Source organism: Tauraco erythrolophus, chromosome 1, assembly GCF_009769465.1.
Source record: "Tauraco erythrolophus isolate bTauEry1 chromosome 1, bTauEry1.pri, whole genome shotgun sequence".
Lineage (NCBI taxonomy): Eukaryota > Metazoa > Chordata > Aves > Musophagiformes > Musophagidae > Tauraco > Tauraco erythrolophus.
The window spans coordinates 23457733-23584432 of record NC_141465.1 but is presented as its reverse complement, the minus strand read 5'-3'; the positions used below and the strand labels follow the sequence as shown (position 1 = coordinate 23584432).

The following is a 126700-nucleotide window of genomic DNA, read 5'->3' as shown; positions in this document are numbered from 1 at the left end:
CCAGGGAAGAACCACCTCTGGTCAAAGTTAATGTCACTTTTAGTGGCATTGCTTCATGCGTAGCTCCATTTGACTGCCGTTCAGAGCTGGCACCGCGCTAAAGGAGGGCTGCTCTGCCGTCAAAGAGGGTGGCAGGGTGCCAGACCGCAGCCCTGCGATCCACGCGGACTGGCCTGCAGATCCCGGGAGTCAGCATCCTGCTCCCCTGGTTTTGTAACAAAACTTTTGAAAGTGAGCGGGCATCAATGCATCAGCGTAGAAGTTAGCAGCAAGGAGGGTTTGCATTCATTTTGCTGAGGTGTGAACGAGCACAGGGAGCATAAGGCAGAACATGGGCATATCTGTGGAAATTCTGGGAGAGACTGACCTCCGAGGGACTCAGCTAATTACTGGCTGCCAGCTGGACTCTGCACGGCTCACACAGTCCCCTGAGCCCAGCAGTCCAGCCAATTTTCCACCCATCTTACCACCCAGTTATCCACCCCATACTTCAGCAATCCTACCAAGTGGCCGTCTCTTCTGAGATGAGGAAGCCCACAGCTCACTAGCTATGATATAAAACATGCCTTTATATCATAGCGCTTGCTCTCAGGTAGTGGCAATTAAAACAATTTCTGGCATTGTCAGGGGATCTGCATCACACTGGTGGAGCCATTACAAAGAAGGCTGGTGCAGAGGGCACAAGGCAATATCGAAAGAAAAACAGGGTACCTCAGGAGCTGTCAACCAGGCAGGCCAGTTTCTAGATGTCATTAGGTTCACAGGATGAGTACAACCTTTCCCTGGAAATTAGCTGTTCCATCAAGCCAAGGTCAGTGCAGGTCTTTCTGCCCACAGATACACACATAAGTACATACACAAATTTGTGGTGTCAACAGTTAAAGGAAGACATGTCATAGACTCTTTCAGTGCCTTGGATCACATTAGAATCATAGAATCATAGAATGGTTAGGGTTGGAAGGGACCTCAAAGATCATCTAGTTCCAACCCCCCTGCCATGGGCAGGGAAATCCTCCACTACACCAGGTTGCCCAAAGCCTCATCCAACCTGGCCTTGAACACCTCCAGGGATGGGGCATCCACAACTTCTCTGGGCAACCTGTTCCAGTACCTCACCACCCTCAATGTAAAGAATTTCTTTCTTATATCTAACCTAAATCTGCCCTCTTTCAGTTTAAATCCATTGCCCCTTGTCCTATCACTACACACCCTTGTAAAAAGTCCTTCTCTAGCTTTCCTGTAGGCCCCCTTTAGGTACTGGAAAGCTGCTATAAGATCACCCCGGAGCCTTCTCCAGGCTTGGTGTCTGTCCTATGACAGCCTCGATGGCAGTTTTGCAACTGAGTCAGATGTCATCATAGATGACTGAGCCTTCTTTCATGTCAGAGGGAAGTAGTTCCATCACGTCTAGTAACAGCATGGCAAACCCTCTGCCTCTTTTCACAGCTCGAAGCTGAGGTTTTGGGTTATGTTAGCCACTGAAGAGGCTATTCGCATCACCCTCTGATGCCTGCTGGCTGTGTATGTTGTACTGCTGCTTTGTGTAATGACGGTCTTTGGTCAATTCAAGAAATAGGTTACATAGGACGGGATAAGTGTCTTCTTTTGGTCTAAGAGTTCCTGCATGAGGTGTTCACTTGCATCCCTGATCTTTGGTTCCTGGTAGGCAACGATCAGATTTTTCCCTACATCTCAGGGAAGAATGTGGAAAAGGCTGTAAAATGACTGTGTGGAGCATCCAGTTTGCATGTCTCCGGTGCTTGTATTACATGATGAACCCATCAGCCTGTAGCTCATTGTCTGCCTCTGAAGTCCTGAGGGCTGGCCAGAGGGCTAGCCCTAGTTAGCATCCTTGCTGCAGACTGACAACCAGACAGAGATCCTGTCAAGCTCTGTATTTTACCTGGCCCTAGAAGAAGGGTTTGTCTCTTCACTGGAAGACAACAAAGTGGGGTCAAATCTTCTACTTCCTTCTGCCTAGAAAGGCCAAGAAATGCTACTACAAGGAAAAAGGGAATGAGGGGTAATAATGAGTAATACATTTAGGGAAACACAGCTGTGAAATCTACATAGTCACATCATGTATGCATAATAAACAGCAGTTATTGCAATGAACCTGAATTTCTTGGAAATACACATTCTCTACAAGGAGGAAACAGGCAGGAAAGCATCCGTGGTAGGCTAGGAAGATCTGAGATGGTCATTTCATTTTTTGTGGCTAGGCAGAATTTGGTCTGACATGCCTAGCAGCGATCTGCTAGGCATGAGATCTGTGTGCTGACAGCAACAGCACAGAAAATCTGCCTGTGCCAGACAGTCGTGCACAAATGAGGGACAAGAGGGCTGGAGGGCAAGTGGTATTCCTTAACAGTTCACATACCTTGGCTGCTTAATTTAAACTTGGCCAGTGTCCCACAACGTGTGTGTTTCTTGGGCAGAACCCACATGTCCTCACCTCCTGAGGCCCATTCTCCACGCCAACCAACTACACTAATGCCTCCCTACTCACTGGTACTCTGATGCGGGGCTGTGGGAAACCCTGGGCTTTCTCAAATGGTCCACTTTCAGAGATCTCAGATTTTGAAGTTTGATTCTCCATGGCTCCTCTGAGCTCACGGTGAGTGAGGGTTAGATGCACCCTCACTACTGTCCCACTACTTCCCCATTATAGAAGCTGTGAAACCCAGGTGTTCCAGAATACCTGTATCCTTTCCTTAGTTGTGGTTTATGGAGATGTTCTCCACATATGGAAGGGCTCTCTTATTGTGTGCCGTATGTGGATTATTTTCAGTGGAACATCAAAAGTGTAGAAATGTTGTGCAACTCAGCATCGGGACATGGAGCGTATTGGGACATGGGGTAGTTTTGTCAGACTGTGGGCAAGCTGGTTGGCTACCAGTCATGCCCATGTGGCCAAGGGAGGAACTGGGAGGACTTCAAACAGAACCAATTCAAGGCTTAGCTTGGAATGTCTTAGCCTTCATTGCAGGAGCCAAACTGTGTGAATCATAGCTATCCTGAGTGCAACCTAACACACAAGTGTAAAGAGCAACTTGGATCGCTAGTGACTTGGGATCGAGTTTGAATATTGCAATATATACTCCGTTGTCACGACAGACAGCCTCTGCTGCTTCTACTCTTTTGGTTTTTGAAGCATTCTCATCTAGACACTACTTACGTGCTTTGCTTGGATGCTCAGTACTCAGTACAGGTCTCAGGGACTGCTCCTGGAGCTGGTTACCTCAGCCAGAGGTGAAAATCAGGCCCCAGCCTTTTGCCACTTCTTTGTGACAAGAAATAAGGTACTTGTAAGTTGTGTCTGTGACACACATTATATCACAAATCTCTCTAAAATGTTCACCATCGTATTTGAGAGTAGTCTCTTGCTGGCTATCAAAAAAACATCCTCCAGGGAAAGCACTTCTTAAAATACTATTGGAAATAACCTTACACTTTACAGAGTGCAAATGTAAAAGAAATGGAAAGAGAAAGCCATTCATGTAGGGAAAATACACTTCAGAGAAACATGAATACAACAAAACCAAGAAACTTGCACGCTTTCAAAGAAATCTCTCTGTATATTACCAACTACTTTGCCTCCTAAGTTTGCTCTCATCTCTAACATAAGAGGTGAATGACTAGCATCATTCTTTACACTGGCATATCCAAATAAAATGTAACTTACTGGAAGAACAGTTATTTCTCTTCAAATATCTTTGTGATAAAAATATACAGTAAATATTTTATTTCCTTGCCTATCTGTGTAGCTCCACAGCTATTTAAAGACTGGGATGAAGTATCAGAAGGAGCTAGAAGATTATTAGCGTAACTGATAGCTCTGCACCACTCAATTAATGCTATGAACATGCCTACAGGACATCTACCTGTCTTCTTAGTTCTGCTTTATTTTTAAACAAAATGTATTAGCAATCTTTTCTTATTTTAACTTTGTTAAACAAAATATGCTTTGCAACCTAGAAAAGGCTTCCATCTGGAGCTTTGGAGGGGTTGCTTTTTCATTTTACTTTCAGAGTGAAGGGAAAGACATCATTAGCAGAAGTGGTTGTGTGACCGGTGACTTTGTCAGCTATGGCTTCCCTTTATTAGAGAGAAAAATGGGAAAATAGACTGGTTTGCACAGAATTAGTAGACATCCACAGAACTTAGTTATGGGATCAAAAATACTGTATGTTGTGAAAGGCATTAAGACTGTGGCTGTATAAGCCAGACCCTACAGGTGGTTAGTGAGGTCTATGAAAGGAAAGACCATGTCTGAGTGTCTAGCAGAACAGGACTCGTGCATGAGAGAAGATACCCTGACTTATGCTTTTAGTACAGCAGTGAATATGTGTTTAATATAATACTGGTTTGCCCTGAGAGGAAAACTAAACACCTGTAATTCTTGCATAAACTTGGTCTCCGCAGCACCGTAATTTCCTGTTTTACTCTGGAAAAATACCTAAATCTTGCACAACTGGCAGAAAATTTAGACATTATTTGCCAAGAATAAACAAATCTGTGTGAGATGAGATTCAACAATTTAAGATCTTAGATAACAGGATTAGCTACATACTATATAGTACTTCACTGTTTCAAAATTGAGTACAGGGGATCATTTAATTAAAACCTATTCAACTGAAAATCCTATTTATCTGAAACAAATGTTTGTCCTATCTATAATATCAACAAACTATTCACATGAGCAACTAGCAATAAACAACAGAAAGATGCACAATGAATGTCAATTAACACAATTTGCTTTCAAATAAACTTGCAGTTTATGTATACAGCTTTAGTACTGTCCTGTGTATCCATTATAAAGGTCAATTAACCTCAATTGCAGCTAGTCAGCTTGTTCTAAAACAAAAACAGCATAAGATACCTTTTTCTTTTTAAATCAGTATCTCAGCAATTCGGTTGCCTGGCACTGAAGAACTTCTAAATTGCTAAAAGTCTTTGCTAAAAGTTTTATATTAGGAAATGTAAAAAAAAAAAAAAAAAAAAAAAGAGAGAGAAGGAATGAGATTCGCTGAAATTGGTAAGGTGTCACAGTGTGGCTGCATAAAGCTTTTGAAAATATTCATTATTTGGCATATAATCATAGGGATTCAGAACACCAAAGAGCTTTGGCAAGTGTGTGCTTCAAGGACGAAAATCTTCCTAAGTAAAGCTTTTGATGCATACACTAATCCAAGACTACACAAAAAAATCTCTTGAAATGGAAATCCTTGCTGAAAATGGCTAGTGTGCTTTAAGCACTATCAAAGATTTTTTTTCCCCCCTCTCCCCTTTGGCTGCAGAATGTCAGCATTTATGGTAAAAGTCAATCAGGTGCTCACTTGTTCTGCTTAATCAGGAAGAAACAGCACCACGTGAACACTGGGAGCTCTCATCTGGAATTGCACAAGCATCACTAACTCAAAGGACCATCAATGTTGTAGAAAGCAAAAGCAACTGGATAGAAGTCTGACATACTGGTATGTGAAGGAGGAATATGTGCAACACTTTAAATGAGAGTATTTGTAATCGTACTCAGGAAAATACAGATGAATCACTGGACTTAAAGAAAGACTTGCTTTCTCAGACTTTTCTTAACCTGTCAGTGTTTGAGAAGCACTTCAACTCGTTTAAAAATAACGTGAAAGGCTGTGGCTGACATCATGAACCACAGTTCTGGCCCTACCAGATGTTTCTACAGTCTTTCTGAAACTGATGATAGTTATAAAATGACTACAGTGATGTCTTCCTTCTTTAGAAAAGAAAACATATGAGACTGTACAAAGACCTAGGGGCAAAAAAAAGATTGCTTTCTCGGAGTGTACTAACAAAACTTCATTCACAGGAGGTTAACAAGGGCTCTGTGTTTTCTGTGTCCTTCGTGAACTTTGTCTTTGCTGTAGGCAGGCAGTGTTCAGTGCTACAGTGCAATTTTCCCAATACTACTGCTACGGAGGCTCATAGAACATTAAAAAAAAATTGGTAAAACTTGAGCATATAATTATGCCAGACATAAAACTGTAAGAAACTGCTTAGTTTTCTGGGTAAAATTCACCTGTGTCCCTAAGGCCTATGAAGCACTTGCTTACTATTGCAGCCTGAGAACCACAGAGTCTCTTAACTACATTAGTGCATCCTGACTCACTGCTCCTTACTACTTCAGTGCTTAAGTTTTCCTAAAGGTGATCGTTACTTACCACCTCATTGCTACAGTAAACATCAAACTCCATCACACTGTTTAACTTAGTAGGATTACATCAGTAAAAAGACCAACTGTTCTTCATTAAAAAGTAAGAGTCACATCCCTGGCTGATGGGTATGTGCTTTCAAAATTCAGCTACAAACATGGATACGGTTCATGACTACTGAAGAAGTGAAAATTTTTCTTTTAATTTGTTCCCATTGCTAAAAGAAGCTCTCCTAAAAACAAGTCAGTGTCTGAATCTTAGAATTATGTTTTCAGCATGAGATAGTGGGAAAACAGATGCTTAGCATGGCTAGCTAAGAATGACGAATGGTTGATCTGTAGGGATCAGGCTAGAAAACTTCTGCTAATCTCTCAGTTTCACGTAAAAAGAGAAAATGTGCAGTTATTGATTCAGGATATGCTAAGATGCTGCAGTTCCTTCAACTGAAAAAAATATTTACTATGATTTCTCACCAGTTGAAAAACTTTGCAACAAAATAGTTCTGTACCCCTGTAAGAACTATTTTCTAGAGGAAAACATGCCTCGTAAATCACGGGGTTTGGTCTGGTAACATTATAAAAAACAGACCATTTGAGTCAGCCAGCTTGGAGTAAGGTAATACCTCCTAAAAGGCATCCTGAACATCATCAGGGTCTTGTGAAACAACATTTTGATTAGCTAAGTGAAAATGAATCACAAGTGTTGGCATACAGCTATGCTATCATTTTATTCAAAGAATGATCAATCGGTAGCAGAGTGATGAAACATTAAATAGAAAGATCAATTCAAGACATTATATTCTTTACAAGACTCCTAGATCCTCTACTCAAGACCTGATAGTTTCCACAAGACTTATCAGACATGGACGATAATTACACAGATATGGTAATTGAGGGCATTAAATCAAGCGTGTGAGCTAGATCTGCTGTCACAGCAAGAACTTCCTCATTGAGAACTGGCAGAGAAGGATTTTCTTCCCCCTCGACTGGCACAGCAGGATCCTCATGCAGCCACTGGCACAGTAACAGGTTCCACTTTAAATCTATCCTATCTACACCCTGTTGAAGTAATTTAGTTAATTGCGTGCATCAGTCTTCGGAGAAATCTTTCATACTGCTAGTTATGTCCTTGGATGAGTACGGTAGCAATCAAGCGCTGCAGTGGCACACTGCTGCCTGCTAGATCTGGAATCACCGCTACAGAGCCAAGAGTCCACTTAAGCACCAAGGAACCAAGAAGTCCACAAGATCATCTAAGCTTTTAAATGCTATAAATTGCTCAAGAAGGCATGTGCTGTAAGCATAAATGTTTGCCATGGCACAAAGAACTATATAGGGGGGAACGCTAGCCAGTGCATGACTTGACAATTTAAAGAATTTGATACTAATTTTAGTTTGTTAAATTTCTTTTTTTTTAGCTTTAGGAGAAAAAAAAAAAAAAAGGAAATAAGAAAGAAAGACCGAGTAAAACCAAAAGAATTGAAAGGAAGGCCAGACAAAACACTCAACCAGACAGCCGAGACACGGTTCTTCTACAGACTGTGCCAATATTGACTTCCACATAAAGTCCTATTTTTTTATAGAAAAGGTTAACCTTACACAATTTACTTACTCATGAAATATAAGGTGAACAGAGACACTGATGCAAATGATCCAGTATATTAAAAAATGCATTGAGCCAGGAAACATTCAAAGTTCTATTATAAATTATCTTTTAAGGTCTGGGAGAGTAGACATAGTGGTTGTGCCAAGCCCTATTAACTGGAATAGCTGGATTTAGAAGGAATCTGCTTTTGGGGTTGGTCTCTAAAAGACAGAGGGGCTTCTGTCCCACTCATCCTTTAAATATTTTTTTTTTAAAAAGGTTATAGATAGGCTATCATGTTCTTAGGAGCTCAGCAGCAAAGCAGAGATGGACAACTGGAAGTATATATTTCGAAGGGGCAAGGTATAATAACAACTGTTTGATCCCTTCCTATCCTATCCTATCCTATCCTATCCTATCCTATCCTATCCTATCCTATCCTATCCTATCCTATCCAGGTTATCGCTATCATTTATAAAGGTGGGGAGAAAGAGGATAAGTTGGCTTGGTTAGCTTTTGATACGAACAGAGAATGTTAGGCTGTGGTGTTCTCCTTCCCCTATTGGTCTCAGACAGCAATCGGAGAAGTAATCAAAGACAAGCAAGGAAGAACTGAGTTTATACACTGCTGATCTGAATAATAAAGTTTTTCCGCTTCCCTCTCTGGCCTAGGACACCAGACAGATGTGTTCAAAACCCCCTCCTTTATTTTTAACTACTTTTCCACTGAGTCAGAGAACCTGCGGTAATGATGAGAGTTTGAAAGAGCAGGAGCTTGTGAAGAAATTCGCCCAAACTTCCCATTGACCGGGGAGCTGAAAGGCCCGTAGGTGTTAGGTCCTAACTTAAGGCTGGATTGCATGTGGGGCAGCAACACTGCACCAAGTCTATGTGCAGAGAATTTTATTCTGCTGTAACACAGCAATTCTTTCCTCTTTTTGAAGAAACTAGGGTTGTACAGGAGGTAAGTTTCAATTAAGCCCCAAACAATTACAATACTCATGCACATATTTCTTGGAGGAGGCAAATCTTCACAAAGAGAAAACTGTTAAACTCCAGAATCAGAGAGCTTAGACATGGGATGAGTCCCTCTCCCTATAGGACTGTCCCTTAGTAGTTAGGTTTAAGACTTAGTAACATTTGCTGAGATGAATGGAAAGGTTTTGATACACAGTGGGATGGTCTTTAAAATCATTTGTACTTTTCCTTTAAATATGAGTAATGTGCTAGCTGTTGAGAAGTGAAAGGGATGAAATCAAAAAGGTGGAGAAAAAAAATCTTTCCTTGGCTACAAGATCTGATATAGAGATATTTGCTATGTAGGCTGTGCTGAAAACCCTCTAATGCTTTGGAGGGACCATTCTGCTCCTGTTTACCTGCTGTGATTGAGGCAGAACAGGGTTAATGTTGGGACAGCAAGAGAAATTTCCCAGGAAAAGGATATCTCCTGGGGGGTGTATTGACCCGGCTAACAAGAAATGCCAAAGAGATGTCAGATTTGAGAAGAGGTTTGAGGATACCTTGCTCCAGTGTCCCCAGCTTCAGTCAGCTTATGTGAATCCAGCGTCCCATAACTTTGCAAAGCCAAAAGAGACAGCAGACTAGGCAGTCACCTGGGTTTGGGTTTCACAGTTCTTTGCTCAATATGTGAAGCTTTTGTGAGGACCATGCAAGTTTATCAGTCAAGCATGGAGCAGCCTAGACACCACGTCCTCACATGTTCAGATACTCTTTACAAGCCACAGTATTTTAATACTGTATGAAGTAATACGCTCAGCCAAAGCCATTTTCTCCTACTCCTGCCAGAAGGTAAATTAGCAGTAGTGATTTTTACAGCTACACTTTCTCAGTCGTTTTAAAGTCAGTTGGTAACTTACGTGGTCACTTTCTTAGTAAGAAAAGTGCTTGTGCAGTATCTGCTATACGTGTTCTATCTGGCATTTAATCATTCTTTTTAATTTAACTGAGAAAGATAACTCCTCTTGCGTCTAGTCTCTTCAGGAGGTGACTTACTTCCTGTGTAATTTCACTTTGTGCAGCATGAAAAACAACTATGCTGTTCATCTCTTCCTGTCTCCTCATTTTTAGCTCTAAGGTATAGAGCTCAGTACCGTTGCACATTATGCCAGAGGTCTATTAAGCAGCATACTGGTGCACCGGTCTGGAAAAATGTAGCAGTCAATGATGCTGGCTGCATTCAGCACGAGCCTTGTAAATTGTGGGCACGTTCTCTGCATCGCTTAAGAGGTGCTGAGGTAAAAGAGAGAAGCTGTGCTACCTGCATGCATGATTGATTGCCAGCACTGAAAAGTTCCCCCAGAGCGTGCTGCTGCTCCTTTGCCACCTTTGCTCCAAGGGACATGTCAGCAGGAGATGCAAAGAGGAGAAGCAGAAAGAAGGGCGCAGAGGATGCCCCCAGGCTGTACCACTGTCCATCCATATTCATTGTGGCTAAGGCCTTGGAGATGCCACTAGATGCTACACGTCAGAGCAGCTGAGAGCTGCTCCAGTCTGGCTGTGGGCTGGCAGCCAAGCAAGGAGTTAGGAAGCCATAAACAGTTCCTCACTCTACTTCAACAAATGTGGACTCAGCAAAGCTGAAGCTCTGGCCCAGCGCCTTTGCTGAACACAGAGCCCGGGACGTGCGTGTATTTTTACCACTTGCATTCTCCCCCGAAGTCTGAGACTGGAACAGTTACGCAGAACTCATTCGCTGAGTTTTTAATCCTTTGCAGGCAAAACGGTGTGTCAGCAAGTATTGTCTTGCTCTCTGAAAGACGTAATCATCTTCAGCAGCCCTTCCAGTCGGAGGGTCTCCAGGGCTGACTCCAAGCTCTGCAAAGTCAAAGGGGATGTTTAAAAGAGAGGGCTCTGGATCCAACTCCAAAGCCTGTCAGACATTTTAAGTATGCCACATGGCACTCCCTGGAAAGTATCACTGTCCCTCTACTACAGGTGTAAATTGTAACATAAAGAGACCCAGGCTTTGCTAACGGTTCCTACACAAAACACTGGTGGCTGCTGAGCATGACCCTCTGTTTCCCCATGTTCTCCCTGGACCACGCATCTCTGAGGGTATCACCACCTCAGCTCTCACTGGTGTGAGCTGGGACATGACCATTGGAAACTATCTCTTTGCTGCCGCCCGCAAGGGAGCTTCAAAAGGGCACCTGCTGCCAGGGATGGTGAGCCACCAGACGGGAGCCCGTGCTGCCCGGCAGTTCCCGTGCTGTCGGGCAGTTCCCACGCTGCCTGGGCAGTTCCCGTGCCACCGGGCAGTTCCCATGCCGCCAGGCAGTTCCCACTCTGCCTGGGCAGTTCCCATGACACCGGGCAACCCTCAAACCTGCTGCACCAAGTGCCCAAACGAACATGAGGAACGATGCTCACGAAAACTGCTCGTAGTAGGGGCACAAAATCACATTAAAACCCCTACGTGGCGCTGCCCAGGCACTGCTCGGCGGCGCGGGCTTGCAGCAGCCATCCTGGGCTTGGCACTCGGTGCTCCTCCATGCTGTAAGAAGATGGAGAGGGGAGTGCCTCTCCTTTGGAGAGAGTTGGTAGCAATTAAGCCATTGGGACTTAATTTATTTGTCTTTGCCCTAAAAACGTTGCATTAGAAAGCTCCTGTTTTCTGTGGGGTTATAAAGGATAATAAATGGAGGGAGAGGCCAGAGGGCCGAGCTCTGACAGACGAGGCGAGAGCCGCGCTGAGGAATACCTCGTGTTAAACCAGCAAGATAATTGTTCTGCTCTACTTAGCATCGGCCAGGCCTCATTCAGGGAACGGCGTTCATTTTGGGGCACTGTGTTTTAAAACAGACAGAGAAATTGGAGAGAGTTCAGATGAGAGCAACAAAAATGATTAAAGAGTTAGTAAATAAGACCTCTGAGAAAAGGTTAGGAGAGCAGGGCCCGCTCGGTCTGGGGAAAGAGGACTGAGGGGAAGCATTACCGTCTACAAATATGGAAAGGGCTGTTATGGAGAGGACGTAGACCAATTATTCTCATTAGAGGACAAGGACAGAACAAGAAGTAATGAGTTTAAGGCGCAGCAAGGGGGAATTTAGATTTAATATTAGGCAAATGTTGTAACTATTGGAAAAGTTAGGCAACGGAACAAGTTTACGGAGAAGATTGCGGAATTGCCATTCCCAGAGAAATAAGTGGCAGAGATTAGAGCCTCATCTGTCAGGGCCAGGCTAAGGCTGATGAAACTCAGAATCCTTCTGCTGTGCATGAGGATGCTCCTGAGCCCCTCACGGGCAGATGACGAGGGCTCCTAATAAACAGAAAGCTAACAGTTCAGAGGAAAATGAGAGGTTTGTGTATACGCACATGCACGTCTGTGTATATAAATATTGCTGAAATTAACACTATACAAGGAAAGAAATGTTATCAGTAGTCACAGCCCTTATGGTTATTCATTTTTTGTCCCCAAATGCCATGTCTCCCCATCAGTCTCTCTCCAACACTATGGGAACCATGACTGGGCCATCAGTAAAACTGTATATACATTTTGGAGTCCAAATTCTGCATTCTTTTTCGCACAGGATGATGAGCTTGGCAGGAAGCTCACAGAGCCCGATTTACAACTAGAAGAACACACAATGTGGAAGGTATCATGCTACTGCCATGGATGCTACTGTGACAGCTCCATCATTTTCACCCCTACGCCTAGTTCAGATACAACTGCACAACTACAACCAGGTCCTTCCTACTCAATGATTACCTTAACTGCGAGCCAGAAATCATCAAAGGCGTAACTGGGAAACCACAGATGGTAATGGAAGCACTGAGTCACTCCTACTACTACCTGCAGTGTTTGAACACTGTAGAGCCTGATAAATGCCACTTTCTTGCTACAAAAATAGAGTGCAAACAGAGAAATAACAATATCTGAAACTCAAACATGTCCTTATATTTAGATTATCACTATCACTTCTGTGAAGTCTTAAATGTTTTTGAAAATCAACATAAACAACCACTGCGCTTTAGAAGTTTAATGGCTATCAATACATTTGGTGAAATTTTTCTAAAACATTAATTTCACCTATTGTCATTAAAAGAACATTCAAATCAAATCAAAAATGTTCTAATTCTTCAAAAACTATTCTGATAATTTTGAAAATTTTGGACTAAATAATACAATTAAATGCAGGCAGGTAATTAAAGTACCATTTAGCCTACAGTGAGGTTTTATGCTGAAGTTGTAAATTCATTTGAAACAGAAAAAAAAAAAAAAGGAGGTGTAGCTATCATAAACAAAATGTTAGTCCAACTGTGAAACACCAAAAACGGTGACAGCATAGTCAAGTGCAAACACAAACTACTTATTTGCTGATATACTGTAGTCATCTGGAAACACTCCTCTCCTTGCTGTAGGTCAGTGCTCTGCAGAGGTTATCATCACTGACCAAGCTCTTTGTAACATTTTTTGAGGCTATCGTAAAAGCAAGCAAGAAGCATGTGTTGATAAAGAACTGATTTGAAATGTCAGCCTTATGGGAGAAGGTGCCAGTAGAGCTAGCTGGCTTTTTTTTTTTTTTTCTTTTTTTTAATACAAGAGGATTAAAACCTTCCTGGTCAGGAAGCAAACCCTGAGGAAAAGAAGCCAAAAGCCTGACAGGGCTGTGAACCTCATAGCCATAGCAATAATTTTGCAAATGACTAATAATAAGGAGTCGATAATCCAAAGGATGATCTCTGAAGTGGAGAGCACTGAATTACTTCGGGGAGAAAATCAATTATCTCCAATGCAGTTTTGTGGCTGCACAGCCTACAATGTGCAAATGCACAGAAGTTACCATACATCAAACTTAAAAGAAAAAAATCCAAGGAATTTTTCAAGAATGACTGAAAAAATATCCTCCTCATGAATAGATGCATATCTGCTTTATTGACACAGTTACAATGTTACTCTAATATTCTCCATCACAAAAGCTGACAGCCGTCTAGAGATGTCAGCATCTATGAAAGAGATGCTCCACTGTGGTGAAAGCAGAATGGGGTGGCTGGGTCTGGGAGGTGGTACAGAAATCAAATTATCATCAAATACTATGGGCAGATATTTAATATCTTTTCTCTTGCTGAGTGGCGTCGTACTCCACAACTGGGTCACTGAAATTAATGGAAGTACTTGCAAGTAAAACAGTACTCAACACGCCTTAGAGCATCCAAGTCTAACCCAGAGTACTTATTCAAATGTCACCTTGTATTTTAATGTATCTCAGACTTCAGGGGTTTTTAAAATTATTTTAAATTTAGAAATAGATTCCTTATTGAGACCAGGCTTTTTTTTTTTTTTTCCACTAGAAGCACAAATGTCTTTGGAGGAGATGCCTGAACATTTGGCCACTTGTTACTAAAAATCCCATTTCCATGTGTGTGTAATCCACATTCCCTGAAGGTTTTGAAAGCAAGGAGCTTATTGGTGATGAAAAGGGAGAAGAGCAGCCTAAGGGCTGCTTGGGAGCTCCAGATGGATGGAGGCCTCCAAAGGGAGGTGCATTCCTCGAGCATCTGCTGGTGAGCCAGGAAAGCAACTATAAGGGACAGACCTTATTTACATTGCAGTTAAGCAGAGGGTTTGGGCACTTTGGCTAAAACGCATTTAACCTTTGGATCTAAGGATAATAAAATACTATTATCCCTGTTGGGAGGATAATTGGCAAAAAGGACTGTATCAATTGTGCTTGGAATGAGGAGTTTCTCTAATTACAAGCACCGCCTTTACGACCAAACAAGGGAAACCTCTGAAAAGGTTGGGAAAGAAAGGAGACAAAAAAGTATCTTCCGGAACAGCTTACTTAGGAGCAAGGATTCTTCTCGGCCTTGGTGTATCACTGGTATTTTCTAAAAATGGGAACACAATGGTGTGACTTCTGAGATGTTGAAAAGAGCTGAAAGGACTTGGACTCAAGCCATGGAGAGAGAGCAACGTAACTCTGTTAGGATACGGATAAGGTCCTCCTGGCCTTATTAGAATCATAGAATCATAGAATGGTTAGGGCTGGAAGGGACCTTCAAAGGTCATCTAGTCCAACCCCCCTGCAAGGAACAGGGATATCTCCAACTAGATCAGGTTGCTCAGGGCCTCGTCCAACCTGGCCTTGAATGTCTCCAGGGATGGAGCATCCACCACCTCTCTGGGCAACCTGTTCCAGTGTTCCACAACTCTCATGGTAAAAAATTTTTTCCTAATATCCAACCTGAATCTACCTCCCTCTATTTTAAAACCATTACCCCTTGTCCTATCACAACAGGCCCTCCTGAACAGCCTCTCCCCATCTTTCCTGTAGGCCCCCTTGAGGTACTGGAAGACCGCTATAAGGTCACCCCGGAGCCTCCTCTTCTCCAGGCTGAACAGCCCCAACTCTTTCAGCCTGTCCTCATAGGAAAGGTGCTCCAGCCCTCTTATCATCTTCGTGGCCCTCCTCTGGACCCTCTCCAACTGGTCCACGTCCTTCTTATGTTGGGGGCTCCAGAACTGGATGCAGTACTCCAGGTGAGGTCTCACGAGGGCAGAGTAGAGGGGAAGAATCACCTCCCTCGACCTGCTGGCCACGCTCCTCTTGATGCAGCCCAGGACGCGGTTGGCCTTCTGGGCCGCAAGAGCACATTGCTGGCTCATATTCAGCTTCTCGTCCACCAGTACTCCCAAGTCCTTCTCCTCAGGGCTGCTCTCGATCCATTCACCACCCAGTCTGTATTTGTGCCTGGGTATTGGTATCATGTATTACATGATCTGAGAGAAGGAACAGACACTTCTCTCGGGGTTAAAAAAAAAAAATAAAAAAAAAATATATCAATGAGAGATCTTTGTGCCCCGCAGGTGAATTCCCCTAATTCTGGACAATAAATTTTTAGACATAACAAAGAAGATGGAAAAAGTATTTGCAAATTGCCTCAGTACTTACAGCTGTGAGAGACAGACTGGGGTTAAGACTTCACTTGAAGAAGGAAGTCTCACCTAATACCACTTCACTGTTTTTCAAGCTTATTCTGTGACCCCTTTTATACCTGCCGAGAATAGGCTCTTCAGAGACACTCACTGCCAGTGAATATGTGTGGCTGAATGACACCTTCAGGATAACTTCAGTTAGTGTCCCAAGCTGCTGGGATAGGGCACTAAGCTGGAGTTATTGAAATATTCTTACTTTTTCAAAAATTAACTCCTAAAAACTTGAATATAGACCTTGATATTACCTGTAGTACTTTGCTGAAAGCATGGTGAGTTATAAGAAGCTGAAAACTTGTCCAGACCAAGGTCCATGCAAGAATATGTACTTCCCAGGTCACATGCCATGAAACCAAAGACTGCCTCCTAGGATGGTTTAGGTCAGCCCATGAAGTTCGGGGCTTTCAGACACCTTCTCTGCTGGGGTGTTGTTACTGAGTTAATTTTCAGTCCTGAACTAAATAGACACTGCACCAGCATAAGCATGAGCACTAAATTCCCACTGAGGAAACTCTTCTTTTTTCACTGGGTATAAAGCACAGCTGAGTGGTCCTCAAAATAAACACTTATGGAAAAAAAAAAGTCAGTCGTGGCCAAGACAACCGGACAAGAACTACTCTCTAAGTAGTGCCTCAAGTACATTCTTCACTCTTTTGGAGCAGCACTGAAGTTACACATACTTGCTTGCTGTAGTATATGATGTGTTCTAATACCGAAAATATGTACCTGGAATAAATACAGCAAGATGGAGCGACTACATACCATAGTCCATTCCACTGAGCATTCCCTTGCTTAGGCTTATTAGTAATAAGAATTACCATGCTAGAGAAATACATGGGTCTGCCTAACACAGCAGCGAAAAGAGCTGCCTCAGAAGGCAGCACTATGAAATACTTGCTTATATGAATTCTGTGGAGGTGAAAAAGTTTTGTCCTAACACCTGTTTTATACAAGTTTGCCAGTTCTCTGCAACTGGAAATCATTATCCTTTCTATCTGCTTCTGTTCTAACTCTCATTGTCAATCCTTAAGTCCAGTCTGAGGCACCAGCAACATTTTGCCTTTGAGAAGACAGATCTCATCAAGAATTCAGCTCACCAAATCTTGACAAGAACTTTTTTTTTGCGAGTAGCATAGAGAGTATGTATACATATAAAAAGATAACATGGGAGTTGGTTGCCTTAGTAACAGGATATTTCAGCCACTGTGTTTAGTATTTACTCAGCACTGGAAATGTACACTGTATTGAGAAGAAATCTGGTATTTTTATTAGTCTACCCCTGTGTATATGCCCATCAGCAGCACACGCATGCTGTGTAGTTTGACTTTCCATTTCTGAGCTATGTGAAACCTCTGAGAAGAGACCATGCAGAAATGAAACCAGGGCACCTGGTGCAATGTATTTTTGTTACAAGTATTTTGAGAGAAAAAACTGTTGTGAGAGTTTAAAGCACTGCACTATAGATATTCCTTGTGTCACAATTGTATCTCCAGCAGCAGAAGAGTATAAAAGCATTTGTTTCATGGTTTCATATTCTGATGAAAAAATCTACAGAAAACAGTTACGAAAGAGGATACTTCTACAGTGCCAGTTTCCACAACTGTATTAATGTGCAGTACAAATTTAACAAGCACTGTTAAATGCTGTTTCACCTGACATTGAGGAGGGGGTAGTGAGGGAATAGACATTTAAAGGGCTGTTTCAAAGTCTGCTTCAGTCTGGGAGAAGCAAGGCATCAGTTACAGCTGCATCAATTTAAACGAGGGAGAAATCAGACAGAACAGATCCATTTAATTTTGGATCCAGTCAGGATACCGAAAGATTTCTATCCCTTCTTCTGCAAGCATGCCATGGGATTTTTCCATTCTCCCAGCAAGACATCAGAGCTGCCTTTAGATGTTGAGTAAAAATCTACCAGCTCCCGCTGCCCAGTGCTTCCTGCGAGGGTGCGGGGACAGAGGCCAGGCTGACTGGGGACAGAGTGCCACCTACCGCGGCACTGAGCCCCGGTCCTCCCCTCCGGGGCTGTGCAGAGCCCGGCATCAGTTTGCTCTGAAATCCCAGGCAAAACTCCCCTTGGCTTTGACAGATTTTAGTTCAAGCCCTCAAGGACTGAATCAGCCCCTTCGCACTTGGCTAGGGAAAGCAGACGGGATCTTGAGACCTTACAGACCCAAACTCACAGGGATGATGCTGGAGAAGATTTAACTGCATGAACTAACCCGGCAGCCTGTTTCTTGAAATATTCTGGGCATTACCTCTTGCTCCTAGGGCAGCCCGGCTATTGCACCAACAAGAAATCCACTCCTGGGCTTCTCTCTCTCATTATAATTTCAGACAGTGTCAAACACTTCTGTATTATATCAATTTAATATCTGATATGGCCTCTGTCATGGTATTATATCATACTCTTATAGGGTGATGGACTCCAGTCTGATACGGCTTTTCCTTCTCTGACTACTGCAATCCTCTATCCATTTTGCCATTCAGATGGAACAGAGCCTACTCAGATAGAAAAGCAGAATGTTATAGTCACATAGAATAACTTAAACGCAATGGATGATAGAACATTTGTTCTGTATTAAAAAAATAAGAGCTGGAAAATAGATGTGGGAAAGGCGCAACGGTGGTGAGAGCAGGCTGAACCAGACGGTTTGGCTGGTTAAAGCACCATGCAACAAAAGCAGCCTTTTTCTTTCATCATGAACAGTTTTCTTCCCAATCCTGACTTTCTCAATTTTGTTTAGCTCTAGATACTGAAGCAGAGATGGGTAAGCAATGAACTTTTTGGTTAACTGCTGAACATGAGCCAAGAAGATGTTACCAGACATTATTACCAGACTGTGCACTCCCCGCAGCAGGGCAGGCAAGTGATCCACCATGTTTCATGTGCAGGGCTCTCCTGATGCTCCACAAGCTGGAAAAGCCAGTGGTGCCGCACAGTGCGGGTGCAAGGGAGGTTGCAAAGCACCCAGCTGGATGGAGATGAGCAGCAGGAGGAGCTGAGAGGTGGATCACTTTCCCAGCAGCAATCACTTCCCTCAAGTCGTTTAAAATGCTTGTGTTTAAATAGAAAATTGCACTTTTTTTCACCATTTCTTTTGCTGTCTTTTAATATAGGATAGAGAAAACTGCACGTTTCTGTCAAAAGAGGCGGAAAAAAAGACAGATAATATACATTATTTGGAAATGGCAGAGATCGTAAGCTGATTTTCCTGACGGGCCCTCCATGAATTATCTCATTAATTAATATCGTAGGCTGCAAACTAAACCACATTTTTCTTAGGATTGCCTTTTACAGGAAGAGCTGTGCTCCTAACTGTTTATCACACATTGGAGCTAAAACCTATCAATCTGCACTAAAAAAAATTAAAGAGCTCTTCTGAGAACCAGGGAAAGGTTTCAGCTAGTGAAGCTTTTTGTCTAATGAACTTTACAGAAAAAATAAATAGGCTTTGCTTGTCCTGATCAGATTTTAGGGCCACACAGTTCCTAACTAAAATATATAAACCAGTCACACAGAAACAGGCTTATCCATAGCATCCTCACCCACACATGGAAATCAGAACGAAGAAATGGAATGGCAATGAATTACTAGCCCTGAGTGACTGCAGGTAACAGTCAACTCAACGTTATTTTATGGGAGATCCACTGCATGAAATCAAATTACCAAAGAGGTTTAACTATTTGGCTCCTATTCACATACCCTTTGGAACTATCTGGACATGCCATATTTTCCCTATATTGAGCCAGAATGTGTAATTCAACTTCAAAAAGCGGCGTGTTACTAACTGTGTCCACACACAGCATGATACACAACTACTGTTTCGCTTTAAATGAACGTCATAGCAACAAGGATGCAGACACGGATCTTTCAATTCGAATTATTTATTATCACTGAAATTGCAAAACCTTTCTTTACCATTCGCTTTTGGGTTGTTTTGCCGACATACAAATATTGCAGGTATCGTAGATGTGTAGCTGTTGCCTCAGTACATTATTTTTGAATAGCACATTTTTATATATCTACATCAATCCCACAGTTCTTCTGTCATCCCTAACTGTTCCTGAAATGAGAGTACGGAAGATGGTTATCGTAGCACATGGCAGACAGAAAAGGACAAGGAGCACATTGCATCGTTTCTTGGATCCTTTTCAGCAAAGTGAGGGTAAAATATTGATGTTGCATGATATGAACTGAATCTACATCTCCTTGTGAGCGACAAGACAGCTACAGTGGGAGTAAACAGGTAAGGAAAAAAAGGAGTAAGTTTGTTGTTTCCGCAGCTGAAGCTGTCAAGCTCCTTAGGAAAGACAAAATCCGAAAGAATCGACATCTGTCAGCTCTGCTCACTTTGGGACTGACTGACAGCAAGAGAAGAGCTATTATACTGAGACTGGAAACATTTGGGGCTTCTCCCGGACACATGAAGAGATGCATTCTCTGTCCCAACAATTCAGCAGAAATTAATATAATTCTACTACACTTTTCTCAGACTGTAACACCCCTCCCTCACACTGCTGTTTAATTCTTAGTGTTGGTACCACGGGAGCAGCTCAGCACGCCGACAGCCGCGGCTCCATTTGCGCTATGTGCTAAGAAAAGCAAAAATAAAAAAAGCAGTCCCTGCCCAATGAGACTGTTTGCACATAATCAGAAATGTTTCCTAGAACCACGACATAAACATACTGTTGCATTTTTATCAGTATTTTGTATTCGGTAAAAATATTCTGAAGCTTAAGGGCTCAGTGCCCACAAATATGCTGGCACGCAGATTTCACATATCTTGTAAAGTCTGCTGCTGTGCTGGTGTGTGCACATGCAGCGGCTGATTTTTCCGATAGGCAAAAGCACCAACTCACGTATCTGAGCAGCAGGACCGAGCCAAAACCACAGCAATGAATTATGGGCTGCAAGAAGGTATTGATGCAGTCCAGCGGCCCTATACACACAACAATCGTTCAAGAAAGAGAGAGAAAGCTGGCTTAGGACTTTCATTTTATTGTGATTGCACGCAAAGACTCATTTCTGCTTCTGTGGATGGATCATTTTCCATAACAGTGCACACTTCTAGATGGCTCTGACTTTACAGTATCTGCTTCCAACAAACTTCTCTCCAGGCTAAACAGACACTTGCTACTCATATGACAGTGCACGGAGGAGTGATGCTGAGAAAAGAAGACACGCTGTGGCTAACATCTTTGCTTGTCTTGTACGAGTAATCTGACTAATGTCTAAATGATTCCATCAACGTTGTCAGAAATAGGTTTAAGAGCCCTACAGGTACGTTGCAAGCCTTGGCACAGGCAACGACTAACAGGAAGCGGATGCCAATTGACCAGAGGTTCTGGGAAGGTATGAAGCAACACTAAGGACCTTGACTTAGGCTGATAAGCCCAAGTTTTCTTCTTCTGTGTTCTCAACGTTTCTTTCTCTATTTCAGATGGACTGAAGTAAGGAAGAGGCATTGTGGGATATGCTGTCAAGTGCTATTGGTTTCACATATCGCACTCAGAAATAAAAGCAAACTGAGTTTGTATAATGCTGGATGAGCTTGTTCACATCTTAGTTGTATTAGAACTATGTATCAATTAAACTGAAGTATGCTGGATATTTATACAATAATGACAACTCTGGTTCCTGCAGGACAGATATGTACTCCACAGATCATTAGAAAATGTCACCACCACTTTGCCCAAACAGCAATTATAAATGAGGACACTTCTCTCCCATCAGATCTTTGCTGACTCTCCTTAGTACAGGTTCTTTTCCTTAAAAGAATGGAAGAAGGCTGATGTTGTCATGAGCACTTCAAAACGGTGTTTGAGACATCTGGCTTCAAACTGCATTTGGCCTCCAGGCTTGTTTATTCTTGAGTCGCTGAGTCAACAAATTTCTGTGTTCCTCTGCTTCATACTGTATAAAGAGGAATACTTTGGGCCAGAAATATTTTGGGCCAGGTACTAGCTCTTCTATGAAAACAGGCATGGCATAGTTGCTCCTAGAGTATCACAACACTACTTATAAGTGATAACCGAAATAGATCTTCTGTGCTGGTGGAAAGATGCACTGTAAAGGCCTGTAAGTTCTTATCTGGTGTATAAACCCACTGAGGTACTGTAGGTGATACCCTCAGGAAAAGAACAAGTGTAAAACAGATATTCTGGCACTGCAGCCTCAGTACTCCACAAAAAGAAAAGCAAGGCTTTTCTCTATCCACACATATTGCAAAACCTCTTCTCCTTTGCCTGGGGAGATCACTGTTAGGGCAGCTATATCTGAGTGCATTCCTCTGTTTATCCTTTTGTTGTCGTTTATAATAGGCAAAATTGACAAGCTTGGCTGACATCTGTATGAATTTCATATACACAGCAACAACATGAATGAGAAAACAGTCTCCTGGGAGATTGCTGGGACTCTTGTTCATTATCATTATCACTATCATGATTACTGCAGATGATGAGACTCCCAGCCATATCCTCCTCCTTGTGCTCCAGGTTGCACTTTGCAGCACCTTGTTGTCTCCAAACGGTTGTACAAGCAATCAGTTTCCCTGTCACCCCTGGAGTTTCTGCTGTATCGCTCTCCCTGCTCCCACACACCTCAGCTGAGCAGAAGGTGAATGATGTGCTCCAGACATCAGCTCGAATCCAAGCCAAGACACCCAGGCTGCCAGTGGCTGGGGAGAATGCAGCCAGTCTCACAGCTGCCGTTCAGCCGTTGGCCTTGCAACACCTACCCAAAACGGCACTATGGTGAAGCAGGAAGATAAACTCTCAGTTACCAGACCAGTAAGAGCCAAACCTACTTTGTCTCTTCAATAAAAGGTCTTTGCTTTTTTTTCTTAACTCCACAGCAAGCTGTATCAGCACGCAGATCAACTGAAATTCAAGTAGAGAAGGGGAAGAGCGAGCTGTGGAAATCTCATTTCTCTTACAGGCTGTTTTTCTTGGACGTCTACTGGGTTATGTTATACTGTTATCACTGCAACTGTGTTCATGAAAGGGGAAATAATAATTTCATTGTTAACCTCAAAATGATTTCACGAGGGTTCAGTGAAATGGGTATGTTAAGGGAATCAAATAAACTGTAATGAAAAACGAGGCACCGTTTTCATGACTTACGCCTTTACAAGAATTTGGATAACAACTGCAAAAGGTTAATGCGCTTCATACGATGAATCTGCAGACACCTGTGGAACAGGGAACGTCGTGCAGGGAAGAAACACTGCGTGGCAGAGACATCTGCTGGAACCTTCTTGCTTTTGTCTCACGCCTCGTGGTGCAGCTCTTTGGGGCTACAAATCCTCGGAGCAGCCCCAAGCTGCTCCTCCTGCTTCCAGCTGGGGAGCGGGTTTCTGGCTAATGAAGGATTCAGCACACACCTCCCCGGTAAAAGCCAGTCAGTCGCTCAATGGGAGCCAGAAATCTTTAAGCTGTATGCTGGAATCTAAATGGAAATTTTTGCATCTAAATTGAAGGTTATACTTCTCTTCCAGCTGCCTGACATTGAACTGTCTGTCAGAGGAAGACTGGGCACTGGTGAAATCCTTCCTTTTCCCAACCGTGTACAGCAGCAGCAGCCCAATGTTTTAATTAGGGAAAGGAACTATCAGTGAAGTCCTCTGTAATTTTGGTGATGTGATTGCACTAAGGCCGAGAATCTACTTTTACCTATGTTAAAAACACAAAACGAGGTTTCAGATTTTAGCATCTAAATAAATCGCCTTGCTTCTCGCAGAGACATTGGCGACACTCTCCACCTAAGAAGTAGATCTAAATCCCTTTATCCCTTCCTCCTTCACAGTGGGAAAACACAGTTTGAACATACTGGGTTGATGGGATCAGCTATGTTTTGACTATACCCTGGCCTCCTGTGTTTCGGTTTTGGACACTGGCTTGAAAATTATTAAGACAGTGTGGAAAACAGGCACTGAGTAAACCCTAGAAAGAGGAAGCTCTGTTTTGTAGGATGGCAGAAAAGAGGATGCTTTGCAAACTCAATTCCCTTTTCTCCAAGTGTGGGTTCACAGCTGATGCAAAGCATCCTACAAACGAAAACGACCTGTATTTGATTCCATGCACAGTGAACGCTTGAACTGTGTTTAGCACATCACAGGTCTCCGGTTTGAGCAATACTCCCCAGTGTAGCAGGTTTTTTCCTGCAGACACCAGTTTGCATCTGATGGGAGACGGTTTCAAAACCAGCCTCTGCTCTTACATTGTACGAACAGCTCTCCCCCTCAAGCTACTTGCAGACGAAAACATGTTTACCTCCACCTATCAAAGCACCTGGGGAAAACAACAGCCCCTTGAAGGAAATTAATCCCCAAAAACCTTTTGAAATGTTACAAACAGCTTACCACCAGAGTGAATAGACGTACTAACGAGGATAAACAAGCACTTGGCCCAGACCCTCGGAGGGAGTTAGCTGCATGCCCCCCTTGCACTGAAGTCAGCCGCAGGCGAGTGTTGAGGGCCCGGTGGGTGCTCACCGAGGGCGGGTTGGTGCTGTCCAGCCAGCACAGCACAGGTGTCCAAACCAGCAGAAACCAGAAGCTGTTCAGTTCTAGCAACCCATGCCACCGCAGCACCTCGCTCACCCTCTTTCAGCTGCATCCAGCGAAGCTTTATCACACTGATGGGCTTTTTAAAAGCAGTTCTAAGGGTCTGAAGTCGCATGGCCCACCCTCAGGTGAGGATGTTAGACACAGCAGTATGTGTCTTGCCTGCTATTACAGGGAAGTGGCTAAAGCATGTCGTTTTGGAAAAAAAGGGCCTGCCTTCCAATGTCTGCTCCTAATCACGTTTATGTATTCCCTACGAAGCAGTCTATGGGGCAGGGGCTACCCATAGCTTTTCCCTCCCAGCCAAAAATGCCTCTTTCTCTAGATCAAAGAATGTTTAAAGATTCTGTGCAAAGTCAAGCAGTTTTCTCCAGAAACACTGAATCTTCCCTTCTGCTCCTGAACAACACGCTCTCAGATGTAGCACCCCCTCAGATAAGGGAAGACAATGGAAACAGGGTGCACCCTCCTGGATGAGAGCTCTGAGAGGCAAGGTAAAAGAAGGTGATGCAGAAGACAGTCTGGCAATGCCCAAAAACCAAGGGCAAGCTCACTAGGATTAGTTCTGCCAATTTTGCAGATGCAAGAGGAGTCTGGCATCTCTGTGCAGAGTCCAGGAGTATCCACGAGCAGGTCCTTATAGGTCATGGAGAAGATGTGGGAAAAAATTAGGCACTTCTGGACTTCATCTGAGCATGGGTGCTGAAGATCAAATGTTGCCTTCAAGGGACCATGGAGTACATATGGTGGATCCAGCCTTCAAACTACACAAAAGCCAAAAACAGCTATAGGGAGGAATGTGGCTTCTGACAGAGTTTCTGACATGATATACATTTGCTGCAGGGCAGAAAGCCTGCTGAGATGCTCTCCTTGATTTGACTCCCAGGCAGGTGGCCTGTGCTGTGTAATTCTGCAGGGAACAGTGAGGCCTCCAGGGAGTCTTGAGTCAGGTGGGGAGGCCTTGACTGATACACTGAATTCATTAAGCAACTTTGTTTTGAAGAAACAGAATGGAAGCTATGTAGGAAAGGGCATTTGAATTCTGTCCTTCAGCAGGTGCGTTATCAAATGATCCCAATGTCTTTCGGAGTTTTAACCTCAAGGACAAAATCAGACCCTGGCCTATGCGTTAGAAAGGGATGAAATCTCGGAAATGAGGTTTTGTATCAGTATTTTTAAAAAACATCTCTACGTAGCTGCGTTCCACAGTGTGACATTTCAGACACTCCTTATGTATTAAAGCATCTGGTCGCTATCAAGTATCAATATTTACTGGCGTGTATCAAGAAGAGTGTAACCAGCAGGAACAGGGAAGTGATCCTGCCCCTGTACTCGGCACTGGTGAGGCCGCACCTGGAATATTGTGTCCAGTTTTGGGCCCCTCGCTTTAAGAGAGATATTGAGCTCCTGGAGCGGGTCCAAAGAAGGGCGACTAAACTGGTCAAGGGGCTGGAAAATAAAACTTATGGGGAGTGGCTGAGGGAGTTGGGGCTGTTTAGCCTGGAGAAGAGGAGGCTGAGGGGAGACCTGATTACAGCCTACAAATACTTGAGAAGGGATGCTGGGGAGGTAGGGGAAGGGCTCTTTACATTAGTGATGGGTGATAGAACAAGAAGAAATGGGTATAAGCTTAGTCAGGGGAGGTTCAGGTTGGATGTTAGAAAGTATTTCTTCTCTGAAAGGGTTGTCAGCCACTGGAATAGGCTGCCCAGGGAGGTGGTTGAGTCCCCATCCCTGGATGCGTTTAAGAATAGGGTGGATGAACTACTTAGGGATATGGTTTAATGGGGATTAGGGACGGTTGGACTGGATAATCTCTAAGGTCTTTTCCAACCTAGAAATCTATGAAATCTATGAAAACAAAATTACGAGCAAAACTCAGTCTAATCGTATGCTTTGTTTTCACTAAACCTTTTTTTTCAGCTCACCATCCACTGACAGCTGCATAAAATACAAAGTGCTTGCTCTTGAGTTATACAAGTGAAGAAATACTGTAAACACTAATCAAAAGTTTTCCCCCACTTAAATAACTTCGGAATGACCACAATAACAATGGTGACACTTTGAGAAGCATTATTAAAGTATTCAATTCTGATGCATGGAAAAGAAATTAGATAAGTAATTAGAAAACAGTCAGATCATGAGTTATTAAGAAGGCTGAATGGCTTAACCTTCTCTTCCCTTACCAAGGAGTTTCCATCTTTTCATGCAGAGAATGAACCACATCATTATGTTAACAATAAATGGAGAATGCATACATTTTTTACTACAAAGTCAAAGTGGTGCTGCCTTTTGCATATAGAAGAAGCTTATAAAAAGTAAGCTCCTGAGAACTTCTTTTGAGTTATGTGTCTTTCCATCACTTAGGAGAAATAGAGGAGCTAGAGATGGTAAACACAATGCAACGTATCCTAACTTTTCCTCCATTATGCTATTTTCTTACTAGCTATTCATTTATGAACGTTTTCTATTAAAAAACATCTAATCTAAACTGCATTAAGAAAATATCAGATTTTTACAATCAGGTTTTCTGCCTGAAACAGAAACCTGATCTGCAAGAACCTGAAAATCCGTTACTTCTTATGAGAACAGAGCTTAGCAGAGGAAAAGCTCACAAGAAGCAAACCCACATTCTACTTCAAGTCGTATTTCTTGGATTAATTACTGCTTCTGGCCCTACAAGATCCATTTGAGGGGCAAGTTTCATCTGTGTTCTCCTTACTTGGCTATATGTCATATGGGCAAGAAGAAAATCTCCCCTCACCATTGATGTGAAGAGGTAAAAGCTGCCGTGCTTCTCTCGGTGTCAAACCATTACATCCAAAGAACACTGTTCAGTTGCAAAAACGGATCAGGGCACTTCAGGAAAAGGAGATCATAGAATCATAGAACGGTTTGGGTTGGAAGGGACCTGAAAGATCATCTAGTTCCAGCCGCCCTGCCATGGGCAGGGAAACCCCCCACTACACCAGGTTGCCCAAAGCCTCATCCAACCTGGCCTTGAACACTTCCAGGGATGGGGCATCCACAACTTCTCTGGGCAACCTGTTCCACTGCTTCACCGCCCTCTGAGTGAAAAATTTCTTCCTTATATCTAATCTAAATCTCCCCTCTTTCAGTTTAAATCCATTGCCCCTTGTCCTATCACTACATGCCCTTGTAAAAAGTCCCTCTCCAGCTTTCCTGTAGGCCCCCTTTAAGTACTGGAAAGCTGCTATAAGATCACCCCGGAGCCTTCTCTTCTCCAGGCTGAACAGCCCCAACTCTCTCAGCCTGTTCTCATAGCAGAGGTGCTCCAGCCCTCGGATGTAATGTTTTTGAAAGGGAAAGAGATGTAATTTTTTTAATAGGGAAAGAGATGTAATGTTTTTAAAAGAGAAAGGGCGACCTCAGTGCAGTAGACCCTGGTGCTCTCTCCAAAGGTAGCAAGGAAGCAAAGACGAAATACGAGTACTCCGCTTCAGCTTGACATGTTGGATCAAAGCCCCTTCCCAGGTCCCAGATGATTTCGGTCTGCCACCAGGACTAGCACCGGGAATTAACGTCCGGTCTCTGAGCAGGGGCTTTCCCCGTTCATGGCTAAGGCGGCTCCATCACAGCACTCAGCGCTTTCCCAAAGATCTGCAGCCGCAGCAGCCCCCGTCGTGCGGGAGCCGGACCCGCCACTTCACTGTTAGCTCCTGCCCGGGGGCCGGTGGGGCCGTGGCCCGTCCTGCCTTAGCGAAAGGCTCTGAAACACTAACGCCAGCAATAATATATAGATATATACAAAAAGAAATAATAATTGCTATTATCACTTTTAAAGATCTGTCGGTTTTAATGCGTGCCGGTTTGGCAGTGCTGGATCTACGGTCTCTACCGCCCCACACCGGCAGGAGAGCGCTGCGAAGGTGAAAACGACAGCGGCTACGGCCCGGCCCGGCCCGGCCCGGCCCGACGGTGAGCCGCCTGCCCGCGCCCCCATGGCAGGGAGACGCTCGGGGCGGGCGGGCAGCTGGGCGCAGCTGCCGCCCCTGGCACCGAGCCGCCGCCACGGCATCCAGCGAACCCGCCAAACCGAACTACCGCTCCCGGCAGGCCCCGCGCTGCGCATGCGCCAAGAGAGGAACGCCGTGCATCCTCTTCTCCGCCCATTGGGCTGGTGCCCGCCGGAAATAGGCGGGCCCCGGTACCTCCTGGGAGCTGTAGTTTTCTCGCCCCCTGCAGCAGACGGGCGCCATCGGGGCGGGGGGAACGCGCGTACTACCGGTCCCGGCGCGCGGCGCGGGCCGGAAGAAGCCGTCGGCGGCAGCTGCTGGAGCCGGCGGGCCGTGATGGCCGGGCAGGTGGCGGTGCTGGGTGAGCACAGCCGGGGACCCGGCGGCCCGGTCCGCCTCTCGGGCTGCTGAGGGGACGGTTCCCGCGGGGCGGGCGGCCGTGGGGCCGGCGGGGCGGTGGGCAGCCCCCTCCTCGCCTGCGGCGGCTTCCGCCCGGCAGGGCCCGGGCGCGTCTCGTCAGCCGGGCTCAGGCAGCGGGCGCTGGCCGCGGCTGCGCGGTTTTGCCGGGGCTTTCGCCGAGCCTTTCTGCCGGCGTTACCGCCCCGGACTGGCTCTTCAGGGTGGCGCGGCTTCCTGTGGCGTGTTCGGTGTGCTCCTCCGTGCGGAAAGCCGAAGCGCTCGGTGGCGCGTTGTTGAGAAAGGTCCTAGCAGGTTAACGGCCAAAAGTAAACGTTTTCTTTCTCACTCGTCTGTTCAGAGCGCAGCGGTGACCACTCTTCCCTGCTGGGAAAAAGCGCTTAGCCAGGCTTTGAAATTTCAGCTCTTGAGATTTTGTTTGTTGGTGCTTTTTTTCCCTCCTCTGAGGTATCGCTTTGTTAGATTTTCGGGTTTCCTGCTTTGTCTGTTGGTTGTACTTAAAATTGGAAGTAAAAAAACCTCACTATTCTGCACCCCTTGATTTCAAGGCATAAAAAAGATTCAGAACTGTGGGAATTTACTCTTTGGGAGCTATGACTGAAATAGGGGGAGTTAGCATGGTTTTGCATCTCCTTATTTTTAGACTTCCGGTGAAGTTGGAGGAAGTGTTTGGATTGGGAGTTTGTCATATTACTGTGATTTTGTGCAGCCTCATGAACTAGATGTCCCTTAGGGGTCATTCATAGGCAGTTCCCCCAAAAATATTAATTAGCCTATATTTTTGAAGTACCTTGCAGAGACAAAAAGAATTACTACAGGGTGGTGATACTTTTGGCTTTGCTGTATTTCTTGGACTTTTTTTAATCAGTTCAGTATTTAATGCCTAAGATTTTTGACTATTCTAACCACTTTTTGTTGAATTAAGAGACCCGAACTTGCTGGTGACCTTTGAAGAAATTGAAAACTAATTAGTTAGCTGAACAGGCTTCAGAATGTGAAAGAAAACTGCATGAGGTGTAATGTGTAATACTGTATAATTTGCATTGACTTCTACGTTTGCAGCAGTAGATAGTCTAACCCTATTTTTTCAAAAATTTGTGTTTCAGGTTCAGCTATTCTGGCTCTCTTCTTAGCTGGCTATCTAGCACAGCAATATTTACCGATGCCTGCACCGAAAATAATTGGGATTGACCTTGGCACGACTTACTGCTCTGTTGGTGTCTTTCTTCCTGGAACAGGGCAGGTGAAGGTTATTGCAGATGAAAACGGGCACAACAGCATTCCAAGTATAGTCTCTTTCACAGACGGAGATGTATATATAGGATACGATGGCCTAGAACTGGCTGATTCAAATCCTCAGAACACCATATATGATGCAAAAAGATTCATTGGGAAAATCTTCACTTCAGAAGAACTGAAAAATGAAAGTAGCAGGTATCCCTTTGAGGTAAGTAGCCATGTTCTTCAGTTCCCTCCAAGCGGTAAGCTATAGGATGCTTAAAGCATGTAGTAGGTGACCAACTTCTCTGACCTCGAGTCATTTGACTAAATCTGATATGCCTGAAAACTGTAAGAGGTATCCAGAGAGGGGAGGAGAAAAGAGTTGTGGGAGTTGCATATGTCTGCATGAGAGCTGATAGTTATTTTCCAGAGGACGCTGTCGTCTATTGTGAAATGTGTTTGTAGGTAGCCTTCCAGCCCCTTCTCTTTAAGTATAAATTTCAGCTTTAAATTCTAGTGGTGCTTTGCTGGAACTTCACTTTTTCCCTGAGATGGTAAAAAAAAAAAAAAAGTCACATCTTCTCTGTTGCAGTGTGGGGTGTTTTTTTTCCTATCACTTTTCTAGTGCTTACTTGATCAGCAGCAGATCTTGGAATCTGCTTTTTAAACAAGTATTGCATTAATTTAGCATGGTGCAGTACTTTCTGAAAAGAGACAAATTTTCAGGTACTCTAGTCTTTGAATTCTTTACTTGTTAAGAGAAGCTGTTACAGCACCAAGCTGTTTGCTTCCTGTCAGAAAGAACCTGTGGAAAGCTTTATCAGTAGGGTAAACCTAATGATTAAAAAGCCTTACTTTTATCTTTGAATGGGATGTTGAAGTTGATTACGCAGTTGCTAGGTCTCATTTTCTTTTAAGGTGTCTTACACAGTGGGTGTCACTACTTTGGATACGCTTGGACTCCTTAAGTGGCATGTTTTGCATAATACTCTTAGCCAAAGAATGAAAGTGATTCAGGAAGTGGCAAAAGCATGTTCATATTTTTCCAGAATAAACAGACTATATGCAAATAAAACACTTAGCGGGAGCAGAGTGGGAGAGCGTAAGAAAGACCTCTCACCTGGGGGTTGTGTTGCTTTTTCCTTCTAGATTTTCAACAACAATGGATCAGCTGAATTTTCTGTGACAACTAATGAAACTTTTCGCGTCACTCCAGAGCATATTGGCGCTCTGTTGCTACTGAAACTGAAGAAAATGGCAGAAGACTATCTTGGCATGCCCATTTCGAAGGCGGTCATCTCTGTGCCAGCAGAGTTTGATGAAAGGCAACGGAATTCTACCATTAAGGCAGCTAACCTTGCAGGTGATCTCTCTTTATTCCACCGTTTTTCTATGAAACCTTCAGGCCTAGGTCACTAACAGTGAAGTCTTTGGGGAGGATATAGAAACAGTGAATCAGTGATAGAGAACCTTAGAATGGATAATTTTTTTTTTTTTTTACAGACCATTAACAATTGTGAGGAACAGCAGAGAACTCTTGGGTACTGACAGGTGCAGCTGACATGCAAACCTAGGTAGCTAGAAGAGAAGTAAGCTTTACTTCAGGGAAAATAGGGGTAACTTCCAAATAGAGAAACAAGAATTTAAACAGAAATAGAACATGTTAGATAAGCCTCCTTAGCAAGGTTTCTCTGGAGGAAGTGTGTTCAAGTGAATCGTGGTTCATGACTTCACTATGACATCGAAGTAGTACTGCTTTAGATTTAAATAAGGAAAAGAGCTCATCGAGTATTACTGCTCAGAAAACTATTTCATTTAGATCTGATGTTTTACTTAAGGTAAGTTTGTTTAAAAAACCAAAACCAAACAACAAACATAAATGCCATTATGATATGAAAACCGCAGTTTTCTGAAGTGTGTACCTGCCTGTTGCTTGGTATCTTTGCTCTTTGTAGGGCTAAACGTTTTGCGAGTAATCAATGAACCCACAGCTGCAGCTATGGCTTATGGACTCCACAAAGCTGATGTGTTTCATGTTCTGGTGGTGGATTTGGGTGGAGGAACTTTGGATGTGTCTCTTTTGAACAAGCAAGGAGGGATGTTCCTCACACAAGCCATGGCAGGTGAGAAAAATGCTTTAATTTCACAAGGAGTGGGTGAAAGGAAAGGTGCACCTAAAGTCACCGTTAGAGGGGCTTTCTAAAACATACCAGCCTTGTCACAAAGTGGTCTCCTAATGCATTCTCGGATTCCCTTCATGCAAAATTAGGTTTGTGACTGGTTTCAACAATTAAGAAAAATTCACGGGTTTTGGTTGACTCAAAGGAATAATAAGTTGTAGTTTCATTTTATCCATGACTGTTAGCTTTTGTGCCCACTAGTAAAGCACTGGTGCGTATTGCACTTACTTTGACTGGACTCTTGGGGGCTGGGAGTGTTACAAATCTTTATATTACCTTTGTCCAAACACTTGCCAGATCATTGACTGGTACTTCAGAGCATCCTCTCCTTGTGTTTGGCTCCAGCTCAGTTGGGCGGGGTTTGGGAATGCACGTGCTGTTAACCCAGAAGTCAGTTTTGTGATACGTACGTGCCAGAGCGGGTCATCGCTTGGCAAAGAGTTCTGGCAGCAGTGTTTGGTAAAATGGTAGTGGATACACAACTGCTTTTCAGATGACCTGGATCCAGGCAGGTCTGAGATGCAGTGCTGTCTGCGTGCCTTCCACAAACCAGTTTTGACGTGAGCAGCTGCTCAGTCCAGTAAGAGTGGAACAGCAAGAAATACTCAGCAGCCTCATTCGGATTAATTTACATGGAGATCCACTAAGTGAACTCCTGTTTTCAGTCGAAACAGCGTAAACTTTGGGAGTATTGTTCAACACAGATGAAGTTCTGCAGGCTGTTTTTTTTGTTTTTTTTTTTTTCACTCGTTGAATGGAAAGTATGAGCAATTGTTTGGAAGATTTTCAAAACATGGTGCAAGAATAATCTTCTAGTAGAAGCTGGTTGTGGATTATATTTTTTTCCTCTCTTTCTCTCTCTGAAGGCTAATATAAGATATACCACTTAATAGAGCTTGAAATGTACAGCTTGCATTTTACCACTTTCTTCTGCTTTTGGCAGGGTATATACACATATACTTCAGTAGCACGTAGTTTTTCACGTGGGTGCATGAAGACATTGTGTAACTTGACAGTAGTAAAACAATAATCCCAATAACGCTTTATTCTGGAAGTGCTAAGAGAAAAATCTAGGCAGAGAGAAATCTGAAACTGGGAATTTTAGCTGGAAAAACAATTTGCTGTGAGAGATTGCACCTCAGTTATAGGGTTCCAGTTAGAAACTTATCATTATGTATTTTCTTCCATACAGAATACCTCTGAGTTAACAACCACTGCTTTTTTTGTGGTACAGTATAGCAGAGCAGTTCCAGGGGAAAAACATTGAGGGGCTAGATTCTAAATAGTTTCTAAATGAAAAATTTGGAAGTTCCTGTCTATCATGCGTTCTCCAGTGGACAGCAGTTGCGCCTGTTTTCGCAGCTCTGTGAGCTCTTGCACTCTGCTTATGGTCCTGGTGTCATTGTTCTGGCCCTTGCCCACCATCTCCCAGTGAAAGAGAAGGTGCGTGCTGCTTTCTGAAGCTTTGAAGGTGATGTGTCTGATGCCTTCTATTCTGATGTTTCAGGTAACAACAAACTTGGAGGACAGGATTTTAATCAGAGGTTGATGCTATATTTATATGGCCAGCTCCGTCAAACGTATGGTTCTCTGCCGACAAGAAAAGAAGAAATACATCGCCTCAGACAGGCTGTGGAAGCAGTTAAACTAAATCTGACTGTTCATGAGGCAGCTACACTGAGAGTGGTGTTGACTATGCCAGAAAGGAAGCTTACAAAAGAACTTCCAGAAAGTGAGGTGAAAACAAACACTGTGCTAGAGGGCAAGCCTTCACAAACCCCAAAAGATCTGAAAAATGTTGGAGACACTTCAGAAGCAGAGGACAACTTTGTCAAAGTTGTGTTTGAAACAGAAATCTCTAGGAAGCTATTTGAGATGTTAAACGAGGACCTTTTTGAGAAGATTCTTGTGCCAATTGAACAAGTGTTGAATGAAGGCCACCTACAGAAAGCAGAAGTGGATGAAATTGTGTTAGTTGGAGGCTCCACCCGGATTCCTCAAATACGCAAAGTTATTCAAGATTTCTTTGGAAAGGAACCTAACACCTCTGTAGATCCTGATCTAGCAGTTGTCATGGGTGTAGCTATCCAAGCAGGAATTGTTGGTGGCTCCTGGCCTCTTCAAGTCAGTGCTGTAGAAATTCCTAATAAGCATTTACGGAAGACTAATTTTAACTGAAAAGAGACTCGTTCCCCATTGCATCCCATCTCTTCAGAAGTGTGCTCTGATGGTGCCTACTTCCCTGACTGGCAGTGGAGCCTAATCTTAGCCGTATTATATTCATTTTTCATCAATTACATTAAAGCTGTATTAAAGCTAGATACTACTTGAAACACGTGAGTGATTTTTTGGACTGTCCTGTATTTGCTTTTCGACTGGATATTGGATGAGAATGCTACTGATGACACGCCCATATTTTCTTGCTAAATTTTATTAGCAAATCCTGAAAAGGTGCATGTTTAAAATATAAAGGGAGCGTGACCAAAGGCTAGAGATCATGTGGTATGGTACTGTCGGTATTCCCAGCTCCGATGCATTTACTTTGAGAAAACATGAAGCAGCGTTAATGCACGTAGCACTGTCAGTGTTGAGCTTTATTTATTAAATTTGAGTCATTTGAGCATTTAAGCACCTTTCCAAAAGGCATGTTGTAGCTTGAACGAGACGTGCATTCACGTGATTCTTCTGCTGTTCGTAACAGCGTAGTGGTATTACTGAGGCTGTATGGCAAAATTCTCTTGTGTTTCAGCTGAACCATGTTAAGAAACGTAGAGTTACTTAGTGTGTCCCTAAGGGCTTACTTCCTGATCTGCTTTTGATGGATAACACAGGTGCTGCTGTGGAGAACTGATGTTCTCCGCAGAGGACAAGGGCATATTGTCAACTATTTACACCTCCCCTCGCCTTATTTGAAAACTGCAGTAATTTAAATTTATTTTAAAGCCACACCTGCGTATCTTCCCTTGAATTTGACCAACACGAATTTTATTGTTGCATATATACAAGTGTGTGACATCTTTCCCCTGGAGTACCCCAAGCCGTGCTGTTTTCAGGGAGAAAGTGTGGGACAGAAGGGACTGCCTAAACTGCTGTTCCTGTAGTCCTAGTAAATGAAAATTCACCCAACTATTTCATACATTTTAGCTCATATCTCTGGTTTAAGTTTTGTTGTATATCCCCACTCTGAAATGAAAATGGATCAGAAATTGTAGCTGTCCTTTTGGGAAGGAAGCAGTGTGTGTAACTCGGGATTTGAGGTAGCACTTCTTGAGACTTTATTTTAGGCAAATAGTTTGCTACCTAGCTATCTAGCAAATGCATGAGGAAAAAAAAATAATAATCTGGAAAAAAAGATGGTGACAGTTCTGCTGTCTTTGGAGGGTTAAATCAATACTTAAAGGCCAGTTGAATTTTTATCTGTGCAGAACTTTCTACAATGAAAACGCTTCCTTCAGCTGAGACTGACTGCAGCATCCATCAGCCCTGTCTTAGCCAGGTAAGCTCTAGTAACAGGTGGTTCTAAGCATTTTCTTGCATTCCCCAGAATAATTTTGTTTGTGTTGAGCTTGCCAAGATGAGAGTGTGTGGGTTAGATTGATTGTTTAACCTATGACTATATTAAAATAGGCTCATTATTCTCCTGGCAGTAGGCCTGGGTTATGGCACTGCCATAAATCAGCTGTGGTGATTCAGCTGTTTGCATAGCTATTGTCTAAACATACCTTTGAAGCAATCCAATTAAAAACCTCTTAAACTGAATCATAGTTGCTCACAACCATTCCATCAGCATTGTTTAACTTCACAGAGGATTCCCAAAATACTGCTATCATCTGTTTAATTTCCCTCAGTTGAAAAGCAAAGTGATTTTTTTTTTTGAGGATTTTTTTTTTTTTTCCTTTGTACCTCTTTGAAAGTGACCCTGTCTAAGTCCGTATGGAACTTCTGGTAACTAAAACTTCTGCGTTGAAAGTACCTCTTCAGAGAAATCATGGATGAATGCCAACATACAGTACGGCTCTCGTACACGGTTGCTATTTGAGGCCTTTTGCTTTGCAGATATAAATGTCTGTATTTAATTCAACATATATTCCAGCGTGGCCTTTCCTTCTGCCCTGCTGTGAATTCATCAGTATACTGGAATTATAGTAGGTCTTCTGTCATGTTTTTTTGTTTTTAACATGTAATTGTTTTTAACTGTGTAAAATGAGCAGACCTGTATAGAAATAGAACCACATCACAGTGAAGTTAATCTATTAAAAGTGGTTTGCAATTTTGGGACAAGTTAGGTAGGAGTGTGGGAGTAACTTTAAACTGTTAAACTCTCCATGCAAATAAATGAAGTACTTTTTTTTTTTTTTTTTTCATAAATCTTCAGTGTTAATCTGAGAATTTTAAGGGAAGGGCGAGTTGTTTACTTGTAAAATAAAAAAAAAGAAATTCACAAAAGGATATTTATTCAGATTTCTGTACAGGTTTTTTTTTTAGTAGAGCAGTTACTGTACATTGGATATCTCACAATGCATCCTTATTTATTAAATAACTTTTCTGAATTCTGCAGTCAAGTTATTTATTTGTATGTTTTGATTTTTAGTACTGTATTTTGGTACAAACCATTGAATTTTAAAGATGAGTCCACTGTGCTGAGCAGATATTTCCAAGTATGCACATGTACTGCTTATCAAAAGTCTCTCTTCAAACAAATTGATATTTAAAGGCTGAAATCTTTCTACAAACAGTCCCTGAAATACGAGTATGGTTGCCCGCGGTGCTAGGTGTGTAACAAATTCATACAGCTAAAGCTTGTTTTGTAAGTTGAAATTCTGAAAGTGTAAGATGCCTCACCGATTGTACGTTCCTGAATTGTTTCCAAGTGCAGGTGATTAAATGCCTTTCATAAATAACATTTTAGAATGTTTTTAATAAAAGCCATTTCTGTTCCTTGGACATGTCTTGTTTCACTTTTTCAGGGAAATACTGTAACAGCACTATTTCCCTGTCTTCCTCAAATTCCTTTGGAGGTTAGACGATGAGGTTGTAATCCCTCACCTTGTCAAGGGGTTGCTGTACCCTGGAGTGGTAGATCTTCTCTGGGAAGTTGGCACGGAGGAGCGTTTAGGGTTTCTTCCCCCTTCCATGTCAGTTTCTTCCTCCTCAAGGTGCAGTTTGGGGTGGAAGAACAGTACTGAGAAGAACAGGTTGGTGCAAGGAATGACTGAGGGGAAGGAGGAAGAAGTCGTGGAGAGGGAAACCCTTGTTAAAGTGAGTGACAATGACCTTCTTGCTTCTGTTTGGAGTGACAGCAGTTCCCCCCCCTCCTACGCTTATGCTCCGTGTGCCCTGCGTGCTGGATCACAGGATGTGGGGCAGCAACAGACCCTTTGTCGTGTTGGCCAACAGCTGCAGGATGGATGTGGGCAATGGTTCCCAGCAAATGCAGAGTGAAGGCTGCGGACAGGTTCATCCCGAATATGAGTAAATGTGATGTTTGTTTGAAAAGTTTCAGGCAGGAAAGCTTGCCCTAGCAGGGTCCACATGGACCTTCAGTATTGCCAGCTGTGAGAGGGTTTCTATGTATCTGTCATCTTCAGATTCAGGCTGGGAACTGTAAGGTCTAGAAAGCCTGAATGATGATTGTGTTTCGTAAATAAATCTTTTAGCCTCCAGTTTAAACCCAATCCGGAATTTTCATGGACTGCTTCTGCCCAGAAACATAGCTAGAGAGGCATTTGAAGGCTCTTGCTTCCCTGGTGCAAAAGCTGTGCTGACAACCCTAAGCCTATTCCAACCTTCCCTCAAGGAACAGCCATCAACTATGGTTGGCAAAAGGCAGAAATCTGTATGTTCCTGTGAGAGGAAGGAGGGGTTTCCCCTCAACTTCTTTCCCATTTCTCTTATGATACTGCCAGGAAGGCTTAGAGCAAGCGCTAGAGGCGGGGCTGAGGGAAGCGGCACCTGAGAAGATGCTGTCTGTGAGATTTTTTGAATGCTGTGGGGAAGAAAGTTGAAGCAGAGCATGAGCAGCTTCTGCTCCATGCTTCTCCCTGTGAAAATGTCAGTCATGGTGCCTTTCTGAGCCTCATTCTCACTTACCCTGGCTGTCCCACCCTTCCTTTCCCTAACCCAAGCAACCTAGCTGGGCGGGATGAGAAGGTTAAGCAGTAGCTCCTCAAAGGGATGGACAGTTGGGTCCCTCATAGTATCTTAAACCAAGTGAAGGCCACCTGCCCAGTCAGAAGGGCCTCTGAACAGCCCCAAGCATCTTCTCAGAAGTCTCATCAGTTAGTGGCCCAAATGGGGCAGAGCCTTTCACAGGTGGTGGGTGCCTATGAGTAGCCCCACAGGATGAGGCTGGGACCTGATTCCCTAGTGCCCTGGAGGCATAGGAGAGCTGCTGTTTGGAGGAGAAAGTGCAGGTGAGGTGAGGTATGTGCTGAGCTGGCCTGCAGAGCTATGACACAGGTTTGTCCATGCTGTCAAAGGAGTTAGCTGGTGACATTGTGTTTGGTGGGTCGTGTTGGGTACCGCAAAGCCTGAGTTAATATTGAACTTAAGGCATCCAAACGGTCCCTCTTTGTTTCTTAGAGTAAGTCTCTGACATCAGGTGTTTGAGGTGAGCAGAGGTTGCAGACCCTCGGTGATGTTCTTACTGCAAAAACTCCTTTTCCTGCCCCCCCTAAGCCTGCTAGATGGTTTACTTTGGTAAGCTCTTGCTGCATGAAAACAGAGCAGGAGCATATCATGCTGCCTCTGCTTCCACTGCACCCCCGCTATCAAAATACAGCCATACGTGAGGACTACAGCTTGCTGAAAGAGAAGGAATGGCTATTTGCCTTTTGCAGACTCTAGTCCACCATTTTCTTTTCTCTCAGATTTTTCAATTATTCAGTCTGCAGCTTTTCCCAACTGTGATCTGAAGGTAGTCTGAAGCTGTAAGGCTGTGCCAGCCCACCAGTAAGGACAGAAAACCCTCCTTCCCACACACGCACAGGGAAGGAAAAAAAAAAAAAAAAGTAAAAATTACCATGCACTGATGCCAGTCCTTAGATTATTTTCTCTGGACCTAGTAAAAGGAGTTATCTCTGTATGGATCATCCGGCTCATAAATCCAAATCAAGTTTCTCGGCAATGCCCAGCACACAGGTGGCACAGGGGGGTTGCAGAAGCAACCCAGCTTTGTATCGCATTGAGGTGGAGACGACCCACGGGGAGCTGTGTAGATCGCTCAGCCCTGAGGTGTCTGATGAGTCAGTGCTGCATTATGCAAAGAACCAAAACTTGATTTGAGCCTTGAAATCCCTCAACAAAGAATATGCCCTGAGTCTCAATCCAACCATTGTCCAGTTGCCTGAGATAAGGTATTCAGGCACAATCGATAAGGGGAAACTCCCTGTCACACCCTTAAAGACCCTCCTTAGGCATGATACCTACACAGTTACATACATCAGGGGACAAAAGCCCTACGATTTGGGTTGGAAATCGGGAGTTGCTTCTCCAACTACACAGCTGGTCTGTGAGGAGATTGTTTCCCCCTTTGATCTGGACACCGGCCAAGGTAACTTCCCTGGGATTGAGAGCCTTTACCTGAGGGGGTAAGTGATTTCTTTTTTTCTCTTTTTAGCGTGCTTTAAGTCTAGTGCGCTTGTGTGTTCTCTCTCTCTTGTGTGTGTAATAGTGCATTCCGTGACTCTCTCGTGTGCTGTGATAGTGTATTGTAACAGTGTACATCTTGCTTTTAAATTGCAATAGTGCATTCCTCCATTGTATCTATAAGAACCTGTAATAGTGGCGTATGGAATCTGCAAGTGCAGTTCAGGTAAATTGTTACCTTGGACCTTACAGTTAAGCCTGTAAGCGCAGTGCAAACAAACCCTTTGCTTGGACCTTGTAGTCGAGTCTCTTTTTGTCACAATCTCTGAGGTACTGAAGTCTACCTACCCTAGCCTTATGCCTAAAACTTACTAATCGGTTTAGGAATGGCACTCACTCCAGTCCGTTCCAGTTCCTTTGCAATACTTCCAGGTAAGGGTGGGTTTGGAGGGGAGCACAAAGGTGGATAAGGGATAGGGACAAGGTTGGGGGAAGCAGAGCCCCGGAAGAGCCTGCCTGTGGCATTCTGAATGTTGCGGGGAAGTTAAATGCTGGTATGAGAAGGTTCTGCTCTGTTGGGAAGGTGCTGTTGGCTTCACTTGGGGGAAAGAAGAGAAAAGAGACAAAAAACAGGAAGCTGTTCTCTCTCCTGAGGAACTTGCTATCATACCATGTCTCCAGGACTTTCAGAAAGTAACAGTTACATGGGCAGGGATGTTCTTAGCCTAAAATTATTATATGCTTCTAATAGCTTTGTGCAAGCGATAGTATATTTAGTTGTGTTTTGTAGCCAATAAAACTAGACAGTACTCTCTTTGCAATGTAGGAAGGCAGGCTTGCTTTTTTACCTTCAGGAAAGGACAGAGAAATCATTCACCTCCACTGTAGAAGAATTACATCTTTGAGGAATTCTCTTCAGAGAGACTGCTCCACTTCTCACCACCTCTCTAAAACAGCAAATACGGTTTGCTTGCTATCAGGCAAGAAATTAAGATCCTACTTGATATTAACCAGGTGTCAATATTAAAGTAACACAACAGGGCTGTAGCCTGAAACTATTAATGTACTTTGGGTTTTTGTCATTGTTTTGTTGTTTTTGTTTTTGTTTTTTCTAAAGCAGTTGGTGGGGATCTTGTCTTAGTTTTTGAAGATTGAGTTGGTACTGGATTTGAAGAGTTTTAGGAACTGTAACAAAAATGAAAATATTCATGTGGCCTACAGAAGTGTAAGCATATTTAACTGACGCTTTCAGTAAATGTACATGGCCTGTCCTGCTGCTGTAATTAATATTGTGGTTTGCATTAAAATCTACTAGCAAAGAGCTGCACCTGACTCCATTTTTCTGGCATTCGTTCAGAATATGATTTTTTTAATGCTCAATTAGATACATAAGAAGTGGTTTTCAGTTATTTGAAATAATTTTTCAGTTATTCAGAAATCACAAGGTCAAAAGAAAAATTAACTTCATGTGGCAAGTTTATCACCTCTAGAATTACCTAAGCATACATGCAAATATGCATGTCCTAAAAATCAGCACCAAGTGACATCTGCCCATATGTCCACACAGGAGGAAGTTTGGGGGTTTAATGAATTTGCAATCATAACAAGAACGTATTAACTAAAAGGGCATAATAGGAGAGCAACTTAATTAAGCACTATTTTTAAATTAAAAACTGTATGTGAACATCAAGATTTATTTTTCAATCCATCTTTACAAGTGCAACAGTTAAAATATGCCATGAAAATTACTGCTTCATTATGTTGTTCCAGTGCCAATATGATCAAAATAAGTGATTTGTATAAAATCAGAAGGTTATTTTAAGAAACCTGATCGATATATACAGATTGTAGTTGTAGCAAACAGCAATGCTGTGAGGACCTTTTGAGTAAGCTAGTTATTTTATAACATCAGGAATGCCATAGATCTCTCGAGTGTTTACTGGAGTAAGACATTCTCGTCTTCATTAAGAATTCCTTCATTAGTTTTCTTTATTTTCTTATCCCAGCCTCTGCAACCATTTCAGAAAAGGCACCTTTTTGTTGTAACAAATTATGTGGTGTATCATATTCCAGAATCCTTCCTGCATCCAGAACAAGCACTCTACAATGCAAAAGCAGAAAGGTTACAGAAGAAAAATCATCTCTTCAACCATACTTTCCAGTCCTAATACAGACACCTCTGCATAATGGAAATTTTTATTTAGAAGAAATATCATTGCACAAGGTAATTCATGGGTTTCTAAAACCAGGAACCTCCTATATTAAAAAAAGCCTTTTGAAAATGGTGTTTTGGTTAATCGGTAAAAATGCTACAGTCCAGTCCATTTACTCTAGAGAATTAAGTGGTCTTAATAGTAGCTTATACTTGTACCTTAGCAGGAAAAATATTAATTCTGTAATTAGAAGGGAGAAACAGAACACAGGCTATCGATATTTAATTAATATTGATGCTCAAGTCTTTTGTGATACTTTGGATTGTACAGACACAAAGATACTACAGTAGAAAGTTGTTGGAGTGTAAACTTTTCTAAGTCTGAAAACTGATGCATTTAAAGGAAGCCATTTATTTTTAAAATGGCTTACCACAACTTACTTACCTCTCTGAATCCATGACTGTATGTAACCTGTGGGCTATAGTTAACACTGTGCAGTTGTAAAACTCTCTTTTGATGGTGGACTGTACGAAGCTGTCTGTTTCCATGTCAACAGAAGCTGTTGCCTCATCTAGGACCAGGATCTTTGTCTTTCGTAGCAAAACACGGGCCAGACAGACCAGCTGTCTCTGCCCAACGCTGTTAAAAATACATTTGAGAAGGTCACGTCAGGCACATTGAGGAAGGGGAGAGCAATACAAAGCTGAGATTACTGCAGAGCCTATCTGTTCTACCTTTCTTAACAACACTTCATATTTCTAAAAAGACTAGTGAAATATGTTCACCTCATTTTGGCAGTTTTGATTTCTTCTTTCTCAGCATACAAATACCAGTTAAGGTGTGATTTTCAAACACTTGTGGCTGCACTTCATAGCGTAAACCTAGTCCTACCTTCAACGTCTACGTTCACATTACAATGAGGACTCTGAGTAAGCCTGATTGAATGCTAAACCGCTTTTTAATAATTTTCAGTGTAAAAGTTCGGATACTCCTATAAGTTAGCCTTCTAGGAACTTCCTCCTGAAAACGATCTGTCAAAAAATTGGAGTTGATATTCAGTACGCTCCATTTAAGACCTGCCCCTCTGCTGCTGAAAGCTTCAGTATTTGTCTCCTAGAGCTTAGACTCCTTTTATTTCAAGCGTCACCTTCCTTGCACAACTATGGGTTAATGTTTTACAAGGAAAAAATGAGTTGCTTTGCCTAGCCAAATAAAGTAAAGGCACAAGCTCTCTGCAGTTTTGCCCTTTTTCCAGGTTTGGTGTTTCTTGAATTTTTTTTGTTTTGTTCTGTGTTTTAAATTTAAATAAAAGAGCATTTTTATACCCAAATCTAATTAGAGAGTGCATGAATTGCCCCTTCCTCCCCCACTACTCCTTTACACCTAACTCATATACTTGAGCTGAAAATAGTCTACTTCCTTGGCTTCCCATACAGCACAGGCCACAGGGATTTATACGGTTGTGACCAGTTGGCCACTTCAGAGAAACTTGTACTACCAGAATAATTCTACTTAGAATGACAGGAGAAATGTTATTTTTATACTGATACTATCTGAAGTAAATTCTCTGGAAGGGATGCATAGTTTTACAGTACCAGAAAATAACTTGTTTATATACCTGAGATTTTCACCACCTTCTGAAATCTCATGAAGAAGCTTCTTTGGGAGTGATTGGACAAAATCCTTTAAGTCACACAGTTCCAGTGCCTCCCACAGTTCAAGATCAGAGTGTTTTCCAAGTGGATCCAAATTTGACTGCAGTGTCCCAGAAAACAAGACGGGATCCTAAATAACAGCAGAATGTGAGTGCACAATTCCAACACAAACCTGAAAAAGTCTGCCACAAACCCTTACCTTAACATAGTGAACTGGGACAAATAATTTTGGAAATTAAGCTTTGCAAGGGAAATTGTAACATTTTGAAGCTTGTGGATGAAAAGATAAAAATCATGTGGGGTCTTAGCGTGCTCAGTTCTTCATTAATGTGAAATCTAAAGAGCAAAAGATTTCTTATAAGTGATGTTAACATCACCCATGCACAAAAATGGTTTTATGAATGGCGTTCAGGGAAAACACAAAAAGTCTTTTTTGATCATTACATTGTTCTAGGTTTTACTCTATACTACAGCATTTCAGTGTAAATCAGTTTACTCACATGAGCACAATCTTAATGATATGCCAACTCATCCAGAGTTTCCTGCCCTCTGAAGTAAGAAGGGACAGCTTTACATGGCAGACCACAGCAGATTAATTTAAATACATATTACATGATTCGTGTATACATCGCTTTATTCCCTACATGCTTCAGACATAATTAGAGTTATTTGAAATATTTTTGTCTTCAGGTGGGACTTGAAAACTCCGTATGTAGCTATACACATACAGATTCTGGAGACCATGAGTTATTCTAGCTAAGACTGTTAAACTAAACCTGGCTTAGTAAAACCTAATGTCATACTTGTGGTCTCCCTGTTTAGAGGCTTCTTCCGTACAATTGCCAACATGCAGTTGTGACAATTTTCAGGATAGCATCAAGCCAGCAGTACTGAAGATTACTGCCTAATCAAATAGCTAAGATTCTCAAAAATTCAATCCTAAAACCTGATTTAGGCCACAACAGAGCCTGTTTTTAAAGATCAGTAAAATTTTATTGGAATTTTATGCCTTTGTCTCTTGGCAGCCTGTGGACTTTGGGGTTATAATTTCTCCAAAAAGAATGAAGTGTCTTGTGTTAGTAAAAAAAAAAAAATTATCTCTTAAACACATCTTACCTGTGGAATAATGTTAAGATTTCCACGTAGGTCATGGAGTCCAATAGTCGATATATCAATTCCATCGATAATTATTTTGCCTTCAGATCCCTCTAGAACTCTAAACAAGCAATTTGTGAGAGTTGATTTACCAGCTCCCGTTCTCCCAACAATTCCAACCTGAAACAGAAAGTTTTCTGATAAAGACTATAACTTTCCATACTACACATTTTATATGAAAAATGGTTAGTGAATTCAGTTTCCACTTTCAGTTCAAAACTTCAGCTTCTTTCACCAACATGCAATCCTACAGGTGGATAAAACTGTTTAAAACTCACTTTTGGACCACGTGACTCACAATCACAGCTCTCCCTCAGAAGCTGTACAGCCTATGCCTGATTCAGTGGAATCCTTTCCTTTTCCCCTCCCTTTTGTCTAGCACTCCTCAGCTCAAACCAATGACTCTAAACTAGGTCTCATTCGGTGTTCCTTGATCCCAAACCCAACGTTGATCAGCACTAATCTGGCAGCATACTTTCCTACATAAATTTTTAGCACAGTGGACAAGAGGTTTAATTTCAAATTTGGATCTTCCTTAAAAACTGCCAAATTCATAAAAGATCTCAGTTTCTTACAGCGGTAAGTATTTCTACATAGTAGGAGAAAATTCTTTTCCTTTTCTCATTTGTCTTTTCTTCAATGTCTTACCCACTTAACATCTTCCCTGTTCAACATCATCTTGCTGTATCTAGTATTGGAATCTCCTCATATGAAATCTTTTTGAAGTAGAAAGTTGGGAAGCAGAAGTTTATATCTCTGATTTATTTCTTATTATATACAGTACCTTCTCTTTACTCTGCGTCTGAAAAGAGACATCATTCAGTGCTAAACCAAGATCCTTCCTGTACTGAGCCTTGTAGTTAACAAACTCTATTATTCCTCTATTGGGCCATCCCACTGGTGGTCTATTTGGCATTATCCATGGTTCCTAGAATTAAAACCATTGGTGTTTCAGTATTCAGTATATGACTGTAAAAACATTACAGGTTAATAAAAACATTGAGAAAATTACATATATCTTTAAAAATCCCAGCAGATTTAGGATAATTACAATGCAACGCAAGGGAAGTATAATATAAGTGCCACGAACACTTGGCAGAAATATTTCAACTAGTTTTTTTTTTTGGTTTGGGGTTGTGGGGTTTTTTTACAACATCTTATATGCTCATTTAAAAAAGTAAACTCAGTTTAACTGGGTAGTTGCTAATAGTCTGGTATCTGTTCCATCAATTGACAGAAACTGAATTTAATCTGATGCCTAATCTACCAGGTATTTAAAATGTTTATTTTCTGAGAAACATTTTTTTCTAAGTAGAGTAGAAGAAAACAAAGATACGAACAAAGGTTAAGAAGCATAAACATAGGGAAAGGGTAAAAGAGAATGAAAACATAGAAGACAGTATTGATTCTGAGACAGACTGAGGTTCTTACACCTCTGTACTACTACTACTACTACTACGGGCACTACTTTCAGAAAAGCACAATAATCAAGGCAAATTAGTTTGAAACAAATGTATCTCTAGACATGAGGTGAGCAACTGTTAGGGGTCTGACAGATATCTCTTCCCTTCTTAAAATGCTCCTCTTGGTTGCACATAGCATAGAGAGTTCACCTGAGGTGTAGCTGCATTAATCTTACCACAAAATCTATTGCTAAGAAGGATAGCACAAAATTTACTGGTCAAAATAGTAATAAAACTGCTATGACTATAAATATAATGAAGAAGCTACATATTATTCTCAATGCAAAAAAAAAAAAGTATTTAATAACAAATTATAACCTGCTATTACCACTCACCAATATTAAAGTCAATCTTTCTTAGTTTTCTATGCACATAAAATAAATATTCAAGAAGAACGCTCACCATTTCAAGAATAATGCTCACCTCTTTATCCATTTTTGCATACTCACAAACTCTTTCAATTGAAACTGCGTTGGTCTCGATTTCACATGCTTTACGCACCCAAAAATTCAGACTCTGAATTATCTGGAGAAATAGTTGTATTGTAGAACATAAAAATTTGACTCTACTAGAATTCAGCATACTGATTTCAAAACTTACCCTGAATTTAATCATCTCATAAGCTGGATGCTTAATCACAGAAGCCAAAAAGTGTACAGAAAATGACAGCACACCAAATGAACTATCACTTAGGAAATCACTGATCTCAGTGTTCCTCTGAGCGCTTCTTGTCTGCTTTCAGACTACCCAATAGCTATCGTAATTTTCACTAACATAGAAGCTTCAGAAATCTGAAACTACCTCAGGGTCAAGAGAAAGTGCAGAGTAATTGTATATGTGGAAAGAAAAAACACATATGGTTCATACCGTGGGTACATTATTGAACTGTTCTCTAGGTAAAGTAAGCTAGCAATACAGAGCAAAGTATTTGTAATGGAGATAGTATCTGGTCTATCAAATCTGCCAAATTCATCGTCTTCAAGCATTGGGAATGCTTCTGCAGATAGAATTGGTACCACTTCCATGGTATCAATTCTGTGATTAAACATTACCACTTCTATAGGAAAAAAGTGAGCCAGAAGAATTCTTAGAGTCAACTGTTTTGAGATGCTGTATGTAACTAACTAAAGAATGGTATCAATTTTGCATCAGATGAAGGTGAAAAACCGTGCAGCACATGTGACTGTCATCACCAAGTATATGATGATATAAAGGAGATTGTTCTATCTCTGATTAATAGAAAACAGAACTCTTATGAGTTGGAGGTGATGTGGATATGCCATGACAGGTAATTGTCTATATATTTTTTTGTATTTCTATTCATTAGTATCTGTGAGCTGTGTTTCTGAAGCGCTTACTACAGTGAGAATCTGAACATCACTAGGCTCCTAAGCATCACAAGATTAAAGAAACTTGGACGCTTAGTTTTTGTATACAGAACACTTAAGATTTATTTTAACTAGCGGCTTATCAATATATTTACCTCACTGCAAGACACATTTTGAATGTGGCTCTGACATACTACTTTTACAAGGACAACGCCAAAGCAAATTATTTTAGCAAACTTAAGTAAGCATTCCCACATAACATTCAACAAGTGAGCAAGAACAAAAGATCAAATATGAAGTATATAGTTCTACATGACCAGGCTTCTTATTTGGTTTATCAAAACACATAAAATAAACCATATGTACTTTGATTAACTTGATTTTAAAATATGTTTTAATAATTATTATTTCATCTAAATTCAGAAGTAGAAAACAATTAATGTGAAGCTTCCCAGAATTAACGGAATTCAAAGGAAAACTCTGTTCTGCCCACGGGATTTAGTTTCATTGATGCCACCGTGTATATTCACCTACTCAACTTCATTGTACGTATTCTTCCCTTTTCATATACAATCCGATAGCAGCAAAAAATTTATACCATTACTTACATTCAGAGCGTAAGACATCGATAAACCCACTGTAGAAGAACTCATTGTATTTCCAGCCAGTACTACAAACAGTGCAGTAAAGAATACCATTAAATTTCCCAGAAATTCAAGCCTGACAGATAGCCATCTGTAGTAAATTAAGACAAAGAAAAAAGTGAATGACCTACAGAACTTTTTGCAGTGTGGTGAACATACTGCTAATATAATGACTCTCTGACGTCAATCTCCCAGCCTGCATTCAAAAGAGGTAAGCACTACCATTCCCATTTTATAGATGGACTGGGGAGGGAATGTGACATATCTAGAACTGGTAGCACCGCTAAAAAGAAAATGCAGATGTCTCAACTCCTGCCTACTGCTCCCTTCACTCTTCATACTGCTTTCCTACTCTTCCTATCCGTCTGGACAAGATGCAGGTATACAACTGAAAACAGAACTGAAAACCTTCTCCTTGCTAATCTCTGCCTGTAACTGAACCGAATCACAAAGGAAAGAGAGGAAATGGATGGATTTCCTTAAATCCAAGATTCCACTCTAAGACCTACCTGGTGCCTATAAATACAGACACCAAGTTACTTCTACATGAACTACTGAAACATAAATTTGATTTGTTCAGAAACTTGTAAGAGGAACTGTTAGTTGAAATGTAGTACAGTCCATGCTCATGATCTATTGGTAAACTTTTTTTTTAAAAAAATATTTTTGTCCCAGACAGTATATGCGTATTTTCTATAAACCTGCTAGTTTCTGGTACAAACAGTGCAGTAAAGAATACCATTAAATTTCCCAGAAATTCAAGCCTGACAGATAGCCACCTGTAGTAAATGAAGACAAAGAAAAAAGTGAATGACCTACAGAATTTTTTGTAGTATGGTGAGCATATTGCTAATATAATGACTCTCTGACATCAAAGAGAAATCATGGTAGTGCTTAGACATAATCTATGCATTCACTACAAAGAGTGGTGAATAAATTGCTCCTGTCCTTCTGTTTCTCAGGGGGTTTACTCTGACTAAAGGTAAACACTTAGTTGTGAAATTCTACAGAAGAAGGTCTCAGTCGCAGATGCAGAACTGCTGTAAGGTACCTGTTTGAGATGACGTTGTTGTAGAAGTAAACTAAGTTCTCATACACAACATCATAATTTTTTCTAATGAATCTCTCTTGGTGGCCAAATGCTCGAACTGTTGATCGCCCTGCAAGAGTCTCACTGAAGTGGGAGATGACAGGAGAATGCGATGCTCCTGCTAGCCGTCGAATTTGTCGTGAACTCGCTATGTAGTATCGCTAATAAAACCAGTACAGACAAAACAAACATTTTAAGTTGCTACAGTTCCTTTTACGTTGTTTAAAATATTTGCCATATTTATTTCCAGTTATCTGTTAAGTAACTGCTGTAAATCTTGAATATGAAAAAGTTGGAAGTGTCTACACAGAAAAAAAGCCATTCACAAAAAGTATAGAAAAAAAAAATCCTGCCTCTTGGCACACATTAACATTGTAATGCTGACATAACTGCAATACATAAATTACTGGCGAGGTTAAAATAAAAGCACATTATTTCCAAATTCTATAGAAAATACGCTATACCACAGAAGGTGTATTACAACCAACTAAAACTTTTATGTAAATTTTCATATTAGAATGTCCAACTTCTTTCTCAGATGAAAGATGGCCTTTATTGCTTCAATGCAATGATGTCTGTATTTAAATACCTTAGCAGAGACTGAATCCAGGCACTCTTTTCCTTCCTCTATACTCTAAGAATCTTTTAAGGTCTTTAATCACAGACCATACTTTGAGCATCAAGAAACAGGCATGCAGCCATTAGTCTTTCTGAAACATTACTTTTTGGTTTGTCAGTAGCATAAGTGACACTTTAGACAAAAAATAGCACAGGTAGTTTAGGCATCATTCTATTTTACATCTGCTGTTTTAGGGTTACCCTTCATCTTTTGACTTTCACTGTAATATACACCCCATTTTTTTCAGGTAACTCCATCAAATTTCTTGGTGGGATCTGTATCAATATTGAATCTTTCTAAGAAAAAGGAAACTATAAAGAGAAAAATGTAAGCTGTTGAAAGTTCTCAAGCATTACAGGATATATTCAGGAAGTGTCCTAATTTCCTTTTAAGAAGCCTGAGGATTTTTTCAGAAAGCAATATCAGATGTGTTCTCTCTCTCTGTTGGTCTTTTCTCTCACGATGAGTAATAATTTCAGCCTATATCCTTGATTGTTTTGGACATTTCATCCACATACATCTAGAAATCCTTATAAAAACTTAATGAACTTACCTGGATAGTAAAATAAAAGTATCCCAGGGGAATGACTACCACTATGAACAGTGGTGAGGCAGATGTGATAACTAGAATGGTTCCAATAACATCTAGTGTACAATTTACCCAAGTTCGTAAGTAGTAATGGAAACGTACGTCCACTATAAACAAGTCCTGTAACAATGCACAGAAGAATCAAGATTTTGTGAGTAAATTTCATTAAAAACTTCGAGAAAGCATACTCTAAAAATATAATCAAACTAATATATCTTCAATAAAAATTAGTAGAATCTTCTCGATCATATCTTAATAAAATCTATTCATGTATCATTATTATTTGTCTAAAAGTGAAACAGACATAATCGCTTTTAGACTACTCATGGTATGTCAGAGAACAGGCTCAGAGTCTGTGAAGTCAAAAAGAGACAGCTTTTGCTATTTTGCTACTAAATACTATTTAGCTTATGTAAAGCATATTAGACTGAAAAGGAGGCCAGGAATTCAAATCCTAACTCTTGCATACTCCTGTTAATAGTTCTAGAAGTGTACTGAAATATTACTAATCTCTTACTGTACACAGTAAAGCTTTTTCAAACCCAGTTGATAATATATTGCTACTGAAGACAAGGGGCTTGAGTGGAACCCAAATCAACCGGTCTTTTAGTGTATTACACAACTACTCTTGGCTCTATTCTAGAGAATACAGTCAATAGTCACTGTGTCTGAAGTAATCAACAACGCATTGATTGCAACAATCTAGTTATGACAAGAGTGGGAAGTATTAAAGTCATAGTAAATAACACTTGTTTGTATAGTGGAGGTTCAAATTAAACCCAAAACACTACAAAAATAGAAACTAACAATCGCTTTAAGTCTATATACTTCTGAGAATGTGAATTTAATGTACTAATTGGTTTTGACAATAACATTTGATTCTCATACGCAATATACTATTGAAGAAAAATACATTTTAAAAAAAAAACAGATCAGGTTTAGGTCTGGTAAACTTGTTGCACTGCAGGAATGGTCTTTGACATGATCTTGGACAGGGTCTACACAACTACTAATAACACGTTTCGATGATTTTGTAAGAAAACAGCTTGAGAGAGTCTTTAAGTTTTTATGCACTGAAACAGCTTTCTATTGCTAGATACTGCATTCACTTACTTTGATATCTTTAATTTTTCAACAATACTAAATGGACTTCAATCTGCAGACACTCAAGCTTCATTTTTGTAAAACGGAAAATACGCATGAGTTTTCCTTTTACCTTTGTGAATCTGTTGATGATCTGACCAACTGGATTAGTTTCAAAATGTTGAAGAGGAAGGTGCAATACATTGTCTAACAGCTGATGGTGCAATGCTCGAGAAGCAGACAGGGATCCCCTGGTGAGTACATAAGCACCGCAGCAAACGAGAAGACCTTGTGAATGGATAAATTAAAAGATAGTGTGAATGGCTGAGGAGGGAAAGGAGATGGAGCTTGTTTCTGTCACTGTTTTCTACCACAGTGAGCTATCCAACAGTTGCACTTCATATCTTAGTTTTACAAATGTACATATTTGTATTTTGTTGATACATCTTACTACTTCATAGTGTAAGTAGTCTCTCATGAGAGACTAATAAGAGACTTATTAAGTCTCTCATGCTAGCGAGCCACTAAACATCAACACTTATTTCCTTCCTCACTGAGACGTCAATGTAACTTCATTAGGTTATACTTGGATATTCCAAGAATTCACAGAAGTATCATAAAATTAAATAGCATTTTCTTCTACATGTTTGTGTATCTCTTCTCTCCTGAGGTTAAACTATTACACTGTGTTGCATACAATTCTGTTTATGAAACAAACAGCATTATTTCTTTACTAATACACATTCGGGCAGATCAGACTTGGCAAATAGTGAGAAAACAGTCATAAATGCTCATCCTTGCCTTGTATGAATCCCAGAAGCCCATAGATACAAAGTTTATAGTTCTGTGATTGTTTCCATTCTTTGAAATCACTAACTTTTGCTGTTTCTGCAGTCCAGGTGCTAAGCCATAGGTTTTGTCCGATGGCTAGTGCATTTTGTCCTAAGTAAGCAGCTATGGTTAGCCACATCCATCGCCAGTCAAAAGCTTGAAGATATTTCAAAACAACTGACATTTTCATCTAAATATATATAAAAAAGAGAATATATAAAAAAAACAGAGTTACACTTAAAAACATTATTGTTGTTGAAGGCAAATACACATTATGTGATGTGAATCAGATACATTAAATTTAGAATAAATCTAAAGAATTTCTTAATTAAATCTGATAACTTGGGTACACAAAATCATACTGTAAAAAGGTTTCCTCTCCACTGCACTCTGCTCTTTAGTGATACATATCATAGGCAATATTGCTTGTGACACTTTCCAATGTCAGACTTAAAAAATCCTATATATGTAGATTATGCAAAACAAACAAAACCAAAACAAAACACCAACTAACTAAACAAACAAGACTGCAATTGCTGCTGGGCAGTTTGTATCAAGCAATCTTACTCTATTCATCAATGGAATTAGAAACTTCAGAACTGCCACTCTGGGCTACTGGAGCCAAGGAAATTTGTGTCAACAGGAGAAAGTTCTCATCCTTGGTGTACATGACGACTAACGGGGCCAAACTCAGCTAGGCCACTTGAAAGGTAGAACTGGTAGGAGCAGAACAATGACAGATTCTTTTATTTCATTACAGGTTCTGGAGTGAAACGAGCTCTAGATGGCATACACTCTTCTGTCTCTTCTCCAAATTCCTGTTTTCCAAGCGCCTATTTCTACCCTCGTGCTAGAAACTCATACTTTCTTCCTGTTTCCAGCCCCTCGTTCTTATTTTAATTCAGCTGTAGCTTCCCAGGAAGTTTTGACCTTCTCCACACTCTGTTTCCCTTATTCTTTTCCCTCTCCCTAGCAACTGGCAGATTTTTTAAATGTATACTGCAGGAAGTGCACTTCTAACATAAAACGATACTGCAGCAGTGTTACCATGCAAAATTTCTAGTCTCTGCTCCAGCACACAGGTATTTAAACTTCCTAAAGGTAAGACAGACAGAATGTTTTTCTAACAGAGGTAAAAGCTTCTTTAAACAACTTCTTCCTGAAACACGCGAAACAGAGTGGACTCAGATGTAATATGAAAATACAGCCAGTAGCAGATAGTCAAAATGGAAAATCTCAGACTACATACTTAAAATTGGTAAAAACCTGTAAGATTTATTTCAAATTCAGTAATGAAATGTCAGGCAGTCTTAACAAGAAACAGAAAACTGCAACTGCAAAATAATACATTTTTATAAAAACAAATGTGAAAGCTTTTTCTATTAGTGATACTTACACCACCAGTGGCAACTTTTTCTTTACTGTTAGTGAGTGTTTTCCATTGATCAAAAGAAGAACTGCAAACAAGAAACACTCTCAAATCTTCTCGTGAATCATCATACAAAGAATACATCAATTTATTCCTAAGCAAAACTGGATACTATAAAATCTGGTACATTTTTCCTATAGAGACACGAACCGTCCCCAGCTGTTCTATTTTTGTTGTCGAAGTAATGTCATGCACAGAAGACAACACTAGGTATGGCCTTTTCATTTCCCGTAGAATTATGTGTAGATAAAACAGCTTGCCCTGCATAGGTGTCAGCTAAAGAAGTAAGACTACCCTTTTCTGAGGCATGTAAGTGTGGTGCAACTTGGGTCTCAGCCCTTGTCTGGGCCCAGGATTAGGACTCGCTACTCAACACATCCAATTCTACTACTTACAGACCAGGGTGGTTCAAAGTTTAAGTGTCCTGCATTGTCTTAACTTGCTAGGTTGAGTATCTTCTACTTCATCTTTGTACTGTCTTCTAGCATCGCAAACATATCTCTACAGTGCTTCACAAATTGGTTTAGGAGGTCATTCAACTATTTGAAAGCCCAGAAGTTTTCTTAACAGTGGAAAAAGACAAATCGATGTTACAAGGAAAAAACACATAGCATAAACAATTTGTTAATACACCAAGAAATCAAACTGCTGTCAGGGAATTGTGGGTGCATCCGCATCAGCACCTTCAGTTGGTCTTCTGAAAGTTCCTTTCATTCCTTCTTAATGTACTTCAGTTCACACGGTGAACCATGAACTGAACTGGAACTGGACCATGAACTGGACCTCTTGAACTCACGCAGGACATTAACTGATTTCTTTTGTATAAAGTGAAACTAGAGGAGCTCCAGATACACACTCTCCAGCCAACTGCTAACGGGCATTCAGGTTTAACCCATGTTTACACAGCAAAGGACAGCGGCAAGCCTTCAGCGCTTAGAGTTGTTCTAGCATTGCATTAGTTAAGCAATGGCTAATTGTTTAAAAAGAAGACTTACTCTTTATGTTTCAGTAGTTCTCCTGATTGCCGACTCCTTCCCGGTTGGTGCTCCTCTTTTGAAGAATTCACTGTAACAGAAAAAAAATAGAAAAATCTTTTCAATATTATACTGTGAGTAGACAGGTACAGTACAAGAAGCTAGCAACACAAAAACAGGGACAAAATGATGAATTCAGAGACTTTAAATTATAAACTCCTTAACTCAACCTAGTCTTGAGACAGCTGCTACACAAGACAGACACATTTATGAACAAATGCCAGAACTGTGACAGCAGGTCAATCTTCTCCATGAGCCTAGAGTCTCTTTGGAATTCCATCCTTGCTTAGTGAAAGTATTAGTATCCCTGCAAATGTTACCATTAGTGTTTAATCTCAAAGTATTCTTGGATCATGACTGGAAAACCGAGCTCACTGTTCTTTGTGCGTTAATGAAAGGGGTCAACAATTTTTTCAGGAATGGATTTTTTCTTCTTTTTCATATTCGATGTTATTTTTGTCAACAGAGCTATCAAGACAAAGCTATGTTTTCTACATCCATGCATCCTACTGAATGTACCTCTGCTGTATAATTTTGTATCACAACACATTGCATGCTGTTTCTTCTCCTCATTATTTAGGTTCCCCTTCCCTCTCTTTATTACTCTTCAGGAATAATACATGTTTCCTTACACAACTACCTCACACTTTTATCCCAACATGGCTAACTCAAGACTGCCCACTGTGGCCTTTTGCAAATTTGCTGTTCCACTCCTCCCCATCAAACCCCAGCAAATATTTGAGAGTGCTGGCTCCAGTATAGGGTCTGAATTAATAAACCACCAGATTGTGCATTGTACTTACTCCAGGCTCAATTTAGAGTTGCTAAACTAACTGGAAATCAGCATTATAAACACCTGTAGTCACTGATCTGATATAGGACTCCTCTGTGTCATGTGGAGAGATTCCTTCTCTCAAAATTAAATAACCACTATTAATCTCCTCCTGAAGTACATGATGAAAACAGGTCAAACAGACTGCATCGTCAATGTACCTATTTCTTTCCCACAACTCTATAAAGAGCACACACTGAACAACTCAGGTACAGGAATAAGTTGAGTCCCAATCCTTGTGAATGATTTGTAAGTATGCTTTTTTAAGGTACTATGCAGTATTTAATTGTTTATGCTGTCTACTTGTTGGCTGGAAGTATTTCGTAAGAGTACTAGAAGTTTCATTTATTTTTTCTACTACAAATGGACCACATTCTCCTACTCTTTCTGCTGTGCTCCATGATTACAGCAGTCTAAGGTGATGGAAACAGGAAGCATCCACTATAAACCAGGACATAATCGTTGACATTGCAAGATTAATTTGAAACATCTATAAATTATTTATTGGGTGATAAATCCTTAGCAGAATCAGGTAACTTTATCAGGTAATTAATACAGTATGTAAAAGTCAAAACCAGCTGCATAAGGCAGCTTTATCGTACTAATACTTTATCGTATTAGTTGAAAGAGTAAACCATTTGATCTCAAGGCATTAAAGCCTGAATTTTTTTCAGTTTATAACCTATGATTCTATACCAAAACATAGACAAGAATGCTCTACATTTTCCAGCAATTATTTTATTTATTTCCAGGAAGGGGAGGAGGAATATTTTGAGACGCTTGAATGAAAATAAAAAATACTAAGCAAACACAGTATAAAAATCTTCTCACCTTCCATTGGGGTTGTCTCTTCACTTGTATGCTCTGCACTGAAGGCTTGAATAAGCTCAGCAAAATTAGCTCTCTTTGAAATGAGCTCTTGGTAGGTCCCTATTTGACTTATTCTGCCCTCTTCCATCACTATTAGAAGATCAGCGTGAGGCAGGAGTGTTAGGTTATGGGTCACCAATATACGAGTCTGAAACACAATGTTTTCCATTTTACCATATAAATACAAAGGATATATTAAAAGTAGACATTATATTATGAGAGTTGGAATGATATAATGGAGTTTTTCTAGGGTTTTGCTAATTTATTTGTCAATTTTATTAATATTATTGCTAATTATTGGTACTTTACTACATTACTCTCTTAGTTGCTGATTGTAACGTCAAACTTTATGCTTATAGCTACTTGCTATTACTTGTACTTACCTGTTTCTTAATGTGTATCTTCTGCTCAGGAACAGTTTAGATTAGGTTGTAAAGAGAAAAGGTAGATACTACAGTTTTTACTACACTACATGTAGTTTGATAGTCTCGATATTAAAATCTGATTACAAGTCTACCATTACTAGAGTTCTTGCTTCTGCCAGATACTTATAACCCATGAAGAAGGTAAATTAAGAAAAGGGAAAAAGGAGAGAGGGAAACTGAAAGATACTTACTTCATAGTAAGTAACATATTTGTAACAGTAAGTATTTCATAGTAAAGTATGTGTTTTACAGGCATCAGCCAGTATTAATTCATAACACTGAAGAGAGATTTTTTTTTTACAAGCTATCATCTTACCTTCCCACATGAACAGTTTTTAAGTAGAAGAATCTATTCCTTCTGATTCCACTTTCCCCTAGGAATTTCTTTCTTCAACAATAAGCCTTTCTTGCTATAACTTTTACTGGCTATAACCCATTTACTGCAGTGAGTCAACAAGAGTCACCACAAAGGGCTCCACCTTGCCTTTTATATGCAGTTCACAGTACTCCTCAAAAATTGCCAGTAAAGAAGAAGTGAGAAAATATTATATGAATCTTTCAGATTCCCAGGTGAGGCCAGCTCCCAATTTTCTTCCTCTTTATTGAGAACAATTTTCATCAGCACACTAGGTAAAAGACAAGCTTTTGTAGAATGACTGGGATTTTTACTGTGCCTGTTGTATTGTACAAAGCAGTTCATCCCCAAATTGAAAGGAAGCCATCTTACTTTACCTTGGTTTTCAGGAGACCTGAAGGCCCAATCAGCTTCTCAAAAAGATGTTTCCCAACATGTACATCTACAGCAGACAGGGGGTCATCCAGAAGATATAAGTCAGCATTGCTGTACACAGCTCTAGCAAGACTCACTCTCTGCTTCTGCCCTCCACTTATATTGACGCCCTAAGAAAAGAAAGCCAAAATAATTCACATTTAAATACAAAATACTAAAGAAGACCGGTGTATCAGACTTAGTCTTGACATTATGTTTTATCAGGTAATCAAAGTAAATTTTATACTAGATAACGAAAACACAAAGGTAACATTTGGATATTGAAGTAATTGGAGCAAAGGGTGGGCTCTGTTGATTAAATTCCCATTCCAAAATGGGCAAATGGAGAGTACTTCGTAAAATTAAAAAATAACTATTATTTACAGTTATACAGGCATTTTAACAGTATAGAGGAAATCCTTGGAAAAAATGACAAGAGCTGACTCAAACTTCTGTATAGACAAGAGCCAAGTTAAACATTAATAAGAGTTCAGAGCTTAAACAGAAGTTAAGTTCAAAGTAAGTAAGCTAAGGAAGGAGATGGGCTAGATATACTTGACTGAGCACTGATTAGTCATCAGTGTAAATTATTGAATAGATAATATATATAAAACATAAAGGCCTTAACTTATTGCATCATTTCTGACACCTCAGATTCTCACCCTTTCTCCAATCTCTGTTTGGTCTCCATTCGGTAACTGTTCCAAATCAGGCAGTAAAGCACAAGACTCTAAAACAAGTTCGTAGTATGGTCTATTTAGATTTGCACCAAAAAGAATATTTTCCTGTAAACTGCCATTTTGAATCCAAGCCTGCTGAGAAACATATGCCACTGAACCCTAAAAAGAATTGGAAATCATTTATTCACTTGGGCTTTCTGAACATAAAAAATAGCATTTAAAAATACATTTTAAATTCTAGCTTTATGTCAAAGTAACCAGTAATTACTTCCAAAACTTAAACATTATTAAACTGTTAAAATTTTGACTAAGGTAATAAAAACAACCTGTTGAATATTCCTGTATAATAGCTTGCCTACAAGTATTATAAGAGCACATACTTTGAATAAAACTGACAGAGCTGGGACATATATTAAGAAAAGTCTTTCAGGGAAAGATTTCAAGGGCAAACAGTCATCCATCCTAAGATTTATATGCAGTAAAATGGGTCTGTATTAGGTATATATCAAAATACAGTTTGATAGTTTGTATTTTTGCATAGCATGCTGTGGAATGGGTCAGCCATTAGAAATGAAGGGTACACAATAGGAATGATCACTGGAAATGCCCTGGGTCTTTTCTTACATTAAGCTACGTGCCCTGTGAAAATCTATTAATTTTACAACAAATTGACAGTATAGATACACTTGTTGGGTGTATGTTTTCCTTATTAGATTCTACACAGCTGATCTATTTCCCATTAATTTCTATCGCAGATTTGGAACACCTCAACTTCATATTCTTCCCCCATTCCCCAACAGTGACAGGATGTCATCCCCCAACTGTACCAGATTTCCACAGGAGTGGATTCTTTTTCGACACTCATTTTCAAGGCTGAGGCACTTTTTTAATGTTGTCACATCCACTTGCAACCAGATTAACTGATATTGTGCTTATCCATTGATATTTATTGGCTCAAGCACAGTAGTCTGTCATCAGATGTTAACTTCCTCCATATTTTTAACCTATAAAAAAATTCTCTATTCTGTGATGGGGACTTTTATCGCTCTATGTAACTACAAGACAAGTTAAGCTACAGGGTTTCATATCACTAGAAGAGCCAGCACCTTAATTCCATCTCTGTCTGAAGTTCAACTTTTCCCTCTATTTCCATCTCCTGTACCTTCTCTACACATAAGCCATTGCAAGAAAGATGATCATCTTCTACAACGGCCTATAACTGCTCCAAGTGGGTCATGTTTGTACAGCTGTTCAAAACCAGCAACCTTTAGATGTTGAGGCTCAATACACGACTTAAACATTCATTATTTTTGCACTGATCTAGTTGAGAGGCGTCCCTGCCCATGACAGGGAGGTTGGATTAGATGATCTCTAAGGTCCCTTCCAGCCTATGCCATTCTATGATTCTATGATTCTATGAATTATATAGATTATAAAAAAATGAAAATAGCTTTGCAATTAATTAGGTTGAAAACAAAGAAAAATTGTTACGCTGTTAATAAAGTGTCCCTGTATTACTTTTCTTTGAAGATTTAAGAAGCTGTAGATACCCTTGCCAGTATTTCTACAACCATAAATAGCTGAGGAGGAAAAACTGCCCTGCACTTTCAAAAGCAGTTCTGCTTAATTTAAGTACTGAGGAGTGGCGCAGCGCAGGGGGACATAGACAGACAATCTTACTCTTCTCTGAATAGTTCCTTCAAGTTTCTCCATTTCTCCAAGAATAGCAGAAAGAAAAGATGACTTTCCAGATCCAACCTGTCCCACAACAGCAACTAAAGAGCCTTCAGGAATGCTGACACTCAAGCTGGAAATATTGGGGAAGACAAATTAGTTATCCTCTTTTTAAATACTCCATCATGTATGGGTTGTGGCCACTGTAAGAAAGAAATACTCTATTTCACCCTCAGAACAATGAGACTCTAGTACTTCAGTTTGCACATCTTTTGACTATGTACCATTCAGAAACTTGCAAGAAAGACTTCAACTATAAACTTGTTTGTCTGCAATGTAAGAGGTTGTGCTTACATCTGGTCACAATAAAATCAAATGGGACACAGTCTAACCAATAAGTGGTCTCACTGTATTCTTCTCAGGCCTGTGGTTCACGTTCTGTTTTACTCTGACAATCAACTGCTAGACTTCTCTTGCAGCATCTACTGTAGCCAGTGTGTGATCCCTCCTAAGAAAAAAAATAGCTGTTTGGGTAAATAAAAACTGCCCTTCATCATCTGCATATTTTGCTGTCAAAATAAGTACAATATATACTCATAAACTTTAGCATACAAGGAGAGCCACTTGCTACATCCATACTCTATGCTATCTGGATCTAAGTGCGTTCTGATTTGAAGGCCCTATGCTAAGGTAAGCATAGTCCCTTCAGACTGGAGCTTGGAGCACAAATGAGGTAGAGAAAGACTGTACCCAGAGACTATACTAGACTTTAATGAAGTCTGTGTACGACACTGAAGGCAGCTCATACCTGGATACTATATTGCAGGCTATGGTAGCTGAGACGTGGACGCTCAATGCCATGTTATGGAAAGTGATCCCCTCAGCCCTGAGAGGATCACAGTGTGGTGAGAAGGTTAGTCTGGGTTGGTTGTAAACTCTTCAGCTGCCTTAGTAAAATTAAACAGCTGTAGAGATTACCAAATAGGTCCTCCATTCCACTCCAGAGCTTGGCTACTCCATTTCCTTACTGACCCTCCAATGTGTTCATTGTGTAGGAGTTTAAGCATAGCTGAATTTACACCTAAGAAATACATTGCAAAGAAATGATAAAAAAAAGAGGGGTGTTTTCAGGCAAGACAGTCCACTGTGAGAAAAGCAAACTTTTTGTTTGTTTGTTCTTTCCAAGGGAAGCCACAGCCCAATTTTAAGATTGGTATTCAATGCAAGGCTGCATAAACTGCCTTAGCTTACTTGTAGGCAATATAAAACGCTGCACCGACAAAAGAGCATCTTGCCAGTTAATGCTCCCAAAAATGCAACTCAGGAAAAACTGATATTGCAGTTAAATCTCCCTTGTCCTAACTGAGGGGAGAGGTGGTAGCAAAGGAGGAATGACGGGGGAATGATGAGCACTGGCTTCTCATTGCACTCATACAGTGCTATGTTGGGGAACATGCACTTTTATGTGGTTCCTCTTGGAACATCAGGTAGATCAGGTCAGATTTGACTTTCCAGAGCACACTGATCACATGGGATACTCGGGAAACAATAACTTCTGTTCTTTTTTCATATGTAACATCAGGAACTAGTCTGAACACATCAAAGCTGAACAAAATCTCTATAGATGTTCCATTCTGCCAAAGAGCTCACAAAAACGAGTAAGAAATACCTTACTTTTTTAAGACTGGCAGGCCATTTTTTTCCCAGCGGAAAGAAGCACCAATAAACCCAACAGCATGATCTGTTGCAGTAAAGAAAAAAGAGCAAAGAGTTGCTAATCCATACCCTCAGATGAGTTTCCTAATGATCATCCATATAAACTCATGACCAATTAAAAATTGATAACTACTGCTTACTTCCACTGTAGTTTGTATTGACATCTTCAGGGTTAAGATCCTGAGCACACAGAAAATCCTCCAAACGACTCAGAGAAACTTTGGTCTGCAAGATGAACATATATATATATAATATTTATAACATGCCTGTGCTTCCTAAATTTTAAAATAATATTTTAAAAGTTCTAGATAATATGGAAAGACATATTCCTTGTCTTATTTGATGATAGACAAAAAAGGTGTTTAGGTATTTAAAAATGATTTTCCTCAAAATACTAAACAACCTAAAGTCATGAATAAGTGTATTTTTTTCCTGAAGATCTACTGCTTGGTACTTACAAAGTAACAGAGCATGCTTGATATGTCCAATGTTAGAAGATACAGTTAATCCTTGAATGTCTGGTTCCTCTGACTCAACCAGTTTGTTTCCATAAACATGTGAGGAAAACGCTTTAGCTTTTTTTTTTTTTTTTTTAAAGAAATAGTGCACAGTACCTCTCTCTTCATAAAATGAAGAAAGACAACATTTTACTGTGAATGCATCATGAGACGTCCATCTCTGTGCAGTGACAAAGTGAGATGAACTTAATGCTTGTGCTACTTTTTAAGCTATTAGAAGTAAATCCTAGGAAAAGACAAGGTCTGATCTTATAGTATGCTAACCACAAATTGAATCAAATCATGACGAGTATCTGCTCACAATGGTCCCCTTCCTCACCAAAAGCTGAGTTGTGTACAAGCTTATGAGTAGCTTGTATAATATACTCTATATAGTAGTCTTAAAAGCTAGACATTTCCAACTCATATGGTAACCCTACTACTGCACCATTAGCACTGAAGGTTGCTGATAACAGTATCCACAGCAGCTTCACTCCTTTTTTTCTCTACTTCCTTCAATGGTGACTTGAGAAAAACAACATTGTAGAGTCCACAATGGGTGTCCCCTACCTGGTATCAAGGGCTCCAAAATAAAACAATGGCTGAGTGATTTAAACACGTGCAGCCCAAATTGTTCATACTTTATCTTTGGTGGACTATGAAGAACAGAAGTTGAGAAACTAGGAGCAGCAGTTGAGTCTAGTCCACTGAAGGAAGAAAAGTGAGAAACAGGAAGCTCAGTCACAATTAGGTGTGCTACACAATTTTCATTCTACTTAGAAGACTGAGAGACATCCTTTAAATGGCCTTCATGCTTCTCATTCCATAAAAACACTGTGCAGTTTCATCTCAGTAAAATGTAACTTAAAATAATCAAATTACTTAATCACTCCTAGAAATAGATGAAACATGACTGAGTATAAACATCAGCTTTTTATAGCACTTATTCATAATATATTTACCTGGGCTACAGCAGAGATCACGGACGGTAAATCAAACAAAGGCAGTCGCAAAATGTTAAATAAAGAAATAGATGTAAAAACTTTAGTTGCTGTTAAAACATTCTCTTTGTCCAGACGGAAGAAGACTCCAAATGTCGCCAATGAGACCTTTTAAATAAAAAAAATGAAAAAGATATATTCAGAACCAAAATAACGTTCTAACTAAAATTCATACACAGATACTACTTTTTTTTTTTTGCATTTGAAAGGTGCAGGATCCCACTTCTGCTCATATATAAACAGGGACTCTGTAACTGCTGCACAGGGAAATTATCACATAGCTGCAATACTGAGTGCAGGAATACTATAATTTTAGTGAGCAAAAAGCATGGCTACTTTGTTTAACCCAACCAGATACATATGAAACTACAAGAAATAACTTCCCTGTTTCAGGAATCGATTTCTTCATTTTGAAAACACTCAAACATGATGTTTCAGGAAATTCACTTTTTATTTTCTTTCTTCTTGCTATTGGTATGATATTGGACATAAAGCAGAATTAGTTACTGCAGGTATTTTTATTTTGACTACATGGAATTTTTTTCAAAAATCCAGTCAGTAGTCATCAGAGAATAAGCTGGCTCTTACACAAAATATACTCAAGCCTTCAGAATTACCCAGAAAAGCCTAAATTTAACAACTTGCCCTATGGAGTCTCTTTCGCCTTTTGTTGAGCATAGGAGTCCTAAACTAAACTAGTCGTAAAGTAGAACAACTCCTAAGAAAGTCCTAAATAATGTTGATTATTTCACTGCATTTAATTAAAACTGAATTTTTCTCACTCACTGCTTCAAATATTTCAGTTGTTATCAAGGTTATAGACTGAAGGATGGCCTTAATCCTCCTTTTCACTATTCCTAAGGAATATTCTTGTTCACCTCTTATATATTGTGAATTAAGCACTAGAAGATGACAGTTTGTGTAACTGAAGTTAATGGTGGTCATTTACCCCTAACGAAGGTTCCAGTTTGATCCATAGTATCTTTTAGGTTGGAAAAGACCTTTAAGATCACCAAGTCCAACCGCAAACCCAACACTGCCCAGTCCACCACTAAACCGTGTCCCTAAGCACCACATCTACGCAACTTTTAAATACCTCCACGGATGGTGACTCAACCACTTCCCTCAGCAGCCTGTTCCAATGCTTGATAGCCCTTTCAGAGAAGAAATTTTTCCTAATATCCATTCTAAATCTCCCCTGGTGCACCTTGAGGCCACTTCATCTTGTCCTATCACTTGTTACTTGGGAGAAGAAACTGACACCCACCTCGCTACACACTCCTTTCAGGTAGTTGTAGAGAGCAACAAGGTCTCCCCTCAGCCTCCCTTTCTCCAGGCTAAACAACCCCAGTTCCCTCAGCTGCTCCTCATAGGACTTGTGCTCTAGACCCTTCACCAGCTTTGTAGCCCTTCTTTGGACACATTTCAGCACCTCAATGTCTTCCTTGCAGTGAGAGGCCCAATACTGAACACAGTATTCAAGATGCAGCCACACCAGTGCTGAGCACAGCGGGACAATCACTTCCCTAGTCCTGCTGGCCACACTTGGATGCTATCGGCCTTCTTGGCCACCTGGGCACTCTGCTGGCTCATATTCACCCTGTTCTTAATCAACACCCCCAGGTCCTTTTCTGCCAGGCAGCTTTCCACCTACTCTTCCCCAAGCCTCTAGCATTGTACGTGGTTATTGTGACTCAAGTGCAGGACTCAGCACTCAGCCTTGTTGAACCTGACACGGTTGGCCTCGACCCATTCATCCAGTCTGTCCAGATCTCTCTGTAGAACCTTCCTTCTCTCAAGCAGATCAACACTGCCACACAACTTGGTGTCATCCGCAAACTTACTGAGGGTGTTACTCGATCCCTTTGTTCAGATCATTGATAAAGATACTGAACAGAACTGGTGCCAGCACTGAGCTCTGGGGAACACCACTTGTGACCGGCCACCAACTGGATTTAACTCCATTCACCACAACTCTTCAGGCCCTGACCAGCCAGCCAGTTTTTCACCCAGTGAAGCGTACACCCGCCCAAGCCATGAGCAGTCAGTTTCTCCAGGAGAATGATGTGGGAAATAGTGTCAAAGGCTTTACTAAAGTCTAGGAACACAACATCCATGGCCTTTCCCTCATCCAGTAAGTGGGTCACCTTGTCATAAGAAGATCAAGTTAGTCAAGCAGGACCTGCCTTTCATAAACCCTGCTGACTGGGCCTGATCACCTGGTTGTCCTGTTATGTGACATGTGATGGCACTCAAGATGATCTGCTCCATAATTTTCCCTGGCACTGAGGTCAGACTGACAGGCCTCTAGTTCCCCAGATTCTCCTTCTGGCCCTTCTTGTAGACAAGTGTCATATTTGCTAACTTCCAGCCAACTGTGACCTCCCTCATCAGTTAGGACTGCTGATAAATGGAAAGTGGCTTGGTGAGCACTCCCGCCAGCTCCCTCAGTACTCTTCGGTGGATGTCATCCAGTGCCCATAGACTTGTGTGTGTCTAAGTGGGGCAGCAGGTCACTAACCATTTCCCCTTGGATTATGGGGGCTTCATTCTGCTCCCTGTCCCCATCTTCCAGCTCAGGGGGCTGAGCACCCCAAGAACAACTGGTCTTACTATTAAAGACTGAGGCAAAGAAGGCATTAAGTACGTCAGCCTTTGCCACTATGTTTCCCCCCACATTCAATAAAAGATGGAGATTCTCCTTAGCCCTCTTTTCGTTGCTAATGTATTTATAGTAACACTTTTTATTGTCTTTTCTGGCAGTAGCCAGACTGAGTTCCAGTTGGGCTTTAGCTCTTGTAATTTCCTCCCTGCATAACCTCACAACATCCCTGTAGTCCTCCTGAGTTTCCTGTCCCTTCTTCCGAAGTTCATAAACTCTCTTTTTTTTCCTAAGTTCCAGCCAAAGCTCTCTGTTCAGCCAGGTTGGTCTTCTTCCCTGCTGGCTCGTCTTTTGGCACATGGGGATGGCCTGCTCCTGTGCCTTTAAGATTTCCTTCTAGAAGAATGTCCAGCCTTTCTGGACTCCTTTGTCCTTCAGGACTGCCTCACAAGGGACTCTGTCATACAGGCTAATAAACAGGCCAAAGTCTGCCCTCTGCAAGTCCAAGGTAGCAGTTCTGCTGACCCTCCTCCTTACTTCTCCAAGAACCAAAGCATTCATTTCATCATCACTATGCCCAAGACGGCCTCTGTCACATCACCCACAGGTCCTTCTCTGTTCACAAACAACAGATCCAGTGGGGCACCTTCTCTACTTGGCTCACTTATCAGCTATGTCAGGAAGTTATCTTCCACACGCTCCAGGAACCTCCTAGACTATTGCCTTTTGCTATACTGTATTTCCAGCAGACACCTGGTAGGTTGAAGTCCCCTACAAGAACAAGGGCTAGTGATCATGAGACTTCTCATGATCTGCTTATAGAGTATTTTGTCTGCCTCTTAATCTGGGCTGGGTGGTCTATAACAGACTCCCACGATGATATCATCTGCCTTGTTGGCCTTTCTCCTGATTCTTACTCATAAACACCCAACCCTTCCACATCACCATCATTAAACTCTAGATAGTCAAAACACTTCCTAACACACAGGGCTACCCCACCACCTCTCCTTCCTTGCCTAGCCCTTCTGAAGAGTTTATAGCCATTCCTTACAGCACTCCAGTTGTGAGTCATCTCACCATATTTCCATGATTGCAACTATTCATAGTTTTCCAGCTGCACAATAGCTTCCAACTCCTCCTGTTTGTTGCCCATGCTGTGTGCATTGGTGTAGATGCACTTCAGCTGAGCTATTGATCCCGCCACCTTTTTCGGGGGAGAAGACTTAATTCCTAAGTGCCCATTCTCAGGAACTTCCATGGTTTCTAACACATCAATAACCTTCGCGTCTGCTGCCGCATGGACCTCCATCCCCTGCCTCCACTGAGACGGCAGACCAAAGGACTTCAATAGCACAACATCCCTCAAACATTGGTGTGCCACCCCCAGGCTTATCTCTAGAGTGAGCCTGGTTTTCTGCCTTTCCCCCTTCAAATCTAGTTTAAAACTCTTTCAGTGGGCCCTGCTAACTCCTGCACAAAGATCTCTTTCCCTGTTTGAGACAGGTGTGCCCCACCTGTCACCAGCTAGCCTGCTGTTGCGTAGACAGACCCATGATCAAAAAACTCAAAATTCTGCCAGCAACACCAGGCTCAGGGCCAGGTATTGATCTACTGGCTCTTCCTGTTTCTCCCCTCATCATTCCCTGCAACTGGAAGGATAGAGCTTATACACTTGTGCACTACTTGTGCTCCTGATCCCTTAGCCAGTCATCCCAAGGCTCTGAAGTCTCCATTTACGTTCCAATGGAGTTTAACAGAGACATTTAAAGATACAAAGATCTGAATGCATTTCTGATAGAATTTTTTGTGTTTTTTCTTTTTCATATATTTAGAGGTTTAGTGTTTGAGAAGTGATAGCTAAAAATTACAGATCGAAAATGTATTCCCTTCAAACTTAAAACAGGAGGAGTATAAAGAAGGTAGTCGATTTCTGTGCAATAGAACAGTATGATTAAAACAGTGAAACGATATTCAGGAGGTTTGGATTTGGTTGACAACTTTCTAACAGAGGTCTTTAAAAGCTTGGTCAATTACTTCTCTTTCTTGTTCTTCTCCAGTCATATACGTACTACTAGAACCTGAGAATTCAAATATATTGTGTTTATAAATTCAATGTTTTGAAATACTGTGAGGCAACATTTGTGAGCCATTCAGCTACTAAAGCAATAGGGAACATGAGAAACAGTCCTGTATGAATTAATATTTCCATAAAACAAACCATAAAAGGAATACACGTCAATGTCAGCATGGAGTAAGTCGTCAGATACCCAGATGACTTCAAAACATCCACTTCACGTTCTCTAATGCTCATGACCTTCCTTTGATATGCAGGTTCCCATGCATAAAGTTTGAGGATCTAGACAATCAAATAAACATATTTTAATAAAACAAAAAAGCAGTGCCTATGCTTCAGAAAACAAGCTTAAGCTCCAAATGTCATTTTCAAATATTCAGGAATGTCAAACTCAAAAAAATCGAATGTTTTACAAATGAAAGCAAGACCTGAGATAACTCTGAAGTAGGTTGTTCTTATGGAAGATATACTCTAGACATTCTCAGTTCTTCAGATTTCAACTTGTACCTTATGTATCATAAATCATCAGCTGGTTTATTTTAAAACAGGATAAATAACAAAAATGAGACAACCTTTCAAAATGCTTTTCTTCTATGCTAAAATTTCATTCTGCTAAAGATTTTCAGACATCTATTAACATATTTTACATTCTTATTAAAAATGTGATAATAAAGTTAATGCATCATGGATAGTAAGTTTTTCAAATCAAATTAAACCAGTAAATATTTTCCAAAAACACTATAAGCCCATTATGTTAAAACGTTTTCTCTTTAAACTTCTATTATTATCAGCTGAAATATTACACATAAAATTTTATTTTTTTAAATAACTTCCTTTCTATCTTTACAACCTAACAAAAAACCCAAAATCCTTATTAGTTGTGGCATTACCTTTATTCCATGTAACATTTCACTTAGCAGCTTGACTCGTTGATCTGAATACCTCATTTGGCTTTTCTGGTTAAAACATAGCAATGTTTTCATTTTTCAATGAGCAAAAAAATTTTGAAAGTAAAATATGCAGTGTACTGTAGGCAATAAATACCTTTTATGCTATTTTTACCTCGCTGAAAAACACACTAGCACTGCAGTTATACCATCTTCAGATATATATGTAGTAAAAAAAAATTCATTAGAAAGGCTAAAGGATTAAACACATTAAAATAACACTTTTCTCCTAAAATATCTTAAAGAGTGCATTTCAATTTTTGTCTTTTTTATTTAAATTAAAATCTTAACAGGCTTCCCAGGATGTTCAGGAATGATAATATGGTTTTAATCTTTAAAATCGCTAAGCAGGTAAACATCGACTCAATAACAATATAGTATAACACTATACAGACACATACATGAATATATAAGTAATTCTATATGGATATAAAACACTGTACACATATATATGGATATATACAGGAGTGAGGAGGAAAGTTTCCTCTGCTACTAATTAATACATTGTTATTGAAAGAATCAATCAAAGAAACACAGAAATTCTTCTCACTCCTACGTTATACTCAGGCTCTTCTGTATCTCACATTTCTAAAATACTAATTAACAGCTTGTTTAATGTTTTGAGTCTTATTCAAATATACTAACAAGTTTCAAACTTTTGGACAGAATTATTTTAGTGTCCTTTATATTTCTTTTCTCTCTTTCATATCACAGTAGGGATCTAATCACATATGTAGCTACTGCACCTCACCTGCAAAAGAGGTTAGAGGGTTTTGGTATTTTTTTTTTTCAATGTCTCTAAACTGTCATAGCCTTACAAAAGAATCAATGGACACCCAGACTTCTCACTGCATCTTGCACCATCAAAGGCAGAATAAGACAGAGACAAATAATTGCCTTGATAGCAATACAAAACTTAAGGTTGTAGCATTATTTTTTTTCAGTGGAGCTCACAGAAATTGTCATAGTAACAGGCAATACAGTGCCAAGAGAACTGTAGCATCAGAGAACCAGAAAAGAAGTCAGAACACATGCAGTACCTCTATGGGAATTCTCATGATCTCAGGACAATGTGCTAAATTTGAGGGAGCAGCTTGGCCTGAATAATAAAAGTGGAAAAGGGCCATAATCTTACAAAATCCCTTATTTAATGGAATTAACTCATGTGATATGCAAAATCATAGCTGTTTCCTAAACTGGGTCATACAGTAATTTTTACTAATAGAAAAGTATTGTTTCAATATAATGAAAATTTAGGTATCCAACCTAAACACTAGTTTAGCTCTCAAACATAAGGCATTCTTACTGCAGTTAAGTTTCCTCCCTCAATGAAAGACAGCTGTGGCTTGGCATTGTTTATTTGTTTTGGGTTTAATTTAGATGTACCAATAGTATTCTTATACATGCATAATTTAACCCCCCTTCATTCCTGTATTATGACAACTTAACTTCTCCTTACTATGCTTATTTAAATATCTCACCTTCAGTCTTTTTACTTTGGCTGCAATGAGCGCATTTATAGGTATAACCAAAAGAAGCACTGCAACACCTGCTACGACCGAGGGCCCAAGTTCTTTCCAGAGAAAGAAGACAGCCATGATGATCTGAAAAGGTGCTGACCACAACAGGTTGATGTTTACAGTTAGCTCCATGAGTTGCTGAGCGTCTGCTGACATCAGGTTAACAATTTCCCCAGTTGTATAGTTTCGTCGTGAGGAATTTGCTAAAGTTAAGGCCTGCAACCAGAAAATAGCGATTTCACAAAAATCAACAACTTTGATGGGTTTAGCTGCCCAGGAGAAGCTAAAAGGACAATAATTAGAGCAAAGCTGAACTCAGTGAATGTTGTGGTTTAGGCCCAGTCGGCAACTAAGCACCACGTGGCCACTCGCTCACTTTCCCCACCTCAGTGGGATGAGGAGGAGAAAATGGAACAAAAGGCTCACGAGTCACAACAAGGACAGGGAGGGATCACTAATTATGGTCACAGGCAAAACAGACTCGACTTAGGTAAAAAATTAAATTGATTTCTCCCCATCAGATCACAGTAGGATAATGAGAAACAAAACCAAATCTTAAAAACACCTTCCCCCACCTTCCCTTCTTCCCAGGCTTAACTTTACTCCTGACTTCTCTACCTCCTCCCCTGCAGCAGCGCAGGGGGACAGGGAATGCGAGTTGTGGTCAGTTCATCACACGTTGTCTCTGCCGCTCCTTCCTCCTCAAGGGGAAGACTCCTCACACTCTTCCGTTGCTCCACCGTAGGATCCCTTCCTACAGAAAAGAGTTCTCCAGAAACTTCTCCAATGCGAGTCCCTCCCATGGGCTGCAGATCTTCACTAACTGCTCCAGCGCGGGTCCCTCCCATAAGGTGTACTCCTCCAGGAACAGACTGCTCCAGCACGGGCTGCCCATGGAGTCACAGCCTTCATTGGGTGCAGCCACCTGCTACGGCGTGGGGTCCTCCATGGGCTGCAAGTGAATCTCTGCTCCACTGTTAACTTCCACGGGCTGCAAGGGGACAGCCTGCCTCACCATGGTCTTCACCAGAGGCTTCAGGGGAACCTCAGCTCAGGCGCAACTCCTCCCTCCTTCTTCACTGACCTTGATGTCTGCAGAGCTGTTTCTCTCACATCCCCATTCTCTCTCCTCACCACTGTGCCGCACCCAACCGGCCTGATGAACCTCGGTGGCCTGAGCCACAGAAAGCTGCCCATGCGGGAGGCCGGGGGTAAGGCCCTTGCTTCCCCCCTCTCTCTGCTGCAGTTCTCCATCAGGTGGTTGGGGATTTTTTTACTTCTTAAATGTGTTATCACAGAGGCGTTACTACTGTTGCTGACCAGCTCAGCCTTGGCCAGAAGCACATCCAACTTGGTGCTGGGGAAACATCTAGCAGCTTCTCACAGGACCTAGCCCTTACCCCTTCCCCACTACCAAAACCCCACTGCACAAACCCAATACAGTGAAACAGACTTGCAACTCTTTATAGTTAATAAACAGGACAACATGACACAAAGAGGGCTCAGAACGCCTCAGCTTTGGCCTAGCTTAGACCCTGCCAGTGGAGGAACCAGCAATGGCAGGCTTCACAGCAAGCACATGTATAACCTTCACGTGGCAGGCAGGTACCACAAGTCCCAGGTGTCTCAGGACGGACAGCCAGACAGACACACACACTCATTCTCTCCCTCTCTGTCAGTGTCTCACATTTTTCCACCGTGTCACCTGCAACTCCTGCCACATAACACGACAGTGCTGCAGCAACTCACCCCACCATCCATCCCACATGCAAAGCACAACCTGACCCAGCATTCACTAATCAACTCTACTCAGGGAGAGGAAGAGGCTCTCTCTCTGCCTTGTAGCTGTGGAAACCTGCCAGCAGACATGCCCACTCTGACTGGAGCCTCTATTCCCCTGTTCATGATCTGACGTACCAACACACCTCGATATGCACCTTGAGAGAATGAATTCCTTTATTAACTGATTTGCAACATACAAGCAAAATTTTGTGTACTGGTTCAGAAAACACCTGAGAAGTCTATGCCAAAAGATCTGTTTGACTCTCTTGAGAAAATAGACTGTATTTTAAATTAACAAAGACAGTAATTTATTTCAGATTTGGATTATTTTTTGTCTTCCTTAATTTGTGCTCAATAGTCAAATAACTGAAGTAAAAATACCAATGTTCCATGTTCATAACAAAGTGAACTAAAGGTGCAGCACTGAGAAAACAGCTTCATCTTATATGCTATATATTAACAGTATAGCAAACATTTATTTGTTTGGCAGGTCAGACTTTTACAGCTACTTTCACATTATTAGCACCTGCATCTTTTGTAGCTAATAATGCTGCCACCTCAGCATATCTTATTAAAGGTGGGATAAGTTATAGATAAGATTGCCACAGCAGTTAGCCATCTTTTAAAAAAACTCTGAAAAACAATGAACCTACTGGGTATTCAACTCAACAGAAAATCAATTTCACTAAAACCAGAGGGGAAATTTCAGCCTCCAAAGGAGACAACGTGGCAAACTTCAGCTTATGGTATTCACTTCTACTATATTGTAAAAACAGTGATCATGTATACCTTTTGCTTCTTCCCAGACATCCAACCTAAAAAGCTTCCCCAGTTCATCCAGTAAATTTGGGAAATTAATCCATAATCAAAATAGGAAGAGTTCAGTTTCCACATATATCTCCTACATTATGTCTGTACAGGTGACTGACAAAAGTATGCAATTTCAGGATTAGAGCTTTACAGTAGAACCACTGCTGAAATTCGAAATTATTATGAATAAATAATCATTGAAATATAAAGTCAGCTTGTTAGCCTGTCACCAGTGTATAACACCCTGGGTTTTGATCATGCTGGTAAGCATATTATCTTTTAACACTGCTCATCTTAGCTTTTGTTTTGAAAGAAAAGTAGAAGAATACATGATTACCTTTTTGTATATCACACCAACAACTGCAGTCTTGATTTTGACTGCAGTAAGCATGTTGTTACGCTGGTATAACTGATGGAGAAGAGTTTGTGAGAGAACTACAAAAAACAGGGCAACAGCATAGCCGTATCCATTCCCATATGAACTAGGATGATTTTCACTGACCATTATCATTGCTCTGAAAACGAAGAAAAGTAAATTTTAAATTCCGTGCATTAAGTCAGCAACCAACAATAAAAAGTTCAATGAACTGACATACTGGAAACTTTTTTAATTAAGTCCATTTTGGACTGAGATATGGTGGAAGGTCAAAAGAAATACAATGGTAAAAAAAGGCAGCTCTGATCTGTGTTTTCCAATTTATTAGCTTAGAAACGATTCTCAAATACTATCCTAGACATGAATGTGCTATTACTGACTTCACTGACAATGGAGTATAAATAAACGAATGGCATAAAAGAAAATAAGAAAAAAATTATTAGATATTTGTACTTAGAAAGGCTGCAACTACCAACCATGAGAGTGAGAGAGAAAAGAAATCTAGAGGAAAATTCTAATTTTTGTGTTAGTAAAAAGTTATCTTAAGTAACTAGCAATTGTGGCATCTTCAAACAGATTTTTATGGTTAACAATTTTGTTCAGGATTACGCTCATTCAGGGTATAGTTTGGAGGTTAACAATAATTCTGTTCATTAACTCTTTTCTTTATAAACAGACGAGTATTTGATAAATTCTTAACATCTTAAGGACAATTTCCAAAAAATATTCCCATCAATCTCATGGCACCAACAACATTGTAACAATACAATCATTGCAGATTTCCATTCAATGCTGAATCTGTAGATATTATTATATATTTAACTGTGGCTGTTGTTTTTAAATAGAGATGGAAAAATATTGACAAAAACGCAGGGAAGATATATACCTTGGTATTCCATTTTTCCTAACATTTGATTTTATACTTAAGTACATTAAATACTTAAATACAGCACTGTGGAATTCTGCTTTACTGGCTTTGCCTCAGTTCTTCAGCTAAGAAACTCCTGATCTCTTTGAGCTTTCCCTCATTAGATCATTTACAGATAATCACTGGGGGAAAAAAAAAACAAACTTTACACATCTAAGCTGTTGCTTAGTTTGGTTTTAATATTGGTAACCTTTTAGCTTTATTATTACTGTTACTCTCTGAACATAAATTGAAACACATTAAAAACTTACTTCATTATTTGTGGACTCATGAAAGCCAGAATGTCAGCTGTAACTTTCAGAAATGCAACTTCAATCAATGAAAATTTAAATGTTTGCCATAATGGCAAAATCAAAGATGGTTTCTGGAAATTTATATTCTTAAATAGCACTCTTTTGATGTAAGAAGCCTGCAAGATTACCAAAATATGTACAGAATTAAGAGAAAAAAAATTACTTTTTAACTTCATCCACATTTACAAATATAAAATACATAATACTAGAGTGCCCATCTAAAGCCATCACTGTACTTACAATCTGAAAAAGTGCATTTCCTATGGTTAGAAGAAAAGCTTTAAGGTAAGAAATGAAATCTAGTTTTATTTAGCCTGGCTAGTAAGTCTTTCAGGAAAAATATCATTTCTAGGCTTGCCCCAATCATCCACAAATTTCATTAGAAAATAACTTAACCCTCAAATTATTATCACAGGTCAAAAAACCTGCATTAGAAAAACAGAGGTAAGCTTCAACATAAATGCATTATCATTTATAGCAGGCTTGCAGCAACTTTATATTTAAGGTTGAATAACCCTTCTATTTTTTCAGAATATTTTCAGTTTTCAAGTAACTATTTTTTTTTCAGTTTGAATTTAGCTCGAACAATCGCAAATATTCTTACAAGGGCTCAGAAAAAAAAGAGTTAGACTTTCTGAATTATCACAGTGATGAAGGACAGGGTATTTTTTATAGATTACTTGAATAATATAAACAGTATCTGAATTAAAAATTATCCTTACTGAAAAATACTTCTGAATGCTTTGGTAGAAAGGGTTTTGGTGTGTATACCATCAGTGGAAGAAAGCGCAAATCTACAAATAGATAAGAAAAATACCGAAGAGACGCAGTAAGGCCAGACTCTGGAGGAGCCCTGTTCTCACAAAGTAATTAAAAAACCAAAAGCTACACTCTTACTGGACTTACAGGCTAGGTCCTCTCTCCTGTGAACTTCCTAACATTACAGAGCTCCTTGTGCACTTCAACTACAACAACAAAATAATAACTGTGACAAACTGTCAAGGATTTACATGAAAATCACACAGGATAACTCAAGAAAAAAAAAACCCAAAATATCTGTAACACCCAATATTGTTAAAATTAAAGAAAACTGAAGCCTGTATTGTGTGTTCTATAAGCCAGAGTGTTTACTGATAAGCAATCTGATAACAGACTTCACTACCTACTGGAAATACAGATGCAAAGATAAGACACGGGGAAACAGACAAGTTCAGAGATAAATTAGTTGGACACTTGACAAAGATGGTAATTAATCACCCAAGTAAAAGTCACAGTAGATTCTGTATCAATCACAGTAGATTCCATATCACTTGAAGTATTAAAATGTAACTAGATATCTTTCTAAGAGGTAAGTTTGAACTTAAGCAATTTAGAAAAATCCTATAGCCACACTGGAGATCACTGATCACAACACTTTGTCATCTACAAAATGTAAGCTGTTCAATAAACAATAAGATTTTAGAAATCTTCTCCAGCTTCTCAGACTCCTTCAATTTAGAAAAGGACATTACTCATTGTCAGAATTACAGTTACCGTTAATCCTGTGGTAGACTTCTGAATTTCTTTCCTCCATTGCTTTTCAAAGTTAGGGCACACACTGTACGGTGAATCACTTCCATTCAGTTCAAACAGGTCATCCCTTTCCAACGGCTTCTTATGGCCTATGGTTATTAGTCTGAGAGAAAGCAATGAATTTAGACAGCATGAAATATCACAGACAAAACAAGCAGAACTACTAACTCAAAAAGCTAATGATACCATTTAATATAAATAAATAAACTCTATAATCAAAATAATATGTGTCATCCTAGAACAGTTACAGATTAAATACTGGAACGCACTTACAGTCACCTTAAACACACTGAAATTCACCTGAAGTAAGAAGAGCTCAAGCAGATTGTCGCATCTGAACAGCAAATTCTGAGGAACTTTTGTACCTCAGAATCTGTCTACATTTCTGATCCTGTGTTTCTTTATAGGAAAACATATTATTTCATAAACAAATGTGCGTAGCACCATTACCCACTTACTATCGTCATCTGGAATGAAATACCTGTTCTGTCATAGGACTGCATTATCATAGAATCATAGAATTATTTAGGTTGGAAAAGATTTTAAGATCATCTAGTCCAACTGTTAACCTAACACTGCCAAGTCCACTACTAAACAATGACTCTGCGCCATGTCTACACATCTTCTAAACACCTCCAGGGATGGCGACTCACTGTGTTCCGACCCATCTTTAACCAAGGTAACAACATTAAACTACTGGGTTTTCAGAACAAGTACAATGGAAGTTTCCTTACAGCAGATCTTCAGCTGTTAAAATTTTAACAAAGTTCCTTTTACCAACTTAAGTGTCAACAAAAACTAAAACTGGTCTTAAAAATGGCAAAACAGGGCTGACAAATTCACTGAATGTAAAGGAATTCTGGAAGAATAATTGATGATCTGGTATTCTATGATTCTATGATTTGGAATTCTTGACAAGCCTGTCAGATTTTTGACAACTCAAAGCAAACTGTGCCATACCATTTCTGAGGTGGGGAAAACGCAAAAGGATTAATGTTGACAATGTTCTCTAACTTACAGGAAGTCCCAAACATCTAGGAATCAACGAGAGCCACATGCAGAGACACTGGAGTCTGTGTCCTGTCAGTGGCAGCTCTAATGCTTTCAAGCTGGTGGGGATTTCCCTCTCTGCGGGCTACGACACAAGCACAGCATCTATCTTCTTCCCCAGTGAGCACTTCCAGTGTGGCATTCCTGTGCCAGTCAGTGCTGGCACTGGGCTTGTGGTGAACGTGTGTGCCACTGTGGTTATCACAGGACAGATAACAAGACTCCGAAACGCTTTGTTGGAGGTTGTAACGTTTGGGTGGGGGTGGACCTCACTATCCCCAAGGGCCATCTCAACATCTGCTGAAGTTGTAACATAAATACAAAGTGAATTTGCCTTACGCTTGACAAATTAAGGCAAAAATAACACAGCTTCTCACTAAGAGCACCAGCTTTTGAGACAGATGAGGACAGCAGACCAATTGGTACTTGAGTGGAAACGGCTGTTTAAGAATTCTGCACAACTCATCTCAATGCTAAAACTCACTGCTGCCAGAGGATAAATAGATCTACTAAATGCCCTTCGCATCCTAATCTCCAGACTGCCTGAATTCTAAAGCAACATAAGACAGCATTATGGGTTTATTATGTCACAATCAGTTTGACTCTTCCTCATTTAGATTGTAGGCACTTAAGGTGAGCATGTGTTAGTCATGATTTATTGTGTTTGCTGGTGTTTAGAAAGAGAGAACATACCTAATGTTCACAATATTAGTTTAATCGCATCCGATTGATTATTCCACAGCTAAACAAGCTCTCACTGAGCAGAACTGAAATCCTTTCCCCCCCCCACTCTTCTTTTGTTAAATATTGTGGAATTGATTAAAAAATACAAAGGCTGGCCTAGCTTGAATATTTGCAAGAATACTGTGACATAGTGAACAAATAAATGTCATACAGAAGCGCTGTACTCAGTATAACGTACACCTTTCCAGAAAAATCAAAAATTTGTATTTACAGTATAGAATGTAAGGACTGGTAAAAGCCACAGCTACTCTGAAGGGATGGTGAACTCCTAACTTCAGCAGGGCCAGAGTTTAACCGAATACTACGAACTCTTGAAACAAACTGATTGTTTTGTCTCGGCTTATTAATAGCAAATACCATTTTCAGTTTTTCCTTAAAATTAGTAATATTGAATAAAGCACAAAACCATTAAAATGCTCTTTTTAAATGTTTCTTCTCACTTTTAGATATTTGAAGTTTATATATCTGACTCATGATTTATAAAGAATTAAAAAGGAAAATGTTGAAAATGAGTAACAGTCATGAGGTATAACACATGAAATTTTTTTAAATAACATCCAAAATATTAAGTGATGGGAAGCTGCATGACTTGATATAGTTGAGCTTTCACTTCCTATTTTTGAGTAGAAAATTTCCCAAGAAGCAGAGGGGCTTTACTGGTGTTTATGAGCATGTGGTCTACAGTAATAACACATGGCCTGCCATAAAAGAGGGAGGAAAAGAAGCATGAAATTGGCTACTTGGAAAATACCTTAAATGTACTGCTGAACATTTGTTCCTGGAGATCTAGCAAATTGTTGTATCACTACATCGAGTATAAAGGAAACCTTATTTAATTTTTGTCTCTTGCCAAACTTTACAAAGATAGATAAGTAAAAAGGATAGCCTAATTTGGCTTTTTGTATCCTGTTGTCTAAAAATATTTTCTATTGTGACAAGAACATTGTGCTTAGCTATCAAAATATTAATGTTTTCAATAATGTCATAAGATAACATATAATATGACTGTTAGTATGTATAAACAATACTCCACAAAATGTTTAAATATGACCTCTAAAAGCTGTAATCTTTGATTTTTGCACAAAAAGCTAACGGCAATCTCAGGCTCAAGCCAGAATGATGGCGTGGAATGTAAGTGCGTGCTCTATAATTCTGTGAGCATCAATGAACATCAACAAGCAGTTTATTAAATTCTCACCTGCTAAACCAGGAATATGTTAATTTACTGAAGAAAAAAACATTTTCTTCAGGGCTGTGTTTCTGTTTAAAAAAGAAAAAATTAAAAAGTATCAATGTTACTTGAAAGACTGAAGAAAAAGTTGGTTTTTTTTTTTCTTTTACTAAGCATGTAGTTCTTAGGAACTATTTAATTCTGAGCTATAATAAGATCTATACTTCACTTACACTGCTTTGTGTGTTACCTTCTCCCACCAATACACTCTAACACAAGGTACAAAGAATGAGAGAGATCTATACTCTCGTGACTTCCTAGAAAAACTTAACTCGCTGTAAGAAGATGTTAACCACCACCTTAGATTGATTTTACAATATTTACACATGCCCTAGAGTATGATCACACTAACAGTAAAGCGTGGGAGTTGGACTCAGTGATCCTTACCAGTCCCTTCCAACTTGAGATACTCTATGATTCTATGCCCAATACAAGCAAACCTTCACTGAATCTTTGACAATTAAAATCCTGCCCTTTTTTTCCCCCTCATTTGAAAACTTAGCTATTGGAAGTTACCAACTGCTAATACCTAAAGAACAGCAAACTCCTTTCAGACCTTAAGAGATGAAGTACTACTAACGTGTACTGTACATATAAAGGAGGAGAAGGATATGAGTTTTCTGCACTGCTGCCAACTTCGTAAGTCATTGGAGATAAGTGTAATAGAAGTAAACAAATATGAACTCTCCATACTTCTGGAGGAATGTGTATCCACACCCAAGAACGACTTCAGCACACCTAGAAAGTAAATTCTGTCCCTCAGTGAGCACCGTCTTAAAAGAAGTTCTAACAAAAGATGCAGTTAGAGTTCTTTTCGGTAGGTGGTGTAAAAAACCCACCTATCAACAATGTATGCTGCTGGTGCTCCGAGATCCTGTATATTTTCCACAACAATGTTTTTTCAAAAAAAAAGCCAAATGATTAAACAATAATCTCCTATTCCTATTCCTATCGGTGGTAAAGTGCCTACTTCCTCAAGAAACAGAATGATAAGAAATACTGAACGAAACCCCGGCCTAAAGATTACTCCCTCCTTAGAAATTCAAAGGATACATCCCAGGACACACCAGTTGGTTGTTTTTGTTTGGGTTGTTTGTTTGTTTGTTTTTTTGACACAGGCATCGCACGAAACCTACGTGACATTCCATGATGTTTAAAGCAGCCACCCCCCCAGCTCACCCGCGGCGGCACCGGGGGGACCCCGAGCGGTGGGACCCCCGGCAGCCCCCGGCTCCCTCCCGGAGGCGCAGGCATCCCTGTCGGGAATGTATCCCGCCCTCAGCCCCGTCAAAAAACGCCTCCTCCCCGCTCGGCCCCCCGCGCGGTGTCACCTTCTTGCCGGCGGGATTCAGCCGCTCGTAGCAGCCGCTCTGCCTCCTGCGGCCGGCGGCCATGGCGCCCGCTGGAAGCGGGCGCTGCGAAGGGCCTAACCGGGCGTCAGGCGGTCTCCGCCGAGGGCGAGAGGAAGAGGCGGAGGTTGGAGGAGCCGGTGCGGGCTGAGGTGAGGCGCGGGGGAGGGCGGCGCTGCCTCAGCCGCCTCAGCCTTCCCCGCGGGCTGGAGCCGGCGGCGCCCGCGCAGTTCCTCAGCCCCGCCGGGCCCGGGTGCAGGCCGCCGGTAGCTCTGCCACCCCCGCCGGGCTTCAGGGCCCCGGAGCTTGTGGTGAAATGCACTTCGTGCCCTAAAACGCGTGTGCAGGGCGCGATCCGCCCGCGGCTTCTCCGGCCCGACGCGTGTTGTACTAGTGGGCGGGATTCAAGTGAAATTGAGAGGGCAGGAGAGGGAAGGGCATGTGGGAGTGTGTGCACACTGACCTGACTTGTCATGGCGACTAGATGTATAAACCCACTTTTTATCTAGCTCTTAGCTGGATGTGTGCTGCCAGACGTTTATTCGTGCGTCAGAAAGTGACAAATGGTGACAGTATGTACTTCTTACAGAGCTGGGCCCGCAGAGCGAGCTGCTTCCTGACACCAGCTGCGTCTTCCCCTCAGAGCAGGCCACTGCAGTGCTGCTGCTCGTGAACAGATCCAACTTAAAACACTTCCAGATAAAACTTAGAAAGCATATGCTCGCTGTCAACAGAACGACACCTGGGAACGGCAGCTGAAACTCCAGCCTGTCTCTGGAACCAGGCTGCTGCAGCACTGGCAACTCCAGCAGATTGCATATCAGATAGGCAAGCTTTGGCCTCTGTCACTTCCCAGTACTTCCTAGTTTTGCTTTTTGGATGCTTCATACAGCTTGCTCACTAGTATTTAAATGCAAAGGTAGGTAGGAAAGAAGCTATAATAGCAATTTCCATTGCTCTGGGTTTTTTTCCTAAAGTTTTTTCAAAAGTTAATAAAAATCAGTATCTTGATTTTGGTCTATAGTTAATATGGCACCTCCCCTTTGCCTCTTGTTGACCTGGCATATTGCCACCTTAAATGAATTTGCATCACTGACTGCAGTGATACGGATTTGCCCAAAGTTTGGGAGATGTAATGGAAATAACTTGTACACTGCATTCCATATAATAAAAAACTGAGAAACAAGTCTTAAGTGCAAGACCTATGTGAAAGCAGGCAAAGCAAGGTCTCGTGGCCAGCCAGTAGAACGGGAAGTGACAGACCAGGACAAAATAACAATAATTTAGAATCAGAACTAACATAGAAAACATTCATTTCAGATTCATAAATAATTTTTAAAAGTGACTGAAACAGACAAGGGGCTGAAGAAATACTTGGTCAAGGCCAAACTCAGGTATTTTTTTTGTTTCCAGTATTTTATTTCCTCAACATGGTGACAATGTAATTAAAATATCATTGGGGCCCTAACTAAATTGATGTCTTAAGTTAACAGATGTACAAAATAAATTTAGCTATGGCTAAAGTAATTTTAGCATATTCCCACGTGCCCAGCTTTTCTTCTTTCAACACTTGACAATTTTTAGGTAAGTGGATATTGAGAGGTATTAAAATCCGTACCTCCCTCAGGAAAAAAAAAAAACAATTGGGAAGAAAGGGTAAGAAAAATTATTTCTTTAGAAGAACTGTATTGATATTTTATTAGCTATATGCAATATTATCCTCTTCGACATACTTTTTTGTAGAGTATAATTGCATAGAACAGGTTATCTTACCTATCCACTGAGGAAGTCTGATAAGGACACATTAGCACAGCCCTCACTAAGCTTCTCTTTCTGTAGGCTAACTCTGGTTTGGGCATCCATCAGTTTTCCCTTTTGTCTGATGAACCTCACTTTCAACTTAAACTAACGTTAACATATTCTTCCTCTACTTGATGATATTTAAATTTCCTTAACATTGGGAACAGGTTTAAAGAAATCCAGCATATTTTACTTGTTAACTTTTTCCATTATTGTGGCAACTTTTCTGATCAGTGACTTACTGTATAATGTCAACTGTATCTTCCAGCAGAAGTTAGATTGCATCTACATAGTTTAGTCCTAAAGTTACTGGTGGGGGAGAAAAAAAAAAAAAACCAACCAAAAATATAAAAATATAAAGGGGCAACTGTTTGTGTGGAAAGGTAGAGGGGCAAAGGGAGAGGGACTGGGCAGACTTGGCAAGTTTCTTAAAACACAAGACATAATTCTTATTTAAGGCACAAACCTCTGTTACTTAAGTTCTTTCTACAGAAAGTTGAGTTCATTTGCTAATTATATTTCAAGGGTGCCACACTGTGGCATTATAGAAATGTCTCTTAGGCTAAAGAAGTAATCCCTCTGGGAAGTTAAAAGCAGTGCCTTGAGAAAGTGATTTTATTAGCTGTGATTTATCAGACAAAAGAGAAATCATTGCAAGCTAAGTGTTCTTCCATTTCTGAAACTCATTTGGGCTTGTAAAACACATCACCTTCAAACCAGTAAACTTGGATTTTCTTTCTCAATACTGGTGCAAGATGAAAGGTATTCCTTTCAAGCAAGCCAACCTTATAACCAAGAAAACTGAGTTTAATACAACCAAAATCCTTTTTTACTGTCAGATTCAATTTGAAGGCTACATCTAGTCTGAACAGAAGACTTTAAGCAATATTATATAGCTGAAAATTAAGTGTTTGGCTTTCTCATATCATAGGATCTTCAAAGTGTTTCGCATGTACCTGGTACTGTACCACTGTATCTGTCTACAGGTTGTTGGTGGCAGTTGTGAAAGACAGAGAACAGGTCATTTGACTACTTGGATTCATCATGGTGAGAGATAGTTTTTTCTTCCTCTGCTAAACAAGGGAAAAACTTTTCTTCTTAAGAGGTAGTACTAACTGCACTGACTCATGCTTTTTGTGCTATCCATTAGATGAGATACTCATCAAATTTCTCATCCATTTGTTACAATGAACACTTAGATTCTCAAATAAGCAAATTAAATACTACAGAGTAACTTTATAGAAAGATGCATATATATGCGTGTAGTTCTAGTCAGTATATACCTGCAGCCATAAAGTACATACATTCATTTGAGTATTGATACATATGTAAGTCTTGTAGTTAGTGCAAATGCCCCTATTTTACCTCAAATTTACTACTGGAAAAAAAAACAATTCCAATAACCATACAAGGTGATTCTAACTTAAAGTAATAACAGAGCTAAATCAGAAAAAAGTTACAGGTGTTGATACTTCAGTGACAAGCGTATCTCTTTTGTGACACTTAGAACCTCTAGCCCGCTCACTTCTTTAATGGCTCCAGAAAATTCTTACATCATTCACAAAAATTTATTCTGTAAGTGATGGAAGTGATACATATGCTTCACGAGTGGCTGAAATTATGTATTTTCATAACATTTCTATATTAGTGAAATAATAGCCTTCCATGATTCTTCGGGGAGGGAGGAACTAACTAGCTTTTTTCTCTTTATAAGGAAAACTTTATCTTCTTAAATGTTTCCTATACCTTAAATAATACTTTCCTCTTTAAACAGGTTGAGATTAAATAAATTATCAGTATACTTTATGCATAATACATTTCAAAAATAATATGAATCTTGAACATTCCTTTAATAAAGTGCAAAGATGAAAGATTAAATTTCTTTCAAATAAAAATAGTGAATATAATTTAAAAAAAAATAATCCATTTACACAGTATTAATGTGTCTTTTTCTTGGCTTTGCGCTTCTTGTATTTTTGGTCACGTTCTCTTTGTCTCATTTTGTCATCCTCAATACTAGAGTCACTGTCACAGTTTCGCTGTTCTCTCTTTCTTTTAGAGGTGCTTTCATCCACCCGGTGCACTTCCCAGTCACTTGAATGTGGCAGGGCCAATTCAAAAGAACTCTGTGCAGACTTAAAATTTGCAGCTTGATTCAGACAGGGAGAAAAGGATAAATTGCAAGGCAGTGGTGGAGTCATCTGATAGTAAGGAAATTGTTGACCCATTGGACTCTGTACTGGGTACTGCTGTGCTAAAAAATGGTTCATCTAGAGAAATAGAAACTTGAGCTGTTAACACTATAAAGAGGAAGTTCTGAAGAGTTTAATTTTGCATGCATTACAGCTTATACAATGAAAATACTGATAAGTGATAAAATAACACAGAGCATTTGAGACTAAAGCTTATATATTTTATTACATCAACTAATATAGTTGGAAAAAGTAGACAATTTTTTCATGGCAAAGTTAGAACAGAGACAGAGTAATCTGATTTAACATTAAACTGCCAGTTAGTCCTTGTGTAAAGTAATCAAACATGGCATTCCTTTAATTTCTTCATCTATGTATTTTAATAAACGTTTGTAACTGCAGTGCCTATTGTTACCGTCAAGACATGCACATCTGCAACTTCTTGTAACCTAGTTTAACTCATTTTAAAGTTAACAAGCAACAAGGCATTCCAACAAGGTATAGTGAATCCACAGATCAAGGCACTTGGAACAACGCAGTAAGTGCCCAGCTTATTGCTACAGTCCCTAAAGCATCCCAAGAGTCCCTCTCATACAAAATGCAGAGCCAAAATACAGAAACAGAATTACAAAGGTCAGAAAAGAGCAGCTTTCTACTGACTGGCAGTAACTAGAAAAATGACAGGGTGCATGTCTGAGTATGTTATATGTGCAGGCAGACTCCAAGTGAGTAACCTGCCTGGCTCACCCAAATAAAGGTGAGGTAGATGTGTGAAGGCGTACACACAACAAGATCACTTCCTGCTGAAGCTGCAACAGGCTATCATTGGAGACATACCACAAAACCATCCCTTCTAGCAAGCAGAAAATGAGATGAAGTTGTTTGTGTGTGCTGGTCTACAAGTTTGGTCTCTCGGTGTTTACGTACTGCTTTGTTACTGAGGAGTTGGCTCATCGGCAAGCACAGAGGGGGAGATGGTACGCTCCCGAGCCTCCAGACACAGTGGAGGAGTTGGCTCATCGGCAAGCACAGCGGGGGAGATGGTACGCTCCCGAGCCTCCAGACACAGTGGAGGGGATAGGAAAGTTTGTGCAAGCACCAGTTCTTCTGAAGGCACAGCCTGGGAAGAGGGGAGGCGGGCCACCACCACATCTGTGCAGCAGGGAACAGACCCTCTCCATTTTCCTGCTCAGATTGCAGCTAGCAAGAGTAATCTATCCTGACTTCACCCCTTCTACACCTACAAATGGCTGGCAATTCCCCAGTCCGTCTGGGTGGCAGCAGTACTGTCCACAGTTGGTACCTCACATTAAACGCTGGGTTTCTTCAGCCCTACCGATCCATACTCATCAGATTCAGAAGCTTCATGATGTGTTCAGTGAGTAAGGTTTGGCCCACAGGTTGCCATCTGAAGAGACCAGTTCCCTTGCCTTGTGGAATAGCTCAGACAAAAGACGTTAGGAAGAGAACAGCCCAGTGTGCCAGACTCTGTTAGAGGGGAAGTGGAGTACGGGTTCACACTGTCTACTGCTGTGAAAGTAAATCATGAGCGTGAGAATGTGAGAACCGCAGGGGCGTGTAAAGGTTTAGGCCAGAAACCCTTAAACTGTTGTTGCCCTAACTTGGGCAGTGGTGATTTGTTGGGTGAGTTTTAGGTTTGGTTTTAGGACATTTCGAACTTCTGCTGGGCATTTCTGAATTTAGTAGAAGAGCTAAGAGGTTCCCTGACTGAATTAATTGTATATGAAGAAGCTATTGCTTGCATGGTTGTAATTGTACTAAATTAGCTTGGTTCACCAAGGGGATTTGATTTGGAACAGAGTACAGGAAAGAGCATCGTCTGCAAACTTCGACAATTTTAGACTCCCTAAGCTATATACCTTTCAGACATTCCTGCAGTAAGAAAACAGTTTGGTTTGGTAGGTCCCTTGTTATAGTAGCCTTAAGTGCTAAAATAAATATACCTAATACTGTCAAAGTTAGCAGTCTAAACCACATTTTGAGACATTACATCAGAATTGTCGTTTGCAGAAATGCAGAATACTTTCAACTTCATAAAAAAGCTCCCAAATTTTTAAGTTTAAACACAAACTCACCATCTTTTGAAAGCCTGAGTATTCATGAGGTAAACTATTGTTCATTGGAAAAGGAGTAACAGGAAATGGGGGATTTCCATAAGGCTCTTGATACCTAGGAAAAACAAGCAAACACACAAAGACTAGATGTCCACCACATACTGCTTACCAGAGTGCTGAGACTTGACTCTTGGGCTATCACGAGAGTATCCAAAAGGAGAATTGAGATATTAACAACCGGACTCCTATGAAAAAACTGATAAAACAAGGAAAATACAACCAAAGGCTCAATTAATGAGTAATTCTCACATGCACTTAAGTGCAGACACACAAGAGTTCTTGGATTTCACCATGGGAGTTTAGCTTCCACACAGAGTTCTGTCACATTTGTAAATAAATGTGACAAATTTCTGTCACTCATTCTGTCACATTTGTAAATAAAAATGTTGAAACATTGAAAAATACTGAATCTGGGGTGCTCAGACTTCCATTATAACAGGTTTGTACCTGTGCATGACAGCTGCTTGTACATATACACACAAAATATCCAGATATAAACTCAGTGGAATTTAAAAAGATTATCTCCATTGTCAGATTTTTTTTCCCCTAACAACTGCAAAGATTGTTAGTACAAACACCACATTTTAATATTTTCTCAAGGTCCTGTATCTTGCAGAAACAAATAAGAATGGAAAATTCAAGCTAACAACCTCTGGCAAGCTAAACAACCAAACATTAAAATTAACTACAGCCCATTGCAAGTCATCAGTAAGAATGCAATTAAAGCATGCAACAGCTGGTTTAATGAAAAGCCTAAATAAAGACTGCTCCATCACATCAACTAATTCTCTTAATAAGATTTTGTAAAAAAATTGTAATCATACAGTTCATGCACAAGTGATCTTTGTTACCTAGATGAAGGTGAATATAAGTCAATATAGTTCTCAAAACCATGTGTAGGGCTGTTCAGTTCTGATGAGTGAGAACTCCCTGTAAATAAGACAAGAGCATAATGACTTTTCAGTTATGACTACTCAATTAACAAGTTAAAAATCACAGAAAGTGTTCTGTGTCATCTGCAGCGTGCTAGTATATCTAAGGTAGGATATAGAAGGTGCTGTTTTATGGCAGATAATATATAGCATCATTTTACTGCTTGAAAATGTTTATTTATTATTTATTCATTTCCAGAAGCATAAATCAGGGCTGTTGAAGTAATCCAGAACAGAATCATTCCCATTCAGTTACAGACACGGCAGATGCTTCTGATTTTAGGAACTTCGGCCATTCTACTTCAACCCAGCAAACGCTCTGTACAGCTTTTGAAGTAAGGAGCGGCACAGTGCGTAACGGGAACACGAGTCCTTAATGTTCGGGTTGCAAACGCTGCTTGGTCATTAGCTTTTAGAAGGCTTATTTTCATAAACATAAAATGAAGAATGTGACTCTGATTTGACTATATTCTTCGAACTACAATCCCTTCCACTTAAAACAGCAGATCTGATAACTCTGTGGCTTTAGTATGAAAACTATCAAACAGCTTGATAGCTTGCTGCACTTACTAAATCAACTTTTCCTGCCAGACTGCAAGTTGAAATCACACCCTGGTTCCTAAATGTAATTCGGCATGAAAACCTGTGCTGCTATATTTTCCATACAGTGTGGTCTGAGCTGGCTTGCAAAAGTTATGCTGCTCTGAACCAATCTATTGTGTTCTTAGTAAACAAAAAATACAAAGACAGAATCCTTCCCTATGCAAAACCCACAAGAAGTTGAGGGTTTTTTCTTAAAAAAAAAAAAGGACTGTAATTTGATCCAACTATGAATTGTCATCTTTGTAAAAGACTGTAGGACTCAAAAACAGTCATTAAAAAAAAAATTAAAAATTTACAGACTTAATCATTGAGATTACTAAACGTACCAAACCGATACTGCACTTTAATGGGTCTTCCATACAAACGGATTCCATTCAGCAAAGCTATTGCATAAGGCACTGATTCTTTGTGCTTAAAGCAGACAAATCCAAAAGACTTAGGTTTTCCTTCTTTGTCCTTACAAATTGTCACTTTGATCAATGGTCCAGCCTGAAAGAAATTTGTATTATTTTCTCACAGAAATTAACAGATTGATACTTCATTCTGTTTTGAACATTTCATAAGGATGTATATTTTGCCATAGTCAGACAAAGTGTAAGTTTCTCAGTACGAGAACCTCTACTTAATTTCAAAAATGTCTCTCCACATTCCCCAAGCTCAAATTCTGAGCCTTCTATGATCAAAAATCAGCTCCACAAACACTGAAAAGGAACCAAGCATCAGTCCATGAAAGATGTTTAGTCTTAAATAATCAGATTTTCTGATTATTTTTAAAATACAATGATGATAGCTGCTGCAAGGGTAAGACTAATTTACTGACTCCGTAGCAAAAGTTCTCTTACACATGTACAGCTGCTAGTACAATTATTACAGAGCGTTTTTGCACAGCTAATATAACTAAGCAAATTGATAATATCAACTGTGCAAAAGTGACCTACTCCATTAATATGCTTCTATTTTACTCTTGCTTAAATTCCTAAAATGGGCAGCATTGACACTGTGGAAAAGCAAACCTGAAGAGAGTTGTGCTTCTGGAACTACCACAAAACAGTTTTCTGTCCTGCCTAACCCTCACCATGACTACACGGCAAGGAATCAAGAGATCCTACCGTCCCCATCAGAGGCAACATACTGTTTCAGCCCCCCTCAAAAAAAAAAAAAAAAACAAAACTCCACCAACAAAACAAAACTCCAAACCATACCCTTTGGCTGAAATATCTTCATTGAAACGTTCCATTTCTGCCTACGTGTACCATTTTAATGCTTGCATAGTACTTCTAGAACCAAATTAAAGCAGCGATATTCCATAAATACTGACTCCATTTTCAAAGAAACTGTCATTTTCGTAATAGATATCAAAGACGATGAATCTTCTCTCCACAAGACGGAATCCTGGTATCAGTCACCAAATTAACAGTTTCTCACCAAAACAAACTATGCATCTGTATGGCTGATTTAGCAGAGTGAAAACAAGTGGCCAACAGCAGCCTCCTGCCACAGCTCAGGAGTGTTAAGGGTGCAACAACTTAACTTCAGGAGGATATAATATCCAGATGAGCAATGAAGTGAGCATAAGTTACCAAAAAAAAAAAAATCAATCAGTAAAAAAAAAATTACTGAATGTCTAAATTACTGTAGTAGATGGAGGATTCATTGTTCTGAATCAAAAAATAGCAGTCATCTGTAGAACTGGCTTCCAGTGCTACTACTGATACAATATGTGCTTTTACTGAAAAGTCGCTCAGAAGCCATCCACAGCTTCAGGGAAGTAACAGCTTCACAGCAATTAAACTGTATGAACAGTTAAACATTCAAAATAAACATACAGCATATGCTCAGCTGAAGAAAATAAGCTACTTTATTATTCTGCATTTTCAATTAATATCATCAAACAACAAATCTGCAACTTGTCTACTGTGAGCATTCAGAGTGATGATGCGGAGCCATCTCCCCTATTATACCCTCCATGTTGTCAGACGGAAGATATTAAGGACTGTCATCTGTGATAATAGTGTCTGATTGCTGTATGCTTTTGCCAGCTGTGTGTAAACTAATCCTCAATTAAATAAGATGCTTTGCTGAAAAAATGAAACACCCCCACCCCCCAACCCTGGGGAAAGTAAGGAAATCATATAGACAAACACAAAGGATCAAAAATAATGTACCATTTTTAATTATTGGTGCAGCGGGTGATCGGGCTATACAGCAATGGATACTACCTAGGTCGTCCTGTGCAGGGAATCTTCAAAATGTTGAGCTTGTCTTTCCAAATATCTTGAAGTTTGCTGTGGTTTTTTGTTTGGTTGTTTGGGGTTTTTTTTGTGGTGGTTGTTAGCTATTTTGTTGTTGGTTTTGGTTTGGGTTTTTTGTTTGGTTTTAAAGAAGGAATTTCAGTAAGATTCTGAACATGTTTATTTTTCCTTGAGTTGGCTCCTTAAGGCATTTTTGTTGTTGTTCCGCACTACACTGCGGCTTTTTTAAAAAAATTACATATATCCAGTCTTCTGATTATTATTTGCCTAATGAGGAGGATCTGGTTCTTCAAGAAATAAAAGCAACAAACTCAAGTCCTTTGCAGATCGGTCTTTTAAATGTGTAGTCTTCCTGTTCATAAATAAAAATATTCATAGTTTAGAAATAGATACTTGCTTGTAATTTGATGGCGGAAAAGCTAGAGGTCAGGAGTGCATCTTTAGGACTATGCCATAGCAGGAATATTGAACTATACACTTTCCAAGAAAGGACAATACTACAATGAGAAGCATGTTCTGTTGCAGCAAAAGATAGAGAAACCTGAGTGAGAACAAGATGAAGAGGAGGTAAAAAACAAGTAGGTGTTATTGGGATGACCTAAAGACCCAGATAAAAGTCAGCAGTTAGATGACTGCTGCAGATTATACAGAAGAGACATGCAAAACTGCATTCCGAGAGAGTCTGCTTATTTTTAGCACTTTTGTATGAAGTATTGTATGGTATTACTCACGTTCCCTGGTAAGATAAGCTTTCTTAACCTAACATTTACAGTCAAACGGCAGACAACTGTTCAGTATTGGAAACAGATACGAATACTGCATAGCAAATAAGGGGAAAAAAAACCCACCTGTTTTTAGTCATTTTAGAGACAAGTTAAAAATTCAAAGTTAGGAAGAGATGGAAACAGCTCTAAACCCAAAGGGCTGGAATATACCAAACAAAAAGGCCTTTCAAAGCAAATGGAGTAGCATGCTGAGGTCTTGCCTTGGTAACAAGGATCAGATTAATCAGTGGAATAAAACTGGCGAGTAGTAGTAGTTCTGATTAGCAAATGAAACAGCAAGAGAATAGATGATTCTGCCCACTTCTTTTTTGCACTCTATTTTGCAAACTCACCAGAAGGAAGCACGGTTTGTTCTGAGACTGGGGGAAATTAGTGGATTGGTAGAAGCAAGTTTATCACCATGCTGTCAGCTAAACTGTCCAGTCTGAGCCTAGGACCTTTTAGCTTGACAGAGGCTGACTGGATCACATCAGGAAGAAAAAACAAAAAAAAAACAAAAAAAAAAAACAACACTATAAACAAATTCGGGAAAAGCCTGTAATCTGTAACTATTGCAATCCAACTTGAAACTTGATGCTTGCAGTAGTGATACAATGGTCTCTCCTCTCCATAGCCTCCCCCCTCTTTTCTTTACTACTTTCAGGTTAATAAGCCTGGCTTAGCCACAGGTGCTGTCAATGTGAGATCAAAACTGAAGCCAAGTCAGTGCCTTAACTTTTTGTGTCTTTGCCAGTTTCTTTCCTCCCTAGCATACCTTATTTCCAAAGAAAGAGAATTAAGCTCAGGTTCGAAAACAGTCCAGCTACTTAGTATTTTCCCACCACTTCCCTGAAAATACCACTGAGGGAATTTTTAGTATCTTCTCAAGCATTAGAACATAAAACCTCTTGATATAAAGGTTGTTTATAGGTGGAAGTCCAGACCTCCACCTGCAGATCATTCCCATTGCCTCTTGCAGTCTGGTAATAGTTTCACCCTTGCTCAACACATTTTCAGGTTTTCCATTGATTTTTCTTACTTATATTATTGATGAAACGTTTCTTGCTCAGAATGCATTAAAAGGACTGTAAAAAATATTTTTTTTTCCTTGGGGATTTTAAAAAGATCTTTAAATTACCTAACATCCTCACTAACTTGGGGCCCATCCGTGGCACCAAAATTTGCACAGCTGGGAGGAGACAAAACCGAGGAGGGGGAGACGGACCACGGAGCCGCAGAGGCGACGGCGAACAGGCGGAACAGGGAGAGGGCTCTCGTCCCCGCGGACCGCCGTGCGGGCGGCAGACCTGGACTGGACCGCCCCGCCCCGCTGCCGGCAGGCCCCGGCGCTGCGGCGGAGGCTGCTGTGGCCGCTCCTCAGCGCGGCGAGCCACGGTCCGGAGCCCCGCCTCGCCCCTGCGCGGCCCCGGGCAAAGCGCGGCCGCCGCACCCGCCAGGAGCCCGCCGAGGCCTCCGCCCTGCGGCCCCGTCCCGCCCCGCCCTGCCCCGGAGGTCGCGCCCTCCACCTGCAGGAAGAGCTCGTAGAGGATCTCCTCCCGCACGCGGCTCTCCAGGTTCCCCACGAAGAGCGTCCGGTCCGCCTCCTCGGACCGCCCCGGCGAGGACATGCCGGCGCCGCCGCCGGGTCCCGCCGAGGGAGGGGACGGGACGGGGGAAGCGCCCCCGCTGCCGTAAAGCGCCGCGCGACACGGCGCGGGTAGCTAGGGGCGGGCTCGGTGTCCTGGCAACGCGGGGGCGCGCGCGGGCGGGCTGCCGGAGCGCGGCGCGGGAGAGGCGGCGTGTGAGGGGGCGGCGGCAGGGTCTTGTCACGGCCGCGGCACAGCCCACGTTTGATGTAGTAGCCTTTTTCTCCCAGAATATTTCCTTCTCGCCTGTGTGGAACTGCAAGCGAGCAGGGAGGAGCTGGGAGCAAACCCCATAGCCGCAGGAGCACAGACCTGGAAAGCCCCGTTGCCCGCCCGGCACCGCGCGGAGCGGGTGGAGGCTGCAGCTGCTGGCCCGGGACAGGGTGACCAGTGCTCCAAAAGCCTTGGAAGCCGTCAAGGGTTACAGTCATCGGTGTGATAAGGCGTTGTGGCGGTTACTGCTAAAATACACGAGTGAAGTGCCGGATGTGGTGCATTTCTCAATATTTAAGGAGAACTGGAATACGATTGCTGTCTTTAAAGCCGAAGTTACACCTGCCTGATAACCCACTGTTGCGTGGTTGCTACAAACAGGTTTCAAGCGCATGCACACGTTTAGTATATATTCAGTATATATTTTTAAAGCGTTGTTTCACAAAGGAGCACATTTGCAGAAGTCATTCCGATGACAGAAATGTGAAAGACATTATTTTTTTTTTCCCCCCAAGGATAGATGATGTGCTTTGCCTCAGTGCCATTATTTTCTAATGGAGGCTTAGTGACTGACTTGTCAAGTCTATTTAGAAAAGGATTATCAATTTACAGGAATTACAAGCCTCAGTGTAGAATACATAATGAGTCTTAAATTTCTTCCAGCCAGTCAGGGCTTTTCCTTTTGTAAACTTTTGACAGCTTTTTGTCGTAGTTAAACAGTGCATTGCAAAAGCCAGGTGCGATTTCGTCTTGCCTGAAAGGGAGCAGTGCTCTTAAGCTAGTGGTTAGAGAGGAATTTTTCTGGAGAAGTGGCTTGGTTCGTGAGAGAAATGAGAAGTGTTATGAGAATAGTTATGAGAAGGGGAGTTCCCGACATTATGAAATCCTTGAGGGTAGAGAGAGGATTAGAAGGGGAAATACATTTACATGTGACCACAGATCAGGGTATTAAGGCTTGTGTAAGAATTCAATCTTAATCTTGAAAACCATGCTGTAATGTTTTTAGCTGTTACTTTATCAGAAACTTTTGGGGGTAAACTGAAGTGTAAAAGTGCCATTCTATTACTTGTAAATCACAGTAATCTTGTATTGTAATAATATGAGGTTTTTATATTTTTTTCAACTTGAATACTTGGCCTGAGTGTTTTTTAATGAGGTGGACTGAGGGTTTTTTAATGGCTGGTGGACTGTAGGATCTCCCCAAAGCATCAGGGTTTGTTCAGAAGGTACAACTCCAGCGATCCTAAGCGCCATGAGACACAGTCAGACTGCTGCCGGGGCAGTGCCAGCATCCTCCACTGGCTTGCATAAGGCACTTTTGGAACAGGTAACTCTGAATTTCAGTGCTAGAAGAATTCCTTGTGAGAAAAGCAGTGGACGTAATAATATGCAGCAAAGCGAGATGGGTAGTAGCTGAACTTTGAGGGTCTCGCATCTGTTTGTGACAGTGTACCTGAAGCTTGGATTTGTCTTGAAAGAATTACCTGACAGTGGGATGTCAGTAGAAACTAAAATGTAAACAGTAAGAGTAGTTAAGATTTAGAACCATAGAAATATTGAATGGTTTGGGTTGGAAGGGACCTTAAAGATCATCTAGTTCCAACCCCCTGCCATGGGCAGGGACACCTTCCACTACATCAGGTTGCTCAAAGCCTCATCCAGCCTGGCCTTGGACACTTCCAGGGATGGAGCATCCACAGCTTCTTTGGGCAACCTGTTCTGGTGCCTGACCACCCTCAGAGTGAAGAATTTCTTCCTTAGATCTACTCAAAGTCTACCCTCTTTCAGTTTAAAGCCATTGCCCCCTGTCCTATAACTAGACGCCCTTGTAAAAAGTCCCTCTCCAGCTTTCCTGTAGGCCCCCTTTAAGTACTGGAAGGCTGCTAGAAGGTCTCTTCGGAGCCTTCTCTTCTTCAGGCTGAACAGACCCAACTCTCAGTCTGCCTTCACAGGACAGGAATTTATGAATTTCTAAGTGGCATAAGTGCCACCGTTGGTGAACAAAGTCCCCTTGTCATATGGCAGAGGGGTGAGTCCAACAAGCGCTAGTTCAACATCCTGATTAATACCACACAACTTTTGGGACGTTGATTTAGTAGAGGAGCCTTTTTCTGAGACTGATTTCAGAGGGCTTTAAAACTGTTTCATTGGTCGTTATATCAACGTGGGTCGCACAGTACTTTACTTACATGTGAGCTGGGCTTACTTGTTTTCAGTTCAAGAGGGAACTTAAAAATTCCTTTCTTTTCCCCATTGATGTGTAAAAGAACACATCAATGTGTGTTAAAAGTGTGTATTTATTCACAACTAGTGACATTAGCTATGTGTACAGGTACATATGTAAGATTTTCTTCTAAGATCAGGCTCTTGGACAATCATGGCAGATATTTTACTAGGGCTATTACCAGTCCGTTTTCAGTGATGCAGAGTTCTCTGTGCTTTGACTTGTACACGAATGCCTACTGCACACCGAGTGCATGCTGAGGCTGCCTAACTGGTGCTTGCTTGGGTGCACTAAGTTTTTGTTGTAAAAATAATCTATATCAAAAAGCAATGAGGAGAAAGAGCCAAGTTGACACTCTACCATTACTTGTTCTAAGTAATACGTAATGTCAGTAGGGCTGTGCTTTTACGATAACAGTTGGACAAAGTGACAAAGAATCAAGATGAAGAGGAATGCAAAGGGGTAACAAGAGCTGTCTTAGTGAACTTTACTGAGAAAAGTGTGACAAATTTGAGAAATGGAAGCAAAAAGTAATAAAAGGTCACTGGTTAAGCTGAGTCAATTTTCAGATGAGTGAACACACTGCATCTTCTCCTTGTGGCTGCATTCAAAGGGAAAAAGACTTTGAAGATATTTCCTAAAGGCTGTCTGCTGCAGGAGCTTGTGTAGCACAGCTTTGTTGCTCTGCTCAGAATCATAAAGCCAGCTGAAGAGACTGACCACTTAAAAATAAATAACACCTCTCTCCCCCCCTTTAACTATTGTGGATGGAAAAGAAGGAGACCTAGACCTTGTGTTTAGAAGCACCGTGAATGATACATTATGCAAAAAGAAAAAATAAAAACAAAAAACATTTCTGAGATGCATCTCTCATATTTGAGTCGTTATGGTAGTTTTTCTTTCTCCTACAGTGGAAATAATTGGAGGCCAGATATTGGCAAACTGAGCATCCAGGCGTCTCAATCGAATAATGTAGTTTACTTCCCCTTTGCCTCGCTGTGTACTCCAGGAAATTGAAGTTTGTCCTCTTGTATTTACCCAGCGAATTGGTTTGTAAATAAATGAGCTTCACAAAAATAGGCGTTTCTTCATCTGTTTTATAGTTGGGGACACAGAGTGAATGAAATTAAGTGACATACCCAAAATTCCTAGCAAGTCAGTGTCTGAGATTTGTGGGGCTTTAAGCTCCATCCCTCCCCCATATAAGCAGCTTCACAGACTTGCTCTGAATGTAAATTAGAGAATGACTCCTTGGAAAAAGCCAGAAAATAATTTTGTGCAAAATTTAATCCATGGAGATTCTCAGAATTATTTTCGCGTTTTTACAGAAAAATCCTTCAGTTACCACATGACTTTTTGCTCTAAGTTTCTTCTGCCCATCTGAGAACCTGTAGTTGCAGTTGAGTATCACGCTTGAAAAAAGACACGTGATGGATCTCTAATATGATGGACCTCTAGTTACACTGCCTCCTATGTTCCATGTATGTAACGGAGTTGTCAGTGATACATAACATTGATTGCTTACATGTAAATCTGCTGATAGCCAAAGAGAGAGGGAAACAGATTAAAAACCAGTCCCAACCCTTAAAGACCAGAAACCACCCTACCTACTGAAGTCATGCAATAGGAGGAGTCACGAATTGCAGAAGCTTGAATACAGCTTTGCTTTCTGCTTCCTACTCTACATGTCACTTACTTCATTAGTGGCACGCAGTTAGGTTAGAAATCTAGCACGCTATAAGGAAACCCTAGGTTTGCCACTTGTCTGTGGATATTATGCATTGCTTTTCTCCATTCCACATGCTGAAATTGTGTTTCTTCCTCTGTTTGATATACTGGGTGAAATCAGGTAAGAACCACTAGCTTATTCTTTGTGATGCAGTCTCTTGGCTTTATTTGAGTGTAAAAAGTGACGATTCCTTCATTTACATTGACCAAAAGATTAAACCTTGTGAATTATGCCTAATGGAGCCGACGATTAGTGAAGAGAATTTGATCACTCTGAAACTGAGTCGTAGGTTTTCATTTTAAAGTAAACAGAACAAAGTCTGATACTTTATCTCTGCCTGTACTTTGCACAGAGACACGCTCAGGTATGTGCACTTTGTACAAAGTAAAGATGTAATTGTGAAATAGTTTTATACACTAACGTAAGTTTATTGTTTATTGCTGAGTTGATAGGTTGACAGGTTTTCCAGTTAGGTGTTGTGCTTTAAATCGTGAAATTTAGTTACAAAAAAGTCAGTGTGCACTTAAGTTTTTCCCCTTTTCAGCCACAGAAGAGACTTACAATGCTTACCATTGTACACAGGAGTTAAAATTGTATATTAACTGAGTTAAACTGCATATGTAACTGCCCAACACCTATCTGTATGTTCTGACTGTACAGAAAACTGTATTTGAGTACTCCCAGAAGCGAGCACCAAAGGCAGCTGGGTATTCCTTCCGGTAATCAATCAGAAATAGGAGTTTTAAAAAAATTCCCCTCAATGAGTCCTCACTAAATAATTACAAGTATTATATCTATAAAGCTATTTATAGTACTTACCTAATTCCACAGTAAATAAATATTTTTTTCTATGTTTACTTTTCAAAGAATAACTCTGCTGTCGTTTCACAGCCATAAGTAAATGAGTTGTTTCCCTTTGACATTTCCCAGCTAGTAAATAGGTTTCCTCAGTTGTCCTCCACAAGTGTCTCTGGTTTATGTTACTGTCATTCCACTGACTTTAGAAAAATGAATTCTTATTTCTGCCAAGCAAATGATGAGAAATCAAACTGATATGGAGGAACACTTAAACATTTACAATATTTTAGCACAAACCTTTTCTTTGTGAGAAATACAGGAGTGAATTATAAGGATCAGTGATTAAACTTGGATTTAAAAACAATATTAGGCAAAAAGGAAGGAGTTTCATGTCATAGCTTTGAATCTGAATAGTAAAAATGTAATCAAGTGGCTGCTTATTATTGTTTAGCTTGGTATATGGCATTTAAGTGACCTAATTTCTATTCTATTTTTAGTTTTATTATCGTGTATCATTATACGGAAACTAGAGATTAAATGTGACACATTCTATTAACATCTCAGTATCATGACGTTTTATCAGGTTCTTGAATATTATTTTCATTAAATTCAAGGCAGCTGCAGCTGAACAGCTCTTAATTTCAGAGCAACTTCTTGGATAAGTCTCAGCAGTGAAACTGAGTTGCCTTCCTGTATTGCTAGTTAGTTAATAACCCATCCAGTAATCACAGTAAAAGTTATATAAATTATTCAATGTCTAAATAAGGAGAACCGTGGTATTTATTTTGAAATATAGGTGATTCTAACTTTTCCCAGACATAATAATTGTAGCTATTATCATCTATAATAAGGTGATGATAGGCATGAAATTTTTGTCTGGTTGATTCGACACAGGAAGTTTCACGCCATTTCTAACACTCCGTAACTTCAACTCTGCTCTGGTTTGCAAATATCCATCATTTTTTGTCATGTCCAGTCCAGAGATGACTGGTCTAGTCATTGTAGATACGTAGTTTGGCCTAGAGGCGATTGGTCTAGTTCCCTAGCTGAATTAGTGTCTTTGCCACATCTTTGCTGCATATTAAGTGCTGTCATTCACATTGTTTAGTTTTGTTTAGATCTGCACTATAGTATCAAATAAATTTTTCAGATACCTTGTAAAACTCTATCACTTGCCCTTTGCAGCTTTAGAGACTGGTGAGAGCTTGCTGTCTGTCTCAGATGTACAAATGTGGTGGATTCGGTTCTTCCAGCTAGCCACTTGCTGGGAAAAAGAGAAGAGCTAGAACTGCCTCTCCTGTAACTCAAAAATTCTGAGAAATTCAGGTTACTTTTTTTATTATTTTTTAAGGAACTGAGTAGGCACTGTTTCTCTTCCTACTTTTGCTTTCTATTTCTCCTGTTTTACAAAGTTATTAATGACAGGAGAATAGAGAAAGGTGCCATCAAATATAAACCAAAAGCCTTGTGTGAAGTAACATGGCCCACCAGAAGTCAAGAGATTGGGCCGAATTTCTTTGGCCATACACCAGCTAACAGCAAAGGCGAAGAGGCCATACAGAAGAACTGTGACAGGCATCGGCATTGTGCCCAGAATCCTGAAGTGGCTTATCCACACGGTGTCACCTCAGCAGCCAAAAGATACATTCTGAAGCATTAATTTTTGACGTTGATAAGCACACGGAAAAAATTAAGTCTTTTTAGACTCTTTTGAAAATCTCCATCCTCTCGTTGATCCTCACTGATCTACAGCTTAACCTTCTATACCATAAATGTCCAAGTACAGAACTGCTAAATACTCCACTTTTTCTTGTGCCATTATGTACATTGACCTTACAGATTCTTATTTTTTTCAAACTAAGAACAGGATCCTTTGTTTCTTCTTTATTTGTTTCTTGATAATGGTATCCTTATGGTGATCCAAAACTAGGGAGGAGTTCTGGGTCATCCCGTACTGTCAGGCAACTGTTTTTTTATTGCTAGATCAAACAATATAGCCTAAGAATTGGCAACTTTGACACCCTGGCCAAAAAAGGAAGGAACAACCACAGTGGTCTTCCTGTTTATACATCATATGCTAGTTGTGAAAATATTATGAGAATCTGAATTTCATGGTTAAGCAAAGGATCTTATCAACACTGACTGCTAATTTGTATTCGATATGGAGATAATATATGATTCGGGAACAATTACTAAAGTTAATTTTGTATTTGAAGGGTTCAGAGGAGCATAGTGATGTCTACTGAGTCATTAGTTAAACTGTGGCTCCTTGTTCAGTGCACGTTCTGGCACCTCATTGCAAAGGTCTGGAGTGAGTGAAATGGAAGTTCTTCACTTCTACTGGAAAAATGTTGAAAGAAAAATGAAGAGGTGGTGTTTCAGTTGATCTAACTCATTAAATGACTGTCTAACATTTTAATCTTTTTCAGATGAGGAAGAATGTCCGGAATTTACAGATCTTAATATAGGCAATGCTTTGTCTGGGACAGAACTCCAGCCCCAGCTACTGCTATATACAAGGGAAAATCAAAATTGTTCTGAGAGACTCATTGAGAACAATGTTACTGCATCTGAGTACCTTAATACCTCCAAGAAAATTGTCTTTGTTATTCATGGCTTCAGACCAACGGGATCTCCACCGGCATGGCTAGGTGATACAAAGGAGCTTTTACTGTCTTCAGATGATATTAATCTCATTATAGTTGATTGGAATCGTGGTGCTACAACTGTGAATTATTTAACTGCTGTTGAAAATTGCAGAAAAGTTGCAGAAATACTGAAGAACTATGTCGACCAGATGCTGGTAAGGCAGAGAGTTGCATCTGTTCTGAATAAGGTTAAATAGCATAGTTTGGGTGGGAATGGACATTTAAAATATATCTAAAGAGAAGCCCAGTGAATGATACTAAGTGGCATTTCTTTATCAAAGTATTTACTAACTTTCCATACAGTTATTACTGCCTATCTTTAACTCGGCCTGAGTTCTTACTTCCCTCTCACTGAAGTATATCTAAGAGTGCATCTGATTTCTTTAGCCAGATGGAAGTTTTTGGTCTTCTGGAAAGAGTGAATGCATCAGTGGGGAGGTGAGATGAGAGATGTTCAATAGTATGCAGAATTAAAATTTTATGAAAACATTACACTACTCTTTTCACTATTAAACTGCTATAATTAAAGGTTTTGAATGAAAAAGACATCTCTGACAGAGAGATAAATATTTGTTCCAAATGATATTAATTTCTTGATTCTAGAGGGAGTTGCTGAAACAATTGTTGATGTCAGTGGTCTTAACTGGGCTTTAGATTTATTGCTTAATCAAATGAACCAAACATGTTATCGTCTCATTTATGCCGTTGTTAGATTTATCACTTGATTTAATGTGGAATTCAAGTAAAAAAACCCCACAATTTTGAGAAAAGCTGGGGTGAAAGCAGAGAAAGCCTATCAGAATCTGCCCTCTGGGACTAGATAATAGTCTATAATTATTACATTATACATTATTATACATATACATAATACATTATTACATTATTACATTATTACATTATTACATTATTACATTATTACATTATTACATTATTACATTATTACATTATTGTTATGGAATAGAAAAATAAAATAGGACTATAAGAACAATCCAGAGTGGGTTAAAAATATGGATTTGGAAATGTCTTGATGCAGATTTTTGGTTAATTGCTGGTTACACATCGACCTGACAAAGCAATGACTGCAGGGCGTGCTTGGGCCAATCTTGTTGAATCCCAATGTGCGGTTCATCAAGGTGATGGTGGTGGGGTATATTGTGTCCCACAGCTATCAGTTTCGTACTTGCAAACTGTCATGAGGCCTTTTTTAATTCATTCTGAGACATTAATGTGTCGGATCCCACATAGCATCCCATCGCTTTGCAGAGATTCTAACAGGTCTGCTGATACTGTTTCAGAGTTCTCCGGTAGGTTTTTTATTAAATACTGCCTACTTTGTAGAATGGGCATCTTAAGGCTTTCCTGCAGGTGTTTTGGCACCATTATTCAGTGGTTCTGTGGCACAAATCTTTGTTGATTGTATCATGTTTTTAATTTATTTTATTGGAAGGATAAGGTAGAGGGAGAAATTTTTTTTTCCTAGTTCATAGTTTTGGTTCATCTTTCTTGTATCTGGTAAATGTCTTCCTCTTCTTTCCCGTGCTCCTCTTCTAACTAGTGTGACAGCTTGGAAGAAATGTGACTCAACTTCCTTTTTACATTTTTCTAGTGAAAGAATTTCATAATTACTACACTGTTTAACTGGTATAGTATGGCAAACTGAATAGAACTTTGTGATTTCTGTTTGTTTTTGAAGTTAGAAAGTTAGAGATACAGCTGACCAAAAGCGAAAACTAAATCAGTCTACTGATATCTGTTCAGTTAACCTTGTGCGTTGTTGTGGCTTTGTGTATTTTTCCCCTGACAGGTAGGTGGAGCTTCTCTTGACAACATATATATGATTGGTGTTAGTCTTGGGGCTCATATAGCTGGTTTTGTTGGCCAGAAGTATAAGGGCAAACTGGGCAGAATTACAGGTAAGGCTTTTAATCCTGATACATGTGTTCTGATCTACCTTGTATTGTTGTCGTAGCTGTGAATCACAGATTTTAGCGCTGAAATATTGACAAATAAGAACTGATTAATTAGTAACATACAAGGGGGAAATGTATCCCTGATAGAATTTCATAAAATTGTGAAAGTCTGCCTTCAGGACATGTTACAGCTGACATTTTCCAAACGGTTTACCTCTAGTCTCTCAAACGAAAATTGAATACTACATCCAAATGCCACTTGAGTTAAAAGATATACTACCTGGATTTCTGTCAACTTGGCGGAGCAAGTCAGGCCCCTTTGAAGGGAAGTTCAGAATCTCTTGGTCAAACCACAGGAATCAGGCACAGGGATTTGGTTTGAGTTTGAGGTATCTGAACACGGTGTAGACTTTAGTATGTTGGGCTATTTGCTACAGGAAGCTTAAATCAGGTGTGTAACCTGTGTATGGATACTGCAAATCTTACCCCATACTTACTGCATCATCAGCATTGTCATCTGTGGGAATGGTGCACACAGTGAAAATCAGAATACCCTCATGTGGGTACATCTTTCAGGACCAGGGTCGCACAAAGTTTAGAATTAACTTTTAGATGCCGGTTCCTAGGGCAAAATTCACAGTGCTAATTCGAGTGCACAGATACTTCTTGTGGTGCAAGTGCAAAACTCACTGCATCTAGCATGTTGAGAAGGAAGCTGATTAAGCTAGCTATGAGAAAGATGCTAAAGGGAGAAGGAGCTGTTGGATCCTGATGGTGTTTTGGATTTAAGAGTGCATCTGTTTTCAGGCTGAAAGGAGGCAGTTATCTCTCCTTGAGATTCGTAGCTCCAAACTCTCTTCAGAGTACTTAAGTAATTTTTGTCCCAAAATGTAAGAGAAGCCAGTAGCCAACCTTAAGAAAAGTAATTAGAGACTTCTCCCCTTTTCATACAGTAATCCGAAAGTCAGGGCATTTTCTAAGAGTGTGATAGGCTCCAGCTACATTCCTTTGGTTAAGAATACTCATTTCCACTTTACACAATTCCCTAGAGTTTGTTAGCATCACTGGTTGGGGATAGTCTTGATTGCAGTGCTAGGCTAGCAGGTCTGTGTCCTCTCTGTACAATAACTGGGAGCTAGTAGATACATGTAATTTTTGGACTCAGATTCTCACAGTTGAATGGAATTATATGAAATGTTTCAATCACCTTCTTAAAGTTACAGATATGGATGAATAAAGGCAAAGATTGAGTAGTCCAAACACACAAGGCTCATAAGCTCTTATGTGACTGTTTTAATACTTTTTCTTTCAAACAAGTTGAGGTGTTGAGGCAGTGGCCCAAAGTGATGTTGCAAAAATGATATTTAAAAAAAAAAAAAAAAAAAGAAATTTTCCTCTTAGCTGTTTGGATGTTTTGGAAATAAAAAACTAATTAGTGGACTAAAACAATGACCTTTGTCACCTGGGGTAATACGAATGTGTATTCCTGGCATTGCATGATCCTCTGGTAGTTTGGGTCTTGGTTATTTTGATCTTGAGAACCTTCCTAGAGTAGTTCTTACAGTACATTTTCCAGTTAAATCATAATACAAAGGTGGATAATCCAACGTCATACACTGTCCCTGTCTCTCAGTCAGTAAGAATGTAATTAGGAGTCAGTTAAGTGTAGGAATATGTTTTGCCTTGACAGTTGTATTTTCCATCTTTGCTGCTTTTTCTTTTGCCCTCTTTGTCTATGCTTTTGTTGTCAAGAAAATAGGAGCAGAGCAGACCTCAGCTAACAATTTTGCTTTCCTTTGAAGGACAGAAATTACCATCTTGAAAATTATCAGGCTTCAGGGCTGCACAACAATAATTCCCTATCCCTAAAATTAATAAGAATACACAGTGTTTATACTTCAAATACTTTGCAACCCAAATCTCCTCCTCCTTGATGTAAAGTGGTTTTTATAGATCTCAGTTGGAATCTCTTTTGTCATAGCAGAGTTTTGATTTCAGCATAAGATTTACAAACCTCCTTCAGGTGAAAAATGTGGTTGAAAACTAGTATTTCACTTAATTGTATATTATGATTGTTTTTCCATAAGTAATTTCAACACCAACTGATAAAATGATTGAGGCATGTTTGAAATTGTCTCCATCCAAGGTGTCTTCATCTTGTTTTCTGGTGGTGACAGTAGTTATATTGTGTGCTTCATTTTTATGTGGTACATGATAGGTATGATATTTTCTGGGGAAAAGGATAAAATTAATTCTCCTGATCTGATCCCTAATACTGTTGTCTTATAATTCATTTGGAGAACTGAGACATGAGCAAAACTGATTAGTGAGAGAGAGAAATTCAAAGATGTATGTTGATCAGTCTTGTGGTAGGAACCTTTGCTTTGCTTAGCAAGTTGAAGAACGGAAACTTGAGAAGAATTGTGCTGGGTTTTGTTTTTATAATTATCCCAGGAAAATGAAGAGTCATTGATGAATAGTACTCAAATGTCAGTCTTGTATATATTTGTAGAAATAGACTGCAGGATTTGTAATGCTAGTGTGATTTTCATTTAGGTCTTGATCCAGCGGGCCCTTCATTCACTAAAGAACCACCAGAGAGGAGACTGGATCGTACTGATGCGCAATTTGTTGATGTAATCCATTCGGATACTGATGGTAATGACATAGCCTTAACTTTCCTATTTCAACCTGTGGGAAGGCAGGAGAGCAAAAGAGAAGAGATAAGCTATTTCAATAACACCCAAATAGTGCTGCAGAAGTGTATTTCGTGTTATCAGGTGGATTTCTGTGCTGTTGCTTTCTTTCTAACAATGCCTATACTTTTGAAATCGTACTGTATGTTATTATGCCTATTCATCAAGAAATTGAAACTCAACTTTGCTAGTGTCTGAAGCAATGATGGGCTGTTTTCTTCAATTCTGACATGAGTGGCCATTGAGTCAGTGATGTTTCATGACTGAACCTGGAAGTATTGAAATAACTTTTATGTCCAACAGCTAACTGAAGGCATATGTAGATAATCATATAGTCGTGAGTCCACTCAATGTCATGCAAAAGTAGCGATTACACCACTGTCATCTATGTCTTGTTTGTTATAGCATATTCCTTCTGAATATGAAAAAAAACCCAAGTCTTCACATTGAATAAACCATGCCTATTGCATTAATTTATGCTACTGCTATTTACAAAATAGTTTAGTATAAACATCTTTTTGCTATGCTTATGTGTATGAACATAGAGGTTGTATGCACGTTTATCACTGAATTAGTCCCTTCAGAGACAGCCAGTCTCAGCTGTATCATGTTAGTACTCTACAGATCCACTGCTTAAAATTCTAAATCACGTTACTGTAAGGTTAAAATGAAGAACATTGTAAAGTCTGCTTCATCCATACTATAATCCAATTCATTTTTTTTCTCAAAACTAGAAGTAAACCTTTCAAACCTACCACACTTGTCCCATTATTTGTGTGGTTTCATATAAGTTTCTTTAATAATATTAAAAATTAAGCATTTTACTGTTCAAATTTATATGTGAAGCTGTAAAATACCAATTTTTGTAATGTTCCAATTATGTGAATAAAGATAATGTGTGGTAAAAAGAAAGGTAGGTCAGATTGAGCTAAATCTTACTCATGGTCTTCTATGGGACAAACACAGATTTTTCTACTTTGATATACTGCTTATGTTAGTGTCGCTCAGAATCCAATGTTGTGCAAAAAATGGAAAATCTTACTCTAATGAAAATTACATTGGTAAAGAATTTTGGTTGCTGGAGAGGAGAACGAGTTTCATAAGTTTCTTTGTGCAAGTAGTATCTTGGCTACAGCACAAAATAGTTGCTTCTGTTCTTTCCTTTTTCTTTTGTGGCAGTAGGAATCTTACAGAAATTTGTATAAATTTATGTACAGCATTTTGCATCTTTATAAATTTCTTAAAAAGAAAAAACCCATGGATTTTAACTCATAGCATGACTTCCATTTGCAGAGCAAAAGAACGGTATAATTGCAAAAATTTTCTTTCAGACCTCCATATTATTTTGTAATGAATGTAATGATAATGTAATTGACCACATAGTTCTGTTTATGTTTTTCTGATTCATGATGTTTTTGTTTTAGCACTAGGTTTCAAGAAACCTTTAGGAACCATTGATTTCTATCCAAATGGAGGAATGGATCAGCCTGGTTGTCCACAAACAGTATTCAGTGGTAAATAAAAATGCGTTCAATTAATGAGAAAAGAGTTTGAGATCAAATCAAAAATGATTAAACTGAACTCAATGGACACATATTTGCTTATATGGGAGCTGAGGGCATTGTATTCTTTCTTTTCCATCTCTGCTCAGCAAGTGAGAAATAACGAAGATATTTGACATCTTTTTTTGAAATGAAGATCTTTCTGTAAGCATACATGTTCCACCAAACCATTCTTATGGATATGATGGAATTATATTATTATATTATATATATAATCTGCTTTAGTGATAATTATTTTGCCGTGTTTATATATGCCTAGGCATGGGGGAAGATGTTTGTGTCCAGGTGGTCTGGACAGGATCATTTGCATGTGACACAAAAGGCAAGACTTCCAAGTCTTCACAATGTCTTTGATTTGTCCTGGTTGGCAATGATGAACTAGATTTTGGACAGGTCTTTTAGGCTCTAGGATTAAAGCAATTTAACAGTGTGATTTTTTGCTGCAGACTTTCGCTTATTTCAACTGCCATAAATCTTAGGCAAGGTTGTTGCCCATTGTTTTTGTTTACTGTTTTTGGATATATTTATGTCTGCCTACCTTTCTATTACTAATTTGCACCCTGCTGCTATGAATTAGACCTGCTGAAAAAGCATAGGGCTTCCACTTGTGCGCCTGTGAGTATGGAAGAATCCCTTAGACTCAGGATCATCTTCATCTGTACAATTCTTATAGTTTGTTTTGCTAGGAGAGGAAGGAATTTATTATGCAAAAAAACCCTACTGAAAGGAATCTTTGAAGTAGCTCAATATGAGCTGGCAATGTGCGCGTGCAGCCCAGAAAGCCAACCATATCCTGGGCTGCATCCAAAGAAGTGTGGCCAGCAGGGTGAGTGAGAGGATTCTACGCCCCTACTCTGCTCTCGTGAGACCCCACCTGGAGTACTGTGTTCAGCTCTGGGGCCCCCAACACAAGAAGGAGATGGAGCTGTTGGAACAAGAGTCCAAAAGAGGGCCATGAAGATGATCAGAGAACTGGAGCACCTCCTCTATGAAGACAGGCTGAGAGACTTGGGGTTGTTCAGGCTGGAGAACAGAAGGCTCCGGGAGACCTTCTAGCAGCCTTCCAGTACTTAAAGGGGGCCTACAAGGAAGCTGGAGAGGGACTTTGGATAAGGACATATAGTGATAGGACAAGGGGCAGTGGCTTTAAACTGCAAGAAGATAGATTTTGAGTAGATCTGAGGAAGAAATTCTTCACTCTGAGGGTGATGAGGTACTCGCATAGGTTGCCCAGAGAAGTTATGGATGCCCCATCCCTGGAAGGGTTCAAGGCCAGGTTCGATGCATCTTTGAGCAACCTGATGTAGTGGAAAGTGTCCCTGCCCATGGCAGGAGGGTTGGAACTAGATGATCTTTAAGATGCCTTCCAACCCAAACCATTCTATAATTCTATTATTCTATGAAATATTCTTCACGGTTATTTTTCTGCCAAAACTTTCTGCACTGAATGCAACAGGGCAGATTTTAATTAAGACTCATGCTTTATAACACAAATTCTGTAAATTTGATAGGACTTAGTAGACTGTTTCTTGCGTATAAAACCTTATTTTCTCTGTACCCGTAATATTCAAAACTGTCTTCAATTTTTTCTTCTTGTGCATGTGCATCCATTTTTTACCCTTGGTGGTCAATTAACCAGAGAATAAAAGCATGGCTAACTAAGAATGACTCAGGTAAATGAGGTTACTTTGATAATAACTTTCATTTCATGAAGAATGATTGCATATTCTTTGTGTATTTCGTTTTTTCTTTCCTGAAGGACTTCAGTATTTTAAGTGTGACCATCAAAGATCTGTCTTCCTCTTTTTATCATCTTTGAAAAGAAGGTGCAACATAGTAACTTATCCTTGTGACTCTTACTGGGATTACAAGAGAGGAAAATGTGTTGATTGTGAAGATTTCCAGACAATGTCCTGTCCAGTACTGGGTAAGCGTTACGGTATCTGCTCTGGGCTGGGTGAGATTTTCCCAGAAATCCAGACTGGCTCTTTCTGGGGCTATTCCAGAGATCTGTAGTATCATGTTAAGGGATCTGTAGAGATTGATTGCATGCAGAGCTGCATACTATTTAAAGTAGTTTAAAGTTTATGGCTTTGTCTGCCTTATAGTTAGCTCTGTCAGACACAGGTGCTGAATGTTCCTATCTTTGATTATTATGCTTTCCAGTCTGAAATGAATTCACAGTGTATTTCCTCTCCATAGGGAAACTGCTTCTACTTAGTCAATCACTTTAGGCACACATAGTGTGTTATCATCCCTAGAGTACCTTTGGTTCTATTTAAAAGTAATAATGTTTATAGCAACTTTATGGTTTCTCTGGCTCTTCTTTTGGAATCAAGCTTTTATTTGGAGCAGTTTTCAGTTGTTTTGGGTTTTATTGATTTTAGAGAGGATTTGGGGACAGCTTGGAAACAGCTACAATAATGTGAGCATTTCCTAGTTGGCAGGGTTTTCTTAAGAATGAAATTATAAAAAATATTTAAATAGAAATTAACTTTCAATTCTACCTTGTCTTCTTTGCATCCTTCTATTAGGATGTACACCTTACATATATTAGTTAGATCAGGTTTGAAGAAAAAGCATAGACAAACAGATCTGTACACTGTTTTATAGTAAACCCCAACAATAACGGAACCTTATAGTAGGGCAGGAAGACTCCAGAACTTCCCCAGAGTGGTTATTAGCCTGTTACTATGTTATTATTTCTGTTACTGTTCTTTGCAAATATGTGGGCTACTTTTTTAGGTTTGTTTTTATTACCTCTGCAGGAGTTTATAAGCAGTATTTTTTGGAGTTAGTAGTCTAGACTAAATAGATTCCAACTGACAATTTTAATGATACTAATATATTAGAAGAATTAAATACTTGCATAATACATTATCTTATACTCAGGGGATCCTTGCATTTTCCAAGCCAATTTACTTTCTCAGAGAATGTGTAAGAAAATTAAAGCCAAATCTGTCACTTTGGGTGAGTTTCTTTTTTGTAATGATGTGTGTATCAGGATTTTGCTAAATGTCTGAAATTAAGTATTTAAACTTTGGATTTCAGGTTATTATGCTGATAGATGGAAGAAACTGTTAATCCCAAAGAGTTCACCAACAAAAGCTTATTTTGATACCTCAGACCAAGACCCATTCTGCAGTGAGTGGCTGAATACGTATATAACGAACTCTTTATGAAACGTTATGGCTGTTATTTGTTAGCTGATCTGGAGTGAAAGAATGTTAAAAGTAAAAATTTATTGTTAGCTGCTGTGTAAAATGGCGTAATAAAAACATGAGCTAAGTGTCAGTTCACAGACTGGAGGAGGAAGGAGAATGATTGTGGCAGAAGAGTAAGCAATATGTGAACTGAGAAAGAAATGTGACTTTAAAAGTAATGGGATGGGCTGCCAAGAGGAAGAAGGAAGCCAGAAAATGAGAATTAAGTGACAGGGGAAAAGCTGGACTGAGAGAACCTGCTTAGATGGGATCATTGCTGCCATTTTCAGAGAGCAAAACTGGGAAGCAAGACTGCCCTGGCTGGGGGACGGAAAAGAGGCCCCTCTACGTTCCACCCCAGGAGGAGAGTGCCCCACAGTCAACTAAAGCTACTCAGCTTTTAAAAGTCCGTATGTCCTTAGGAGTAAAACAGTGGGGGGAAAACTTAGCTGACTGTTTCAGGTTTATGCTATATGGGAATGAGCTCTCATGGCATGGGCTTTAGCTGCAACAGTTTAGATCTACATATTCATGCAGAGGTCAAGTTTAGATTCTCATCCAGTTCTGTTTTTATTAACAGTCTTTACCACTATAAGCAAATGTTAGCACATGTTTGGGTATTTATTAACTGAAGCCTTTTTTAAATTCTCAGATGTTTGAAAACATGAGGAAATAGAAATAAACAAGAGGTCTAAAACTAAGTGAAACTGTGAACCTGAGCAGGTCAAGTTTTTCACATGAGGTGAAGCTTGGCCTTTTAGGACAGAATGTTAAAAAGCAACATGCCTAGGAAAAAAAAAAAAGTTTCAGTTGACTTCCTTATTTTGGGAGTAGTAAAGTTGTGTTTCCTCTGGGTAGCCATCACATGGTTACAATATTAGTGACGGTTACAGAGGTGCAGTAGAAGGCCAGGTCAGGGTTTCCAAGGGCACAGTGGAGCAGGTCAGCTCCGTGCTGGTGCTGGTGCATGGAGGGTGCCAGCCCCAGGTGCCCAGCCTGTTTTCCTGAGGCCGTGGGCCCTCCAGAGGAAGGGGAGAAGGGGCTGGAGCATGGGAAAGCAGCCAGATCCCTCTCTTCTTCCTCAGTCTTCCCTATGCAGTTTTTCTAGTATCCACACAGAGGCTTTGGCAGGTTGACTCCTCTGAGAGAAGGGTGCTTGGAGGACCTGTACCGTTCAGGCTGGGCAAGCAAGACGTAGGAATAATGTCTCTTCAGCTTTTCCCACTCGATTAATCTGCTCACCCAGCTAACTACCCACTTTGGCTAAACATAAAGCTTATGCCAATGCTGTTCCTCCCCTCTCCCTGCCAATGTAGCTCAGCTGTTTTCTGCACATGTCACTTTTGTGGGTACCATGATAGTGTTGCTACACTAACAGCTCAAATATGCCCTCTTTGCAGAGCTTGCCCAAACCTGAAGGTGCTACTTAGGGCTTGATTTTGTGGTTTTTCCTTAGGCAGGTCAAACTCTTCATGCTAATTTTGATGGTAGCTTTCTGATGCAAATCCTTTCCATGTAAGAACTGGAGGAAATGATACACTAATTACACAGAACTCCAAGTAGCCATTTGGTAGAAGCTAATTTTTGTCAACAGCCTTCTTATTCTGTTTTGAGCTGGTAACTTAGAAGTAAAAAGTCACTATTCCTATCATCAACCCGTGAATGCTTTTAACAGAGTGATAATAACAACTGTGTCCTGTTGAGATCACTCTTTGAATCTTATTATTTCCTATTTCTTTTTGCAGTGTATAACTACTTACTGGATATTACTACCTGGAATAAAAGCATTAGGAGAGGTTACATTAAAGTTAAAGTAACAGATTATGCTGGAAACACAGTAGAGTCAGAGATGAATAGGTATGTTGTGCTTTGTCTCTAAATCTGTTTTTCAACTTTATAGGACTAGTTTTCTGAGTTTCCTAAACCCTTTAACTTGTTAACTTGTAAGTGAAAAAAGTGTAATGAGGTTGTTAAGACTTGACCATAGTTCTTTTTCCTGGATATGGCTCAGTGTCAGAGGCAATGCTTCTAACAGTGAAATGATCCTCTCTCCATTTATGAACTAGCCCTGGTCCTTGCATGGTTCTGGTTTGAATCCAGTTCTAGGTGTCCGTGTTCTGAATGCTCAAAGTCAATACATCTTACAAGCTTTCTGATCTTAATAATAATGCTTAGCAATAATGCGTATTACTCAGTTAACAAAATCCTGACTAGAAATAATATTTTTCTTTAGTGAAGCTTCAACATTTCAGCAATATAAAAGAGTCAAAATACTAACTGGATTTTACCAAGACGTTCAGAATATATCAAAAATTTCCTTGACCTTTTCTACGAAGACTTTAATAGGCCCAAAACTCAAGCTTAGGATTCTCCAGATGAGGCTGAAGTCTCTTAACAATCCAGAAAGGTAAGTGTTTGTCACGTATCGAAGTTGTGTGTCATCAAAACTGCTCAGGATATTTCCTCAGAAATGTGTATTTCCCTCTAATGATTTTATGCACGAACACCCTTCTCATCCTACCTAGGATCAATTGTATCATGTGGAAGAGCTGCTCTGTACATTGGCATTTAGTGCACAGCACCCTGGTGCATGTAGATGTTACACGTGCTGCTCGTTACAGCAGGCTACTGCTGCTCTCTGCTCACAATGGGTTTTCAAGTCCCACCTATGTAGACCGGCTTGACTTATACCTGCATCATGAGGTTCTTTTCCAGTCGGATTTTCCACTTCTCGGATTTTAATCATGTGTCTGTACACAGTTTTTCAAACTCAGATGTGAAATGGAGCACGTCAGCTGCTTGTGTGACTGGAAGAGTTTTTTGGTCTTGTTGCTGTAGGTAAAGACCTTCTGAGACCGAAACACAGTCTATGCTTTCCTACACTTAAAATGAAATCATCTGCATTTTTTTATAATTAAGTGTCATTACTAAGCTTTTATTAGTTATTTCTGGTTTTAAATACTTCAGCAGTATTGCCATGTGTTCATTTTTTATGTCTCCAGAGTTACTTGTACAATAGCACTAGCAATTAAATTTTACATTTTCATCTTGTGAAAGTAACATGTTACATGGAATAGTTAAGAGATATCCAGGAGTAGCAGGAGTACTTTATTTTAGAATCGTTATGTTTATTTGCTTCATATGAATGGCAGAGTCAAGAAAGTCGGAATTCAAAATAAAACCTAATAACGGTTCTCAAATAAGTAATGAGTGGGAATAATACTACAATACAGGTAAGTCTTGAGTCAGTATATTTTGTTAACTTGAGAAATAACATTTAAGGCTTTCTGATTTGGTATGTGATAATACTCTAGCATGGGTATGGTACTTTGTAAAAATGTTGAAACCTTGTTAAATTATTATCTACTATTTCATATTTACTGAGAAAAAGGAGGAGATGGGTGGGAGAGACTTAGGAAGAAACAGAACACTCAGTAATCAAAATAGTACCCCAGAATGTATATACATTAGACATTATTGGCTAGTTGAAGGCCATAAGTCTCAAGCTCTCAAGTGAACTGGCATGATTTTATTTAAAAGCATTTGGAGGTGAGAGTCAAAGCTCTATATCATGTTGTTGCTCACTGGGCTGCAACTCCAAGGATATAGTTACATCTCCCACAGCCAGGAGGAAATGGCCCGCCTTTTGTAGGCAGGGCCTAAACCTTAATTAGATCATTACAAGCCAGCTGGGTGATAGCCATATCGTATTGCTTTTTTTTTTTTTCCTCAACCCAATGGTGATAACTCAGAAGATACATTTCATGCAAGCCTATCAGCATTCAGGACTTTTTCAGATAATGATCTAGCAAATGAGGAAGATTTTCAGTGAAGAGCCCTTATTGGTTTTGAGTTTTCATTCTTATTATTTTGATGCTTGTTAGTTTTAAAGTAAGATGCACTCGATATGCTTTAATATAGGATTCACTAAAGTCCTTCATATGCAGCCTCATCAGATGGCAATCATATAGGCACATTAGATACTTTTAGATAGCAATGGAAAATGGTGTATCGAATCAGCATGTGAAGGTAATTTAAATGCAAATGTTACAATACTATTGGTTGGTATAATTACATAATTGTTCATTGTAGTTATAACTACCTATATTTACCTTATTTAGTTACCTACAATTACAACAATTACTTGAATACAGGATAATCAACTATAAACTACATTAAAAACATTTATATTATTCATATAACAAAGCAGTACTAAAAAACAGGGGACAAGTGCATGGATAAAAGGCAATAGGAATCTCAGTGTGCCCAGATCTGGGTTAATAGCAGACAGTGAGAATTTGAGGGATACCACTGATAATTGTCTACTGGGCTGGTCTATTATTGATGCAGATGGTGTGTGAATGTGAGAGTGCTAGAATGTACATATAATTTTCAGACTCTTCTGGTTTCTGAGATAGATAATTCCTGCTCACCTATAAAAGCAGAAAGCTTTCCTAACTTGTGTGTGCCTAGGTGTCAGTTCTCCCAAAAAGCTTTTGAACATGTCAGTCAATTCAAACTCAATTGATGGGGAAGGTGAATGTCTCAAAGATACTTAGCCCAGCCACTTTTTTTTTTTTTTTTTTAACAAAAACAAGAACAGAAGTAATGAAAAAGAAGACCTTACTGATACCTTTACTGAAAAAGAGAGTGTGGCATGCCCTTGCTTTTTACTAGACAGCAGAGAAGCCGCACAGGGTAAGGGATTATGAAAGCCTCACCTAGCAAAAAAAAATCTCACGCTAATGGGTGGCAACAGAAATGCCTGGCAGGATGTTCTTTCTCAGGCTTTGTTCTTTAGCTGTTTCACTGTATGCTACATCCCAGTCCGAGGTGGACTGTGTTGCATAGCCACATCTGTGAGTTCAGAGCAATCTAGAAGATAATTTTAAATAAAATAAGTATCATCTCTTGTATGCCTTTAGAGGTGCCATTAGAGGGTATGCTAGTCGTTTGCCAGTTCAAACCAGCTCTCACCATCTGCCTATAGTAGTGCATGAAGGGTAGAGCTATGACCTGCCTCTGTCCTGAAAGGAAGACCACCTGTATTGACCTCAAAAAGTAAGATTTTGTATGTATGTGACTCTCTTTGTGACCTATGTATGTGTTGCTGTAGTATTATGCAGTTCTGAGTTTTCTAGGTGTTTAGATGACAAATTACTCTCTTGGATGAAACTTCCTTATACATACTGTCATTGCAACTGAAAGAGTGAGAAGAAATCATGATGTGGTTTCCTACTTTCCTTTGTGGAAGGAAAGCAAAGAAACTTTCATGCCTAGGGAACTCAAAATTAATTATTCAGGCTCAATGTTAACAGGAATTGGGTTGTTCTTGGACCATTGTTCTAAAGAATTAATTTGAATGCAGATTAATAACTTCAATGGATTACGTATTGCATCTTCATAGTTCAGACTAATGTGATATACTTAGTCACACCACTTTGCACCATCCAGCTGATGTCCTGGTTGTTGTTCACAGTCTGGCACATAAAATAGGGCGTAAACTTAGACAAGAAAACATTTCTTCTTGTCTTGAGTACCATCTCTGAGAGGTGGTAAACACCGGATTTTTAGTAATTCAAATACTGAAATATTTTTCTATTAATGTTAACTTTTTCTGTTGTGCACATTTTTTTCTTTTTTTACTTTTGTAGGCTGCAGCTCTGCAGATATGATTTTGTACTGATGGAGAACACTGAACTGACCTTCAAACCCATCCCTTGCCCAGAGAGGGGTACGTGAAGAGAGAGCAAGCTTCTACTAACTTAATTTCTCTTACAGCAGTGACATTTTGATTCTTCCTCAGGATAAAGACTGCAATGAGAAAGGAAATGAGATAAGCTAGATCTATTTTCAAGAGTCTACCTGGTAATATGCATTACTTGCTTGGAATGCCTTAGGGTGAAATTAATTGGAAAGTTCAGATATCTATGTAGTTGGGAAATTTGAATAAAGTAAATATATCATGGTGGAAAACATTCAATGGTCTATTTGTTATCATTTGTTAGCAGTGAAGCAACTGCTGAATTAAATACGAATTATCTGCATAATCCTGGCACATTATTCGTCAAGTCATATTAATTATTTATTATTTGTAATGGCTTTTACATGGAAACGTAATCATCTGTCTACTAAGTGAATTTAATAAACTGTACATGTGATCTACAGATCTAATAGTTAGCAGTTTTGCTGTGCTGTGTTCATTGGATAAATGAATTCACATTTTCTCGTATAATATCTCAGTCTGAGAACTGGAACAATAAGATTTGTGGGCACATATGTAAATATGCTATTTAAATCAATTATCTTTATGCTCATCATAGATGCGTATTGTCGTAACCATTCAGATTTTTTTCTATTAAAAAAGATATTGGCAGGGCAGTGATGTTTCAGATATAAAGCAGTTCTAAATTCTGTTCTGAAGAGAAGAGCTTAAAGATGAAATAAATGCATTTTCATGCGGTATTTGTTTAGAATTAGAGCTGCTGCTCAGGTTGAGATCGATGACAGCTTTTAACCTATTGGAATATGAGCAGGAATAAACTCTGCATAAAGGTTTCCTCCTCCAGTTCAGAAAAAGGTTTTCCAATGCCAGATTGCCTTTCCTGATCGTACTGACTGCAAATCAGATATGTATATTTTTCTTGTTTAAGGTTGTTTTATGTATTTAACCCTGGTCTCTCATGTAATTGAGTCCTATGCATGTTATCCTTTTCCTTTCTTTCCTATGTCCCTGCTGTCCCTGCTCTTGACAGCAATGCTTGGTTGAACCTATTGACCAATTTCACCTAAATGTCAGAGTGGAATGTCCAAAACCTATGACTTGTAAGTTTTGTTGAAATTCAATAGCTGGGTTAGAAAGAATATGGAAGACAATGTCCTAAGGAAGGGAAAGTAAGTTGTAACTTTGTCCTTTTCATTGCAAGAGGCAGCTCCAGCGTGCTGGTCAGTATGTGCCAAGCTCTGAACCAGCCATTGCACATGCTTTTACTTGTCTAGACAAGCAAGTGCTTGGACACAACAAAAAAAACCCCAGAACTGTGAACAGAGTTACTCATGGACTGACTTTAAAAAAATTTATTCTATAGAAATGGTAATTACGTTACCGTAGGTTTTCTCAAACGTCTTGAGAATGTGGGAGTGTCTTTCTCAGCTTTATCTCTTTATTGTATATCTCTTTGTTCTTTTCCTCTGAGGAAGTCGTTAGGACATACACAGGAAGACATTTTTGTCTGCTTATATTCATGTGTATGGATGTATGGAGGGATGGGGTTTTTTTGTATTTCTCCTTTTTTTTTTTTTTAAACTCCTGTTATTCTGCCTGTTTTCATTCTGCAGGTTTATGTCCAGCCTTGCTCTCATCATCCCTAGCTTCCGCTTTACAGGTCTCTGAGCCTCCTTTCTTTCATCACTTTGCCTCCAAATACCTATTTCTTCTATCACTTTAAAAAAGCATAGAGACTTGCGAGTAAATTTTGAATGTCTCGAACTAGAATCTTTCAAGGGGTGACACAAATGTTCAGGCAGAAAAATGATTCAGGTGGCCTCTTTAATTTCCTTTAAATGTTGCTTTCTACAACTTCTCTGAAGTTATATATTTTTACATGTTTTTAAATAATTTTTTTAATGGTTTATATCTTCACTTTTGTTTTCATTGATTTTATGTCCTGCTGAGAAGAACTGAAGTACAGAGGTATGAATGTGATTTTTGACTATAAATTTTTATTTTGCTTGATATATTCAATTGCGAGTTAATATCTGGAAAAATTAATGAAATTGTAATAGCTCTAAACTGGCAGCATAAAGGGTAGATATACTGCTCTTTCCAGCAATAGAACTGAGTGCTGGTTTATTACCACAGCAATTATTGATGTAGTTATCAAATGAGTATTTTTTCCCCTATTTTGTAGATTGTTTACCCATATGAGCTTGATTTTCAACAGCTTTACTGTATTTAAAGACAGAGACACATAAAAATCTACCTTTTCAGGACTTGCTGGGGTTGGCATTTTCACTATGAACTATATATATCCTTTGCCATTTACTTGCTCCCAAAATTAGGCTAGAACTCTGGTATTGCAACCCTCGGGAAGGTCAGCTTGCACTAATATATGCTTTTAGGCAGTAGTCGTAACTCATATGCAGCAGACTACTAGCTTCATGCATCCTTTATCTGTCATGTAAACATACTGGCCAAATGGTGGCTACGCAAGCAGTCCTGATGTATTGAGTTGTGTGGTAAAGTATAAGACATGAGCAAGAAAATGTGAAGAATCGAGGGCTGAGATACCCTTCTAGAAATTTTACATTATAAATGCATGGAAAAAATCATAGAATCATAGAATCATAGAATCGTTAGGGCTGGAAGGGACCTTCAAAGGTCATCTAGTCCAACCCCCCTGCAAGGAACAGGGATATCTCCAACTAGATCAGGTTGCTCAGGGCCTCATCCAACCGGGCCTTGAACGTCTCCAGGGATGGAGCATCTACCACCTCTCTGGGCAACCTGTTCCAGTGTTCTACAACTCTCATGGTAAAAAATTTTTTCCTAATATCCAACCTGAATCTACCTCCCTCTATTTTAAAACCATTACCCCTTGTCCTATCACAACTGGCCCTCCTGAACAGCCTCTCCCCATCTTTCTTGTAGGCCCCCTTGAGGTACTGGAAGACCGCTATAAGGTCACCCCGGAGCCTCCTCTTCTCCAGCCTGAACAGCCCCAACTCTTTCAGCCTGTCCTCATAGGAAAGGTGCTCCAGCCCTCTTATCATCTTCGTGGCCCTCCTCTGGACCCTCTCCAACTGGTCCATGTCCTTCTTATGTTGGGGACTCCAGAACTGGACGCAATACTCCAAGTGAGGTCTCACGAGGGCAGAGTAGAGGGGGAGAATCACCTCCCTTGACCTGCTGGCCACGCTCCTCTTGATGCAGCCCAGGATGCGGTTGGCCTTCTGGGCCGCAAGAGCACATTGCCGGCTCATATTGAGCTTCTCGTCCACCAGTACTCCCAAGTCCTTCTCCTCAGGGCTGCTCACGATCCATTCTCCGCCCAGTCTGTATTTGTGCCTGGGATTGCCATGACCCAGATGTAGGACCTTGCACTTGGCCTGGTTAAACTTCATGAGGTTGGTACGGGCCCACCTCTCCAGCCTGTCGAGGTCCCTCTGGATGGCATCCCTCCCTTCCAGCGTGTCGACGGCACCACACAGCTTGGTGTCATCGGCGAACTTGCTGAGGGTGCACTCTATGCCACTGTCCACGTCACCGACAAAGATGTTGAAAATGTCAGGTAAGGTGAGGTTGAAAAGATACAAGGAGACATACAGACGTGACTAACAGTGTTGCAGAGTGGTGTGGTGTAAAGGTAATAATAATGATATTTTCACACATGTTAAGCATACTTATAAAAAGGATAGGACAAGAATAGTGATTTGTTGCCTTGATTTGGGTAAACTTTGGGTAAAAAGGAAAGAAGTAGTGGAGTTGATAAGGAGGTTCCAATAAACAACATGAGACAGAAAGAAACTTTTTCTTTTTTCTAATTTCCCATTTTAGTTGGTAATTTCAATTTTGTAAGAGGGACTGTTCCAGGCAGTGCATTTCCAGCACATAATTGCACTTCTCAAGTGGCTAAGCACTTGGACTGTAGCCTCGTGTCTCCCAGCACCAACAAAAATGTGCTGTAATTGTTTGGAAGTAACATTGCTTTTTATGGCTCACTGCCACATGCTACTTTGTACTAATTCTGTCAGGTCCCTCAAGCTCAGCAGAGGATGCCACAGTCAGGCAGAAAATGAAAATGTTCCAAGGAGTTCCCTGTTCTGAAGGAAGTGGTGATGATAGTTTAGTGGAGCACACTTCTCCATCAGAGCTGAAGAGAGGCTGAACTTATTGCAGTACTGTTTTGCATTCTCTCTCAGCATACAAAATGTCCACTTACATTTTTCACTTTACTACATGTGTTTTCAATGGGAAAATTCAGAAGGAGCTGAAAACCCCAAATCAATTTCCATTGAAAAAATCTAAAATGGAGAAACAGGTCATTTCAGACTAGTTTGACTTGGAATGAAATATTTGTTTTATAGAACTCCCTTACATACTCTGATTTTCTTGTGGTTCAGTATTTGGCAATAACTACTGGCCTGCTGGGTGGCCTGGTGGTACTGTCATGCTTTGCTTTTCTCACCTGTAAAATGGAAAATTATCCATAAACACTTCCCAATTTCTCATGATAAATTTTGTTAACTTTATTTTAGAAGTTTCCTTGTACCTCTGTGTTTAACTGCGAGGAACAGTCTCTATACATGTGAAGAGAGATATATCCCATGAGTAAATGTAGGCTCTGAAATTAACTGGTATATTGTAGTAATACCAAAGAAATCTCATTAGTATGTACTTTTAGTAATGAACTGTAAATTATTTCTATCAAATGCAACAAGCTTGGCAGATTTAATGCACTGTTTATATTTAGTGCTTAGTCACAGGGATACGAAATTTTTCAGTGACAGGTTTATAAAACTAATATAGGCTTGGTTTCCTGTTTGTGTTAGACCTGATTTGTATTTGATAATGTCATCTTTTCTTTTAACTATACCATTTTAAATGACGTGACAGTGAGAGTATGTCAAGAAACTCATTAAGCACTAGTAGTAACTGTAGTAAGCATTAGCTTACTTAGACAAAAGACAATGTATAATACAGGAGATGTTCACTACATCACTCTCTTAATTCACAATAGGTTGAAATGGTCTGGATTAAAGATATGTAAAACAAGACCATTTGCCAGTTTAATTTGGGATGGCTTTATTGATTTCAGTGATGCTATATACAGTTAAGGCTGTGGTTTATGATCTCTGCCTCAGATAAGGATTGATTTCACATTGGGATTACTTATTTGTGTAAGGTAAAGTGCAGTTATATGTTGGTGGAATTAATGGCTAAGTTTATATACAGCTAAGTGGAAAGCAATTTAGTAAGGAGATGCTGAAAGGAAGTCAGGTATCTTTTTAGGAGGAAGAAAGCCCTGTAAAAACGTCTGCTCTTTTCATGTGAATTCTGTAGAGTTATGGGTTACTTCTAAAGGAGCTATTCAAAGTAATTAATAATGACGAGACATTAATGTCTGGATGGCAAGTGATGGAGCAATACAGCGCAGCTGATGTGAGTGAGGAAGGAAGGATTCAGACATGGAGACCTAAAGAAGTACTAAATCAGGATTTATGCTAAGTCCAGAGTCACCTACTGCATTTGACAGCTGCCACTGACAGCACCCAGTGGGTACCTCAACTTAGTTTTTCACTTTGAAGTTTCCAAGATGTCTTCTGAGCATATCCAGATGTGTGCATCAGCCCTAACGCTGAACAGTTTGACACTGTCTCCTACCTGATCAATGTGCCAAGTCTATGCATGGTTACACCTGCCCCTTCAGACTGGTGGGCAAGCCTCCTGCACATCTAATGCTTTGAACTAAAGTCACACAAAAAGTTCAGACAGGCTCTACCTTCTGTTAAAAAAAGTGTCAGGAAAATGGTATGTTGCTGCTCCATAGCAGACACAGTTTAGGATTAAGAGACCCTATTTGGAATACAGGTTAGTTGTCCATGGCATGGAGGAGGTTTAGGTTTACATCTATGGATTCCCAAGGGAGTGCTGGTGCCCTCATGCTTTAAGCCCTCCTGGGCTGGAAACACTTTTCCCTTTCCTCTTGAAGGTGTTCTGGTGTGCAGAATGGGACCAAGACTGACTGGGACAGAGAAAGCACAGGTGAGCCCAACAAGGAGAGTAGTCAATGGGAGAGGGACTCCTGGGTGACAGGCCTTACTTCAGGAGATTTGAAATCGTCAATATGTAAACTGGGTTTCCTCTTAAAAGCCTGTGTTCAGTTGGTCTCAATTCCAGAGGAACTGTCCATCCTTTCATAAAAAGTGAAGAACCAACCTGTATGCCTACTGCTACAGAGCCCTGGCTTCACTGCAGCTGCCAAAGAGACTCTGTACTGTGGCATCAAAATCCAGTTTTAGTTTCAGCCCTGGCATCCTTCTGTGTACTGTAGGAGTGTAGGCGAGAAACACTGATGAAGAGCTTTGTGACCTAAAAAAGTGATATGGTAGCATTTAGATAAGCTCAGCTCTTAGGTCGCTGTGCTAAGGATGTGCTAAGTCCGGATGGTCCTCATTCAAACAAAAAGGCTTATGCAGCTACTGCCAACATGCTGTGGATAAAGGTATCCATGTAGTAGGCGTATCTGAAAAATGATAGAATGACACCTGTTTAAAAAGTAGAAGTGTGACACTCGCAGCTGTTGATATTTCTACCATATCTCAGAGTACCAGACATCCACTTGCTTCCTGTTCAACTGTTTGAGTAATGGAGGGCTGGTGATTTTTCTTACGTTTATCAACTGCATACAGTTTACACATTAATTGCATAGTGTATTTAACCTTCTCATACCTAAGTTTCTTATATTATTCTGAATATAAGTGTAAGGAAAAGCAAAAGCGATAATGATCCTACCAATACAATGTACAGAGAAACAAAGGAAAAAGCATAAATGGAGAGGAAAAAAATGCATTAAGATTTTAGAAGAACTGAAAAAGTAGTCAGAAGAGGGCAGCCTTTTCACATAAACTATAAACCAACAACAATACAGAAAACATCTTAAATTATTCCTTTCACTTTAGTTAAGCATGCCAATGTGTGGCTAAGTTTGTTAAAGTAACTGCAACATGCTCAAAACTTGATCACAAGAAGACTGCTTCTCTTTTGTGCTACCTGATATTCAAAGGACAGAGGCCTGACTTCGTAGTAGTAGTTTTGTCCTGTTATGTTCAGACAATAGAGTTAGAAATTATTTTAAGATAAGTCAACAAAAGCAAATGTGATGATCCTTTTTTTTTTTTTTTTTCCGTAGTTAAAGACAAATGAACTTTAAGTACTTTCGGTATTAAGGTCAAAATACACTTGCTTAAATATTACTGCAGAGAGGTAAGCCAATATTTAGATTAAGAACTAACAAAGCACTAGTAAATTAAATGAATGATGCTTAATTAATGTGTTCTTAATCATATCGATCTGTCTCAGTATCATGGTTTGATGTGGCAGGGGAGGTCCGGGTGGCAGAAGCTGCCCATCAGAACGGACTCTCATCCCGCTCGGGGCTTGAGCCAATTGGCGAATTGCCCTATTTACGTCGGACAAAGGAACCGGAAAGGTGTGTGCCTTTGCCCAGGAGCGAGGAGAAGGGGGGGGCGCTGCCCACGCTCCCTGACGCCTGGTCGGGTCGGGCCGGGCCGGTGCCACCCACTGAGGATGGCGGTGGTGGAGCTGCTTGGGGAACTCAGGGAGAGCCCCGCTCTTGGGGTGCCCACTGGGACGAGTTCACCCAGAGAGGACTGAGATCTGAGAGAAATGGACACGCAGACACCAGGTCAGTGAAGATGGAACGGGATGACGCGTGCTGCAGCTGAGTCCACCTTGCAGACCAGAGGTGAGACAGAGAAACTTCCCCGCCCCGGCAAGTGGCTCCCTTGCATTTCCAAAAGGCAGTCCTCGGTGGAGCAAGCAGAGACCCACTTGCAGCCCGTAGAAAACCCATGTCGGAGAAGAGATGCCAGAGCCTGAGCACGGTACGCATCTAAAGTCTGTGGGACAACCCCCGTTGATAAGGAGGTGTTTTGTTCAGAGGAGATGCCTGAGCCTGAGACTATTGTGAATCATGGGCGCAGGTCGAGGCGCATTTACGCATCTAAGTCTGTACGGAGACGCATTTAAGGTCGATACGACAACCCACGCCAGAGCGCATTTAAAGTCTGTATGATGACCTATGCCAGAGCGAGTGGCTACAACTCCCTAAGAATCCAAGACTGTGGTAAAGCCCGTACCTAGAGCAATCCGATGGGGAAGGATTGCATCTTGTGGGTAGGACTCACGCTGGAGAAGTCTGTGGATTTTCCTCGTGAGTAGGGGATCCACTGGAGCAAGGGAAAATGGTGTAAGGACTCCTTCTCCTTTAAGAGAGGAGTGGCAGTAACAACATGGAATGAACTGACCTGCACTCCCCCATTCCCTGCCCCCCTGCGCCGCTGGGGGGAGGAGGTAGAGCCGGGAAGAAAAGGCAACGGAGGGGAGTGGTGTTGTTTTTTAAGATTTAGCCTTGTTATCTTGTTATCCTCTCAAGTAACTGTTTTTGTTTGCTTTTGTCTTTTTAGGTAGCTGTTAATAAACTGTTTTGCTTTAAGGAAACTGAGTCTCTTTTGCCCGGGACCATGGTTGGTGGGTGCTCCTCTGTTCTTGTCTCGACCCTCAGCTCTTTTATTATTTTTCTCCTCTCCACTTTACTGGAGTGGGAGACAGGCTGCGTGGAGTTTTGTTGCCGGATCGGCCTAACCCACAACACTCAGTATTTATTCAAATACAATATGTAGTGTCATGGGTTTCAAATAGTGAAATTTGTATCGTAAGAAATTGGTAGACTACACTGGTTTTACACAGAACTTTTTGCCGTCAGGATAGTCCAGCTACAACTAGTCTGTAACTATTCCAGTGAATATATCGCTGTAGTGGAAAAAGAGAAACCCTAAAATTTGAATGAACATCGCTTGTGTACTGAAACAACAGATTCTGAAGATGTGCTTGTTTTAAGTTCTGCTTCCTGAGCGTAAGGAGCAGCCCTGTGGCTGTGTTTCTTTGCGAGTAATTTAGCTCAGAGTAGGTCAGAGCAATGGAGCAGGAACTACCAAAATGTCTAGGTAAGGCTTTATGAAGATTACCACTAGTGTAAGCAGGCATACTTCATAAATATTTAACACAAACATGACAGTTACATGCATTATGTATCAGTATTGGAACTTTTCCACATGCAGACTTTTCCTTAAACCTCAAATTAGAATGTCCAGCATCTCAGCAAGGCTTATTGACTCAGCCATTGTTGCCAAGTGACTTCAAGACCAGAGGCATCTCACGACCAGCAGCTCAGAGCAGGAGTGCAGGAAGCTCTCATCTCCTCTACCTGTAAATAGACTTACTGTCTGTGGAAGGGGTAAAATGTAAAAGATACAGGCCAAAGAGGAAGGCTATAGTGAACTCTCTAGCTGTACCTTAAATCAGCAGAGTTCTTTGAACACACAGGGATTTACACCAGTAAAATGTAACTCAGCTGTTTTCCGACCCCATGTTCCAAACAGTGTATGCAAAATAGATACCTGTTGTGTTCTAAGAATGAACATGCTAGCTATGCAAGACGATGTCATTTGAACACATTTCATCTGTTCAAAACAGAAAGAAAAGGAAAGAAAAGTAAGGCAATCAGAGGATTAGGAGTCTTGATTTTCCAGAGACTTAATATGCTTGTGTATATTAAAGATGGGAACTTTGCCCATTTTGAAGTGCTTCTAACTCAGGTTGTTATGTCCTTTTAGCTGATATGTCAATGAATCACTGCAAGATTTAAGATAAAACAGCCACTTCTTTCAAAAATCTTTAGTGAATTAGATTCTGCAGCATTTTAACAAAGCCACCTGAAATTAGAATTAGGCTGTAGTGATTTTTTTTTTTTTAAGAACTGACAAGAAATAGCTCCTACACATAGTAGTATTAGGTTTTTCCTGTGTTCAAGAGGAATCTATTGCACTTACCACAGAAATAAGATCTTAAAACATATTTTTAAGTTGAACAAACTAAGAGTCTAATTGAACTAGCTTGATGTTCAAACTTTCTACCTCAGAATGTTTTCTTTGTCATTTAGGAGGAAAGTTTCATGAACCAAAGTAGATTCTTGTGGCCTTTTGATGGATGAGAGGCAGTGGCAAGTGATTTTCAAGAATGAAGTAAAATACCCTGGGTAGTTGAAATAAAGAAATGTATAATATTAAAGCAAGCCTAGCTTGGCTTTCTAAGTGTTTCAAAGCAAAGTCAGGTGTTGGCCAAGCCAATGCTAGGGACTCCAAACCTCTCACTTTTAAAAATATAAATCAGAAATATCTCTAGTGAAGGAAATTATAACCCTAGACTTATGTTGCTGGAAAGGCAGTGGGAATGAAGGAACTGAAATCAGAAGAATCTTCAACCTTATATCTGAATATTTATTGATGTAATTCTGTAACGCCAAATCTATTTTACTACGTCTCAAACATCAAAAAAGTCCCCAAATTTTCTTAAGGTTTGGAAATCTGTCTTGAGTGGAAATTTGGGTCCAGGCACTTGGCTGAGTGAGGACTCAATTCCAGTTAATAAAGTTTTTAGAGCTTGATTCAGTAAAGCACTTAAACTCCAGGTGATTTAAGTGATTGGTTAAGATGAGAATTAAGCAAGCACTTAAACAGGATCCTACCTAATGGTATTCTCAAACAATTAAGTGGTTTTTTGCTCAAAGATCAAAGATTTTCTGAGTGCTCAAAACTGCCATAAAATATTTGGTTTGTTTATAATATGCATATTATGTCTTTGTTCCGATTAAGAAACAAATACACAGCATAAGGAAGGAGCAAAGGGTGTCTTAAAGGCTCTACCGATCTTCTCCCTCCCATCCATCTACTCCCTGCTCATGGGTGCTTTTAGTTTGTAGTTTCCACCCTTCAGGCAAGGCTAAGAAGGCAGAGAGTTAATCATAGCATGGCATACTGCTCAACATGAGGTGCATGCATTGTTATGTATTGCATGCCAAGGCACACCCCTGTTCCTATAAAATATAGCAAGACATCTTCACTGTGGATGCAGAGCAGATGGGGCTTTAGCTTTTCAGTTCTTATTCAATAAAATTCTTTCACTTTAAAGCATTTGATTTCCAGCTGATTTTCCCTAAAGAAACAGAGGGCTGTATGAAAGGTGTCAAGAACTGTGTTTGTGGTTTGAAGGTGGCGTGGTGTATATATTGCATATTATCATCTTTTAAGATAGCTGAAT

At 40.2% G+C, this 126700-nt stretch overlaps 4 protein-coding genes across 6 annotated transcripts; 2 read left to right on the top strand and 2 right to left on the bottom strand.

Moving 5' to 3' along the window:
- Positions 1 to 28593: 28593 nt before the first annotated feature.
- HSPA13 (heat shock protein family A (Hsp70) member 13) lies at positions 28594 to 37011 on the top strand. Of its 2 annotated transcripts, XM_086631378.1 has the most exons (6): positions 28594 to 28634; positions 29797 to 30137; positions 31061 to 31274; positions 31867 to 32034; positions 33599 to 33828; positions 33859 to 37011. In XM_086631378.1, exons 1-6 carry the CDS (start codon positions 28610 to 28612, stop codon positions 34267 to 34269), a joined length of 1389 nt encoding a protein of 462 aa, XP_086487504.1. In that variant the 5' UTR covers positions 28594 to 28609; the 3' UTR covers positions 34270 to 37011. The 2 variants fall into 2 exon arrangements, with proteins under 2 accessions (XP_086487504.1, XP_086487498.1); XM_086631372.1 differs by having other exon boundaries at positions 33599 to 37011.
- A 4656-nt stretch (positions 37012 to 41667) lies between these two features.
- Positions 41668 to 80968, bottom strand: LOC104375504 (multidrug resistance-associated protein 1). The gene is made up of 27 exons (XM_086612771.1): positions 80957 to 80968; positions 80476 to 80559; positions 74506 to 74663; positions 73288 to 73465; positions 70320 to 70574; positions 68782 to 68847; positions 68036 to 68173; positions 63177 to 63323; positions 61860 to 61942; positions 61676 to 61747; positions 60008 to 60134; positions 58310 to 58486; positions 57611 to 57778; positions 56415 to 56601; positions 54713 to 54782; positions 53685 to 53745; positions 52259 to 52478; positions 51591 to 51745; positions 50339 to 50494; positions 49128 to 49327; positions 48041 to 48167; positions 46528 to 46629; positions 45426 to 45569; positions 44603 to 44761; positions 43450 to 43616; positions 42276 to 42470; positions 41668 to 41779 (listed from the first exon to the last, which is right to left on the bottom strand). Exons 1-27 carry the CDS (start codon positions 80966 to 80968, stop codon positions 41668 to 41670), a joined length of 3720 nt encoding a protein of 1239 aa, XP_086468897.1.
- A 3262-nt stretch (positions 80969 to 84230) lies between these two features.
- RBM11 (RNA binding motif protein 11) lies at positions 84231 to 92799 on the bottom strand. The gene is made up of 5 exons (XM_086631358.1): positions 92698 to 92799; positions 88482 to 88644; positions 87472 to 87550; positions 86582 to 86675; positions 84231 to 84563 (listed from the first exon to the last, which is right to left on the bottom strand). The coding sequence occupies exons 1-5, from the start codon at positions 92797 to 92799 to the stop codon at positions 84231 to 84233; spliced, it is 771 nt and encodes a 256-aa protein (XP_086487484.1).
- A 4255-nt stretch (positions 92800 to 97054) lies between these two features.
- LIPI (lipase I) lies at positions 97055 to 115542 on the top strand. Of its 2 annotated transcripts, XM_086631344.1 has the most exons (11): positions 97055 to 97103; positions 100211 to 100584; positions 102234 to 102342; positions 104896 to 104997; positions 106460 to 106549; positions 108357 to 108524; positions 109649 to 109741; positions 111546 to 111657; positions 112034 to 112207; positions 114839 to 114845; positions 115462 to 115542. In XM_086631344.1, the coding sequence occupies exons 1-11, from the start codon at positions 97055 to 97057 to the stop codon at positions 115540 to 115542; spliced, it is 1359 nt and encodes a 452-aa protein (XP_086487470.1). The 2 variants fall into 2 exon arrangements, with proteins under 2 accessions (XP_086487470.1, XP_009982121.2); XM_009983819.2 differs by lacking the exon at positions 114839 to 114845 and having other exon boundaries at positions 115455 to 115542.
- Positions 115543 to 126700: the final 11158 nt, after the last annotated feature.

Coding starts and splice junctions, on each gene's coding strand:
- HSPA13 (XM_086631372.1), top strand. CDS start 28,610: ATGGCCGGGCAGGTGGCGGTGCTGG. Junction 30,138..31,060: donor GTAGCAGGTATCCCTTTGAG/GTAAGTAGCCAT, acceptor TTTTCCTTCTAG/ATTTTCAACAACAATGGATC. Junction 32,035..33,598: donor CCTCACACAAGCCATGGCAG/GTGAGAAAAATG, acceptor CTGATGTTTCAG/GTAACAACAAACTTGGAGGA.
- LOC104375504 (XM_086612771.1), bottom strand. Junction 57,779..58,309: donor AAACAGAGATTGGAGAAAGG/GTGAGAATCTGA, acceptor TTCTTTTCTTAG/GGCGTCAATATAAGTGGAGG. Junction 41,780..42,275: donor ACAGTCATGGATTCAGAGAG/GTAAGTAAGTTG, acceptor TTTGCATTGTAG/AGTGCTTGTTCTGGATGCAG.
- RBM11 (XM_086631358.1), bottom strand. CDS start 92,799: ATGTCCTCGCCGGGGCGGTCCGAGGAGGCGGACCGGACGCTCTTCGTG. Junction 88,645..92,697: donor TCTACGAGCTCTTCCTGCAG/GTGGAGGGCGCG, acceptor AATTTCTTTCAG/GCTGGACCATTGATCAAAGT. Junction 84,564..86,581: donor ACTCAGGCTTTCAAAAGATG/GTGAGTTTGTGT, acceptor CTATTTCTCTAG/ATGAACCATTTTTTAGCACA.
- LIPI (XM_009983819.2), top strand. CDS start 97,055: ATGCTGAAATTGTGTTTCTTCCTCTGTTTGATATACTGGGTGAAATCA. Junction 100,585..102,233: donor ACTATGTCGACCAGATGCTG/GTAAGGCAGAGA, acceptor TTCCCCTGACAG/GTAGGTGGAGCTTCTCTTGA. Junction 102,343..104,895: donor CAAACTGGGCAGAATTACAG/GTAAGGCTTTTA, acceptor ATTTTCATTTAG/GTCTTGATCCAGCGGGCCCT.